Source organism: Pempheris klunzingeri, chromosome 11 (genome assembly GCF_042242105.1).
Source record: "Pempheris klunzingeri isolate RE-2024b chromosome 11, fPemKlu1.hap1, whole genome shotgun sequence".
NCBI lineage: Eukaryota > Metazoa > Chordata > Actinopteri > Acropomatiformes > Pempheridae > Pempheris > Pempheris klunzingeri.
This window is the reverse complement of record NC_092022.1, coordinates 7,300,038-7,444,216: the sequence shown is the minus strand read 5'-3', so window position 1 is coordinate 7,444,216 and position 144,179 is coordinate 7,300,038. Positions and strand designations below refer to the sequence as shown.

The 144,179-nt window shown below is 40.4% G+C and overlaps 2 protein-coding genes across 4 annotated transcripts in view; one reads left to right on the top strand and one right to left on the bottom strand.

Moving 5' to 3' along the window:
• The window catches only part of sema3bl (sema domain, immunoglobulin domain (Ig), short basic domain, secreted, (semaphorin) 3bl), a 63,005-nt gene extending 37,888 nt beyond the window's left edge, over nt 1–25,117 (top strand). Inside the window, exons 5-16 of the mRNA XM_070839046.1 lie at nt 2,230–2,320; nt 10,111–10,227; nt 10,947–11,089; nt 12,629–12,743; nt 12,844–12,913; nt 13,056–13,200; nt 17,521–17,752; nt 18,033–18,124; nt 18,423–18,464; nt 18,577–18,802; nt 20,905–21,035; nt 22,680–25,117. Coding sequence (XP_070695147.1) covers nt 2,230–2,320; nt 10,111–10,227; nt 10,947–11,089; nt 12,629–12,743; nt 12,844–12,913; nt 13,056–13,200; nt 17,521–17,752; nt 18,033–18,124; nt 18,423–18,464; nt 18,577–18,802; nt 20,905–21,035; nt 22,680–23,192 — 1,917 coding nt within the window. The 3' untranslated portion in view covers nt 23,193–25,117. The remainder of the gene's footprint in view (nt 1–2,229; nt 2,321–10,110; nt 10,228–10,946; nt 11,090–12,628; nt 12,744–12,843; nt 12,914–13,055; nt 13,201–17,520; nt 17,753–18,032; nt 18,125–18,422; nt 18,465–18,576; nt 18,803–20,904; nt 21,036–22,679) is intronic.
• A 19,270-nt stretch (nt 25,118–44,387) lies between these two features.
• sema3b (sema domain, immunoglobulin domain (Ig), short basic domain, secreted, (semaphorin) 3B) lies at nt 44,388–114,666 on the bottom strand. 3 transcript variants are annotated; one of them, XM_070838834.1, is made up of 18 exons: nt 114,238–114,666; nt 68,068–68,637; nt 65,578–65,735; nt 64,118–64,180; nt 56,059–56,178; nt 55,117–55,210; nt 54,854–54,973; nt 54,577–54,719; nt 54,194–54,308; nt 52,236–52,305; nt 51,931–52,078; nt 50,318–50,537; nt 50,140–50,231; nt 49,925–49,966; nt 49,220–49,377; nt 49,009–49,064; nt 47,658–47,797; nt 44,388–47,376 (listed from the first exon to the last, which is right to left on the bottom strand). In XM_070838834.1, the coding sequence occupies exons 2-18, from the start codon at nt 68,261–68,263 to the stop codon at nt 46,864–46,866; spliced, it is 2,448 nt and encodes an 815-aa protein (XP_070694935.1). In that variant the 5' UTR covers nt 68,264–68,637; nt 114,238–114,666; the 3' UTR covers nt 44,388–46,863. The 3 variants fall into 3 exon arrangements, with proteins under 3 accessions (XP_070694935.1, XP_070694934.1, XP_070694936.1); XM_070838833.1 differs by lacking the exon at nt 114,238–114,666 and adding an exon at nt 76,752–77,519; XM_070838835.1 differs by lacking the exon at nt 114,238–114,666 and adding an exon at nt 76,752–77,519 and having other exon boundaries at nt 51,931–52,075.
• Between the last annotated feature and the right edge of the window lie 29,513 nt (nt 114,667–144,179).

Genomic DNA, 144,179 nt, shown 5'->3' with positions numbered 1-144,179 from the left:
GAGACAGAGAGAGAATGAAAGCAATGAGTTTCAGAGAAGAAAAGAGAGAAAAGGTTTACCGAATGACGAAATGAAGAAACAACACATTCACAAAACATTATATATCAATACATGGACATATCCATTGTTTAAAGAAATGTGTCTGCACAAGAGCCATCATTTTCTGCTGGCAAGTGATTTGTCAGCAAGTGCAAATTGTCTTCAAATCTGCACTTCTTCCAATTTTGGAACAAAAAAAGAAAGTACATGTGGAACAACTTTAAAATGAATGAATAAATAATCATACCATGTATAGAGTGAAGTGAAAATGACCAAACATATCCTCACTGGAGGAATGAAGGTTCAGGAAAGCTTCAGAGTACTTTTAAAATATCTCTCATCATCTCAAATTTAATGAAGTCTGAGTGGGTGTATAAGCTTTGTTTGTGCTGGTGGATTGCACATGTTCACTTTGACAGCTGTAAAACTCACTCAAACCTTTTTATCAACATTCAAAAAGTGACATGTGAATCAAATAAGAGATGAACTGTCTCTCCGTATTTCCTGAGCCCTTTTAGTTATGCCATTGTATATATAATTTTTTGGTTGGTTTCTGACAGTTACAATTTGCTGTGTTCATGTTACTCAGCACGTATCATTGCACAAGTGAGTATGTGTTGGTGCACGTACAAAACTTAGTGTGTGCATGGGCGTGCGTACTGTCCACTGTGTCTCAGTATTTTTATCCCGCTAACTTCAATGTCATCATCTCCCCTGTGATCTCCCAGTAACAATACTCCATTGTCTATCAGAGGAACAGAGACTCATGCACACAGAGTTCACTGTAAGGACACTTAAATCATCTATATGGAATCAAACAGGAGGTCTTACTGGAGGTGCTGTCGCCTTCTATTCCCTTTATATCCTGGAAAGTCGTCTACGCTTGGACTCACATTGATCACACCCAGGCTGCTCTGGCAGAGACAGCCTGGTACCCTGATGTCGCTGAACTGGGAGTGGAGAGGCTAAAAACAAAAGGCCTTTTGTCCACAGTGACCCCGTTTTGACCCGAGAAATGACACAATCCAAGGATGTGGCCAGCGTTTGTCAGGTGAACTTGACTAACTGTTGAATGAGGAAGAAAGAACCGATCTGTTATTTTAATTGCTTCCTTACTGATTCACTGCTGGAATCGAAAAATAGAAATTGACGGCAGTCTGATGTAAGATGGTCGATCCATTAAATCGGAGACATTCATTGCTAATTTTCTTTTTTTTGTAATTTTCCCTTTTAGTGACTCAATTTTCTGCTTTGATTGTTTCATGCTGACAACTCAGTTCTTATATTTTTCCAAACAGTCTGAAAACATAAATCACATAATTTCCTGTGCAGCAGAATATTTTTTCCAGAAAGAAACACACCTGTGGCTTCTCATAGCAAATGAAAAAGGTTTCATGAATATTGTATTGGTTTGGTCAACCATATCATTTCACAAGATAGAGTGGGAACATTTTTTACATGTAAATGTCACGTTAAGACTTCATGTATTTACTTGGTCAGTTACTGCACACTGTGTGTTGAGTGAGTTTTATGACCCTGAGAGCAATGAAACCTGTTCTCATATGATTTGTGGAAAATTCTTTTTCCGTTGATAAAGTTTTGATTTTAAGTGTAGTTTTTATTTGATAACTGCATTATGCAATCTGTTTTCCTTTGTTACCCTGCTGGCTCCTGGATATACAGTGCAGCTCTCAGGGTTGGGAACCGAGTGGGAAACTTGTCTGAACTCTGGCAGCTACACTGATCCTGCATTTCCTTGTTTCTCAGACAGCATCTTAGCTCTCAGACAGATCCAGAGTTCAGTGGAAGGACAAATAAATCTGAAAAGCAAGTGAAAACAGCTCCTGACCCCTTTTTTGTGTGAGCAATGTGACAGAAAAGCAGAAGACTGGCCTTTCAATTACTGAAATAAACCCATTATAAAAGGTCTGGGTTGGTCCACTGTGCGGCCATAACCAACTTTTCTTGAGTGAGATAATTACTGTCAGGCGCTCCAGTGGGCTGACCCTTTTCCTGAAGTACAAGTGAAACGATTTTCCTCATGGAAGGATTTATGAAGACAACATAATCCAGTTACTCAGTTAAAGTCCATAGTCTGAAGCACATTAAACAAATTGGTGTTTGTGGTGTTACAGACCTCCAGCTAAAATGAATGACCTCTAACCCTCCGTGTGTCTTTTTCCTCCCCAGCATGTGTTCACAATGGACCCTACGAATGTGGAGAATGGACGAGGGAAGGTCCCACATGATCCCAGCTTCCCATTTGCTAGCACCTTCAGTGGTATGTCCCATGTCGTTTTCTTATATTTCCAAACAATCACTCAAGTGTTTCATGGAGCTAATATGGCCCAGGAACTACTTTTTATGGGGATTTATGGGGATTTAGCTTACATTGCTAACATTTTATTAAAACCGATCTTAAAACACTTGCTCAGTGCTCAGATAGCTGAATGGTTACGTTGCATTCCACAAAAGTGCAATGTTTGCGTTTCGATTCAGGCTGAGGACCTTTGTTGCATGCCATACCCCTCTTCTCTTATCTTCTGTCTGCCTCTTCGGTCTTTAATAACAATTAAAGCTGCAAGCAGCATTGGAGGGCCCTCGCACCTCCGTGCACCTCGTGGCGTGCGGCGGCTCTGTCCTGTTGCTGGACTCCGACCCTTCCACGCGATAAAACAGGGATTTTGCAGAACAGAACATCAGTGCTACTTCAGTGTTACTTCGATGCTTTTAATGGTTAGTTTGGATCCAAAGAAATATTTATATAGCACACAACAACACAAACATACTAACCGAATGAGGCAGCAGCAGAGCAGCAGCTTCCTGTGTTCTGTGTGGTAAAATCCCTGTTTTAGTGAATGTAGTCTGGTGTGTGTGCAGAGAGCGATATAACGGCTGTTTGTGGTTAAACCAAAAGGATCTTCCAGGTCTCTCTCTGTAGGGATCCTTTCCATGATGCTGTCACACACTTAGAATAACACTCTGAGCCTGTCAGTGGCTCAAACAAGCACTTTTAGTGGACCTACTGTGATCAGGTGCAGTTGGCAGTCGACTGAGGCAAACTGGACCAATTTTTTTTTTTTTTTAAAGTTCCACTTTAATGTCTGACTGAGCTGCAGTGAAACGAGGAAAGCTTCAGTGTGACTGCAGGATTAGTTGGTTCTGTCATGAGGAAACCAGCTGGAGGTTCCTGCAGGGAGACTCTGACCCATGTGACGACGTGACACCTCATCGCTTCACACCGTCGCATACTAAGAACAGAGGATGGACCGCATGTGTCGTACATCCTGATCACACACCTGAACACAACACAAGCTGATTTGTAACACTGTAGTAGGAAATATTACATTATAATTCTGGTTGAAATCGCCTCCACAAAGACGGCTGGCCGGTGACTTGGGCCTCTCCCAGTGGGGCGACCTCGTCAGTGACTTGGCCCCCCCCCCGTGGGGCAACCTCATCAGGGACCTGGGCCTCTTCAAGTGGGAAAACCTCCTTGTTGACTTGGGCCTCCTCCTTTGGGGCGACCTCTTCGGTGACTTGGGCCTCCTCCTTTGGGGCGACCTCCTTGTTGACTTGGGTCACCTCCAGTGGGGCGACCTCTTCAGTGACTTGGGCCTCCTCCTTTGGGGCGACCTCTTCGGTGACTTGGGCCTCCTCCTTTGGGGCGACCTCTTCGGTGACTTGGGTCTCCTCCAGTGGGGCGACCTCTTTGGTGACTTGGGCCTCCTCCAGTGGGGCGACCTCCTTGGTAACTTGGGCCTCCTCCTTTGGGGCGACCTCCTCGGTGACTTGGGCCTCCTCCAGTGGAGCGACCTGGGGCTCCTCCAGAAGGGCCTCCTCCTCTGCGACAGAAGTGTTCTGTGGTGCATGGAGGTCAGTTGTGATCAAGTTGTTTACCTCTGAAATGGGGGTTTTTCCAATCTGCTCACACACCTGGAGCATCATTGGGTTTTTGTAGGTATCAACTTGTTTCTGCAGTTCATGCGTCTTCAGTTTGAAGACCAACAGAGAGTCTCTTTCGCCTTTCAGCCTTTCTTCCAGGCTCAGGACTTTGGTGACTCTCTCATTAAACTCAAGCCTGAGTTCCTCCAGTTCTTTTTTCAGGAGGTCAGCTCTCTGCCTTTCAGCCTGGACTTGATCTGTGAGATCTTTGATCAGGTCGTCTTTGTTGTTGTTCGACCCGTCCAGGGGCTCGGCTGCGAGGGCTGTGGAGGAGAGACTCTTGATTTCCTGTTTGAGCCTCACCACCTCCTTGTCTAGATCGAACCTCAAGCTCTGCTGCTGCTTCAGTTTCCACTCTGCTTCTTCACGCATGTACTTCTCATTGTAAGAAGTTTGCTGCTCCCTACGTCTCAAACCTCTTTCATAGTGAAGGTCGGTTAGGGCTTTCTGCAGATGCTGGTGCAGAGGTGGATTCCTCCCCCAGTAGTATGGAGATGACTGGCCACCCTGGTGGTATTGAGATGGCTGGCCACCCTGGTGGTTCTGAGATGACTGGCCACCCTGGTGGTTTTGAGATGACTGGCCACCCTGGTGGTTTTGAGGTGGCTGGTCACCCTGGTGGTTTTGAGATGGCTGGCCACCCTGGTGGTTTTGAGATGACTGGCCACCCCGGTGGTTTTGAGATGACTGGCCACCCTGGTGGTTTTGAGATGACCGGGAATCCCAGTAGTACTGAGATGACTGGCCACCCCGGTGGTTTTGAGGTCGGCCGCCACCCCGGTGGCTTTGAGGTGGCTGGTCACCCTGGTGGTTTTGAGATGGCTGGCCACCCTGGTGGTTTTGAGATGACTGGCCACCCCGGTGGTTTCGAGATGACCGGGAATCCCAGTAGTACTGAGATGACTGGCCACCCCGGTGGTTTTGAGGTCGGCCGCCACCCCGGTGGTTTTGAGGTGGCTGGCCATCCCCGTTGATTTGAGGTTGCTGGCCATCCCCGTTGTTTTGAGGTGGCTGCTCCCTCTGGGTGTTTTCATGAGGCTCTCTTGCATCCATCGGAGCAGGAGAGACCTCATTAGACTCCCAATTCATATTTTCGACAGCGCTGCTGCCATCATCAGGTAGTGTAGCTAGTAACTCCTGTTTTTCGTCCTCCAACTCCATGATCTCTCCCCAGGTGAGACCCGCAGGCAGCATTGCCTCGACTGGACTGCTGTTGGCTTTCATTGATCTTCTTGATGGAACCAATTGCAGTTGTAACGGGGTTTCAATGGTTGTTGAAGTGTTCTTCGAACGGTGGTGTGTCTCGGATGTGTGGTGAACGTGTATCTCTCTCTGTCTATCTCCCTCGGCTCAGTTTGGGTTCCGTCTCTATTTATACCGTCTCAACATTCTGGAAGCCTCTGAGGTCATCAGTGACACCCTCAGCCAACATTCTGGTTACTTACAAACTTGTTTTTGTTTGAAAAATAGTTTTTCCAGTATTGTTCCTCACATAGAAATATCTCAAGACAAGATATCTCAAGATATCACATACATTATGAATGTGAAAAATTTTCAACATTCCCATTTCTTCAGCCGACTTCTAGCCCTCACAGCTCCTTCATGCTTTTAGCTAGAAACTCCATTGAAGCTTTAAAACGTTCATCATCTCTCCCTCTTTCAGCACATACCTCTACCTCCTTTGTGCCATTCACCACTTCATCACAGTCTTCTTTTAAAAAATTTTTAAACTTTTTCTCATTTTACATGAGTGTGTATGTGGCTAGAGTGGGTGACGTCATCGCTAGACTGTGGAGGAGCGGAAAAATCACATGAAACTTTTGTCTTTAACTCGCTGGTTTGGCTGAACCGTTTCACCCACAGTCACAGTTTATCACTCAAAATGTAGCTTAAGTCTTTGGACACGCAGTCATGTGACTCACAACACACAGAAACGCATGCAGCGCGTCCCACGAGCCTCGGAGCGACGGGAGCACCGACCAAACGCCTCATTGACTGCCATGTTAAAATGACAGAGGAGGGAGAGAGAAACATTTCTCTTGCGCTCATTTCACCAGATAGAGACCTTAGATTACATCTACGTGTTCAGGAGACTCTCTTATGTCCACTGGTCTGCACTTTATGGCTGTGACATGGACCGTTTTCAGTAAACCTGCATTTTCAGGGCAATGCAATAAAAATAAAAAAAATCAGAGCATTACGTAATTTTTCACCACGACTGAATTTTCTGCAAACTTTCATGAGTTTTCGTGCATGTTTAGGCCCCCAAAATGCAATTCATTGGGGAAAAGGAGGAGGAGAAGAAGAAGAAGAATAAGGAGAAGAATTCCTTGCATTTCAACTATGTTTTCGGCCCCCTGGTTGCTTGCATTTCATATGTTTTTTCAGCCCCTTCGTGCTTGGGGCCTATGGGGTCCGTACACCTCTTGGTTCTTGGGTACTGGCACGTTTCCTCCCTTGCACGTTTTTCCTACTCGCATTTCTATAGGGTCCTCGCACCGCTTGGTGCTTGGGCCCTAATTAAATCTGCAAGCAGCGTTGGAGGGCCCTCGCACCTCCATGCACGTCGGGGCATGCGGCGGCTCTGTCCTGTGCCGGACTCTGACCCTTCCACGTGGCTCAAAATGTTCATGTATGTCGGGCAGTGCGTGAAGGAGTTACACGTCACTTCCTGTTCCCATGTGGCGCCAGACAACAGCCACTAATCACGTCCTATATTCCAGTTTATGAAGTGTTGACTACACTGTGAAAATGTTGTGCAAATCAAATGATCATTGCCATAGATGTGTTACTTCCTGTTGCCACCAGGTGGCGCAATGACTGTGGTCACTAATTGGCATCTATATGTCTTCAGGTTGGGACTCTTATTAAGCGTGATAAGTTTGAAAGAGATTGGATAATGTACGCTGAAGTTATAGCAGAGCCGGACAGTCATCAAACTGTATAAATTTGGTGAAGATAGGACCTTGTACAGTGGAGTTACAGCACTTTTAATGCTCATGGTGAAGGAAAATGTATTATCGAAATCGCCTGGTCGTCACGGCAACAGCTTTTGACGGAGACTCACGGTGTTCGCTCCAGACCAACATCAACATCTTTAGGCTTCCCTGACAAAATTTGAAGTGGATCTGATCAACTGGCTGGTCTTGAGCCATCATAATGTAAAACATAGCATTTCCTGTCACCACCAGGTGGCGCTGTGACTGTGAATGAATATTGACATGTTGATGTCTTCAGGGCGGGACTCTCATCAGACATGTCAAGTTTGGTGCTGATTGGATCATGTACAGTCAAGTTATTAAAAACTTCCTGTTTCATGGCGAGTCATGGTGAGACACTGAACTTTGACAGCTCGTCACGCCCAAACCGTTAAAGTTTTGTAGAGACCTTTAATAACTTTTCATCGTTGATGCCTTCTCTACCAGCTGACCAAGTTTGAAGTCGATCGCTGGAACCCCCTCGGACTAGTTCGTTCATTTACGTCCCCTGTAAATCGCCCAAAATGCATGAAAAATCCAATATGGCCGACTTCCTGTTGGGTTTAGATCATTGCTCCAAGAGACTTTTTTGTTCGTCTTGAAGAGATATATGAACCCTCCGAATTTCGTACATGTACATAAAACGCAGTTCCGGGGCTGAGTTTAGGTGGCGCTACAGAGCCATTTTGTCACACCCATTTGCGAAACCTATGAAATACGTAATTTTTTACCACGACTGAATTTTCTGCAAACTTTCATGACTTTTCGTGCATGTTTAGGCCCCCAAAAATGCAATTCATTTGCCTAAAAAAGAAGAAGAAGAAGAATTCCTTGCATTTCAACTATGTTTTTGGCCCCCTGGTCTCCTGGTTTTTTTCATATCATGTATTTTTTCGAGGCCTACCTGCTCGAGGCCTATGAGGTCCGTACACCTCTTGGTTCTTGGGTACTGGCCCGTTTCCTTCCTTGCACATTTTTCCCCCACGCAGTTTCAATAGGGTCCTCGCACCGCTTGGTGCTCGGGCCCTAAATATCAGTTCCACAAGTTGACCCGCAGTCACAAAGCTGTCAAATTAACATCCTCCTTTTTGTAGCTTGGTATTCTTTATCTGTCACATTCAACTATTTAAAATGCCAAACACAGATAGTCTTTTTCTTTCAACTCTCTGCACACATGTCACAGATCGCGCACATGTTTTGAAATCATAATGACCTTAAGAGCAGCAACTAGGGAAGCCATTTTTGGCTCTGACATGTAACCACACACACACACACTCACACACTCTGGAGCTTAGCTAATGAGGTTCATGGTTCTGGGCGTTTCTTTCTGAATGTCATTAGATATTTAGTTTGTGAAATAATGTTGATTTATACCAGTGACAGACAATCCTGGGGGCCACTGAGTGTGGAAGTGTGTGTGTGTGTGTGTGTGTGTGTGTGTGTTTATAACCCTCCATCCCACCTTCCTCTGCAGCTGGATGCTTTCAGCTTTAGATTTTATCCCACGATGCTTCAAATATGGCAGGAAAACACTGAATTAGAGCCAAATACTTGACTAATACACTGTATGACGGCAGACATACAGTGGACACATTGGTACAGAACAATACACACAAAGCTGTCGAGGATTTCCTTTAGGCCTGCAGAAGGTCATTGTCGAAAAGACAGATTCACAGAGGATGGTGATTTGCTTACAGTTTGTTCACCTTCGTCAGTTTAAATGTCACTTTCAACATAGCAAAAGTGGAAAGCACTGATTCAGCAGAGCTGTTGGCCTCCTCAAGGTCAGCAGAGTTGTGTAAGATGACCAGGTAGATAGAGTTTCAGCTCCAGTTGCAGGACTGTCCCTGAGTCTCTCTAAATACCATATTCTGGATTTCTATTCTGTCTGTGACCGTGAGCACTGACCTCTCTTTGGATTTTCCCCATCAGCGATCAATGATGTGCAAAAAGCAAAAAGGTACTTATTGGCCCTTGCTGTGTACCAACATTTCCATTCTCATTCTTCGTCCAATGTAAAGTTTAACAGCCTTGACAGTAATCTTTAAAATAAGAAACAAATAATGTGAGAACTACAAAAATACAGACACTGGCACACACACTGTATAGCTCTTGATCAACTTATTATAGCACATGATGGAAAAATAAAGAGAAACAGAGATGCCAAACAGTAAAAGATGATGAAAGTTCTATTTCTCAGTTATCAACCTAATAATGTTTTCCCCTCTTCAATTTCAGTGTCTTTTCCCAAAAAACACAAAGTTTAACAACAAGCCCTGTCATCATTGATTTCTGCGTCTACATGTGTCTGTTTATTTTAGCTTGTGTGAACATGACTTTAAACTGAAAGCATGCGTGTTTGAATGGTAAAGACGGGCGTGTGTGTGTGTTTTAATACCATTATAGCAGCCAAATAAGATAAAAAGAGTTAATCTACACCCTTGAGATTGCTGAAACAGTCTGTGGTCAAATTCCATGTCTACATTCACTCTGCTGGGAAAAATTAAAAACAGTTGTGTTTTTAAAAGCAAATAGGCTTATTCTGAAAAGCTATCTCTCACAGTTAATTATCTGACAGTTATAGCAGTGATTTCTGTCCTAAACTGTTTTCAAGTTAGTTGAGCTTCTGCCTCGTCTATTGACAGATAGACACTTTGGCTGCTAAATGTTTTCCGTGGTTCATATACTAGAGGTGCAGGAAAGATCTTATTTCTATTTGCAGGAAAATCAATTTTCTGAGTTGTTGAAATTTAAAGTGAGTCCATGCCTATGGTCTCAGTCTCAGTGGAGGATGTACTGTGCAGAGTGTGCGTGAGTTTGGGTTTTAGATTACGCTCCCAGTGTGTTTTTTTTATTGGATTAGTTCGATTTCCCCTTTCCTTCCCTTCCCCTGCCTCTTTTTCCTGAGCCACAATTTCTTTTTTCTCTCTGTCACCCATGATTTCCTTATTGGTCTTCTGTACCAAACTCTTTTTTATTTCCCCTCATCTTTCTTCCCTTATTGGTGGTGTTTCTTTTCTCAAATCCTCCCCACTTTGTTTTTCACTCTTTGCCTCCTCACTATCCACTGTCTGTCCTCTTATATGTTCTTGTCTGCCTCTTAACTCATTCCCTCTCTTCCACCACCTCTGACCCTGCCTCTCTGTAGGTGGGGAGTTGTACACAGGACTGACGGCAGATTTCCTAGGTAGAGACTCTGTGATCTTCAGGAGTATGGGAGGTCGCTCCACCATGAGGACAGAGACTGACCAGAAACTTCTCCATGGTAATGCTTCACCGTTTTATTAACCTGTTACAGACAATGTAAAAATAAGATGATGATCAGGAAACTATACATATATATATATATATATGAGCATCAGTGCCCTCTAGGATGGGTGGGTTCCAGCAACAAGCAAGCAAATAGCTTAAATTATGTTACATGTGTGATGTAAGTTGTGGTAACACTCTGAAATGGTTCCAGTTTGTTCAGGCACCAAAACTACTTGGTTAGGTTTAAGAAAAGATCACGGTTTAGGTTGAAATAAGCAAACTAGTCATGGATATAAGCTTATGACATAAGTTACGTGCAAAGTTACATTAGTTTACATAAGTTTCTGTGTTAAAATAACTCAACACTAACTTTTGGTTTTGGAGGGGACATAAACACCTCCTGACTTTCACCAAAGAAACTACTGTTGTCCTTTTCAGAAGGAGTATGGCAGCAACCGTTGCATTTGGTGTTATGTGTTACCAGGTTCAGTGATTTACTGCGTAACAGAACAAAATCTCTTCAAAGTTTCTTGGGTGAAAGGAGTAATGATGATAATGGCAATAGTTTATCCTTTTCTGTGCACATCGAACAGTGCCATGTGGGGAAGTGAGGGATACCATAATGTTTTTGTCTCACATAGTAACAGTCTATAGGAAATAGTTACATTTTAGAGCCACTATCAGAAATCTGCCAATGTAAAAATCTCTCCATTTTTACATCTTCCTCTGCAGACCCCAAGTTCATCGCTGCCCACCTCATCCCAGACAATGACGACAGAGACAACGACAAAGTGTACTTCTTCTTCACTGAGAAGACCATGGAGGCCGGGGACAGGGAGGGCGCTATACACACACATATTGGACGAGTTTGTGCGGTGAGAAACGGATGCACACGGAAAAATTTTGAGATTATCTGTTGGCGGGTAGGGATGAGTGAAGCCAGGTAGGCAGGTGAGCTCCACAGTGCACCTCCTGCTGTGTCTCAGGAATGAGACAGCAGGTTTATTTCGTTTGAGGAGGAGGATGTGCAGTTATAAGTCTGGGAGTTCTTTTGGTCTGTTTTCTGGAAGACCTGTTATGGGTATCAATGATGTATAGACACACACTCCCACTGAAGTCCACTGGAAGAGGGTTATATGAGGTTATATGAGAACACAAATATGGAGAAAAGAAAAGAAAAAGTGAACTAGAAAGTGACAGTAATTTGATTTAGGGTCTTTTTCTACAAGGTCACATACAAATATTTACAGGATTTACTTCCCAGGACAAGAGGTAGTAGTTTTACGGGTTTATTCTTCTACTGTGACAGTTCTCAACCCCCTCGTGGAAAAGGAAAATGCATTTTGGGGCAATCAAATATTTACATTTCCCTACAGGGCTGTGAAAGCATCATGATATCTAGAACCATATGAATCATATCTCCTTCCAAAGCACACACAGCTGTCAAATTGGCCAACTGTGATCCCCATCTGCTCTGCATGCTCTATCACATTCTTTCACGCTTTGATTTGTCTTATAAAACCATATGCGGGCTGTGCGCACCATATACAAATACAGGTCTGTGTAGAGGAATACACACACTCAAAGACACAGCTGCAGGACTTCCATAGAGACTGTTCAGCTATGCCAGAAAGTTTGGACAAACCTCTCCCACCTAAACCCTCAAATTCTAACTTTCTTTGCCTTCCATATCTCCATCTCTGCAACTCCTCTGTCGCTCAATCTGTCGCTCTCCCTACACACATGTATTTCCTCTCCAGCCCTGTTTTTCACCCTCAGGCAAATTTAAATAGTTGTCATCACTTCCCCTGTGGTGCTTCTTGCCAAGAAGCCAATTATCGCCGCTGATCCTCATCACACACACACACACACACACACACACACACACAGCATGCTGTCATGCATATGCGGTATGCACACACTTACACATAGAATTTGGTTTCTTTGATTTGGATGAAAAAGGGACCGTGAAGGACGGACATACATACCTACACTACGTCAATAACTGCAAAAGAGGAGTGTGCTCACATTCTCAAGGGATTCAAATGAGGGAAGTTTTAGATTTTTGACTTCAGCCTGGTTTTCATCAGTGAAATACATAATCAGATGGATGAGGTCATGTGACTTCTACTGTTGCTTCTAGAAAAACCTCCCTGATTGCCTTGTCTGTAGGTTGAAATTCATTATCTTGCTGCATTGTCCCTAAATTAGGAGAGAAAATGGACATAAAGGGCTACAGGCCCTACACCATTTCACCCACTTCAAACACCCTTAAATCTGCTTTAGCATCAGTGATTGTTAGAATCTAAATCTGGTTTGCTCGAGTGCATAGCCAAAGCAATGAAAATGTGTATTTGAAAATTAATATGCAGCTGTGTTTTATGGATTGCTTGTACTGCTTTCTTTTCTGCCAGAATGATGTTGGAGGACAGAGAGTTCTGGTAAACAAGTGGAGTACGTTCATCAAAGCCAGACTGGTCTGCTCGGTACCAGGACCTCACGGCATTGACACGCACTTCAACCAGCTGGGTCAGATACACACAAAACACACACAAAATGCAAAGGAGCACAAATTCACAAACTGTATTCAAACACATACTAAATGGCATTGTCCGTTTACATGAAACAGAGGATGTTTTCCTACTGAGGACCAAGGATGAGAGGAACCCAGATGTCTATGCGATCTTCAGCACCATCAGGTGATTAGAGGCGTCTCTACGACTGTGATGTTGTTTCATTTTTCTTGCAAATGTAACTGAATCTGCCCACAAATATTTAATCTAGATAATAAAAAAATATGTGGACATGTTCAACTGTAGGTCTCCCCTCTGTCCTCCACAGTAATGTGTTCCAGGGTTTTGCCGTGTGTGTTTACCGTATGGCTGACATCAGAGAAGCCTTCAACGGACCTTTCGCTCACAAAGAAGGGCCCGACTACCAGTGGGGAGCCTATGAAGGCAGGGTCCCTTATCCAAGACCAGGCGTGGTGAGTGATTATTCACCAAGTATATCACCTTAACCCGAGATTTACTCATATTTTTTTAGTTTCCCAACCTTAACTGGTACCTGTACCATACTGCATTTACCATTTACCGCACCCTTCATATGTAGTCAAAATGCCAATTTTGTTGTTGAAAAACTTACATTTCTTACTTACATTTGTTGGATTAACTATAAGAGATCTCATGGTCATTTTAGAACACAAATGAATCAACACCTGTCTAAAACAGTTACAAGAGAAGCTGAATATTATAACCTTCATAATGGTTGGTTTTATTGCAATACATATTTTGCTAATCTAATACAGTTGTGTAAAGATGTAATTCTTAGGAAAAGCAGTTGCTCAGGCCTGCTGTGTGTGCTGGGACAGAGTATAAATGTGATTTAAAAAAGATAAAAAATGAAGTGTAGAAAGTTTCCATATCGGTAAAGTAAACTACTGTATGCGGTAGTGCAGCTGTGGTTACTTTATACACTACAGACCATTCTCCTGGTTTACATCCTGACCCTCAGTGGAGCCCTGTCATGTTCTCAAATCCAAATCACTGTAATGCAGACTTGTTATACACACAAACACACGCGTGTAGGCAACACACATATGCACAATCACGTTTCCGCGTGTCATTCCACCTCATTACCAGAGTGAAGGAGAGTGGATGGAGGCAGAAGGAATAAGAATAATGTGAGAACACAGCAGACACCTCTGTGGTTTCACTCCACTGACTCTCTGATTAACAGGAATGTTTTGGCCCGAAACTGAGAGGGTAAAAGAGAAAGAGAGAGACAGAGAGAGGGAAGGAGAAAATGGAAGAGGAGAGAAGACAGGAAAAAAAGGTGAAGATTCAGGGTAGCTGATGACGAGGCACAGATGGGAAGAGGAGAGGAGAGGAGAGAGAGCTTCTTTTCCTTGAAATATTCACCAAAACTCATTTGATAAAAAAATGTCTGTCTAACTCACATGGATGTTTAACTTGAGCTAAAACATTCACCCTAATCTCTTGCAAAACAATTAAAACCCAATGATGACAGTCAGTGATGACCTAGATTTTTCTATCTCACTTGCATCAGACAGAATATTCAAGTCTCCATTTATTTTCCTGGATTTTTTATTGCAAAAGATTTAAGCTTTATATTGTCTAATATCCATCATGTCTCCTTATTCACCTGTCAAAACTCACTCAGGAAAACAAAAGTTAAGTTTCACCCTCTGAAAGAGTTCATTTTAGGGGGATTTGGTGGATTTATCCTCCCTAGATATTTATCTTGGACTGCACATTGTTTAAATTTGTGTCAGAATTCATTCTGCAATATAGGAAATGATGGGATAGTCTTTATTGCAGATTTACCAGAGCTTTAGTGGTAATCCTACCAGGTCCTTGGCATTAAATTTCATTAGTATCTTAACTTTGTAATGTATTTGTCTGCCTGTCTCTATCATCCACACTGACATCCATTTTCATTATAAAAGCCTGATGTTTGATACTTGAATATGGAGCTTTTAGATTTCTACCACACATATTTTCTCCTTGATGAAGCGTACAGAATTTAATTTACCTGGGAGTTTCTCTTGGATTGATTTCTGACAGTAAAATCATGTACATGACCTGTTTTAAATCAACCACACTTTAATATGAAATACCATGATCATCACAGCATCGTCTGGATATTTTTCTGTCCTGAGTTCACTGACTTTAGCCCGCCTCAAAGGCTTCTGCGAACTTATGAATATACCCAATTAACTTCAAATCTAGATTTCTAGACATGTTTTTACGATGGATAGTATGTCATCATCTGCAAAATATGTCAAACATTCAACTTAAACTCCATAAAACCAACAAAAACAATATCTAAAATTTGTACAGTTTGCCATTTATTAGTTTTTCATGTATGTGACTATTGAAAATGCTCTTGCTGCTATATAGGGACTGTTTTCTTCCACTAAACCTACATTTAAGAACCAGTAGGAACCATTAAGTATGTTATTGGTAGCTGGCTGATACAACAAAATTACACTGTCAATTGTGGGCTGTTTTATGAAGTGCTGCTCATGAAATTGATTCTTTTGTGGTCATGCTTGACATAGAACCTATATTGAGGGATCTTAGGCATCTTTTTGTCAGCTTGCACATGAGTTGAACCACAACCAGAGTTTGATATAGAAATGAGCAAAATAATTTTCCAGAATTTGAATCTTGGATAATCTCGCTCTCCTCTGCTGGGTCTGTTTGTTATAATGGTTCAATTTCCTATATTCAATACATGGCTCCTACACACTGTACTAAATACTCACACATACAACCACACTCGCATACACAATAATAATGGATGTGAATAGTTGCCTGCCAAATATGCTCAGCCGTTCTCTCCCTCATTAATCCTCACTTGGCTCTCAGTTGGAGATTGAAAGCAGTTGACCTGCTGCGGCAAAGTTTGAATGAGCTGACAACATATTTTGGAGCGGTTCCAGTTTATGTGCTTTGCAACATGAGGAGTCATTTAGTGAGCAGTTTGAAACAGACTGACATATCAAGGATACGCACTGAGAGCTGCACAAGCATGCATGTGTTCACTCTGTGAAAGTTGAGGAAATCCTGTACATGTAGGAAAAAAATGTCCGCAAAATATTATATTGTTTTGTTTCTGCGTGTAAAAATAATAATTACCAACAGATTTGGAGGCACTGCTAGAAATTTAGGCTTGGAGCCCATTTTGTATTATACACAAAAATTGTAAAAAGTCATACAGTAAACAAATTAAAATTTTTATGGAAGCATTTGAAGTTTGGATTTGCTTACCCCTGATCTTCTGCAATGAATTATAATAGCAAACCATATTCAGATGATTGTACTATTATACATCAGTAGTTTGTGGATTTTGAGTCTTTGAGTCTTTTGTGGATTTTAATCAAACTCAACTCAGTTTCAGTCTGAAACTGAATCCAGACCATGACACTGCTATTCTGTGGATCAGTTACTGTTGTGATAAGCAGGAGTAACAATATTCCTACCATATGGAAGTACAGTCTGGAATAGTAATATCAGTCAATGAGATTTACACAAATACAAGAGCAAATGATTAACTGCTGTGTCTCAAGAATCTGTCTATTGAATTTTGCTCTTTTCCTCAGATGTAATTTACGATATTTGCCCTCATATTGACATATTTTTTTGTTTTAGTCAGTCACTGACGTAATGTAACTTTTATTTACTGTTAGAGCTTCTCCCATCTAAATCTCTCTCTCATCCCAACCTCCCACTTCATTAAATTAGCAGTTTCTCAGCTCGTTTACTTCTTAGGTTCTCAGGTTATTTCAAAGTCATATATTTAATCCTTACCTCTTTTTTCCTTGCAAAAGTGTCACTCTAGGAAATCCACTCCAAAAGTATCCGTTTTTTTGTTATTTTGTGCTCTTTGGCCAAAAAAGACTCTCGCAAATCATGGCAGGAGCTCTGTAAAGACAAAGCCTGTTCCCACTCTCTCCATAATCATTGATCATAAGTGCTGAAAACTACACGGTAGATCATCCTTTAGTTGTGACAGGAAGAGGATCCCAGAGTTTCAGAGAACCATGAATGAAGTGGCAACTTTCTGGTGAGGACAAATCTGCTTTCAATGGAGGAACAGACAAACAACTCACTCATGGTGGTTTTGGCCACCAGCAGAGATAACAGAGCCACATTATTCCTGAATAGAGCAGCTGACATTTTCTTACCCATAGTTGCACTTAACACATGTAAAACAGTTGCAGTGATGACTTACAAAAAAAGAGTTTGATTTGTGTTAGAGAAACTGAATGATTTGCGTAAATGTTTTTCAATTGCCTGATGCGATATCTCAGCCAAGCACCAGCACATTCCTTTTTTTCATTACAGTCATTACAGTCACAACAGTGACAAAAATTGGAAGGATTTTGAACTAACAATCAACAGCTTCTATAGAGCTGTTTCCAAACACATAACTTCGCAACAGTGGTTGTGAACTTTCATCCGAGGTTTTCAGGCACAATAAAACTGCTAATGAGGGTACTTTGAGAACTTTAAACCATAATTAAGCCACAAGTCTTCTTGGAAAGCACACCTCCAGTGGTGGAAAATGGTGGGAATGTAAAGTCAAGATGGAGAACGGCCAAAATTTAGCTTTAAACTCTTTCATCTGTCTTGCTTCTGTTTGTTAACCCCTGCCTCCATTTGTTTTCTCTTTCAGTGTATTATCAACAGTCAGTCACCAAAATAGTTCACTTTAATGACACACTAGCCCTTCCCATGGTTTCTATTTGTCTTTCTTATGCCTCTCTCTGTCTCTGCAGTGCCCAAGTAAAATCACCAACCAGCCAGGCAGAGAGTTTGGCAGCACAAAAGACTTTCCTGACTCAGTGCTGCAGTTTGCCCGCAACCACCCGTTGATGTGGAGGCCGGTGTATCCTGCCCTGCGTCAGCCTGTGCTTGTAAAGGCCAACATTCCTTACAAGCTGAAACAAATCGTGGTGGACCGGGTGGAGGCAGAGGACGGGCAGTATGATGTCATGTTCATCGGCACAGGTAAGTGTGTGTCATTCTACACCTTTCCAAATTCATAAACTTGTATTGTCTACATTTTCCAATTTGATTGTAATTCAGAAACCTGTCCTTTTGTCTAGCTGAAGCTCAAACAGTAAAGAATTATTGAGAAACTGGATTTGGATTTGGGACAAGATGCAGATCAGAATCAGAATCAGAATCAGAATTACTTTAATAATCCCCAGGGGGAAATTGCTTTTTTTTTGATGATGATGACGTTGCTGTCCTCGTCACTTACAGTATGTGTTTGCTCGTCTCTCAGACATTGGTACAGTATTGAAGGTCATTGCCCTGCACAGTGGAAACAGCCTGGAGACAGAGGAAGTCACGCTGGAGGAGCTACAAGTCTTTAAAGTAAGTTTTACTTCATCAGTTGTCTCAATAGTTCCATCTGTGTTTATCTCTGCTTCCTCCTCTGTTACTGTTTTTTTTGCCATTCTCCACTATAGAACATTTCTTTCAGTGTGTTTTTAAACCCTCTTGTAGTCTACAGATTAAGCACTCAAAGACATGTCTTAAACCTGATCACATTTTTAATCCCCTCATTTTTAAAAAAATAGTTCCCTTCTTCTTAGTTTGCTTTGGCTTTTTGTATTGTAAGCCTTTTCACACAGTGGGAAATATCTGAGGTCGATTCTTTTCATGATTGCAGGTGCCAACTCCAATTACATCAATGGACATATCTGTGAAAAGGGTATGTTGATATGACTGTAATTACTAACTTTAATGCTCACATGTATTAACACAAACAAGCTGTTATCTTTATTGTTATGCTTACTTTTTTCTCCTGTTATTATTTTAAACAGCAAGCCCTGTACGTGGGCTCTCCAGCAGGTGTGGCACAGGTGAAGCTGCATCGCTGTGAGACTTATGGGAAAGCATGTGCTGAGTGCTGCCTGGCCAGAGACCCTTACTGCGCCTGGGATGGATCATTGTGTGCGCGATACGTTCCCAACAGCAAGCGCCGCTACCGCAGACAGGACATCAGGCATGGAAACCCTGTGCTGCAGTGCATGGATCAGAATCTGAGTGGTAAGTGTGACCTGCCTTCTTTGTTCATTGTGCACAACTATTCCTTTCCAGGAGGAAGTCAATGTACCCGGCCAAGGAACAACTCCTTGTAAAACTGCAATCTTTTGTTTTTATACTTTGGCTTTTGTACGGATTAAACAAACAACAAATAATGTGTTTATTAGTGAGCTTTAGAGGTGCTGATAGGCAGATTTTTGGTACCACTGAACAAAGCCAGGCTTGCTGTGGTGCTTTGCTTCTAGTCTAGTCCAGGCCAAGCTAAGCTAATTGGTTTCTGGCTATAGCTTCACATTTACCCTAAATATGAGAGTGGTAGAGATCTTTGTATACTAATCTAGTGGCCAAACTGTTTCTTCAAAAGTTGCATTAGTGCTGGGAATGCTCAGGCTCAGGAAAGATGACCCATCCACTACAAAAAATGGAGAAATGAAAATGAAAGAATTATGACCAAGTGATATCCTGTCATTTGGATGACTGACACTCTTCATAGAAAAACTCATTCATACCAAAATTAATGCATATTCGTCTTTTTATAACTGAGCTGTCCCAGTTTTGCTTGTCATAGTCTAAACTGTCTTTTATCTGTTAGCAAAAGTTTTTCCACATTTTTCCCAGGACACTATAGATAAGCATCACTTCTTCTTTGTTCAAGACAAGAGCGGCGCTCGATTTACAAACTATAAACTATTTAACTGTAGATAGGAAGAAGACGAGTGAGACTCCGCTCTTGTGTATACTGTACATGAGTGTGTAAACACCTGAGGTCCAAGATACTATAGGACATGTGCCAGCCTGTGTCTGAATGACAATTGTATGTATGTGTTTGTGTCTGTAAGGGTCAGTCTGTATCTCTGTGCATCTTTCTCAGGATGAAAGTGTTTATGTGAGATGACACATTTGTACAAGTCTGTCAGTTTATCCAAGCTGTGTGAGACAGATGTTCTACAATTCATTAGACAGAACATACATGTTGACTCTTCAGTAACATATGTCTGTTTACACACTACACGTTCAGTGCATGGAGAACACAACTGTGCATTCAATTCAATTTAGAACTTACACCTTGTCGGTTTTTGTGAGATGTTTGTGTTAATGGGAAATAGGAAATATACACCCAGACATTTACATGTGACAAAAAGATCTCCATATTTTTACTACCATAGAATCTTAGTAAGGGACAAGGATAAGACATTTTGAAAGATGATTGTTTGTATATGTTTGGAAGAGAGAGAGAGGGAGAGAGAGATTGACAGATAACCTCAAACTATCAGCCATCAGTTATCATGTGAGAAGCAAGAACAAACAGCAAGTAGAAAGACAAATGAGTGAGAGAAAATGGACAAGGAGAACGTGGATGTGAAGGTAAGAAGAGGCGTGACGGTGTTTGCTCACCTGAGTGTAGGTTTGATGCTGAGGTGATGAAATCAGCCTGTGTCCCTTTGGATGAACCCACCTTTTACAAGGTCTCTTTATGCCAAAGGTGTTAAGTTGATGTTGAAGTCAGATTCCCAGAGGCATGTGTTTTTCACAAGGCGCAAGCAAAGGTACTGCCTGGTTTAATAATATCAGCCTGATATTTGTGTTCTCTGTAGTTTGCACTTCAGATTGCAGCTTTTCATTGTGTGCATTTGGAGAGTCGGATAAGAAGATTAATACCACTCTTGTATGAAAGCAAAGCCAGCAGCCAGTTAGCTTAGCTAAGCAAAAAGACTGGGGTAAAGGGGGGGTTAAGAGATAGTCTGGCTCTGTCTAATGGTAAAAAAATTACTAATGGGCTGATTTCTTGGCAAGGAGCAGGGACTGGAAATATAAATATTAAATAAAATATTATACTGCAATATACCATACTAAAAAAAAGAAAATGGACAAATTGGGCTTTACTCACAGTATTTACACCATCTTTGATTGACAGACATGCTGTGAAGGCACCTCACATGCACATTGTTCAAGGTATTGCTCAAGAGAACTTTAAGCCTATTGGTAGATGCTTACATACATTACATGTATGCATAGTCAGTGTTTATAAAGGGAATCTAACTGCACACTGGCAGCCTTCATTTGCATATACTCACAACCTTTTAAATGATGTGTCTTTTAAACAGAAGACTTTGACATGACAGAAGACAGGGTGGTGTATGGGACAGAGAACAACAGCACTTTCTTAGAGTGCATTCCTCGCTCTCCACAAGCTACTGTCACCTGGCTAATTCAACGTGATGACCGCAAGGAAGAGGTAAGATGCCAACTAAATAGCCTTCAGACCAAAAATCAAGATAAAGACAATAGAATATCATCTATATCATCAACATATCTATGACTGGAGGAAGGTGGGGAAGCTTTGGGAGACAGATAAGGGGAGGAATGAAACTTTTGGCCAACAGTGGCCTGAGTAACTGCCTTTAAAAGTGAGATTTGCATGAGAATTTTGCACATGGTTGACACATTTGACAGCTATTTGACATATGGTTGAAATTAAGCAGTTACATTTCAAAGCGAAATGCACAACTACTCTTTCTCTTGGATAAACAGTGAATTCTTTGCAGAACTTGACCACATGCCAGTCAGAGTGTCACTCAGGGTCTACTGGCCACTGCCACTTAAACACAGTGTTGCAAAATCTTTTTAAAGCGCTACTTAGAGAATTATGTTGCTGTGTTTGCCCACACCCACAGTAATCATTCATTTGTTTGAGGGTATGTTTCTCCAGGCTTAACTGAGTGCCTCGGTCAGCCATGCAAGTATTAAGGCATTACCACCCCTCTCCATTTCCTCGCAAATAAACATTTGGCTGCCACTCCAGCTGACAAGACTGCCATGTTTGTGTTGGCACAGTAAGAGAGTTAGACAAGCAGAGGCATGGAATCTGTAGAGGGGGGAGGTGGGAGGTAAAGAGAGAAAAGAGAGAGGTATAAATGAATAGAGGAGAGACTTGGGGTGGAGGAAGGTAAGGAAGGAAAAAGAGAATGAGAGGAAAAAGCTAGAGAATGAGTAAAAACTAGTAGTGACTGGATTTCATGGTACATTCTTGCAGTTGCAATTCAAGCTGAGAAAACAGCACAAAGATCCCCGTTCTCCTCCTTTTTTCTCTTCTGCTGTGAAGTGGTTTTTACATTCTCTTTGCCCAAATTTTCTTTTTGTATAGTTTGTTTGCATCAGCCAGATGAATGGGCTGAAAGCTACACATTGATTGCACAATGTTAACAGAGATCTTTTTACGGAGAGTTCTTCCATCAGAATACTTCTATAGATACAGATACTGATGCTGCAAACAATTGCTGCTTTCCACTGAAACACCTAAAATGTTTCTTTTTTGATACTACAGACGCTAATTTCTTAACTTTACTGAAGCCATTTGTAATAGTCACTGTGCAAATGTCCAACATTCATCAAATTCATCAAATTTCAATTAATTTTGTTGTTTTAAAAATAACCAGTGTTGATTAATTAATTGCTTTCAAAAGCAATTTGTCTGTGTAGAGTAATGAGTTACACGATCAATTGAACACACCCATACTCAATCCCCATCCTACAGGCAGATGTGGTGTGCATCCTTTGATAACAACTAAGAAGAGAGATTGATATAGCAGACTGAAATCACTGTGATGGGTCCAAAAACACAATCCCAAAATGAATGGTCACTGTCTCGTTTTGCATGTGACTTATGCCGTATGTACACTGCAGGTGTACCCGATAATAAAATCCATTGTGCTGCACAGCTGCTGAGACAACTAGTAGGAATACCCTAAGGAAAAGTTTAAAAGAACTTACAGGAGAGAGGTCAAGAGAGCATGAAACTGTTGAGAATGAAAATCTTAGCATGTTTCTATCATACGTTAAAACACGGAATAGACAAATATTCTCTGTCTGCCTCACTCAGGTGAAACTAGATGATCGTGTGATGTCAACGGAGCAGGGCCTCCTGTTTCGACGTCTCTTCCGCCAGGATGAAGGTGTTTATGTCTGCCGCTCACGAGAGCACGGCTATACTCAGACCCTGGCCCGCTTCACCCTCGAAATCCTCCAGGGGGACACTGTAGACGAGCTCATGGCACGTGACAACGCTGGCCTTTCTGACTCCTTCAAAGACCGCTCTACGGGAAGCTACAGGGCCTGGATGCCCTGTAGCGCATACAGCAGGGGCGGCTCATCAAGCCAAATGGGCCAGTCGCGTACATGGTTCAAGGACATCATGCAGCTGATTGGGCCCTCGAACCTGCCACACGTGGAGGAGTACTGCGAGAGGATGTGGTGCAACGACAAGCTGAGGAGGAAACACAAGGGTATGCTGGAGAAATACCGACAGGCCCAGGAGAGTGCCAGGAAGGCTCGCAGCAAGAGCTCCGGTGAACGTAACCGAACGCCAAGGGATCTCAGCGCATGGGAGGAGTAACGGAAAGAAGGCGAGGAAAAGGGGAGAAAGAGGGAGATGGTTCGAGAAGAAAAAGGGACAAAGATTATTGTACAGGACAAGGAGCATTGGGCAGCGAAAGGGTCGTGAACAGCATCAACTCCTGATAGATCAAACTTTGGCACTTGGATTTGTAAGAATGCTTTCGCCATTAAACCTAACACAATGGATTTCATGAAATCAGCATACGTGTCAGGTGCAAGGATTGGTTCTGGATACGGCCCAAAAAAGACAGAAGTGCATGGCTGTCTAGAAAGACAGCACAGAAAGAGACTGCTACTGAACTGAACTGGTTGTTGCTGATGAGGAGGAGACGAGATAGTCTTTCAAATACACTCTGAGGATGCTTTTGATAAATGTTGTTTACTAAGGATTCTTCCCCTTCACATACGTTTTGCCTTTGTACATTTTTTACTATTACTGAAATCACAGACACAGCTTTCATTTCATCAAGTCGTTCTGTATAAAACCTTCAAAACGTCACCATATTCACATATATAAAACATATGCATGCCTGTGAACTGACTTTACCGACTGCCTCGTTGACTCGTAGATGAACAGTTTGTGCTGGCTCTTGGCAAACTGGGGCTTCAAAAGAGAGAGAGGAACATCACACTTACATACATGCATGTTTGGACTACAAAATAGCCAAAGCAGCTCTGAAACGCATGGACACGTACACTTACCTTCCATCTATTTTTCTCACTACCAAGTTGGACAAATTTCACACGATACAATCACTGGATTCATCTCTTTCTCACTTGGTATTTAATGGTCCATGTTTCTTGCCCTGCTCTTTATTTGGCATTTGTTTATAAGATATTCACGTGTGACTTCAGCTTGAGACATAACTGAACTTGAAGTATATTTATAAGAAGCATATGGAGTGAATGCACACAGGCTTAATCATTTATTGTGCCAGTGTCCTTGGACACACACACACACACACACACTGACACTAACTGAAATCCCACTCACCCATCACACCACACTGAACGCATAAGCTCAACTAGCTCAAACTGGAAGCTACCATGAGACGACTGTTGATGGTTCAACAGATTAAAGGCACATTGCTTTGTTTTTACTGCTGTGGGTTGAACTTTCCATTAAATACCAGCTACAGATCAAAATTACCCCTTCATCGACCCTTAAAGGGCTATTTTACAGAGGCTTATTTTCATGTTTTTGGGTACATACCGTAACACCTCCTGGAATGTACCTAATGACCACAGTCAAGCTCCGATATTTGCTTCCCTGGGAATTTTAATTCCCCTTAACTCAATGACTAAGTCTGTGACATCAATCCTAATCCAGTAAGTAGGCCTGCAATTATTGATCATTTTCAAATAATTTGTCAATTGATTTTTATCAAATCAATTTAGACTAACTGTTTAGTCTACAATAGTGATGTCCATCACACTTTACCCCAGCCAAAAGTGACATCTTCAAAATACTGATTTCTTTCCAAAGAAATGTCAGAAACCAGCCATTAAAGGAGAAATTACATCACCTGACCTCACCTCACACTTGAACCATCCACTAAACTCATTTTCCCACAGTTCCTCTGGCTGCTGTAGTTCTCCAGTGACAATAGACAATAGAAGGGGTCAGTAGAAAGGGTCAGTAATGGCCAACTCCTTTTGTGCTTTCTGCTTTGTAAACACTGGTTTTAAGACGGTTCATGGTTTTAACACATGATAATCCACATTGCTATTGCTGAAAGTTCTTTTGTTAAAACATAACTTTTACAGTTAATGAAACCAAAAAAGGCTTTCCCTCTACAGGTAACAGGTTGAGAGGTTAACGGAGAATTGAATTAATTCATGAGGTGGAATAAAACAGATAAAGAGACAGAGCAGATAAAGAAAAGACTGGCCTTGAATGGGGTGAGAATTAATATGAAGAACTTTTTAGAATTAAATTAGTTCATTGTTCAGAGTTGCTTTCATCTGTGTCACTTGTGTTGCACCACTTGTCTAGTAACATCTTCTTGCCCAGTTATGGAGGTCCAGAGGAGAGCTGTGCAAAGGATGGCTATACATATAGTACATCTAATAAACCATGAGAAAGATCTGCTTATAATGTGTCTATAGTCAAAAAATGTCAGATTAAATACTTAATATTTATTTAATCTTTTTTTAATCTGTAATCTTTGCCCATGTACAAGTCTGTGTACTTAGAAAATCCAAACTGTTATTATTCACATTTTTACTGTGATACATTAATTGTTGGCATTCAAGTGATCAGTTTCATCAGTCATCAGTTTCCAATTATAAAATCTACAAAAAGTGCAAACCATGCATGTTGGATTCATTTGAAGTCAGCAACACATGTTTAGCTGTTCAAAAATAGCCTGTTGCTGCCAAAAAATTGAGGTTTGAAGTGTACATATGAAAGATGGTATCTATTCTGGGAGCCTTCTCATTGTTTAAAATTAGCCAGGAAGCATCCAGTGAACGTGGTGACTTTTTTGTGACCTTTGTGGCGTGTGAATGGCTCCTTAGAGGACAAATGAAAAAAGTCGAGGAATGAAGTTGGGGAAAAGATAGGGGAGAACTTTTTTCTGTAAATAAGGTACTATAAGCATCTTGTGAAGGCTTTTTTGCAATTTATAAAAATCCTAATCCCTAATAAAAAACCCATTTCCCCACAATTCATCAGAATGAAGTGAGCATTTCAAAAGGTGACATATTTTCCCCCAGTTTGTTCAGCACACCTAAGCAAACGTTTTACTCTAGCCAAGTTTATTTTTGTGAGGCTCCACTGATGGTGTTTTCTTAAAAAGTATTGCTATCTTTTGTGTATCTAAACTGAAAGAAAATGACAGAATGATGGATGGATGAAACAAAGAGACAGCTGGCAGGGTAACATGTAGACAAAAACTTGGTTTATCTCGACAACAGCCCTACCCAACAGTGCACTTTGTTTGCAACAATTTCATATTTTATCCTTCTAACATTTTTGTCCAAAAACAGCTGTAATAATAGTTTGTCTGATCTGCTCTGGCCTATGAAGATGATAAAAAAAGAAGTTTTTGTTATGGTTTCATTTGTATGTTTTAGATTCTGCTTCTTTAAGCCCACATCATGACCCTGAAAACTGTTTTTAGGTGTAACGTGTGTAACTATTATTGTAAACTTTCAGTGTGTAGAATTAAAAAAAATACAAGTTTCCATATTGTGGCAGCTGTCATCAGATGGAATCAGATGCCTACTTTTTTTTTTGAGACATAAAATGACACAGAAGTCATATGGATGATATTGTTGATTTGTGCATTTTTGCAAAGATGTGCATTACTGATCAAATCTTAGTAATTTGTGCATGTTCAAAAAACACAATGTAAAGTGCTAGAATGAATTTCGATTGTTGAACAAAGTGTGTTGTGTTGTTGCATCTCACATTTATATTTGTAACCTACTCTTAAACTGTCCACTCTCTATAGCTAATTCAGTGCAGTTTGTCAACACTTTTTAAAACACATGTTGATTTTACAGCACGTAATGTTCAACCGTAGTATTTTACTGTAGTTATATAAGAACACTTGATGAATTTATCATTTGACAAAGACTCAAACACTCATTAATGTAATCAAAGTATTCTGATAACTTTTTGGAAAACTGGGGCAGGGTTTCACTCCAACACAACCACACCAGGTGATATCACTGATGAGTTGCTCCTCCTGCTTGGAGGTGCACTAATGAATAAATGCCTGCACTTGCTGTGATCAGCACAGCTACTCTACATTAAGCAGACTAGAAGGTCACGCAGTAGTTCGCTCAGAAAGAAGGCAGTCAACATATACAGAAAATGAGCTGCTCAGGATTATGGCATCCATTAACTTGGAAAGCCAGCAGTACAACAAGCACACCGTAACCATTTTGAACTTGAAATGTGCAACAAGCGTGGATTCGCTGCAGAAAACGGTTCTTACTGAACATACAGGCAACAGAACTCTCAATGTAGAATTCAAGCTAAAAAGTGTAATGGTTAAAAGTGAGCGTTAACTTGGTGAACTTTCCCTTTTATTGTACTGTAAAATTGTGTTGGTGGTTGGGTCTCTGACAGCGCCTAATTGAAATGCATATTTATGTTTTATTTAAGTGTCTTTCTACAATGCATGCTATGTACTTGTATGCTATTTAACATTAAAAGTTGATTTTCTAACACAAAGGAGGTGATCCCTGACTTAGTGTATCAAAGAATTTTACTTTAGTACTTACTTAGTTTGGGAGGAGGGGTAAGGGGAGTTTTGGCAGGACAAGACTAATGGCGCCAGTGACATATACAGAGACAAACAGCAGCGCCCTGAAATGATTAACTCTTATAAACCACAGGTTTTACTGCACTGCAACTAGACATGCTCTATTTAATGCTGAATCAACAACATGCAGGCTGCACACCTGCAACAAGGCTGTTTGGCTTTTAACGTTGTCGTGGAATAGACTGGCTCTATTTCCCATGGCTGCTTTCATTTATTGTGTGTGTGTGTGTTTGTTTGTGGAGATGCCATATATTACTCACGTTATGGAGACATAAATCTGTCTACACAGTCACATTGTGGGGGCTTGCCTTCCGTTTGGAATAAAACTATGGCCCCAGGATCTTGTCCTGTTGGTCTACCCTTCAGGTTGTGATCACAGTCAGGGTCAAGTGTTTATTTTAATTGCCTGTGACTGCTGGTCCCATTGGATGGGAGATAGAGATTGGCAAAGGATGAGGTAAGTTTAGGGTCAGGCAGGTAGGAGAGTTAAGGTCAGGGCAGTGGATATGAGAAAAAGCCAGGACACAAGGGGAACAGGAAGCACAGACCAGGAGACTGTCAAACGGGCGACTACATGAATATTAGACTAAAGGAAATATTAAAAAAATGATGGAGATAAATGGAGATACAATTTGTTATAAAATTGTCATAAGGATCAAAGGTTATCATTAAAAACACACACATTAGGTTTAGGGTAATAATAAAACCCTGTGGTTAAAAAAAATAAATGCTGCCAATAAAAGTCTCCACACTGCAGATATAGTAACACAAATCAGTGCAAATGTTCTTTTTTTTTTGGCTGGTCAGTGTATGCCCACTCAAGTGTTCAGATGTAGTAAGGGGTGTGTGTGTGTGTGTGTGTGTGTATTGCAGATATACAGACCCAGTGTTGGCCCATTACATTACCCAGTTACTGGTCTGGTCATGCATGTGATTGGAGGGTAATTGGGCTGTAACATCTGTGGAAACGAGCAGCAACAATGGCTGCTTGTGGCTTCAGCACACAGAGCATCTCATAAAAACGAAGCCTGCAACTGAACCCACTAAACGACTTCACACCCTGACAATTACCGCAACCACATAAATGCACAGAACTGCAGGATTAATGTACACATGTGCATGCATAAAGACCCACAAACACACACTGCTCTGTACAGAACTTCAAAATGCTAACTAAATGCTAATTCTTAACTTATTTTCTAAAACAAGAATTAGCTCATACTAGTTGTGGGTCAAGGTCAGCTTTTGCCACTGCATTTTCACTGCTTCAGTTACACTGGAAGTGAGTTAGATTATAACACAATTAAGTGAAGCTCTCCATTTACAAATGAGGAGCTGAAGCTGCTCAACACAAATCAATAAAAGCACTCAAAACAAACCAATAGGATCCCCATATCTTAATGAGTCATCTTTTTCTTGTACTGCTACCACTCCCACTAGTACTACTACTACTATTAGGATTAGTTTTAAGGAGTGTGATTTCTCCTGGCTAACTCTTTCTTACATCTTTTTCACCAGAGAGTCACGGCTTATAACTGCCCATGCTCCATCAGAGGAGGGTAAAATAAAAGGGGGTGGTGAAACATGACTGCTAAGTTACAACAGCTTCTCACACGCTGTTGATTGATAGTGTACATTTTCATGACTAGTTTACCAAAGTTGGAGTTAACATTTATAGATTTACTTCACCCCAATAAGTGGATCCAGAGATTGTAGTAACTCCATTGGAACTGGAATTTTCACCATTGTGAATGCTGGTGTAGTGTGGCCGGGCGTTTAGGCATGTGGGTGGGGTGAAACCTCTCTGGTATGGTTTACTAGTTTCATGGTTTCTTCAATTCTTAATTTATCTTGGTATGTTTTTTTTTTTTTTGCTCTTCTGATCTTTCACTGTGCATAAAAGTAAAGTCTACCATACACAAAAATAGTGGATGTATTATTTTCTTGTCACCAACAGCAGCTAGTGGACTATAAAAACCCAGACTCAGTGTGACTTTCAAAGCCCCATGAAGTGACGTGAACTGGACTAAAAGTCACGACCTGGTTCAGGCACCTGCATCTGTTCATCTGTCTCAGCTTCCTCAGTGAACTGTGCAAATGCACAACCTGTGGCTTATATTCTGATTCTGATTAGTGTGTGTGTGTGTGTGTGTGTGTCACACTTCATTAGGCTGCAGCAGGCCTCAGTTTAAACAGGTGTCTGGGACATGGTGCTGATTTTTTTCTAGGAGGAATATTTGACATTTTAATGCATTTTTAGGGAAAAACTATTTTCCCTAAAAATAATAAATAATAAAATAATAATTAATCCAGCAGATTGATTCAGAACAAGAATCTCAGTGACATCTTTGGTGTGGCTATTCATGATTTTAACCATGTGTACAGTGCCCACATTACATAACAAAGCATCTCTAACTGGTCTCCACGGGATGACTCCTTATATTTTTGGTGACCTTTACAGCTATAGTAGCACTATAGCATGTCATTGTTTTTTTCCCCTTAATATATTTATTCCTTCCACAGTATGTTATTTGCCTCCCCATATTGTGACCATATCACTACACCCCATCAGAACATGAAATAGAATGTGTTCAGAAATGCATTGCATGCATTAATACTCTATTGACATATCTTCAATTTGAAGAATGACACACACAAATGAAATGGTGACAACTAACATTCACACGGTCTCCAGCCGACGGGCGCAAGATACAGAGCTATCCCACAACTCTGTAAAATGCTTAATATACATTCACAAACGAATGTGTACAACCACAGACACATTTAAAAAACAACAACAACAACAAAAAATCGTGCACACACTAACCCAGACAAACACACCCTACTGTTTGGTTGCCTTTAGTTATGGTTGTTTCTTTGGTACCCAGTTTGAGTTAAGAGGGGAATTTACTGTTCACAGTCCTGAGGTTCCTTGCAAGGATATTTTAAATAATTCAACTCCACTAAAATTGTCTGAGAGAAAACACATAAATCCCTGCAGTAGACAGTTTATCACTGCTGTGTTTGTCAGCTTTGATCAAATGAGGTTACTCTACTATTACTACTACTTCTAACTACTACTACTAATAATAATAATAATAATGATTATAATGATAACTTAACACTGGTCACCTTTTTTTTAAATCTAAAATTTCTTGTATAAGAACTCAACACACGGTTGAAGTTCTCACTGGTATGTGTATTCTCCAACAGTCCTCTTTGGCTTATCCCAGCTGGACAGCAAACCCATTATCTCTACATGTGAAATGTGACATGTCATATGTAACAAAACCACAACTCTGTTATAGTTGTAAATGTTCTATGTGTTTGAGATGTTGGTTTGGAAAGACTGGAAAGATTAGATCCCCTGCTTTTGACAGACTGTGGTCTTCCACATGATATATCATAATAGTGTGATGGATGGACATGGTGAAGGCCAAATGACTCATGGCTGCACTTTGGTGCTGTACTTTTTTCAGATTTCAGATAGTGGAACATTTAGTTCTTTGAAAAATTGCAATACAAGGAGTACATTCACTCACTTTACTAGCAATGTTTTGACCAAGTACAGGTCTACCTCAGACAAATAATAGTACTAGTAGTAGTAGTAGTAGTAGTAGTAAACTAAGCACCAGCTGTGGCTGGTTGAAATGATCTGTGACTCTAGTGTGCAGGATCTCCCTGTAGTGTAATTATTATTATTTTTTTGTCTCCAGCACCTTGTAGATGTGCATATGGTTACTCTCTAACTTCTATTAAAGCTCATAAGAAAACACAGCCTGTGTTTGGCTCCAGATTGAATCCAAAATACTAACAAACTTTGATGACTTCATCTGCTTGGTTTGCATCATGTATTACTTGTATGAAATGACGCCAAATGATTGTTAGTTCTTTCTATTAAGCAGTTGAGTTTATTTGTAATTACACAAATATACAACATAGACTTGTTTGGATTTTAAAGCAAAGATCAAACTCTATTGAGGCTTTACATCCAGGTTTAGGCATAGTATCTCATTTTAAACTTTTAGTGGTAATGCATAATCCTCTTGTGGTTGTCTAAACTGTCAGACACATAAGGAAACACACTGGAACTGTTTATAGTACAGTCACATGTAAACACAGCCAAAGATCTAACAGGAAAACTCTCATTTTAGTGTTTAATGGTATTAGAGTAGTATATTTGGATGCATTTAATAGACATAATGGACTGAAATTACTTTAATGATACTATATTCATTGTTTAGCAGCATGTGGGACCTTTGCCAACAAAAATCCTGATGAGAGAAGATTGAAATGTTTATAGAATAACACCTGACAGCAATGGTGGTAAATTATGTTTAATATCTACTGAAAAGGCTGTTTGCTGAAAGCTGGAAGTTCCCAGGATAGAAAACATCTTGAAAGTTGTAAAAGTGACAAAACATGCAGATGCAAATGTTGCATGTATACAGTATATTAACTCAGCAGTGGTTCACCTCTCTCCTCTCTCTCCTCTGCTGTTTCCTGCCGCTCCTGACTCTGGTGCATTCCCAAGACACACAAGGCCACAATCCCATGTCTTGTTGTCAGTTTAAATGCATTTTAACACATTTTACATTCAAAGTTGTGGTACAAAGCAGTTTTATAACCTCTGATTTAGGTTTATTACAGCAGCTCACAGCAGTGTTATTACCTCACAGGCAGTTTTCCCATTTGGCCTGTTGGCCTCTTTTGGTCGACTTTATTTCAGGTTGACTACAAACAAGGCTTCCTCTTGTTAAGCTTTTTTTGTTCTGGTTATGATCGTACCCACTGGAGCAGTCTGTTGAACTCATTGATCCTGAGTGGAGGCATGAGGTTCTCTTTTCATTTCTGTGTGCTGGAATGAATCAGTCTCACATTGACTGACTGCAGATCCTGCCCTGGCCGATAGTGTCAGAAGTTCCACTACATGTGTTTGATTATTTCACTTGGACCATTTTTGCTCAAAGTTTACTTGTTTCTTGGAAGTTTCCTTTCATTTAGAAGCTTTCTCTCCAAAATCTTTACACCTTTTGATACTTTTTAAGTCCATTGCTTTCCAGGTTGGGACAGAAAATGGGTAACACATAGGATCTGATTCAAACCTCCTCAGGACAGTTGTTTTCTTAGTTATTGTTAGTCATAGAGGGCAACATTTCTATAGTTAGGCTTTTTTTTCCCCCGCTGCTGTCAATGCAATTATTAATAAAAAATGATACTGACTGATCAAATGATAGTTCAACAATCACCTTACAATTTTCCAAATTAGTGTTATTTGAATAAAATGAGAATCCAATAGTCAAATTTGATTTTTTTTTATACACATATGCATGTTTTTATGACAGTATTAGAATTAAAATTGCACCTGATAAGGCAATTTTCTAACAACTTGATAGTGAAAATGACATCTGTTGCCAAACAGCGTCCCCAGTCTATTGCATTTACATTTCATGTCACAGCTTACTTTTGGTGTCAAAACTGCAACTTTCCCATATAATATGAAAATAAAAACAGCATTTGACATTTAATTTTCAAAGACTTAACCTGCTGTAAAGGGAAGGAAAATGCGAAACTAGATTTTTTAAAAAATCATTCTGTTCTCATTCTTAATCATATTTTTGCATATTGTCTTTACTGTTGGAAGAGCAGATTTCATCTGAGAAGTGAGAATTTTTTCTGGCAAAAGAATCACTCCAGGGTTTATTTATTTGACGCTGACTGATCTTCTGTTGGAACTTGAAGCAAATTACTTTGATACTAGCAGAATTAATGAAAGTATCTGAAGGTTGGGGAGGCTGCCCAAACAGACGTAAAGCAAAATAGACTTTTGTTTCTCTGTCTGGAGAAAAGTGACACTTGGGCCGCAGGAATCTGCCTCTGCCTCTTTTTTTCAGCACAAACACAACAAACTGTCAGAGTTTAAAACTGTTAACGTAAGGACAGAAAGACAGATGGAAAGATGACCACCAAGTTGTTTAACATCAGAATTATACCAAAGAAAAGCTTTTGACACAAACATTGTTTTCATGAAACTTTGAAGGAAATGTGGTCCAAATCTTCTGAACACTAGCAGTGAAAATATCACTTCTATGAAAGTACAGTAGTTAGGGTGACTGATAGCATCTGATAGTTTATGGTAATTATACAAAGGTATTATAATTAATTCCACAATAATAAATCGATGTTTCCAATTGCTATGTGTAGCTCTCTTAATCTCCAGTGAGAGTAACAAATGAGGAGCAGCACAGGGAGTAAGGAGCAAGAAAAGATAGAAACAGTGAAGTTGTGGATGAGATGATTGGGACAGAGGGTAGACTGAGACCCGAGGAGACAAAGAAGAGATTTAGATGAGAGAGGAGAAGAAAGAGAATGAAAGAAGAGGTAATGGATGGTAAAAACTGTGGAATACAGATGTGGAAGGAAAGATGGCTAACACAGAAATGCTGATTAATGTGTGTTGTCCCCATAAATAGAAAATATAAATGAAGGGAGAGGAAGAGGAAATTGGGGACTGACTAGTGATATGGGGAAACCTCATGGGGGAGGTGAGGAGAGTTTGGTCATTAATCTCTCCCACTCATCCTTTGGGAGAAAGAAATGAACAATTTCTTGGTGTGCCACAACCTGTTAGCAGTCTGAATGGGGGCTGTGAAGGCACGTATTCCTGTTTCAATAATGCAACTCATTACTCATTAGATAGATAGTGTCATTACACCGCAATCTCATAGGACACACAGTCTATGCACAAGCTCAAATATTATATGACCCACTTTCAGCAGGATTGTATATTTGCCTTATAGTATTCAGACCAGCGTCATTCATCACTCGCTGACCCCTTGATGTTCTACATAACCACAGAAACCTCAGTCTCCTTCATGCTGAAGGTCTGAATGTGCTTCCAGGCTTATTTCACAAAACCCACTGAAGAATTCCCCAACTGTGGCTTGAAACCAGGCTTAATTAAAATGGTGTGGAAAATAGTAAATCCAACATGAAGACATGATTTTTCTTTGAGGGGAAACAGAAGGGATTTATCCAAATTTGCTATGCTCATATCCTTGAGAGGAGAGAAATGATCTGTTTGTTTGTTGTTGTTTTTTGCTTGTTTGTTTACAAGTGAGTCCCATGAAGTTTTTTTTCCTACAAAATCCATAGCAGATGAATAGTATAATCTAACATTGTCTAAATATAGGAAGGATTGCAGCGTTGAAGGATTTTCTCCAGAATGATTAATGTAGTTCAGCCAAACTCTTGACTTAATCCCAAGTCACAGTTGAAGAGAAAATGTGAAAATACATTCTAACTTTTTCCACGACTGTCAACAGATATTCCAAAGTATTAGACTTCCTTTTGAAATCAGAAGTATGTATTGGCTCTAAATCTATCTTCACGGCAACATAACTTCCATCGAATTATACCTCTCAATACAAAAACGTGTCCATTCATGGAAACAGACTGATTGCTGTAACGTTTGCCAGGAGAAACACGTCTTAAAATGTTTCCTGTTCAACAGAAATGTGTATCCCCACAGTTACAGCAGCTTAACAGCGACAACGAAATCTCAAAATATGATTCATATTTTATGCATGAAATACAGCCACAAAGCCAAGTGCTCACTTCATTGCTTTTCATTGTTGGGGCCCTCTCGAGGATTCACAATCACAAAAGAAATTGTAGTCATAATAAGGAGAGACAGCGCGATCGCGCAATCAGACTTAATATGAACTCTTTTACAACTTTGATTGTATCGGATTAAATATTAAAGACTTCTGAACCTCAATATGTCAATTCATGAAAATGTGATCAAGATAAATGATATACTTTATGGTGTATGATCATCCGTATCTGCATGTATATTCTAAACAGCCCTCTTACTCTATTTTAATAGTGAGGCCCGAAGGCAAGAGGATTGCAAAAACATATAACTTTAATAGTGAGTGTGTATGACATGTGTGACCAGGTATGGTAATAAATACGTGTATGTGTGTGTATTTCTGTATAATGAAACAAGTCATTTTTATCTATTGTTTCACTTTTGTCCTGCAGCAAATGCAAAAGTAACATTTCCATTTAAAAAACATTTTCACTGTCCTGAGCAGCCATTTGTTGGCTTATTTCTATTGTGGACTTCCAGGGAAGAACTTTTATTTATTAATTTTTTTTGTTTTTGTTCCATTCATCTGGTGCAGCGAAACTCACAACAAAACTCTCTTGATTGTAAATCATCACACGAAAATAGTCAAGGTTCTTCATTATTTCCCGAACTATGTGGGCTCGCTCACTGTCAAAATAGCATCATTCTTTTAGGATCTCGTCACACTTTTCCTTTGGAAATTCTTTTCTTTCAGTTGTTCATGATTGCTGTTGAGCACAAGTAGAAAAGTAGAAAAAATAATTGCTAGTTTTGCTTTGTCCTGCTTCATTGTATGACACAAGAACATGTTGCACAAAGGGTATACATCGTCTGACCAAACTGCTCTAACTATGGTGCAATCGTATCTCCGGTATCTCCAAGCAACATTATTATTCCTTTTTAAGACATGTTTCAAGGCCCAATATTTACACTCTACTTTGCTCACTACCTGTGTCTGTTTACCATTTGGTACTGGGCTAGTATTGCACAAAGGGTTAATCAGGGCTTGTTTACTGAAAACAGCTGCGTGCTGCTGCTGCCCTTATATTTACATGTAGAAGGCAAAACCCGTGACAGTTCTTGAAATCAAGGCATGAATTATTTCCTTGTTCAAAGTACATTTCAGATGGTTACCAACTTTGAACTGTATCGACTTGTTTTTTTCTTAAGTTGCATACAGTACAGTATATGCTGAGGTTTGGAGGTTGATACTTTAAAGAAATACAGATGACTGTTGTTAGTCCAGGATCCACAGTGTTTACCCGTCATCCCTGCACCTGAATCTGACCGTCATTTTTGCAGCAATGATTCACCATTGGCGTCAGCTCATTTGCACTTGTGCATCTACCATGCAGACAATCATCACGCTGCTGCTGTGGTCGTCATTGTATTCAGGAAGCATGGCTGTCATCAGGAACTGCAGCTGATGATGTTTTGGCCTCTGATTTCCTGACATTAGCGAGATCATTTTCATCAAACACAAGAACATCATCTAAGACTTAAGCAGATGTTTGTTGCAACACACAGGAGAACATGTGTTTTCATGTATCGCTGCTGAAGGAGTCATCATTTAGGTATTAGAAAATGCTGCAGCGAGAGACAAAGACATGCTGTTTATACACAGAGTGGAGTAAACAACTAAGAGGAGGATGAACACCTGGTTATTTAAAGGTGGAAGTGAACCATGCGCCAGCTTACAATTACATGCCGAATGTTATCTGAAAATTGCTGGGAAGTAAGATCAGTAACTCGTATACCGCTGGTTGTTTACCGTCACACACTTAAGGTTCACGTCCTGTTATTTTCCTGTTTAGGAACTGTGATTAAGCTGGCCCTCTACCAGATTGCCTTCATTATGTCAGAGGTAATGACCTGTGTATGACTGGCTGTGTGTGTGTGTGTGTGTGTGTGTGTGTGTGTGATAGCTATAGCAGCTGTACTGGGTAAGAGAGCAGGCACCTATGGAACTGCCCACCTGAGACTAAAACATTTCATACTCACTTGCCAATATAGCTAATGTTGTAAAACTGTAGTTTTAAGTCTCCCTCTTTCTCAAACACTTCACTGAAGCTTTATTGACATGACTTTATGATCAAAAACATGTTGCCAGAGCACAGAAAGAGATTCATGTACAAAAAGTTAATTGGGTATGTCTGTGATACTGTTTATTTCCCATCTTCTCCTCCCTCCTACCTCCCACCTCATTCCATCACTTTGCCTGCAGTTCAGTTTCAGTTTATATCTCACACATATTGATTAAATCAATCTGTCTCTCTCTCTCTCTCTCTCTCTCACACACACACACACATACAGAGCACACATGCAGTGGAGACATATCTTTATATTCCAGTGCAGTGGATGATTAGCTGTGTGCTAATTAAAGATTAACATTCACTCCCACTTACATTTTGTACACAGGGTTTATTGATTCTCCAGGTGAGTGTGTGTGTGTGTGTGTGTGTGGGTGTATTGTTACTTGAGCTCCTAAATTCTTGAATTTTACTGAATATAACTATTTTTATCCAGAACACGAGCTACAATGCTACCAACATTCAATGCTGTTCTCTCAAACCACGACCATGATCTTTCTCCAACTGTAACCAGGCTTTAGTTTAGTTTGATTTACCTCCACCATAAAGCCGACAGAAAACTCTCTCATGAGTCATTTTTGGAACAAAAATCACCAAGGTCATACGGGCCGATTTAGGCGACACAGGCGAACGACCTGCAGTATTCTGTCATTCAGGTATGAGGTATGAACTCTACACTTCACTCCAGCTTTTCTGTGTAAAGAGGTGGTTGAATGAGGTGCGATTCGGGGACGCAGCAGCCCCTTCACTTGCACAGATGATTAAATAACCTGATTTTGCTCAGGGGACATTTCACTTTGGCAGAACTTGTACATTATTAGTCCATATACCTTTTAAACAGAGCCCAATAACAGTCTGATATTCAAACTGGCTGCTCTCTACTTGCACATGGTATGTGCCAACACCTGACATAACAGAGACAGGGAGGCGCTGCTATTAGATCCATTACGCCCTCTGTGTCTTTGTACTACAAAGCTTATTAAAACCTAATGAAATGACTTAGCTAGTGGCAATTGCAGATATATTTCACAGTATGTTTATGTCTGAGTGGTATAAACTATCCCATACAGTCATCTAACTGTCTCAACTCTCTGAGTCAAATAAGCCTTTGAAACTATTTTCTCTAAATATTGTTTTTATCCTGTCTATCTGTCAAAGTTCATTCTTTTATCTTTCCTCCGTCTTTCTCTGTTTTGCTTCTTTTCTCTTTTTGTTATTTTCTTACTCGTGTTGAAGCTAGTTGTTCTTTATAGACATAATTTGCTGGGGGAGTGTGTTTGGGTTGTCAAAGTGGTGGGCTTCCATCACTGCAAATCAAACAGTGGTCAAAAGTCTGTGTGCGTGTGTGTGTGTGTGTGTGTGTATGAATGAGTGACTATGGTTAGTTAGTGGGAGCTCTGTCTCCTTTGTGTCAACAGGCTCTTGCACACGCTAAGGCTAATCACCAAAGTAATTACTGTTAATTAGACTCATTAATCATTAAACCTGTCAGTCTGTTTCACTGCCTGGTAGCTGTTTTTGTGTGTGCGTGTGTCTGTGTGTGTCTGTGTGTGTGTGTGTGTGTGTGTGCGTTCATTGTATAGGTATAGGTTAAAGGGAGGCAAGATGAGGATAATGTTATTTCAAATACACAATAGTGAATTGTTTGAGAGTATAATTAAACACACAAGGTAAATTAAATTAGTTTTCCGTGGCTCATGCTTATATAATGTTCCACCATCTCACTCTTACTACTTCACAAAAAATTAGACTAGATACAAGCATGACAAACATCCAAGACAGACTTTCTTATAGTATCCAGTTGTGCAGATGCAACTTTACATGCAGCATTTTTGTGTCCCCATTCATATAGAATCAGAGTAAATTAATATCAAAATAATAATAACTATGTTTTTTTGTACATATAGTACAAGTATCCAACAATAAAAGAGGCATGTAACATTAGTAAAGCTCATATGGCTGGGGGACAAAACCATAAAGTCAACTGAATGTGGCAATTAAAGCAATTTACTTCATTTATATCTTGTATGTTTATTGATATATTTGTACATTCTTTAGCTTCAGGTTCCATCCATACATAAAAAAGTTCAAAGAGATTAATTCATACTGAAAGTCAGTTAAATAGTTGCATGTAATAGTGTCGATGTACTGAATCACTTGAATGAAACAGTGCACTGTTTGGTTTGATGACAGATTTGATGTGACTTTATTCACACAAGTTGAGTGGAGGAATTTAATCCCTCTGTTTATTCAGAAATTATCTACACACTACAGCTAAATGACTAATAATTTTCATAGCAATAGAATCGGTTCTATGGTAGCAGTTACATATTGTAATGGTTCATTGAAAGCGCTTTACATTTACAGTTACACAGTTTGTTTTTGACCAAGACAGAGATGCCATCACATTTGCCGTACATAACATGAACAGTCCTGCGTGTGGTGAAAGAATAGTGTTTATTCATGCAGCAGATGCAGTCAAAGCCTTTCTGCAGCTTAGACTCTAAACATGCACTCACATTATTCAGTCAGTCGGTGATGAATGGCCACCATGAGAGATTGAAAACAAAATCATCCAGTGTTGGATATCATCCCTTCCCTTTTCTCTGCGTGTCCTTTTTACTCTCCATCCAGTGATGCTGTCATGCCATAACAATAATTGGATTTTGAAGTAAACCTTTATTGAAGAGGGTTTGTTTTGATCCAAGAAGAACACAGTTCTCTTCAAAGGCTTTTAACGCTTGTTCATTTAGAAAACCTTTGGTGTGGAGATATAATATTCTATTCCTTGGTAGTTGAATAAAAAAATATGTAATTTTTCTAAAGAGCAAGAACAAAACAAAAAAAAAACCCAAATCTGCTTCTGTATCTGCTGTGTGTTGCCCTAGCTGGATCATACTACAGTGCATTAAGGGGTATTTAGGTGTCATTTATCAAACTTGACCACAGTCATGAATGTTGCCCTCAAGGGTTGAAGAGTTATAGTTTCACTTAAGCCTTGTAATAAAGAAGAATTTTTGAAGAGGAACGATATTTTACAGCAGCAGCTAAAAGGAAAGAAATGGCACCACAAGACTTAACTTTGAAAGGCCCCAGATGGTCGGCTGGCTTGAACTTGGGACCCTCTTGCTGTGAGGCAGCCATGCTGCCCGATAACAGGACATAACAACCCACAACTACAAGGAAAAAGAAAAAGAAAGAACTTCATCCTTCCCAGTCATCCATTCTTGCAATGTGGTGGGAGGGGTCATATGATTAGGTGATGTAAATGATGTGCCAAAATGTATCCACAGTATAGTTACACTACAGTGCCTACCACTTTAGAAAAAAATGGAAAATATTCCTCCCAGTAAAAGACAAACAGAAAACAAAGTTGTGTTGTATAATTCCATCCAGTTTTTTAGCATCTGTCTGCTGTGAGCTTACTGAGAACTGTAGCATTCAATCGGCTCCATATACAGTATGCCTATGTTTAACGTTGTATTAAATGGCATGGGAATAAGTTGGTGCAACAAATTGAATATAAACATGCTGGTTTATATAAAAGGCATTAATATGTGTGTGTGTTGGGCTCTCAGTGATATCACGTTTCATACAAAGGCCACTGTGTGCCAAAGTTACATTGACCCTGTTTTATTATAATATAGAACTATGGAAATATGTTTGCTTTACTCAACAGGCAAAAGAGGCACCTGCATCACACACACACACACACACACACACACACACACAAACACACAAATAATTCCTTGTATAGGGACACAAAAACTAAAATACAGTACATATACAGTGTGTACACAGACTTATTTGTACTGTACAACTTAACAGTCAGAATTGCTTAACTGCTCACACTACAACATAGTTTTTGTCTGTCACATTGATGTGGTGGTGAAAAAAACCTACAACTGATTTGGGAAAAAGTAATAGACGCCAAAACAAGCAAAATGTCAAAGTGCGTGTGTCCAAGTGTGATGGTTTCCACTGCTTCCCTCCTTTCCAGTTTCCTGTTGGGTCATCTCCCATTTGACTATGATAGAATATCACTTATTTGGAAACTTTTGCAGCATCTTGAACATCTCAAGATGAGGTCAAGATGCACTTTGAAACTTGATGACTTATCCTGACTGACACGAATTCCCATTCTTTGCCAACAAAAATGAATTTGTCTCAGATCTTAAAAATTTGCATGGGACAGGCAAATGTTTGACAAATTCCCTGTTGGCTCTGGGGTGTAAACACCAGGCTTAGATTAAACTAGCTTAAACTTTCCTCCAACTTTAACCGTAAAGCTACGTCTTAACAGAATGGCAGAACGTTTAAAAAAAAACTCACAAAGATAGAAGTACTTGAAAACACAAACACACACACATACAGAATGGCAACTGGTACCCCGTAAAGTCAGCATACGGAAATTGGGCCCTCCATTGGAACTCAATGGACCATTGCAGACCCATTTTAACATGCACATACTTAAATATATACAGAAAACTGAAAGCCATTTAAAACACTGAGGAACTAATGGGTTGCCAGTTTGAGTAATATGGACTCAATTTCATTTCGTGTTTATGACTGGTGACCATATACTGTAATGGTGTGTGTGTGTCACTGAATACTTAAACATATGTGAATGTTTTCCATGTGTAAAGGAATGTATGTGACCTGGCTAGTGTGTGTGTGTGTTGTATGTTCCTGTGTGTATCTGGGTTCCCAGTGCTGACTGGCAGGTCATGATGATATTAGCTTGAAGAATGCGGGTCTTAATGTCAAAGATGGAGACACTGATATACAGATGGAATGGGGGAGTACGGTGGCCGGGAGGTGCAAAACAATTTTACAATACGAGAAACACTTTTACAAAGCTGGAGACAAATTTACATTTGAGAAAACAAATTTACAAGACGTGAAACACTTTTACAAACGCAGAGACAAATTTACAAGCGGCCGAAACAAATTTACAAGTAACCTTTTCAACCGGAAAGGGAATGTACCGCGTTAATCGGCTTATATGTTCGCCACAAAATGGGCAAAAGACCACTTGACTGCCATCCATCGTGGGTCGCCATGAACTCCTTATCACTTCCGGTTCTACTCGACAGTTGGTACATTCCCTTTCCGGTTGAAAAAGTTACTTGTAAATTTGTTTCGGCCGCTTGTAAAAGTGTTTCATCGCTTGTAAATTTGTTTTCTCAAATGTAAATTTGTCTCAGGACTTGTAAATGTGTTATGGCAATGTAATTTTGTTTTCTGATTTGTAAAAATGTTTTCTAAAATGTAAATTTGTCTCCAGCTTTGTAAAAGTGTTTCTCGTATTGTAAAATTGTTTTGCACCTCCCGGCCACCGTAGGGGAGAGAATAAGTCTCCATAAACATAGTTGCACTGCACTGTACATTTGTTAAAACCCCTTTGTTTAGTATATGGCAATAATGCGATTGTGGTTATCATTCTTAAATAATCCAAGTAAGCGTGACTTTGTGCACTATAGGAGGTGACAGAAGAAAATGTTACCTTTGTTGTGCAGGTTAATGGCATCTGCAAAATGATCCAGTGGAAATTATTGGCCAAATTGGCTCCCACATGTGGGAGCGTTTACAATTGACATTATTCTGGGATTGTGTGAATATCTTCATTAGAAATAGTGAATGAATTCAGTATTAAAAGGGAACACTGCTGTGGGTCATGGAAAGGCTGCTTGATTCATTTAGGCCAGCATTACCAGCATTGGCACGTGTTTGTATCAAATGATTAATTTGATTTGATCTGGTTCGCAATAAACTCCACCTTTTTGTATAATTGTTTGACAGTGTAACAACATGCAACATCTCCTTTTATGGTTTCCAGTACCAAGTGCCAAGCAACATCGACAGGCCTTTATATGGACTTTCAGCCGATACAGTAACACCAGTGTGGAGTACCAGACTGAGATTTTGCCTGTATTCATTGTAACATGATGCCACCATGTGGTCAAACCAGAGATGACACACATAAGAATCCAATTCTGTGATAAAGTAATTTAAAAGTTTAATCAAACTAAACTAAATTCAATTAAATACAAATCTAAATAAATTAATCTCTGTTAGACCATTCTGGTAATGGTTTTCCAACTCATTCATTAATAAAATATCTGGCAGAAATTAAGAACAGAAATACAGCACAGCTTTCCATTAGCATGACCGTCTTTATACTTTAAAAATGTTTCATGAATGTGTGACTCATTATTTCTAAATGTAAGTAATAATGTACTGATGGGATTTTTTAATAATTCCCCTTCATGTTACAGAACAGATCAGGAGTTTCACTTTTAGGTAACTGCATTATTTTTATTGTGTTAATCAAAAACAATCTGACATGACATTTCACAAAGACCTCTGGGATTATTACAGTGCACCACGTTACCTTTGGCCTTCGGCCTTTGAACTTTCACCGACAGACCGCTCTACACACACACACACACCACTGTTCCTTTGCCATTATATACAGAGCTCTGCTTTCCCCCAAAACTCACACACACACACACACACACACACACACAAACCACAAGCACACATTTCACTCTCGCTCACACACACACATACACAGACACAAGCCTCTCCTTGTGAGTTATAGTACAGGGGTGCGTCACATGGCATGGGATACAACAGGGATGTTGACTGGAGGGCTGTGTGAACAACAAAGACTCTAATTGGACACTGTGTTCAGAGGGAGTTTTCCCATTGGCTGTAATGTCCAAAAAGAAAAATTGAGGATGAGTCCTTTTCAGCAGAACATGAACAATACAGATGTAAATCTACATTTATAAGAAAAATAAAAATCCACCACAACATATCAGCTTATCTTTGCACATAAATACATAGGAATAATAATAATATTCAACATTGTGCTTTCTTTCTCTCGCTCTTTCTCGCCACTGCACCATTGTCAAACGCTTTAGCCACTAACATTGGTCATGCAATTTCAAAAGAGCACAAAACAACAGCTGGCGTAAAAAGGAGACTCAGGCAAGTTTGACATCACTACCAATGTAAATAATCTCTTATTAAAGAAAAAGAAGAACACGACTATCACGTTTAAATCTCCATTTAGTGAATTAACTCAATTAGGTCTGTGGTTTGAATGCAGATAACACATGAGTAGAAAGGCAGTATCGTCCTACATATAAATTCAGTTTGGATTTGTTTTTTTTTTCCATGTCACCTTTTTGCAATAAATCCTAGATGTGGTGTCAAAATGCAGAGTTTTCCTTTTGGAGGAGTCAGTCAGCTCAGTTCAGTTCAGTTTAAAGAGTTAATTACATCTCTAGAAAGAAGGTATATAAATAACAACGACAATGATTCCATACATCTAAAATCCACTCACAGACCTAGTTTGTGCTGCCTCCTGTTATCAGGACCTGTGTCAATTAATGAACACACCAAAGCCAAATTTCGGTGTACTGAAAATCTTTGAAACCATCAGACTTCTGACGCTCCTGTGGCAGCAACACAAATTAGACCATATATTCATCATAAAAATCAGATTTCATGAATGCAAAACATAAATGCATGTTCTATCTTACAAGGCCAGTTGCTTTCTTTCATGTGAATAGACTATGATAAAATGAAGTATTGTATCACAGGTAGGCTCTTCATCTGAGCCTGTACACACAATAGACACTAGGCGGCAGGCTACGCACACCATGTTAGCACAGACAACCAACAAACAGACAAGATTTCTTTACAGAGAACACACAGAGAGAAACTGGACTAAAGACAGAGAAGGAAGACCTTATCTTACTAATTGTCCATTAGGAAGAGATGACATCATTAAGCAGCAAAAGTCATTGATATTAGTGACCGTAACATTACGCTGAGAAGTGATTCCACAGTGTATGAAGTCAGATGCAGAAGTTTTTTTCTGTTTGTGTTTTTGTGAAATGCATTGTGGGTGGCGCAGAAGAACAGCTTTCTGTGCATTTTATCGTGCTGAGTGAGGAGTTCGCTCGCTCACCTCGTTTTGTATTTGCATATATCCAGTCATCACAAACAACATATGCAAGAACAGTGTAAAAGATCAAGGAGTAGAAGTACCGCTTAGAATACAAAAAAAATCATAAATCTAATCATAAATATCATGCTAATGAACGTATGTATATATACTGTACCGTAGCCCAGAAACATGGGTTGTCATACTAGAGTCCACTAAGGTCTTTTCTCTTCCTCCTCATCGTGTTTATGCTTCCCACCCAAACCACCGTGTCCATAACTTCTCCTTAATGCTAATGCACAAAACACTGAACACAACCAAAAAGAAATCCAAAAAATAGCAAATTCTACAGTGAGGTTTTGGATCATGTCACAACTCTTTTCTATATTCACTTCCAAAGCTTATTATTAAGTTGTGTATGTTAAAGATGCCACATAAAACAGAAACTTGTTCAGATTCAATCCAGGTCTTATTTAGGCTTTTATTTGCTTTTTGAAATGGACTTCTTTGTGCTCCAGCTTTGTTTATGTTCTGTAAACGTCTCATCTTTCTTTCACATCATGGAATGCTAGTAGTTTTTCCATCCCTCATTCCCTAGTGGTTTGGACCAGTAAAGCAATATAATCAAATCTGGCCAGATACGACTGCTCGCTCACCATGACTGCATTGTATTGTGGGATTTATTTTGCTGCAATACACCTCAATGTGCCTTAGGAAACCGCTAAGAAACCTACTATATAACCAGTTCTACAACATGCTGATCTGTTCCACAGGCTGCCCCACGCTGCTGGCATCTATACCTCTTCTGTGACTGCATTATGCTGTATGCACACAAAACCATGTGACAAAAGTGAGGTTACTGGAAATATGTGCAACAAGAGCACCACAAGAAGTCGATTAATCCATCTGTTTATGTAGAAATAATGTTTTTTAAAAAAGTGTTTATTTGTCTGCATGCTTGTGCAATCGCACATAAATAGTTAAATGTGTTTCCAGTTACAGACCGTTACTTTCCGGTATATTCCAGCTGTCATGTTTCTGTATTCCTTTCTATTATGCTCAGCACTCAAGTCCACCGCTTTTCTACACTGGTATGAAATCGTCAGGTGTGAAAAGCCATGAGGAGAGTTCATCCAAAACTTTGGGGCTGCTTTGTTTTGATCTGAGTGGTGTTAGTCCAGAGAGTAGGTGTTCATACAGTGAGCCACTCTCCACATGTAACGTGTAACTCTCATGTAGTTGGCAAACTTTAATACCCAACAAAAGACGTGATAATCCTGTGGGATGAACCCACCTTCCATATTCAGTCAGTGGCAAAGGGAATGACAGGTGAGTGTAAGTTTATTGCCCACAGATAAAGGTGGGTTTGTACCTGCCTGTACGCTCGACTACGCTAGTGGAACAGTGTAAAGGGATCGTGCAGAATCAATTTGGGCAGTAAGGCAGCACATGCAGGGGCTGGCCAGTGGGACGAGGACTCAGGGGTTGGGGTACCATATAGTGGGGGCATCCATAGATAAATATACACAATAGAGGAGGTGCTGTGTGTGTGTTTGTGTGTGTGTGTCTGTGTGTGTGTTTTATGTGCGTGGATGTATTTGTATGTGTGAACACCTCCAGGAGTTCTTGGTCTCTCAGTCTCTTTCTATCATTTTCCTCCTTGTATCAGTCTGTCATTCTTTTCTCCCTCCATCTCTTTTTCTATGTTGTTACTCCCCTGCGCTACGAGGTGCCCGAGGGTTCGGTTTCCCGTCGTGGGTCCGGCGGTTTCTCCCCTTCCTTATCTCCTGAAGATGCTTCCACTTCTTGTTAGCTGGGCGAACAGCAGGGCCCACAGGTGGGCTTTCCTTCCCTGGAGCAGGAAAGGTCTTATCCCCTTGGTCGGTGCCGGCGGTCTTGCGTGCCCAAACTTGCTCACAAATCTGGTCAACGGTGCTGAGGTTAGGGTGGTCCACCAGCTGCATGAAGTCCCGGTACCAAAGCTTTTGGTTGGTCACTGGGGGCCCACCGGCGCTACGTGGGTCTAATCGCACAGGGGCATCGGAGGGTAGATTGGAGATTGAGGAGGATGTTGAAGGTACAACCTCCAATGTGATCCCTAATAAGGTTTGGGTGAAGCCGTGTTCCATAGCGTGACACTGGTAGATGCCAATATCTCTTTTCAGGACACGGCGGATCAGAAGGCCTCTGTCTGTCTGGAGGATGCGGTCGTCTAGACGCACCTGGAAAACACAAACAAGTTTCATGAAAATGTAAGAACTTAACAATGTGCACCGCTTTCATGCTTTTACACTTGAACAGTGTCACCGAGTATTTACTTGTCATTTACTTGTGTAATTCTGACCCTCATTGATGGAAGAGCTAAGAGAATGGTATCATAATTGGACAATATTAATTGGACAATCAAAAAACAATGGCCTATATACACGCTCCTGTAAAGCCCTCTTTTCCATGTCAGATCTTTCAGTTATGAGCTCTCTTCTCTCTCTTCCATTTCTCTCACCTCTTCCCTTGGGTTCTGTGGATGTTTCTGGAAGGTCCAGGTGACTCTGGCCTGAAGGGATTTGGGGATACACTCCAAGAAAGTGCTGCTTCCCTCAACTCCATACAGCTTCCTCTCTGCAACACGGTACTTATGGTGATCTGCAGGGGGCAGCAGAGGCAAGGACATCATGGGTCTACTGCAACTCAGGACACTTAATTGCCAATGACCATCCAGGACCAGACAAAAATTGAAATAGCAAAACAGAGAGAAAAGGGCTAAAAGAAAACTGAACAAGACAGGAAAGGAGAGACCTGGACAAAACGAGAACAGGCAGGACAGACATAGGGGAGACAGGTAATATGGGACAAATACACTGAAAATGGCTGACTAACAATACAAAGCTTACACTGAAACAGTTCCCCTGATTAACGATTAAGTTGTAAAAACAGTCACTGTTTGCTTTAATGTATTTATACATTTGGCATCACCATAAAAATATATAATCCACATTAGTTTTTAGCAGGATGGAGTTGTTACAATAGAGCCTTAGTCAACACTGCCATCAATGTGCAACACAGAGCCTGTCATTAATCAAAGTTCACCACTTGCCTAATGACAGCATGCTGTAGAACACTGGAGAATATTTGTCAGTACTTAAGGGGATTTATCTGAACATTTGGTCACATGTTCAATGTGTAACACGAAACAAGGAGTCTGTGGTTCTGGCAGTGCTTAGTCACGTATGTCAATATGAATGATGAGGTTTCGTATTGACAGAAGATCGGTGTGTGTGCCCCAGATCTTAACTTTAGCCAAAAAGTGGGACTACATGTAGTCAAAATGAGAGTTGTAGTGAAGATTTACAAAAGCGTGTATCCAACATTAAGACCATGATTCAATCAGAATGAAATATTTTATTTTCAACCAACATAAATGATTGGGGAAACAATGGTGTGTCATCAGTGTCATCAGAGACAATTTCTCTGACCTTCATTAGTTTTACACAATCAGGCTTGCATGCCGCATGATGTAATCGTATTACCCAGGCGCTCTCTCAGTTTGAACGATTAGCCTAATTCAGTTATGTGGCAGAAAGACAGATAGCGACAGAATGCTGGTATTGTGGTCTGGGAGTGACAGAGGTCACCAGGGGTGAAGGGTGGAGGGATTTTGGGCTTCTTTGGTCAGTGACAGTTAGGTGTCATATGCCAAGAGTGTCTGAGTCAGAGAGGGATTAGTGTGCAGCTTTGTTCTTATTCATTGTACACAGTCGGCAGCAGACAGCCTACAAGACTGGTCACATCTGTCAGAGCCCTCATGGTTTCATTTAACAACCAAGACAAATAATGAATACATAAATAATAAATACCTCCAGAGCACAGGGTGTTTGGGTCTCCATTCCTTACATCCTGGCGACGGAAACGTCTGTAAAATGTTGTTAATAAGAGTTTATTACAATTTACTACAAAAAAATTAATTATTTTAACCTATTTGTAGATGTTATAGCTTTCATTGTGTTTCTCTTGCTCAGTTTAAAGAATTATCATCTGGTGTGTGTCAAAAGTGTTTGTGTTTCAGACCTCTTGGTGTTTGGCAGGTAGCGCGTACAAGATGTTCCATCCCAGGCACAGTATGGGTCTCTGGCCAGGCAGCACTCGGCACAGGCCTTCCCATACACACTGCAGCGGTGAAGGGGAACCTGGGCAATGCCTGTGTCTGAGCCCAGATACAGCTGTTGCTGTAAGAAGAAATAGAGTGGAAGGACAAGTTTTAAGAGGGTTTCGGGAATGTCCTCGTATCAGAGTTAAAATCAGTTTGACATCGCTTTTTCTCCCCAATTCATCGACTGGTCCTGCTTTGCCTGAGAGACTGCCCTCGTGCAGCCCCTTCTTGCCTCTGAATCTCTACAACCAGTTTCCTCCTGCTAGCTGCTGTTGCTTTGCCCCATGTGCAGTGCTGTGCTGAGTCCAAATCCCCCACGCCCATGCTGAACCTGCTGAACCTGCCTTACGTCCCTTCCTGGGTTCCACTCTATCCCTTCTGAGACTGTTGGCAAATATACCATTCTGTTTTGGTACAGCCTACGTGCTTGGACTCAACATATTTCACAACAAATTAACTTGCATCTCAATTTCAGTGGTTATCCTCAGCTGGACTTACCATTGTCAGACAGTTATTGTTTTTATTAAACCAAAGAGGACACCTTAGTGATGCAAAGATCATTTCTAAAAAAGAGAGTCGCAATGTTACTTGTTTTCATCAGTGATTTTCAGTATACAACATACCCGTTTTGAGGAGATCTGCATGTTGACAATAGACGAGGCATCCTGAAGAGCAGAGAAGGTACAGAAAATAAATTACCATATATATCAAATAAATAATTATTATTAAAGACAGATAAGTTGACATTCATGCATGGATTGCCATGTATTCTCACTCATTAGAGTCAGTATATACATGATTATATCTGCAAAAAAAAGTTTTATCATAGTTGTCTCACTTTAAAGACCTCCAGCTCCTCCAGTAGAAGTTCCTCCATGTTGTTCCAGCTCTCCTTGGGGACATTGATCACCTTTAGTACTGTCCCTTTGTCTGAAATAGGAGATGCAGTCTATGAAGTCACGTTTTACACACAATTATTTTCCTATTTGAATATAGAGTTATGACAAGTCATTCACCTGTGCCAATAAACATAACATCATACTGTCCGTCAGCAGCGCTCACTCTGTCCACGGCAATCTGTGTGAAGCTGTAGTCCACATTGGTTCTGACAAAGACGGGCCGCCGGCTCATCGGGTAGACCGGGTTATACATCAGAGGGTGGTGACGTGCAAACTGGATTACATCATCTGGGAAACCCTTCGTGGACTCAAAACTGCCAAAGGTCTTGCTGGGACACTAAAACAGGGCAATAAAGAAAAGTACAATTCAAATGCCATTGTGTGTACAAACCTGCAGAACAAAAACAAATGAGATACAGCTCAGATACAAAAATTACCTTTGCAAATGGCTGTTGCTAACATTTAGAGGCACAGAAAGTCTCATTTAGAGTTATTTTACAGATTTAGATACAATTTACTGAACTTCAATGGGGATACAAAATGGTGCAAGTACATTTGGCATATTCTAAAGTAAACTCTGCACAAACTGATAAAATCATTCAAACTGCCCTGCGAATCTGCAAATATATGAACATGCACATTTAATATAATTCATATAATTCAGCCACTACCCTGCAATTCAAAATACTTTAATAAACCAGCTACCACTTATACTGTTATTGCTCTGTAGAGCTGGACGGACTGCATGCACTCAGAGACTCTTTGCCATATTTACACTCAAGCATTTCATAATAACACACACTATATTTGATGAGCAAATTGGTTTTGTGTTTGCTTTGCATGTAAAGTGGTAAAATGTTTGACTTGTCAAAGCCAGCAGGCCACAGTGGGGTGTGATGCGTCACAGGGACATGAGAGATTTTCTCTAAGTCAGAGTCCAGCCACCCCCTCTCATTAAAATTCCAGTCTTGGACTTACATTGCAGGATACTAAAAATGTATTATAATAAGCTGTAGCATCTTGCAGTATTTATGTATTTTGATCGTTTGTACTGTAGATACAGTTTGTTGTAAAGTGAAAAACTTTTAATCTAGTTTATGCATTTTAAACACTGAGTCTGCTTGCTACACTGTTTTGAATAATTCACTTGTAAGCATGATAGTTTCTTTTCTTTTGATTCGTTCCACTAGTTTTTCAACCCGGTGAGGTGATGATGGCGTGAGAGAGGGTTTACTGTAGGTCAAATACAATTACTATTCTGCAGTAATACAATGGGGATTGTTTGGCTGTGGCAGTAACAGCTGAAGCTGTGCATAATAAATCCTGCTGACGCTACGCTTGTGTGCTTAGCAGAATGTAAGAGCCCTGATAAGCACATATTGATTGGGAGGATTGTGGAGAGCTTTTGGATGAAATGAGGTCTAATACTGGGCACTGCAAGTGTATGAAGTGCCTGTAAGACTTATATGACAAGGATATTGTATGAGATTAATGTACTCATACTGATATGCTTTGGATTTTTACAGTTCAGTGCCACAAATGGAATTCAGAAACCGGGTCAAATCTGTTATATAATACAGATTTACATACTAATATACTATTAACACAATGTTAAAGTGCTTCATCACAAGTAATGGTCTTGTATTATTAATTTGATTTGAGTAGAGGTTTTGCATTCTCAGAGTTATACTCATGACACTATGGCTGGATGGGTCGTGTTATTGACATACCATTCCTGGGCGGGGATAGGGGACTTTTCCCTGGAAGGGGACCCACTGATAGTTGGGCCCCTCTTTGTGAGCAAAGGGCCCCAGGAAGGCCCTCCGGATGTCATTCATGGAGTAGAGACACACAGCTGAGCCTTTAAATACACTGCTGCTGGGGGACAGGGGGAGCTGGGTTAGAAACATCAAAACACTCACAGAACACACACACACACACGCACACACACACACACACACACACACACACACTCCTGTCGTCCTTTCTCTTGTTCACACACACAAAAACACAGACAATATGAATGGACTCTGACCTGGAAGTGGAGAAGACAGTGTAGACCAGAGGGTTCTTTCTGTCCCTCGTCTGCAGTAGGAACACATCGCCTGAGGATGGACACACACACACACACTCAGGTCAGGTGGTAGTCCAAAGGTCAGAGGTTGAGAGAAAGATAAGCAAAGCCCTATGGCCATGTCTAAATACTTCAAAAGAGACATTTCACAAATAGCTGAAGGCCATGACATGGAACAATATCCACTACAGCTCCAAGATTTAGTTGTATTAAAACTTTTTTTACACTTGTCAGATTGGGATCTGACATAAACAAGCTGAGTCTCGGCCCACAATGAATAAAATACGGTAGTCAAAAAAGATTTGGCCTCAGTTACAGTGAGATCAGAAAACTCTTGGTCAAGATAAGGGAATCATTGTTCATATGAGAGAATGAGACTGGCAGACTGAGGCAGGTTTAGCATCTGGAAAATATTTATACCTCTCACTGCGTCAGACATCATATCATTGCCCACAGATATGGTCAGTCAGAGAGATCAGTCAAAAGAAATCTTGAGAACTGAAATAAATGCAGCTGCTGTGTAAACCTCATGACTGGAGGTTTGGTTTTTCTCTTTCTGAGAGGTGACATCTTCATTTTTTGATTACTTTAATAAGAAAAGTATAAAAATGATTTTAAAAATGTAATTCTGGCATAACTAGCAGCTCAGCTTACACACTTGGAAATACAAGGTGGATTAGATGTATGCTTTATTGCTTGTATTTATAACCAGTATGTTTAACTTCTAATGCTTAAAAAGAAAAAGCTTTTAGAATGAGGTCAGTCTAACGTATTTAGCAAATGCACAAATCCAATAAAAAGCAGGACAGAGTCGCCAACATTAGATACACTCAGATATAGCAGCATTAACATAACATGAAGCCCCACAAAATGTTGTGAGCTAATGTCACCCTCCTTAGCTTCGGAAGTAATGGTAAGCTTAGCACTGTTGGAGGTTAGTTAGTTAATTGGACATGCAGCTTAATTTTCAAATAGGAAGTTTGCAGTTAATGTTAGAGAAGAAAAACACCCTGTTTAATCAGTTCTTCATGCTTTTTTCCTTGTTTTATTGAAAAGCTGAAAAAAGACTTTCCTCTACAAGTGTCACTCTTAGGATATTCAGCATCCAGGGATTGATAAGCCTTGCCAATTACTACTTTATGGCATCATATTTTACAAAATCATACATAAATGTTTGAACAGATTTATCCTTTGGTTGTGAATAATTATGAGTATGGTGCTCGGATGAACTGGCAGCAGACGTTTTGGAACAGTCCAAGTGAGTTTAGAGTGAAATTATGTCTTCTTTATTGTAAAATATTCCCTCTGTCTATAACCCGTGCTTCAGAAATGTAGACTTGCTTTTGGATCCTGTCTAATAAAAACACATTTTTGTCTTTTGTCATATGAAGACTCACCAGAGACAAGCCTGCAACTTACTCTGAACCCACAGCAAAAACACTGGCATCAGATCAGGCCAGAATCTATTACCAATTAATCTCTCACTCATGCTTTCTCCAAGTTTGCAGGAATGCGGGGCTGAATGGTAATCTACAATTGAGGTCAGAAATCCTGGTTAATTTATCATGCTTTACTCAACTTTCTCTCTCTGTGCATCCACAAAATGTGCTTCTGGGTGAAAATCCAATGGATAAGGTAAGGTTAGAAAATCAGGCCTTCTGCTTTTTTTATTGCTGAAAATTTGGATTACTTTATTATACTGCACAACGTTTTGGATGTTGGCAAAGGGGACTGAAAATGGAAACCTAGACCACTTTAGCCACTTTATTTGATTTAAGTTCATATTAGAGCATCAGCTGCAGCCAGAGTAAGATCAAAAGTGTGTGCTTCCTGCAAGCATCATACATTCACCCGACATCACTTCAGTCTTAAGCGAGTTGATACGATACAGCGTCTGTCTGTGTGCACAGTGAACTTACGCAGCTCATCAAAGTACGTGTCACTGCCATCAGCTCCTGGTACCGAGCAGATCAAACGGGTCTTGAGGAATGTTGTCCACTTGTTCACCAGACTTCGCTGACCACCCATGTCATTCTGATTCAAGACAAAATGGTATGAGTCGTTTAATAGGATATTATATTGAAATTTATTTCAGTGTGAAGGAAGACCATTAGAGCAGTGTTGTAAATTCAGCACCCGCCACTTTTAACTACTTTACCAAATGATTCTTTTTTTCTAAATAGAAACAGAACATGACCTCATTTTGTTTCTGAATTTGTCAAGGAGACAGATTGAGTGGATTTGGTGCTTCTTCCACACTTTATTTAAAGTACTGCACTCAAATGATGAAACAATCTCTCACCCTACAGAGTTGTCCGATGCGGGAGTATGTGGACTTTCCCAGCCCCTGGGCCTCAACAGCCGTCTCACGGAAGAAGAAGAACACCTTGTCGTCATCAGGGTTTTCACTTTCTGGGACCCAGAAGGAACCAACAAACTTTGGTTCTGATAAACACAACGAGGAACGATGTCAGTTATACTGGTATTTCTCAAACAAGTTGTGAGCGTTGTTCTAAACACAACCAGAGTGAGGTTAGTGATGATGTAAATTAAATTCTGACAGACAAACACACACAGACCATTGAGCCAGCGGGAGTCATGCTGTTCGGTGCGGATGGAGGGGCGTTTCCCCAGGCTTCTAAAGATGGTGAAGTCTCGCCCCATTAAGTCCGTGGCCACGCCTGCATACAGCTCATCACCTAGGAGACAAAATTTATATATATATATAAATACATATTCATAACATATTTTAAATATCTAACACTTTGAACCAGCAATGATTACTTTCTCACACAAGCCAAATGTTAGATAAAAACCCATAAATAATGGATTATCAGCTCACCAACAAGTACAGATGCAGCATTGTGGCGAGGATCATATGGACTCTTCCCTTTCCCGTCCTCCACCTTGGAGGGGTCAATCCTGAACACATGGTCCTAATAGAGAGATAGCACACATACACACACATACATTATGTTTACTTTTGTCAAATCAAACGGTAATATTTGTGCTTGCAATTTCAGGTTTGAGATTTTGGCAGTGCGAGCGACTCAAAACAAATTTTATACTAGTAACCTGAGCATGATGGATTTGTCTGCACTTGCTGCCAAGTTACCTTCTCTACAGCACCAGTCTAGACTCTAGTTTGCCCTGAGTCAGTTTTCTCATGTTAAGATTTCCAAGCACGAGCAGCTGCTGATATCAAATGTCAACATTCAAGTTTATACACATAAAACGTATGTTCCAGTCTCTTTCCTGCAGTTTGTTCAGATTCTGTTCTCAGCATCAATGAACAGATATTCGGTTGGCAAAGGACTGAGGTTTACATTTTCAGACATCTGAAACATGTTTTGCAACTTTTAGCGTATTTGTCTGCACATTTGTAAATGAGGACTAAATAATATCAGTACAATCTAAATCAATGCTGATGGGAATGTCATTATTTTTGCAGGTATTTGGCCAACAAAATATTGGAAGCACTGAAATTCTGACGTGATGATGAAGGATCACCAAAATCAACGAAATTAATCTCCTGAGTATTATAAATGTCTGTATCAAATTTTGGTACAGACAACCCATCCAGTAGATGTTGAAATAATTCATTAGAAAAATGAAACATTTGGAAAGCCTCACTGGCTGCAAAATTCCCTTGCTTTAAGCATATCTGGAAAGTTTGTCCTTTTTGTTTTTTTGCAGTCTACTTTTTATGATGCACTTACACATGAAACAATAAAAATGGACAATTTTGGTGTGTTTGTGTTGTTTTTGTTCACATGTTCCTCACCTCCATCCTGTGTCCCACCTCTACAAAGGCACAGGTAGGATGGAAGGCCCCGGTTCCACAGGCGTACAGGTGGGTACGGTTATAGTGGTGCACGATCTTCACATAGTTCACACAATCAGACTGAAAGACACACACAGAGATGCAGAGTTTCAGGTTACCTATGAATTCAATTTGAAAGGCATTGATCATTGATTAGGGCACACATGGTGTAAATGCTGGTTCAGAGCAGTATGCACCTGCAGGGATACAGTACTGGTGAGTAGATACAGACTGTTTAAATGTATCGATCTAAAATGGTCAGACTCAAATAAATCTGAAAGATATTCCCAGGATTTGCCTTTGAATTACTTTGCTATGTGTAGCATTTACTGGAACTACTTCAGGACACAAACCTACTCCAAAATTCCTCGCAAAAATACCATAGACTTGACTTCAGTTGGCTGCAGCCCAGTTTAACAATCAACATGATAACGTATGACAAAAACATGGACTCTCTCTCTCTCTCTCCCCCTGTCTCTCTCTCTGTCTCTCTCCCTCTGTCTCTCTATCTCTCTGTCTCTCTCTCTCTGTCTCTCTATCTCTCTGTCTCTCTCTCTCTCTCTCAGTTTAGTGATGTACATTCCTCACATAGCTCTTCTCACCCTGTCTGTCTGTGACAACACAGTCGAGTCCTCAGCTCTGCCTCCAACACACTGTTGTCACAGCCTTTGTATCCTGGCTGTACACACATGCCTGCAGTGCTCCTGTGTGTGTTAGTATGTCTGCTAAGGGTGAAATGGTGCGAATGCATAAAAGTGGCTGAAACATTCAGCTATTCAATATGTATGTTGTTGTCTAACATACTGTGCTCACTATGGTTTTCATATGGGCATTCTGCTTGTGAAATGCTCACCATGTAGCACGTACAAGTACATACACACACACACACACACACACACACACACACACACACACACAGTTAGACAAGAAGATCGATACCACTCTCACAGCCCTCTGTTTGAGTTAATGAGCTTGGGATGGCACAGATGGCATGGATCTTTACATCTAACTCTTGACAAGAAAGCAAACAAATGTGTTTGACAAATGTAAAACTATTTCTTTAATAACAACATACTTGCTTGACGTGTCTAAGATTTTCTGTCTCACAAAGTCTTGACTTAATCATCAAACTGACGTCAGACAAAAGTAAAGGAATTTAGAAAAGGAACAAAAACAAGAGGAAACTGGTTCAGACCACTTCCCTTACCATTTTTATTTCTCTTTCCCTTTTATCCTCCTTCACATCAACGACTTTCACTATCCTTGTCCCTTTCTGTCTGTTCCCCCCTCTTCTTATTTAGACGGCAGATTATTGACCCACACTCACATCTGTGCATCTCAGGGTCAGGTTACAGTCAGCTGGATCCCAGGAGACTGCAGAGGAAAAGACTTACTGTACACTAACAGAGTCCTGATCTTGACAACAGGTTTTGAGGAGATCTACCTGTTTTTTTTTCACTACCCTATTAAATGATGAGAAACCATGATTATCATGACAACCACCAAGATTATTAGTGGTCTTAAGCCCCTGGCCTCTATAATATATGATGACCTTCCATATGTCTGCGTCGTCGCTACAAAACTAATCATTTTCCCCGTCTACTCAGTAAGATCTTGCCGTCTTCACACAGTACTGCAAACACACACTCAGGCTCTCACACATCTAATTTAACTATCCCTCTCTCCTGTCTACTTTTTCCCAGGCAGGACACCGTAACATCTGTCTGTCGATCAAGTTACAAACACTGTTGGACCCCCAGGGGCCACCGGAGACATGAATCTGACCATCGGCCGCAGACTGGCTTCTTTAAAGAAATATAACACGTTCCTTTCTCTACCATTTTCTGTCTTCATTTTTATATTTTATATTGTTTTCATGTCTTAGAAGATGGATTGTGGTTGCTGTCATTGGCGCGTGTCTGTAATCTTTTCGGTCAGTGCCCAGTTACAAGCCACATTTTCTTTAAGGTGAAATACAATGACAATTTTAGGTCAATAATGACTTGAAGTCTATGTTGTTTCCCTTTTTTTATGTTTTCTCCATCTGTCTTTACTTTCTTCTTTAATCAAATAAATAATTTTAATAATTTTAAAATAAGATTTTATTTCTTCATTGCTCTGTTTTGTCTTTCGGTCCCACCCGAGGGTGACAGACTGACAGGCCAGCAGTAGCTGCGGAATTGTGGCTCATTAGGCCTGAAACACACACACACACACACACACACACACACAACCCTTAGAGGTTTAGAACAAAGGCCTGCCTTTCAGCCTTTGAAAACCACCAAGGGGTTAAGAGTTGGAGTTGTTGGTGTGTGAATACATGTTGCGCGCACATGTGAAGGTGTTCAACCAATCGACAGACCGATTAAGCTGTTGACAAACACAGGAGACCTCTGTTTCCCATGAAAGAAAGGGGAACACACACTCCACTTTTACCCCCACCCTCGGGCTGACACACACATTTACACAGTGAATGAACATACACACACTCAAAGACACACCTCACCGGCTTCCCGTGTTCCTCTGAAACTTGGCACAAGCTTGTTTCATCAGTCAACCATTCTCTCATGATTCCCAGTGTGTGCATCTGAAGCAAGACTTCCTCCCACTCTGTCCAACTCACATTGTATTTTAGGCCCTTGGTGTGTGTGTGTGTGTGTGTGTGTGTGTGCACATGTGTGCATGTTTGTGCGTGTCTCTGCGAGGGCAGAGGAAGGTGAGGAAGTCAGTGGCGTGGTGGTCTGACGAAGTCAATTCTTAGATGTGACAAAAGAGAGAGAACAGACGGAAAAGAAAAGGTAAGAGGAGGAAAGATGCTTGAAAGACCTTGAAAAGATCAGAAAGGAAGGAGGAGAACGAGGGAGGTAAATCATGCCAGCAGTCACATTTCTTCAGGGGGTGTGTGAGTGTGTGTGTGTGTGTGTGTGTGGGTGGGTGGGTGTGTATTATAGGGTTCACTGGGCAACCTTTGACCTACCACTGACTCATTAGTTGAAACAGTGAGCAAAGCGCAGGCTGTCTTTCCTTCATGTCTCATAAAGCTGTATTGTTCCTCTGTGGGTGTCTTTTTTCCCTTTTCTCTCTTCATCCATTCCATTCTAGAAATGATTAACCCAATGTCCCCATTTATTATTTCAGCCATTATCTGTCCTGCTGCTACATCCCTGTCTGTATAACATAAGCTAGGTTTTCATTATATACCGAGTTCTAAAAGGTAAATCAAAACAAAATTTTCTGTCTTTTTCACTATCATTTAAGGCAAAAGAGTCAGAGGCATTTATTTCAACCATACGTATGTCATAAGTGTTGTTTCTTTAATATGTTGACATTCTGTCATAGTTAAATGGACAAAAATGGACCCAAATCTACACATATTTAAGAATAGCCTCCCTCGCTTTTCTTATTTATCTAGTACTGACATTTCTTCTGCTTAATGCATATTTGCATCTGCTTTATTGTGTCATTATAAAAGTTTATATTGAAACAAAGCCACGATCTTTCCTTCTTCGTTTATGATTGTGCTTGAGAGTAAAGAGCCCCAGCGGTCCAGCAAACTTTAATGAAGTTAATGGCTGAGAACCTTTGACTGACCATACAGAACGATGGTGCAGTGTAATATCTCAGGAATGCCTTTGATTGCTTTTGCTAAATAGGACATCGTACAGTAGCAGTGCTGACATTTGTCTGACATATTTCTCCTGCAACATACTGATTTCTGGACTTTGATATTATTGTAGCTGCACAGTTTGTAGAAACTCAACGAGGAAGCCATTGAGGCAGCAGGATTTCCTTTTTTCAATTATAAGGATGGAAATTTGTATGAAGTTTGTATGCAAATTCATGATACACAGGAAATTAAATGATTATGCTTGGTTCTCCAGGGCTTTAGGACATTTCAAGTCCTCATACCTAAATGACAAAGTCTTTTCTTAGTGACTTCTAAAAGGACCCATATGAGTATTTTTGCGACGCTAGCAGCATGTCTCTATGGATTGGACTGTTGGTCAGTAGTTTGGTCAGTCCACCACTTTGGTCCAGACAGAAATATCTATTATCCATCCATTATTAAGATAATAATTACCCATACAAATGATAATTACAGACAAAGAAACCAACACTGACAGTTGGTAGAAGACAGGATATGAACTGCTTTGTGTGTTAAGTCATCTATTCATCCATCTCATTCTTATTGAGGTGGTGCAAGCAATTCTTGCATAAACAGAGGTCTTTTCATGACGGTGCTGCCATAGTCATTATATGCGGGGCCTTTTGTTGTCAAGAAAATACTATTTGCATGTCAAGAAAACATAAATATTGGTTAATTTAAGCCATTTAAACAAAGGACCAATGCTAGTGTTTTTGTGATGAGGACAATTTCAGGCTTGACCTAAGCATAACTTTTTTCCAAGTTGGTCATTGGATTTTAACTGGTGACCATCTCTAAACTGGTGCTAGCGTGACAGTGTCCACATGAAATCCATTCTTCTGTAGGTTTGAATATGGCTCCAGCTCTACATCGATGCCTCAGTCAAAGTGCTGAGTCAGACTGAGTGTCTGGATGAACTGTCAACTGTTTACTGCCACTGTCTGACAGTGTTTATGTGCATGTGTCTGTGCTTGTGTTAGCGTGCATGTTAGGTGGCTTTCCTGTGGTCAGTGGGTGTGTGTGAGTGATGAAGTGTTTATTACTTGTCTTCATGTGGGCAACTTGTTAAGCCCATCACCTTGTGCGTATGTGTTGAGCTACTGCGATAATGTGCACTGTACTGGAGAACTCATTATGCAATTTACTAAACTGCATATTATGTAGTAATGTATATACAACTCAGCAAATGTTTCCTTCTTTTAAAGGATTTATTTTTGGAAATACCGTTCTTTTCTTTTTGCTGAGACTTGTTTAATCCATTGCAAAACATGTAAAAAGGATAAGCTGTGGTTTTACGGGGGTCAGGGGCTGGATTATTTCTTGGCTAGGCGCAAAGACTTCTTGTTGTCACTATGAGCAGCTGAGTAAAGGTCTGCATTATGTGGGTTCACTGCTTTTAAAACCAGTCAATTCTTTGCATTTCAATCTAAGACTTTTACATTTGGCGAACTTATTCGAATAAGTTGCAAAAGTCATGATGCACACAAAGGTCCACTCATCATCTGTTTGCTCATGTCAACCAGATTGTCCAGTTCCAGACCTCTGAATCACTGTGTGCATCTCAGATTTGCTCAGTAATTCAAATCAATGAATGACATGACACAAAATGTCAATTCAGTCTGAATTTCAGGCCGAGTACGAATCACTACTGCAATGACAAGGATCTGATCCCTCACTGGCTTCCCACCAGAGAACACTTAAGACTATTCAATGGAGCACCTGGCCATACTAGAAGCAACCCTGTCAGAGATTAAAGCCCTGTGGCATTCTTGTAATGAAGGGTAACACTGTATATGCAGTCTCTACATATATTATAAATACATAAATGTAAGCCAACTATCAGAATACAGCTCAGAATTCCCCTTCTTGTATGTTTATGTGCCCTATTTTATAGCGTGTATACTTGTGCAGCGCATGTGACGACTTGCTGATTAACAGCATCTGTTGCATTGTACAAAAAAAAAAAAAGATTTCTTAAAAAGACAAAGTTGTTTCATGGAGAGGAAAGAATGAGTATGTAGAGATGCTGGAAGGACAAGGGGGTCATGAACAACATGAGAAACCTCTGGTTCCCAGACAATAAATAATATTAGATACTGAGAGAACATGGGAAAAAAGGAGGACTGAGAGGGAGTGTAAGGAAAGTAGGAAAGAAGGGATCCAGTCAGGGAGAGAGATGTTGGCCTCTTCCTACAGAGAAACTCACTTCTCTGTAATTAGGGTCAACGGTGTGAGGTCAGCAGTTCTCAGTTCGTGGGTGAGTGTTCACAAAGATACTAAAAGTCAAAAGAAGGGAACAAGAAGGGAGTGAGTGTTTAACAAAGGATAAAAATAACATTTAATAGGCCAGAAAGGCAGGAATAACAAGTGACCAGAGGAAAACTCCTTTTAATGTAACATATGTCTTCAAAATTCCCCCAAACTTTTCTTTTGTTTTCTTATCTCTGCCTCCCCATCTCTCGTTCTTCTCTTTCACTAAAGCAATTTTACTAATTCTCTTAACTACTCCCTATCTCCACTGTTGCGCTCTGTTTCAAATATGTATGCACGCACACACACACACACACACACACACACGGGATACAGAAATCTGAGCACACACACTCTCAGACAGACTCCTGGTCAGGTGAAACTGGAGCCTGGAGTTTTGTATGAATGGAGCTCGTTGTCTTTCTGCTACAGCTGTGTAATCACACTGATGAAGGGTTTGTTTTACACACACACACACACACACACACACACACACACACACACACACTGGATACTTTAGCATATATGACCAAAGGTACACACACACTGTCAAGCACATAGGCATAAATACAGTATATATAGACAGATTTGTGGTATGTCAGCACACATAGATGGGAAGTTACTGTTTAAGACACACATGAACACACTTAACACACACACACACACACACACACACACACACACACACACACACACACACACGTAGAGTTAGCTAATTGCATGTGATGTAAGCCTGGGTGGTCTAAAGGCTCTTGGTGGCCTCTACATGTCGGTCAGTGAAGCTGAGCCTGGTCTGCCCAGACTCCATCCAGATAGGCTACTGAACATCACATTTAGACATATAATCATCACACACAGTATTCACTCAACATACTCTTGAAAAAATAAATGTGCCTCTTCTATAGTTCAAAATAGAATATCTTTCTTTTTTTTACAGTTTTTTTGGCAACAATTAAAAAGACCAGGGAAGTAGCCGGGTGGCCTATGTTTGGGGGAGCTGTCCTGAGAGCATCACTGTAGGCCATGAGTTCAATCTTTGCAACATGTAGCAGCCACATATGCTGTCACTCAGGTCTCCACACCCAGTACATTTACAAGTGTAATGCCCGGCCCATGTAACTATAGAATATTAGATGACTCTCTCCTGTATAATAGTACTATGGACTGAATGAGGTTAAAAAGATTTTTAACCTCAATCAGCCTTTTTTATTGTAAGTTAAAAATACTTGACCTGCAACCTAATGTAACCTAAAACATGTGTATGCCCCCGTTGCCTCTGACCTTACTTTGGAACCATGGCTTAATTACTGCACTCTAAGTGTATTGGTGATACAAGATGCTGCAGTGTTGAACTGTCCAAATGTGAAACTGATTTAAATGAGCAGTAAATTATTCAAGGAGGCACCACTAAGAGTAATAACCGTTCCTAATATCCCCTCACATTGCTGTCATATCAATGCCTTCTCTGTCTGAGGTCCACGTGATGCACAAGCTGTCTTGTAAAAACCCTTCTTTTTACTTAAACTCTGTGACGTGTATATATATATATATATATATATATATATATATGGTCAAGAAATCAGGTTTCTCCAGCACAAATCTAACTAACTACTACTACTAACTGGATTTATCTAATTCCTTAATCACATTAAAGTTTCTTGAAATTTAAGAGATCAGTTTACTCCATAAAGACACAGAACATACACTGTATCAGTGTCTTATCATCAACCTGAGCAGCTCTCAGTCAGATAGGATTCATAACAAACAGATTTCGAGGAAATGATCTCACCATCGGGCAGGTCCAAAAGTAGGAGTGTTGCACCTATTATTACATGTTATCTGTTTAAACATAGTGTTTGTCTTGTGATGACTCCCATGACTCCAGTGGATTAAAAGATAGCATTGTGTTGTGCTGGGTAGGAGTTGATGGCCCTCTGATTTAACTCTGTGGACAGTGCATGATGTCTGGGGGCAAATGAGGAGTACCTTTGAAAAGGGATGTTATATAATGCACTCTGGTTCATATTCAGACGCTAATCAGCCATAGAGAACTCTTTTCACTTAGGTTAATAATAAGCATGGTTGCATTTTATGATACAGAATATATGGTGTGAAGAGACTTACAGTGATATCCTTGCCAGCCCAGTTACACTCCTCTCTCCAGTCAACAGGAGCAGGCCAGTAAATCTGAAACACAGCAGGCAAGGGTCAGATGATCCTCTCACTGAAATATGAATCTACTTTCTGGATTACTTTACTAATGTGAAGTCTGTTTGATGTAAAGTTTGAGAAATCATTACATTCGTAAACGATAAAAACAACATTTTTTGTTCCCTGAAAGATAATGATAGTAATAATAATGATGCTAATAATAATAATAACAACAATGATAATAATAATTGCCCTCGATATGCTCACTACCCCCCAGCCTCTCAATACCTCTGTCCATTTCCTTTCTTTCTCTTCCCTACTCGTCCATCTTATCCCATCTGCTTCTTTTTCTTTCTCCCCACCTCATCATCCTCCCTTCTCATTATAGAAGAGGATGACCCCACCACAGTGAAAAACAGCTTCATGGTCAATCTGCACACCCAAGTCATAAATCAAACTCTCCCATATAAGTAAAACCAACAGAGGCTTCACATCTAACGCACCAAGCGTATAATTTACTCCAAACAGCTGTGAACAGCTGTTTGGAGCACGCTGTATTTTGCTTGTATATCTATGGTTTTTATGTGTCTGTGTGTGTATTTAAGTGCACAGTGTTACAGTGCAGTGGACATTTGCATACAAATGTATTGTGTGCTCCCATGTGTATATTCAAGTTGGTGCCAGCGTACTTCTGCAGATTATGACTGTTACGTGCCCCAAAGACAAAGTTTTCAATTAAAGAATGTCATTGAGATATCAATCACAATAATTTGTTCACCACTGCTTTCTTTTCATCTCAGTCCACCTCATTGATTTCCCACCTTTCTCTATGAATCCCACGTTTCATTCTCTTCCTCTCTTCCTGAGGTTGCTCACTCGAGTGGTTAAGTTATTTTCGAAGGGACATATTGGGAAAATGCATCAACACTTTTACATTTTTCTCTTTCTGCCAAACCTTTAGGTCCACATGACCCAGGTCCACTAGGTCCACAGACCCATAAAGTGCATGTGGCCTCACCTTAACAACAGTCAAAATGATTCCTAGGGTTTGTAAATAAAAACCACTCCCTAACTTCCAGGCCGTGCTAGTATAATCTCCTTCATCTAGTTTTCAGTTAACTCAAGTAATAAAGTAATTTAATGAGAGCACAGTTTAGATAAATATATCTCCTGATTAGGTAATGCAGTTTATTGCCCTGACGAATACAGTAATTATTGCATGATAGTGGTTTGTTTTGTTCAACGTTGCTTTAATGGACTGCAATTTGTTTGAAATTCTCATCAGCTCATGATCTTTTGTGTATAAGAGGTGTAATATGCTTTGGGGCACTAAAACATCTATGTATGTATACGTTGAGATTTCATATGTTGTGTGGCCACCAAAAATAGATCCTGTTTAATTGTGTTTTTTACTGATTTAGGTTCTGACTAACCTTGTGTTCCTGCTTGCCAATGTTGTCTAATGATAGCGATAGCAGGAAGTTCTTGGCCCCAACGAAGAGACGGCCTCTTTCTTCATCCAACAGCAGAGCGCTAAAGCAGCAGGAACGCTCCAGCTCGAACCGCCGCACTCCATGGAACTGCTGCAACTCTGGAGTCACACAGATATATGGGATCATACATGTGATGTACTGTTGCATGCCACATGAAAAAGCTCTCGCACGCTTTCAAATCACATTGCGCTCTCAATAAACACTATGCCCTTTATCCATATAATTATTCTTTCATGAGTAAGTCTTGATCAAAACAAAGAACAGTAAACAAATGACCTAAGAAGGGTTTTCTGATCAAAATTTCAATGCAAAAGCAACCTTAAGTGATCAGACTCTTCAGATACAAATCAGTTATATGGCCACAGGGCTGCAGCAAGTCATGTGGTTGATAAAGAAGATCACCACTTCATTTTAGAATCTAAATAATATTTCAAAGACCTGTGGCCAGTGACTTCTGAACAGACCGGACAAAATCTGACAGTAATGACACTATATTGGTTTCAATGGAAAAATTTAGTGTCCATACTGTTTCCAAGTTGGCAAGAACAAATTCTGGGGGAACGGCGCCCAGGAAAATTCAGCTTGTATTTGTAAACTTAAGCTATAATAGTCACCCCAAGCCAGTGGAAAAAGCTGTGTTCTTGGCCTGCGAAGCTGAAGAAATAAAAGGACGGCATCCTCCCCTGATGGCCTGGCTTAAACCAGGAGTTTGTGAAAATGAGGCCAAGGCCCTCTCCACTTAGACATTAAAATGGCTTTATTAGTCTGCCATTGTTTCTAATGGGGATTTATAACTTTAATTAAGATTCTGACGCCACCCAATAGTCGCCTGCATGACATCAGGACTTTAGGTCTATTTCCCTTGTTTTATTTGAATGTGCAATTTTCAGCAGCATTATTATTCAGTTCCACCATACAATGGGGACAATAACTTACTGTAGTGAGGCACCTATTCTCTAATCCCTGTTTGACAAGAATTATGTACTTGACAACTTTTAAATAGATCAAAGTATCCCTGTGTTAGTTAAGTCTGGTGTTATGTCTCCTTACATGTATCAATTACTTAAGTCAGTACCTTAAGTAATTAGTACATAAAAGTCTACTGCCACTCCAGTTGCCCTTTGAGCCTGTAATGCTCACTACATACCCAAAAAGACTACTGGGTGGAAAAATAAGCATTATTTTATTATATTATTATGAGGCTGGGTGCACTAAAAATGCTGTACTACTGTTAATGAGTGCTGACTACTGTTAATTACCTCTTCTCTTTCTGACTATCATCATGGCATTTTGTTATAGCAAGTTATAGCAACTAGAGGGGGTAAAGGGGATATGACACCACCGGCAAGCAACCAAAATGAGTAAAACTAGGGTTTGATCATTGTTGGATACATTTGGGACAAAGTAAATACATACTGGAACAAGAAGTTTAGTCACTCGTTGGACATTTAGAAATATTATGCATTTTAATATGTTAGATGTTCTTTATCATGTTAGTTTAAACTGCTAAAGCATGTTGTGATGCTAACAAGACACAACAACTCATACTCATCCCTTAAGCTGCAATGTTTGGGTAGCTAAAAGCAGTTTGTCAAAGACTCCAGCATGAAAGAGTTACTTATATGACCCCCAAGTCGCACATTATCCTTGGTATTTAGCTTAATGCATGTAATAAAGTAAGCCTTTGTAGTAAACCTTTTTATCAGCCAGACATTACAGAATACTCACTCAGTACTGTATGAAGAAGCAGAATGCTGCTGTTTGTATTTTACTTACCTACAAACCAAATAAAATCACATGTCATTTCAGTGATGCACGAGGTCATTAGGATCTCTTTTAGTCCTTCATGTGTCAACTAAAACTAAAATAGTCTGCTGTCTTCCTATCCTACATCCCGAGCTACACGCTGCCTTCAGCCTAAATGAAAGAGAGCACATATCTCAGCTGGGCAGACGGCCTCACGTCCTTGGTGAGTTACTTCAGGCTGTAATTGCCAGCTTTCAATGATGGAACACATCCCTGGTTTGTGTGGTTGTGTTGGGCATTGAGTTACCTTCTTTTAACCTACAATGCTGTAGAAGATGAAACACAAAACCCTGTGTGTGTTAAAGCTGTATGTGTGTGCATCTGTGTGTGTATAAGTGTAGCTGTGAATCACAGCAACCACAAATTATGGCTGGCTACTGTTCAGGACTGTTTACTTTGAAAAGGATTTTAATCTTACATGAAAAAGGGAAAGCGTATGTGTATGTGTGTGTGTGTGTGAGTACACTTATTGTACACAGAATATAGTATACATTTTGTTCAGTTGGAGAGACAAGAACTCACACACTTATACGTACGTGAGCACAGTCCGCACTAAAAGCCAAGATTTAATTTCTATTTAAACAGAAACACTTTGACTTTCCTCCTCAAAACTTTGGTTCTTACCTTTGTATGAAAGCTTCATGCGTGGTGAGGAGGATGACGAAGAAGACGAGGAGGAGGAAGAGGAGGACGAGGATGTAGATGAAGTGGAGGTACGGGTCATGGTGCCGGAGGAAGCATGGGCGGCGGCCAGACCCAGCAGCAAAAGAGAGCTGCAGGTGACCATCATGGCCGCCATCATCATCATCATGGTCATCATGTTGCCACAGTCCTTTGAAACTCTGCCCTTTCAAAACTTGAACTTATTGCGGTTTTCTGGTGGATTGTGGGTTATTTTTAGAAACCACTCAGCAGTAATGCCAAATATTCACCTTATTTTCTACGAGTCCGCCTGCCTTCAGACTGGCTTGTGCTCAGCTCAGCTTTGCAAACCCAAAACAGATTCTACCTCTTGTTGTTTGCTTTATCAGAGCTTCAGTCGTATTCCTCTCAAGTTCTCAGTATTCAGTGTAATCTTTATAATATCCTCCTTGGCTCTGAAAAGTTCTCTTGGCAGATTCACTGCTCCTCTTGTGAAGGACGATGAAGTTCACCTCTCACATCCACAGAAAACGTCACACATGGGAAAGAGACCTAAAAATAGAGGCAGAAGGGAGAGGATTTAGAAATGGACACTACTAGAATATGCGTGCTTGTGCCAGGGATGCCCCTGCACACACAACCACACACACACAAACACACAATCACTGGCGTCTGAGGTATATTTAGTCAGAGTCGGAGTGATGCCCCTGCCAGGCTGTGTTAATGCCAGCTTCCATTATGGCAACAACACTATAATCTCTTCACATTACAGCAAGACTAAGGGACAGTATCCAAAACACACACACACACACACACACACTGACCATGGTGATGAAGACTGTGTGTGTGTGAGATAGAGATATGCCATGCCCACTGCCAAGCCAAGCACAATCTCTCCACGTCTGTGGCACTGCCAACTCAAAGTGGCTTCCCCCTCTCTCTCCCCGTCTTTCTTGCTCACTCTGTCTTGCTCCCTCAGCACTGGCAGACGGTGTCACCAGATGAGATCTCTTCATTGCTGAGGACTAATGAGCCGACAGTGATATGGATGGATGTATGGATGAATGAGTGCATTGGTGTTCAGCATTAACTCAATCGAGTCCAGCAATAGAAAGCAAAAAACGGTTTACTTGTGTAAGAAGATTCAGTGTCAATATTGGATTATACAGCAGTACATAAATGACACTACAAGCTATCCAAAGCTTCAAAATGTTGGCTTTTATAATTTTGTTTGAACGTGAGTTTATAATCTCTGACTGAATGGGGACTCATTGTGAAGTAAGCATGGTCAGGGAGCGTAGAAAAAAAATCTCTATAAAGTTATTTGAAAACTGGAGTCGGATTTTAAGTGACAGATTTGTTATTGTTTCGGAAAAATCCCCAATAACTTGGTGCCTCGGTTTAGAGCGTGTTGTTGTAAACCACAACTCTGCCACAGCTGGGGCAGGAATGAGGTCACTGGTTTGTAAGCCTACATGTATATAAATGTTGTGCTGTAAAAAGTCTGCACGGCACACACAGACACACACCTCTCTTTCAGTACTTTGGACTTTGCGGTTACCCATAACAATAAAGCCTTTCAGTAGAAACAGTCTCCTTTATTATATTACACCTCACAGTTGGCACTCAGTCAGTAGCAGGCAGACAGTCTGCTTTCCCCACTTTTCACTTTCAATCTTTGTTTCTTACCCCCCTTCCAACAACTCACTGCTCTTCATCTGTTCCTCTCTGTAAAATCCCCTCTAGTGTCCCTTGAGTGAAATCAGCTGCTTGACCAATATGACGCTCAACTCAGCCGTGCACTGCTGACCTGATGTGTCTGTCAGTGATTGGAGAAATATCAGACGTAAAACACCAGTTATTATCTTTCTTTATGTAGCACTTAAAACAAGCTTCAAAAACCCCATGTGGATACAACTGGCCAAACAGCAGCTTGAAAAGTTGGCACACTTAGATTTGCTCAAAGTTAGCCATAGCATTGCTACCGGAGCTGATTCTGAACACAAACTGGCCCAACTACGCACCCCTGATCCAAATCTTGCCGCCTCAAATGGGCCAAATGAAACCCTGTTAAGATAAGATATTCCTTTATTAGTCCCATGATGCATGCCCATGCAATTCCACTGCTGATGTTAGAACAATAGATTGTATAGAAAACACTGATATAGCTATTGTGACACCCATTGTTTTGTAGAGCTAGAAGTGATAAAGAGCTTTTTCCTGCAGCCTCTGACTGGTTAGGTTTAGGCATGACCTGCCACTCATTGGTGAGTCACAAGATAGTCCCACCCTAGGGCATACCTGCTTTATCATCTATTGTAGTCTAAATATGACCATTATTCACCAAATGAACACCATAAAATCATTAGGAAATGCTTGCTGAGGTAGTAAATTAAATGAGGAGCAGGATCAGCTGGGAGTTGGTTTGACCTTTCAGACCTGAAAGCTACATCCACTTTTTATTATACAGTCTATGATTTGAACACAGCAAACACTCTGCTTCTAGTTTTGCAACCTGTTGGCAATATGGTGGTCTTCTAGGATATTTTATTGTCTAATAATACAAGTGGGTCTCCAACTAAGAGGATGCTATAAATTTGCTTTATTTATTACAAATATAATGTATTTTGTGCATGTACAGTGGTAGTAAACCTTGCTTATATTAATGGAGGATTTTTGAGGATTTCTTGCTTAAATTGGTGATTGGTGACCAGAGTTTGATGGGCTCCTCCAGTCCACTCTGCAGCCTATGGTCAATGAGTGTGGTTTTGAGACACCATCATCCTCTCAACTTTCTTTGAAATATGCTGAATCTACAAATATACCCCAAAAATTCACCTCCTTTGTTTTAAGCTGGGAAATCTTTATTACATTCAAAATTTCTGGCACAAGTACCACTGAAAGCTGCAGTGATCACTTTCAAGCACACATATGCATGCCGAAATGCACAAAGATGAGAATATACACACAAACTCTGCACAGACACACAGACCCGTCCAGGCTGTTGGCACAGAGTTTTATGAATAATGGAGCTATTGAGGCGTGGAGACAGGAGAGCTCTCATAAGCTCACGTCTCCCCGGCCACAACACAACAGGACAGAGCTGAACAGGAACATAAACTCCCACATACCCTGCAGTATGTAAACACACACACACACACACACACACACACATGCACACAGTCATGAATGGACAAAAGCGCACATGCAAGCTTTGAACAGAACACAACCTGTCATACTCTGCCACAGCTCACTGTTTCAGAAGTGCACAAAGGGGCGTTGTAAGGTATGAATTGCCTGGGATACTTTGTACCTCTGGTCAGTTCAGGTGTGAAGCAGAAAACAACAAATTTCTCCATGCCAACGTCAAGGAGGAGGATTAAGTGTGTAAAATTCACAAAATTATTAAATTGTGTGTGTGTGGCAGAGTGAAAGACTGAGTTTTTTGTGTGTTGGAGGTTCTGCTTGGAGCTGCAAAGACGCTGCAGTATTTCAAGGAGAAGGACATCAGCGCTCTTGTCAGCTGCATCACTGTGACACACAAATGGAAATACAGACACACACACACACACACACACACACACACACAATTCGCGACACAGTCCCTGGGAGTGACGGGGCAGCTCTGAAGCCCTTACACTCTTGTCGGATGCTATAAAAGGAGTGGCCGATCCCATTGTTCCTCTGAGTCTCCCTGAGCTGTGTGTGTGTCTCAGTATGTGTGTGTCTTCCAAATCTGCCATCATGAGTTGAAGAGAGCATATTGTTCCTTGCACATCCTCGTCTTATCCCAAAGCCCTGAGCACACACACACACGCACACACAATTGTGTATTAACTTTATATGCAAGCATGGAGGAGCATATATACTCATTTACTAACTCCTGCTTCGCAGCACTTAGATCTGCAAACACACAAACATACACACACTCTCACAAATACACAAACTCCTTGCATGCTCCATAATGCATCCTAATAAAAAAGCCATTGGGCCCGCTGACACTTGCATTCAGTTCAGCTTCAATAGACACAGAGCAGCAGTATGCCAAGAGGGAGTGGATTAAAAATAAAGACAGAGGGAGAGATTCTTTAGATGGAGGGGGGGGGGGGGGGGCAAGCCGTCCTGTCAAAAACCAGCCTAAATAGACATGGGCAGACAAAGCCACCCGCCTCCAGGGTGAGACAGGCTTTTCAGAGCGAGGTTAGAGTGCAGCCCTACAGTACAGCACACAATGATGAATGAATGGATATCAGCAGTTTAGCTCTCCGCTGTCACAGGTTAGAGAAGAGAAGAAAGAGAGATAGCAAGAGACACTGAGGGTCTAACAGTGAGCAAGAGACTTTTCTTTTTTCTATTAAAGCCATAATAGAATGGAATAAACTCTCTGTCAATTTGAAAACCTGCACAGATTTCCATATTTTCTCCTGTGAAGTTAAAAATGGTAACAAGTCTGTCAGAATTAATTTGATATCATGACATCCTGTTTGTATAACTTTGGATGTATGTAAGATTTTGATATTTGTATTCTGCTTTTAATTGATTCCTATGAAATGAGTCCGTGTGTGTATGTGTGTGTGTGTGTGTGTGTGTGTGTGTGTGGTGTGCATGTATGGGCCTGTGGGGATATCAGTGGGTTGCTGGTCCATTTGTAGTGGAGATGATAGTTGCTTTGTATCTTATTGTCTCTGTTCACCTGCCCAGAGACTACAGAATTAGCTAGCAGCTAAATCTGGTACCAAGCATCTCTTGTCATTGTTTGAGATGTATGCATTTTGTACATGGACCCTGATATAAATATTTAATTTTAAAAAAGGAGTCAAGAAGAGAAAGGGAGGATATGGAAAATAAAGCTTTTCGGTAGAGAGAATGACAGAAAGGATGCACAATTAGAGGGCAAGGAGAAATAGGAAGGGCATCTGAAAGAACAAGGAGGAAGCACAAAAGGTAAAATGAGATAGTGGCAGAGAGAGAAGAGGGGAGAGAAGTAGGTATTAAGAGGATGGCAATGTGAGATAGCAGGAAAAAGAGCAAAAGAAGGTGAAGAATAATGAGGTAAAGGGAAGAAATAGTTGGGACGGATTTGACAAAGCTGGAGTAAGAAAATTGTGAGATAGGAAAAAAGTTGGAGGAGGAATTGTGGATGTGATAGAAAGGTCAGTGAAGGAGGTGGAAAAGGAGGATTATTAGAAATCTGAAAAGGATGTAGAGGAGGGGAAGGGAGAAGAGAGAGAAGGGGAAGGGAGGGAAAGAGAATGATGGAGGGAGAGTAAAAGAGAGCTACAGGTAGAGACAGTGAGGAGAAATGGAGGATAAAAGATGCAGAAGGATGAGGGGACAGAGCAATATACAGACGTTATACCCCTTCGGGCCTGTCCCACGGAAAAAGAGAGAATGCGATGGAGGGAGGGAGGGAGGGAGGGATGGAGAAGAAAATGAGTGAGGCGTGAGGTGCGGGAGAGAAAGGAGCCAATTGTTTCATCTGCAGGGTGAAAAGAGTTTCCCTGGCCTGAGACCAACAAGTCTAAGCCTCTCTAGTCTAAGAAATTAAAGGAGGGAGGGATAGATGGAGGGAAGACGAGGAAGAATAGGTGCAGAGGGTGAGGAGGGGGGAGGGGCTTTATAGAGCAAAATGACTGAAACAGCAGGTTAGAGATGGCTTTTGCACCAGTTTATCTGATGAGGGGGAGGGGGAAGGTGGAGGATTAGGTAAATTATGGAGAATTAAAAATGCAAGAACACAAAAATACAGTTTGTTATCCTGCTATTATCTATCATACATATACCATCTTCTTCATAGGAGTATTTACTCATAGTTATAAATACAAACGAGTGAAAGAGCTTTAAAATGAGTGATAAATCGAGAAGGAGATACAATGGGGGTCAAGGGCAGAGGAAGGGAAAGTGATGAAGGGGAACAGGGATAAACAGGAGAGAGGAGAGGAAAGAAGCCGGACGGAAGCAAGAGGTGAGTCAAACTGGAACCAGCAGAGTGACAGAGAGGGGGGGAGCTGGTCGAGGTGGATTAATTCAACTGCAACACTTAAGGTTATAACATTTACCACTGTATAAATGGCCTAATGTGCCTTTGAACCATATAACCACGTAACAAAGAGTTAAATTATCACATTCTTGTAGAACTGTGTAATTTCGACAGTTATGAAACACATCTGAAATGGATTGGAGTTGCAAACACAAGTTTCATACCACAATTTACTGAGGTTCAGGTTCATTGCTTTGCCATAAATCTCATATGCCTGTGCTCATAATATGCAGAATATCAGAATGCAAAGGATTACTGGTCTGTGCAAACTTTTGATTTGATCCCAACAAGGTTAACCATTTACGTTAGTGTTTAGACTTGGTTTCAGGGTTGTGGTTGGAAATAGCAAAGAGATTACTGCTAAGGAAAGGGTTGGCGTTCAACATGTAATTGTGATGGTTAAGCTCGGGGGAAACCACTCAAGGACTCAGTGTGAGTCAGTGTCTTCACAAGTGCCGTTTAGAAGTGCAAACGCAGCAAGTAGGGCTTCTACTAACGATTATTTTCAAAGTTGATTGATCTTTTGATTATTTTCTCAATTTATTGATTTTTCATTCAGTAATATGTCAGAAAATGATGAAAAATTGTCACCTCAAATCTTTTGCTTTTTCTACAACCCAAAAATATTCAGTTTGCCGTCACAGACGAGCAAATGAACCAGAAAATATTCACATTACAGAACCTGAAATCAGAGAATTCTCAAACCAATTAATCGATTATCAAAATAGCTGGTGATAAATTCAACAGCCTTAAATATGCAAAAAGGAAGAGCAGGTGATGCAGGGCAGCGTGGCTCCACATCATCATGCTACAGACAATTTCTAGGAGCAGAAGCACATTGCATTCATGCAGGCATGTAATAAGTATGACTTTTACAAAGACCACTGCTGTGACACAGCAGCACTATTGGTTTGAAGCATGAGATCTTTTTGCTTTTGCAGAACAGAGCCCTGAGCAGTGCCTCATTTCCCTTGAAAGCGAGGAAAAGAAACAAACGTTGATAAAGAGAGTCCACCAATGGAGGGAAAAAATTCTGTTCAAACTAAAACAGGATAAAACAGAGCTATGTGTCATTAATTGTGATGTAAATGGCCCATGAACGTTGTGCATTTATAAAGTCAGCGCTAAGAGTGAAACTTGCCTCGACAGTTATTTACAGGCACACAAGAGGCGCAAAGCTCAGTCATATGAAGATTCAGAAAATACTTCAAAAGAAGGCTCTGTATCCTCTGTGTAATGTGGCTTAGAGGTACAGTGCTGTTTTCATTGGAAGGTCTTGAGGTCTCTCTCACACATACACACACACTGAAGTCCCTTTAGTGGTATTTACATAGACTTACATTCATTTCCTGAAGACTAACCCTAACTATAACCACTACTTGTCTACACCTAGACCTGACTCTAACCTTACTGATTAGGGACATGGCTTTTGTCCCCAGTTGCACAAGCTGTCCCCAATTAGTTCACCATAAATTTAATGTGTCCCCCTGAAAGTGACTTATCACACACACATGCACACACACACACACACACACACGCACGCACGCACGCACACACGCGCACACGCGCACGCACACACACACACACAAAACAAGCAAAGAGTAAAGCAGCTGTAAGCCAAAAGTGACTAACAGTTTTTGTGGGATTTAATGTGTAAAAAGTGAGAACGAGAAAGCGTGACAATCTGGGGCTGGAAAGCCTCGTTGTTCTGAAAGACATGGAGTGAATGAAGGAGCCAGGGGGGCTACAGCACTCTGCTGGTCGCTGGTACTGAGCCATCTGGCCCAGCATCATGAATGGAAAGTTTCCCAGCCTGCGACCCCGTGGCTAGTATTTGTTCAGTTTGGCTAAATTATTCAACTACATGAATGGGAAAAATGGGAAAAAACAACAGAAATGGAGTCAACTGAGCCTGCACTGCCAGTGTCCAAAATGCAAATGAGTGAGGAGCAGCAATTTGACTAATATCATTGTGGACAACCTAATAAATTACAAGGACTAAATATATGAAATGCAGTTGGAGAACTGCTTTGCTATGGTCATAAGAGGGCTTAAACCTCTTGTCTGGTATAACAAGCGCTAGAAAAAGGGACAATAAAGGAACTACTAAGGCTAGGGCAGCCTGCTGATAGCTGGTAGCCGGCCATTTGGCCGTGTTAAACCCAGGAGCTGCAGTAAGTCAAGACCTCACAGAGCTGCCTCTGGTCTCCTGACTGGAGCCGCTCCAAAAGGCTCTCTGAGGGAAGACAACTCACTCTGCTCTCCTAAACGAAACAACAGAGCAGATTTCCATGCAGTTCTCTGAGGGAGAAGCCCACATGTCAGCAGCATGACTTGAAAAATGGCACAAGATTAGCACTGTTGCACAAAGTCAGATCACAAACACAGCAGGGTGAGTTAAATATGAACTTTATGGCTGAACACCACTTATCATTTCATAATTTGCTCTCTGTACAGTATGCCAACTGAAGTAAGTTTGTGATTGAATGTTGGAACACACAGTGACTGTAATGTAATTTAAGCACAAAATTGATTACGGTAATGTCAGAAAACTCAGAAAACAGTTCAGGGATGGAAGCAGTGACCCTAAATGCTCCCGGCTGGACCGCAGTCAAAATGAACTCACCTGTCCATCCGTTTCCAGGGGAACTGAATTCCAAAAGAGTTCAGAGCATTCCGGGTCGGGATCAACGTCCACCTGAGCCCAAAATGCCTCTGACAGCACTGACTGTTTCCATTGTTACTTTTTCCTATTTGACCAGTCTTTCCATTGCCATAAAGACGAAAACAAACATGTCCATATGAGACAAACCCTCTTGATTAAATACTCACAGTGTAGAGAGTGCTGCATACACACCTACACACACTTACTGAGCTCTTATGTGCTTGCAAAACACCCATTCTTAGGTTTGTGCATGTCTGAGTTCAATGAGAATGTACAAAAAAGTTCTTCTGGAATCAGTTGGAAACAGCTGATGATGAAAATTAATATTATTTCTCCTCTTAATTTATGCAGTCTGAGGTGGGTAAAAATTTATGAAAAAATTCTTTACAGAAAGCAAAAAATACTTTTGTAATTCCAATTATGGGAATGGTGCCTGGAGGGCAGGAAGAGAGCAGCGGCAAAGTTCCACTTGTGAAAAAGTCCAGTGAGTTTAAAAAAAAAGTCCGAAAAGCAGCCGGTGTGTGAGTCAAAAAGCGGCACAGTGAGATCTGAGTATTCCCCTGTCTGCAGTCAGCTCCACTGATGAACGTCTGCACTCCAGCTCCACTTAGAAAAACACACAACCCTATGCACACACATAAAACTCCTCTTAACACACACACGCGAGGAGTTCACACACACACACACACACACACAGTTTTCACAGGAGCTGATCGGAGTAGAAGTGCTCAGAGGGAGAGCAGGCAGGAATAATGGACTTAATTCAAGAGGAGAGAGAGGGAGGGAGAGGGAGGGGTTGAAGAGGAGGAGAGAAAGGTGGGAGGTGAGTAGGGGAGTGGAAAGGGGCAGGGACATGGACATGCACTGTGTTGTTCTCAGTTGTGTGTGCGACTGTATATTTGCATTGGTACCTGGATAAAACTTTTATTTTCTCCAGTCCATCATTATGATAAGTGTGACTGAGGCTAATAAACCTCAATTCTCCAGCAGAGTCTCCCTCCACAGTACAGACTTGTGACTTGGACTCGTGTCAATCATAAAGGCCTGCATATCAATAAGACTAACAAGTAAGTTATCGACTTGTTTTTATGCAGGCGTTCAATTTGCACATAAAAACCAGAGTGCAAAAAAGTTTAAATTGAATTTTTTTTCCCTTGACTGAAGTGGAAAAGTTGGTGCATCGCTAAAACCAACATGCGATAAAAGACAAGTAGAAACTGATGGGCAAATGAGTCACAACATGCATAAAGCATGTCACTTAAATGTCCACTGAAGAGCTGGAAAGTGGTGAAAACAAATCGAATGTCTGTGGAGTGATGAGGAGAGTAATATTTCTCAAATTATATTTACATGAAACACAAATGCCATATCTCCATCACACTCTCTACTTTGTTTCCAGCCATCTGAGGTGTAACTGGTACTCTTTTACTTTAATTACATCATCTTTTTGTGCTTTCCTCTGCAATGGTTCAATGGCACGACACTGGAAAATGTGAGCCACCGACTGTTTATCTGTTAATCTCGATGCATCCAACACCTAAGGTTTCTGTCTATTAGCACGACTTTGGGAGGACAGTTGACAAATGTAGAGTCTCTGCTTGGATTTTTAAAATCTAGCATCATGATGTTATGATTCACCACAAACAACTTGCACAATCTGACACGCCTGATGTTGTACCATCTAAAACAGACTGCAACAAAGATTTTATTGGACCCATCTTGCAAAGTATGACGTGATGAAACAAAATCAATGTTGTTGCACACTGCCTAGAGGCCTCAAATCACAAAAATGAGGCTTGAAATTTGGGTGTAACAACTTTGAGATGTGACTTGGCTTGGGACAAGACTCGAACTTTTCTGTGGCAGACTCACGACTTGCCTTAGAAGACTTAAAAACAGCCCTGACATACACTATGTAGATGTATTTCCATAATGGAGCAGATTGGATAAAATCACTACAAACACAAACAGAGAGAAGAAGATTTACAGATAGTGACCGTATGCTGGTGTGGACAGCATGTAGGCTGATAAGCTACTGTAAATACAGTCATACAGTAAGAGGGTAATTGGCAGACATTTATAACATATGAGGGTTTACACCATCCTCTGCACCTAGCAAAGTTTAAGTTTGGTTCATGAAGGGAGGAAGAAAAAAAGTTCAGTTGAAGTTAAAGTTAATGGTTTAAAATGAAGATTGAAAAGCAGTTAAAGCACAAACATACAACATACAAACACGTTTTAAAGTTAAGCAATTTTTAACTCTAAGAATTCACATGTGGTTTTGACTTTTGATTGAATTGCTGCTGTGAGAGCATCCAGGCCACTTGTCAACAACTACCAAACTCTTAGTGACAGTATAACACTCATGATTGCGCTGTTTTCTGCATGTGTCAGTGTCCACTTTTTCCCACTTGCCCCACTCCTTTAGTCTTCATTCCAATGGCAAGTGCGGTGCTGTGCCTGGCAACCCTGACACACACACACACACACACACACACACACACCTACAAACCCACAAGGGTTAGGGTCATGGGTCACACATTAGGGGGTTCACTGCAGTATCTGCGTGTGTTGTCTCTTAGTTAGCTTGCATTTTCACACAAGATGCCTACTTGCTTTCAGCATTTTAAACACTGTCATGCATATGGGCTTGAGTGCAATCAAAGCTATTGGTGTACATGAAATGTGTGTGTGTGTGTGTGTGTGTGTTTGTGCACGTCTAGTATGTTTTCAGCCCACTGACCACCCCATGCTGACCTGTCTGTCATAAACCAGTCTGATGTCTCTACAGAATGCAGAGTGAGCTCTGTGATCCTGACAAAGGCTTTTGTCTCAGCTAAGCTTCTGGGCTTTTGAAACAGATGAGGGCTCGGTTTCCTAATAGCGTCTTAGTGAATCTTTGTTTTATTGCCAGTCGATGAACCGAAATGATCTTTAGATTGCAATGGGACCACAATCAGCCTGGTGTCTCCCACATTGGAATCTCCTCCTGTGGTCTTTTGGTCTTTTTATTGTTTAATTCAGCTATTCCAAAATAGATACAAAATCGAAAAACATATATATTTTATATATTTTCCGGTACAAGTCATCTTCATAGAGTAACCTACTGCAGGCCTACAATAAAAGTAGTAAAAAGTAACAAAATTGAAGTGTGTTGAAAGTGTGAATAGCTCTGCATCAAGAATTATTTGTTGTAGCTCTTGATGTCTGGATACAGCCTGAATCACTCCTTTATGGTGGTGGTTTCCTACATTAGTAATGCTTGTCAGCATAAGGTTTGGACTTTGGATTGATCCTGCAGACACATATGTACCAGTTTTATATTTACCTCCAATTGTAAAATAACAGTGATAATAATACCTAATAATACCTAACCCTGAATGCTAAATAACTTATGACGACATTGTGTTGGGTATTGTTTCTTTCTGTCATGTGTTTTGTGTTGTGTAATAAGTAGAGCAAGAATGCTCACATGACAGCACTAATTACTGTACTTATTTGAGACTAACTTAAGAAATACTACGTATGTGATGTTATGTACTTCCAGAGTGTTCCTTTCTACCATTTTTGTACCGTTTTGTAATATTCATAACAGAAGTCTTCAATCTTATTTCTGGACCCAAAATTTCCCAAAATGCTTATAACTCCAGACCTCTCACTCTAGACCTGATTAAATACTTGAGTTAATGAATATGGAATGTCAACAAATCTAAAAACATGCCAAATTTAGACATTTTGCAGTCTTGTTATTTTCCACCCTGTATGACGGAAATAGAAGCTAAGGCTTTTGGTCTCATAAGATGATTAACTTAACCATGTATGTTTTTACATAATGCTCAGTATGTATGATGCACAACATCACACACCACCAAAGACATGCATTCTCCCACTGGATTACATCAGTCCTGCAAAAACACAAACTGTTTACTTCATTACATAAACATTCTTCTACGGCACTTACATTTTGCAGATGGTGTAAAACATTTTTCAAGGGAAACTGAATCTACTCAGCAGCCACAGTAGCAGTAGTAGAGTGTAGCTGCCAAGAAGCTTAGCTGCCTTCTTCTTTTGTGCTAAATAAAAATATATAGTCAGGCTCGAAGTTGGGTCCTTACACTATCTTAGGTCTATCAGGTATTTAGAGGCCAACTTTAACCAAAACACCAAGAATGGGAAGGGAAATAGTGCCTCGGTGTTGGGAGGTCATGATTCATTGAAGTTAATTATAGCATATTAACTGCTGTTGGAGTGTTATACTTGGAAAAGAATCTCTAAGCAAAATATTAGATTCAAATTGTAATTTCAACATCTCAAGTTGCATTATGGTATGTGAATTTTACCAGCCTCCAGCTTGATTCTCTACTGTCAGAAGCACTCTTTGTAGTTATACAACTTTAGGGGCTGCCATCCTCAAAAGACGTGGTCAGTGAACGTGCGGTTGTAATTGGATGGGAGAGGAGTTGGCTCCCTGCTGAAGAAGATTGGAGGATTCAACTTTGTGTTGTCTCATGTTCTGCCCCTATTCTCATAGTAGCCAGCGTTCAATGGATTTTGGGCTATCTGATGATGGCTTTACAAGACTTTGAATATGCTTGATGTCCTGTCACTAAATTGTGAAACAACATTGGAATAGATCCACAGGACTGGTTAACAGATGGTTGAAGGTCCTCATCTGAATTAATCTGGAGAAAAATAAAATCGCCATTCATTTCTGCAGAGATGCCACACCTTCTCTTGGATGAGGACATTGCTAAAGAATCCATTCAGGAGACAACATACAGCCCCCTCTTTCTAGGCCAAACTGCATGCAATGCTTCCACCATATTTAGGTATGATTACTATTACTATTTTTATGATTACTAGTTTGATCGACTGTACTGTTCTGTATGTATGCTTTCCTCAACATCGCTTTCAAATTAGACAGATAACTGAGATGATCTACACAAGCAAATTACATTGTTACTCCACCTTAATGAGGAATGGTGCTAAAAACTCTGCAGGACAGATGCAGAGTCACACAGATTCTTCAGAATCAAGGGAGGAACAATGGATTCGAATGGCATGCATTTACAGCAGGCCAGCCATACCAGTAAAATTAGAGTGACATTGAGGTAATGTGACAACTGTAACCCCAAGTGCTGCATTATAAACATTTGCTTAACAGATGCAGAAATATCCAGGCCTGGATGCCATGCCTGTAAAATTAGCAGCATAAAATACCACTGACACGGCCTTGAGCTTTACTTTTTCTCTGTGTTTTTTGGGCTTAGTGGGTGTTACACACTGACCACACATAAAACAAATACCAGTACGGAGTAGATCAATAGGATCATCGAAACAATGTGGCCCATTCTGACATGTGATAGCACATGCTAATCTCATCTAGGTGTGTGCATGTGTGTGTTTGTGCATGCATGTGAATGTGCAAGGGAATTGGTCTATTAATAGCATCCACAATAGTGGAGGACAGTAGTGGAACACGTATGAATAATAAAGAAAAGATGGAGCAGAACCAAAAGCTATTTTGGTGTTTTTCAACAATAATGAAACCAAAAAGAGAATGGAAAAAGAAAGGTGAATGAAGCAAAATTTAAATAAGGGAAGGAAGGTAAAACAGCATTAGAACGAAGGGGAAAAGACAGACAAGATATTGTAACATTAACTAGTCATCTAGTCTTGTCTATTTTCTGTATTTAGGTCTAGCTAGCTGGCTATCCATATCCAGCTGTACGATATGTGTCCTGGTGGGTCATCCATGACACGGTCCCCTGACCTCTTGACACCACGGGGATTATAGGGGCCCCAGGGCAGAGTGGCAGGAACCAAAACGAGAGAGCGAGTGTTACAGTTAGAGACAGAGGTCTTGCTTGGGAACCCTGGGGGCACAGAGACCTGTAATCCTCCCTTTTTCACTTTGATGTGATCACACTAACTGAAAGGTTGGAGAATGAAGGGGAGGAGGGGGAGCTGGTGGTTTGGCATGTCAGGAGGGCAGTATGTGTGTGTGGGTGGGTGGGGGGACTGTCTATGGTGCCAGGAGGCTCAGAGGTGGGACACACACTCTCACACACTCTCACAGACACGCAGTCACACACCATCTGGCTCTGAGGGTCAGCGGGTGGATAAAGCCACCTTCAAGCACAAGCATGGCTTTAGTGACACATTTTTACACACACGTACATACACACTCCTCAGAACAGGTCCTGAAGGTCACTGAGTGGATTACAACACCTTGCATGACCACGGCTTTGTCTCTTTCACACACACACACACACACACACTTGCAATAAGCAGTATTTCTCGGTGGAATGAACATTGCTGCACTGGTTCCCACCGCTATTATATCTAGCTGGCTGATCACTAGATAATGAAGGCCTGTTTCCACTCGATGTGGACAAAAAACAAATGAATTTCCCATCACATATTGACATTTTTTCTAAATTATTTTGATCAAATATAGACAAGAGTGAGAATGAGAGAAAGTGTGCAGGCAGAGGCTGATTTCAAGCCAGGTTTATTATAAGTATAATAATAAACTTTATTTATACAGCACTTTTCGAAAACATGGTTACAAAATGCTTTACATGGTTGAAAACAGTTCAGGACATGAAGTGAATCAAATCAGAAGTACTGTAATGGACCCTGTAATTCTGAGCTTCACTTTAATCAAACCGGGGCTGTTGGTCTACTGGTGCTTCAGTGATCAGCACAGATCACAGTGAGGACGGATGAAAGTCAAAAACCAGGGAAATCACCTAGCTTTAAACTTCAGCCCGCACACAGACAACACACTCAAATTTACAGTCTTAAAAGGGCCACACATGTATCAGTTCCTGAAGGCCACTACCATCAGCCAAGTTCTTGTTTTTATTCATGCAGACAGTTTGAACTTATTCACTTAAGTTCTTTATGCTACACATGTAATGCAATATAGCACCACCTAAAAAACATAACAAATTATTGAGGATAACAAGAATTTTTGGAATAACTATGACTGCTTATTTTTTGCATGTACGTTACAATGAACATTCTACAATGTGCATCTTTGCACTAAACAGAGGGATACTGACTTTTCTGGTAAAGTAATGGAACATTCTGATTGGCTACTAAGTCAGTGAATGCTCATTTCAGCATCCATTTTTTTTATCATTAAACAGGTTGACACTATGGGAGTTATGTTCTTTCTACAGTGTCTATATTCTGACTCCACACTTTCTCAAATGAGAGTAATGCTCAGCGGAAATAGTGGCTGCAGTGGATTAATTTGAAATTTGTTATATTAACTGACAGACATTTTCTTATTCTAATGATTTTAAAGACAGAATCTCAAAATCCAAACTGTCGTTAAAACATTTGGATTTAGAAAGACATTTTTTTGCTGAAATGCAAGCAGATAAGGCACAGAGTGTAAGTGATGACACACACACATACACACACACACACTCATACGCACTGCAGAGCCACTGTGCTGTCTCATTAAGGCCTGAGACGTGATAGCAGTGAGCAGACCCAACGAAATGATTCCTGATCCTGATGGGCACTGATCCAACCAGACAGGCTGCTCTCAGCACCATCGCGGATTAATAGCACACACACACACACACACGCGCGTGCGCGTACAATGTGGAAGCGCACACACACTTCCCAAGGGGTTGTTGAGACACTAGATTGTGCAGTTATTAGTGTGTGAGTGGCATATACACCCCCAGGGGAAATCTGAGACAAGCTCAGCAACCAGCAGATTTCATGAGTACATTAGTGGTTCAGACACACACACAGGTGATTCTACTTGTCGCAATATGTAACATGCAAACACACACACACACACACACACACAACCTGCTGCATTGTAAGCACAGTGGGTTGAGCCTTATATATATATATATATATATATATATCATACTATCTTCTAACTATCTTCTCCACAGAGCCAGAATCTGCAACTCTTCTCAGTCAGTGTTTCACTTAATTGGAACAGGCTTGAAAAACTGACTTTTTGAAGGTACAGACTTAATATTTCTTCATTCATTTTTCAATACTATGTTCTTACAGTTTCAAATTATGTCAGTGTCAAAACAACATATTGGAGATTTATCACACTGGTGATGGGAAATTACTGTCTATTTTGGACAACTTATACACAACGCACTATCAGCAAAACCTATAAGTACAGACCATGTCAGTGTTCACTTACAATCACTTTCCCAAAGTGAGGCATGCAAAAAATGCAGCTGCTCACTTCTCTCTGCCAGACATGCAGAGCAACCACACACACCACACACACACACAACCCCATAGATATTCATCCAACACAGCCTGTGATCTTAACTGCTACAGCAGATTACACAAGTGGTTTAAGTACTTTCAGCTTTGCCATAATTGTGATTTCACTTTTAAATTTAGGCTGTCAAAACAGCTGCTCGCACACACACACATATTTCTTAAGTGTACTGAGTGCTGTCTGTGTCTGGCGGGCCAGAAATCCCCACCATCAACTTGTAATTTAAGACAGGTAGAGGGGAAGAATAAAAAGGGGGGTGAATGAATGAACACCCATGAAAGGAGAGGAGCAGGGATGGATCGGTGGCAGGTGAGAAGCTTCTATGGATATTTAATCGTTCTTAGATCATTACATCTGGGGGCTCTCCTCATACACAGTATATCTGAACAGAACAAGATACAGACACTGACTGTTAATATTTTTTTCATTGAGACCCCCCATAAGGCACCTGATAAGTTATTTCATTCAGCCAAAAAAAGAGGGAGGATGACAAACAAGTGGAACAGGAAATCTCATAAACATAAAAACCTAAAATCATTCGATGATGGGAAGAAGGCTCGAGAAGTGAGCATAGTAAGAACACCACAGAACCCACAAACTCCTTTGGTCATTTCCTTTTTTAACTTTTTCTTTTTATTAGTTTAGTTTTTATTGTTCTTCTGTTGTTTTAATTTTGAGCTTTTGTCACTGCTAACTCTGCAGACAGACATGCTCTTTCACCTCAGTACTATCATCTCAGATCCACCTACAACTGTGCAGGTACTCCAACAGACCCGTTGGAGTCACCAATGACTAGACTAGACTATTTCTATAAGACCAATATCCTTAGTTAGTTAGTCACTGCTGCCTTATTTCTTCACTTCACAAAAGACTTTGAATACTGTTTAGCATTCTTTATGTAAAACTACAAAAGCCTAGCATTGTTGTTAAAAGGTTTGAATCCAGAAAGAAATCACTAAATGATTACAATCAAAATGTTGTGTCCCATCTTGCACCATGCAGTTATGGCATGCCACAGGGAAGTGTATATGGACCTTGACTGTACTGCACATATATTTATGAGTGACTTTCCAACACAGCTGAATAAGTACAGAATCCACATGTATGAAGATGATAAAGTTATTTACTGCTCAGAAAAAATGTAAGCAAGCCCTACTGAAGGATGTGGAGAATTACTTTGTGGTTTAGAATTAATAGACTGTCCTACTCTCAAAACTCTGAAAAATCTGAATCCCTTTTCTTCAGACTATTTCAAAAGTTTAGATACACTGGAGACTCACTCATTAGCAATGGAGCTACTATGTATGAGCTGGTCCGTTCATTCACATACTTGGGAGGATGTATAAGACCGACATCATACATAGTAAAGCCCTCATCACAATGTATGATGTCGTTCTCCTCACTCACTTAGATTACAATGGAATGGCTCCCAACTCTATTGCAGTGCATTCAGACCAGATTCAACAACACACATCTAATCACAAGCCATACTATAAAAGAGCAGAAAAAGACTGATGCACTTCTGGAAATGTCTGGTAATGACAGCATCATGGACAGAATTAAAGTAACTTTACCAACAGGAGTATTGTAATGTGCGTCATATTGCCCCCTCATACAACTGAAGTGTTGACACCAGGACACTTGATCAGCAGACTGTTTTATATTTTTTCAATTGTCTTGTTTGTTTTAATGTATTTACCCACGGCTTCTTAGGAGCATTGACACTGAGTGGACGATGCTGAAATAAAGTTGAGTCAGTATCTTTGACGTTTTCCTGTTAAATTATTCCACAATATGTTCACTTCACAGGTAAAAACAGGTCAAACATCACATCTACTAATGTTATGTTGACCTGCAGACGGATTAATGCCTACTTCTCAAAGGAACAATGGAAAATTTATTGCAAGTTATTAGGCGAATTTGGCCTTCAAGCAGGAAAGTTAAACATGTTAAGCATTTTAATGCCTCCACAATTTAATGACCTTTTTCAAATCCTGATTGGAGAACAAAGGAGTTTTTACAACAGCACTCAGCTGAATGGCAAAGCATAGCAACTTAGGCCACATTCATTCCAGACACAAAGAGGGGCAAGAAGGAGTCTGCCAGCCAGTCACACACACACACACACACACACACACACACCTGCCAACAGTAGGGTGACACAGGGTGTGATTTTGGGTTGCCAGGGAAACATGGGAAATCACCTCGTTATCACAGAGGCAACAGCTGTTATTACCATTAACCCAAAATCACAGGGAACAAACACATGCAGATACACTAAAAAATGTCTACACGCACTAAAAGCAAAATCTGGAATCTATATATTCCTGAAGAAATATGCAAGGACTGTTATTTTCATCTGATGCCAATCTTAGCTAAAGATAGAAAAACCTGCTCTGTTTTAGACAGAACAAGCACATCAACTCAAGATGTCCAGTCCCAGCTGGCTGACAGGAGGCATTATTAAGTTCAATATTAGAATGTGTATTGGTGCTTCTGGATTGGCTTCCCCTGATTATTGAAACGTCAAACATTTTCTGTGTTTTAATCTATAAACTCTGCTCCATTGGTAGCTCTGTGTCACCTATTTTAAGAGTAACTTTATGGAAATATTGTGATGTGCCTATTTCAAGGAGAAGCTGGTAGTTTACTCTATTTATGGTGCAAAATTGGGTCAAATATACAAGTTAGTCCACAAATGTAATGAAGGCATGTATACACCACAGCCTCTTTCTCCAGGCTTCCTCCATCCATCTTGTTTGAGGTTACAGGTAGTCGGCCAAGTGGAGGAAGATTAGAGTGTTCTAAGTAATAGGCTGTCCTGTCCAAACAAACTGTCATTCTCCTCTGTTTTGGCTCAGCTCTTCTTCTCCTTCCACCCTTACTTTCCTTCCCTCCCTCCACTCCTCCCCTCCTTTTGGAGCCAACGTGTCAAGGGGAAAAAAACAAAGCTGTTTAAACTCTGTGCACCATGAAAAACTGGAGAAAGGTACAGAGGGAAGGAAGAAAGAGCGAAGAGTTAAGAGGTAAATGTGAAAGAGACAGATGTTTTAATTGCAGCGGAAAGTCACTTTCTTTACCTGGACGAATAACAAAGTTCTAGATCACAATAATGTGAGCTGCAAAACCCCGTACTGGGACATTCAACCTACATGCAACTTGTCTGTATTTGCTCAAATCTTAATTTGATTCATCATCATCTATTCTGTTATCTGCTCCAACGATTTACGATTTTCAGAAACTTTAATACTTCAAAACTTTCCACAAATATGACTTGACAGTGACAATAAAGCGTGCCTAATCCACTTAATGATCTTGTTTTGCATTGTTACAACTGAGTTTCGCAGCAAATGGGTTAGTTTATTATTTCACATTATAATTGCCACTCAAACATGCATCTCCCACTGCATCTTACAACGTGAGCAGTAATCCAAATAATGAGGCAACGTTTTGGATCTGAACATAGATGTGTATGGAAAAAGAAAAAGAAATGGGAAGGGTGTTTTGCTCTCTGCAGTATAAACATGTGGAACTTGCAGGCCACTGTTCTGTTTTATCTGCACAGTCTCTCAGAACTTGTACAGAGATTTTTTTTGATCCAGCAGCTATAGCAAAACTGTTACTGGAAAGTATTAGATCTTTGATTTAGTTCCACCCTTTGCGTATGTAGGGGTCAGAAGATAGAATCAAGGAGTGGAATTATATAATCTGTTAAAGTAGAGTTTGTGGTGCTCACAGCATTGGAAAATGAAATCAAAATTCTGCAGCAGCCTTCTACAAGCAGTGTCACTGGATAATCCAGAGAACCTCTTGTCAACACCTTTATTTAAAAGGAACTATTCAGTAGGCATAAGTTCCAACCAAAACTTTTACCCTTTAAATGGTTGTTTCCTTATAAACCCAATTCCCCTTTACCTCAAATTTCTCCCTTAGTTGTGAAGTAATACAAGGATGCATCAGCCATCCCTTCATCCGATGGACACCTGGTTTCAACCACAGACTGCAATTAATCAAGAAGCCTTCCAGCAGCGCTGATGTACCTCATGCTGCAGATAAATGCGCACCGGGTCTCTCTCTCTGTCTAAATGAAACCACACAGTCATTTACGCCAAGACACTGCAGCCAGCTTGGCAGACGTGACTACTCCTGAACACATTAAATACGTAGCCTGCAGTCTCCCTCCTGACACTGCAGCACAAGACACACACAACAGTACAGTGCTTCTCCTCATGTGTTATTGCTTAAATATGACTTGCCATGTTGGCTGAATCACGCTATATATCTTCGCCAAAACGAGGCAAACAATTTGACTGAAATAACTTGAGAGAGAAGATGACGTGGAAAAGAAGACAAATTTTCTGTGTATGGGTACTTTTATCTTTATGAGGACCATTTTCAGACACTTTGTACAGTGTTTTTAGAGTTGAGCTTAGATTAGATTTAGGATAAGGTTATGTAAAAGAGTTTGTCAAAGAGGGACCAAATATAAAAGTACATAGGTGTGTGTGTGTGTGTGTGTGCGCGCATTAACTACTTTGAGCGGACTCATCTTCATTAGAGGACAAAAAGCTGGTCTCCACAAGGTTATCTATTATTTTAGGTCAAGACTCGGGTTTAGTTTAAATATATCATGTGTGTGTGAAGAGGAATGTGTATGTTTGCTTTTGGGATATTAATGACAGTATAAACAGTAATGTTGTGAAACATGCACTGCTTTGAAACCCAGCAGGGTATTCAGGTCACCTCTCCAGAGCCATTTAACAGGCCATTAACTGATGTTTACAACATTGGAATTACAACACTTACATCTTGTAAACATGATATGCTTGATATGCTGAACTTGGGGAAATATCTGACTCAGCTTTTACTTTATTTCTCATAAAGATTACTTTCTACAGCTTTGACAACAAAAGAAGGAATTGTACATTTTGCAGTAACTGATGCAAACATCATTCTTTCATTTTGAAAACAACATATGAATATGTTGTGTTATGTTCCTATTTTTGAATCATTAAAATAATCTTGCTCTGCGTGCTTCAGGAGTATATGTTAATAAAGAAGTTAAAGCTTAACTATTTTGAAATATTAGGTATAATCACATCATAACATTAAGAGGTAATAGTACATTCGAGGGCATCGCAGTAGCAAACTCAAATGATACTTGTTAGGTGTGTGTTTGTGTGCGTGCAGCTGACTGTTCTCAATATAGAAGCATAGCCTGTGTTACTTGTCTCATACATCTGTTGATCATTAGTGGGATTCTCCCTGTGATCCGTTCTCTCTCAGTCCTGCTTTCTGTCTCGCTGCTCGTTTCTGTTTGTTTCTTCACTCTTTATCCTCACGATCCCCTTTGGCTTCTGTGTGTTACCATTCATCACATTTAACTCACTTTAATAGGTGATGTCATTTCTAAATATTTTCTTTTCTCTTGAATCTTTTTCTCTCTGCGCTCGTACTTCTTAATTTTTCCTCTTTGCTTCTGCCCTGATGAAATCCTCAGTCTGTTGCGAAGAATTACAGGAAGGATTTGTTCAGAAGTGCTTGGGAAGAAACTGCACTAAAAAATACTGAATGTAGGTTTCTTAGAAATTTTGGTAGGATACCATCAAAAACCCACTGGTTGTAGGTAACTGCAGTGTCAGTGTAATGTGATGCAAAAGTAGATATTTTTTAAAATTTCCCATTTCAGTTTTTTCACTTGATAAACAACCAGCGGAAGCACAGAGGTGGTAATTTTACATTTTCCATATAGGCTTACAAAGGATATTATAAAATACACAGCCACAGCTTTGCTCTCACAAATCATATTCTATCATAAAATGAGTGTTGTGGGTGTCTGTGCCAGCAGATGCTATTATCACAAACAGAATCGATCTGGAGTTTCCAGTGACCAGTGGTGTGTGTGTGTATACTGTATGTGTCCTTGAGACCGTGTGTGTGTTGCATGCAACCTCATATAACCCGAGCATGGGTTGGACTAACAGTGTGTTAGGATATTGAAAGAACATTGCCTGTGGTTTACCAGAGCTTGGCCAGAACACTTAAAAGAAAAATTGTGAATTTTGAATACGGAAGTAATGAGCCAACATCCTGTAGATGTTCTTCCTTTTATGGCAAACTATTCGTGTAACATACTTATTTTGCTCAGGTCTTTGATCTTCTTTCTTTTGTCATTAAATTGTTCAGTGATTTGAATCTTTGCTTCCACTTTTAGCCTCTAGTCTTCCAGCAGAAACAAGTGGCTGTTAATGTACCCAATAAATGTTAGTAATGTTAGTATGTTAATGTTTTTTTTCCATTCTTTCTTGCAACTCGTGAATGTAACTGCAGCGAAAACAACACACAATGGGTTGATTCCTAATGCAAGACAGATGCATGGGGACGTTTGTCAAGGCCGCCACAGTGAACCCTACAGCATGGCGGTCAGCGGAGAACTGCTGCTCTTGCCATGTGTTTGAGGAAGGATTGTAAAATAGGTGGTGCCTTTCAACATTGTAAATATGTGGTCAGGACTTATCCACGCACTGGTTAGAGGAAAAACTGAGGGAGCAAAGTTGTGAATAAGTTGTGCTCTGGTCAGCGAAGCCATACACACACACACACACACACACACACACACACACACACACACAGAGTTTGGCAGCAGTCTTTAACCACAAGAGCATGATGCCATTTGGAGGACCTCTGAAAGGGATTGCCTCCCCTCCTCCTTTTCCTCTTGCTCCTTTCTTTTGTTTTCTTCCATCACCTCCTAATTAATTTCATCTTTCATTACCACCTCTTCTTCATAAATGATCCCATTCCTTACCTCCGTTTCTTTATTTTTTTCCTTCCACTCGCTGTCATCTTCACTTCCTCCCTTCATGTTTTTCCTCTGCACTGACTAATCAACTTTCCATCCTTCCTGACCTTTATCTTCTCCTTCTTAATTCTTTTCCTCTAAAAAAGGTAATAAAATCAAATCAAATGGAAGTAGCTTAAATGAAACTAACTGTGAAGGCAGCCCGTACCCATTTAATACCCAGTTTATTCTTTTTGTCCTTCTCATTGCCATGAAGTTCCCCTACTGCAGCCTCCTGCCAGCACATCCAGTCGATCCCTCAGATGGGAAACACATCAGACACCATAAGATCTGCTCACGCTGACAACCACTTATATCTGCACGCCGTCTGAAGCTGGATAAACACACCTCACCTGCAACAGAGATCTGTCTGGGAAATCAACACGAGATGGAAAGATCTCACAGTAATTCAGCTCGAATAAGTCTGATTGTGTGACACAATACACACAGGTTTTACTCTGTGATTTATTTTACAGGCAGAAGGTAAATCAGATCACATTAAGACAGTAAGTCGTATGCAGAATGGAACACAGTATGCTGAGCTTTAGGTGCTTTATATGTGAAGGCTGAAGTGAATCCAAGAGGTTGAATATTCAGAGCAGAGAGCGAGCAAGAACTTCCTGTTAAATCTTTCCCTTATTGACTAAACTGGATGAGTAACCACAGCCAGGTTAAAACACACATTATACTATAATTAAGATTTGGACCAATGGTTTATACACAGTAGGTCTTTTCATGACTCTTCTTTTCATCAGTACAGATGTGCCAATTGAAGGAATGATTCAAGCTGTTGTAATGTAGTATGTGCATGCTGGGATTGGCGCCAGCAGCCCATCCACCTGTAAGGATAAGCTTATGGATAGAAGTCTCATGTGTGAAAATATTGTCATCGCATCGGCACTGTTCCAGAATTATGGCTGCCAAACAGGCCAAGCGGATCTGAATCTATACAGCTAGAAAGTGCACTGTAATCATTTTAAATTGGTCCATTCCATAAAGCAGTGAGTCACACTTCTGTCAGTTCAAGGCCACGCATCAGAGGATCATCACAGTTCTCTGTATGCTATAATTATTTTCTCTCTGTGGTCATTCGTTCTGACCATTGCTTTTCTCTGTAATTTGGTTACTCATGTCTGCATTGTAGTGGCTGATATAAGGGTGATATAGTGGAACTACTATGAGAGTGTGTTTCAACAAGAATCTAAGCTATAGGCCAGACACAGCTAATTAGGTTAGTCAAACAACATGTGCACTACAGACAAGAGAGGGGAGACGACAAAGATGTAGAGCTGGAAGACGAGACAGTGAGAATAAGGGTGAATAATAAAACCAGGAGGGAAAGAAGTGGAGAAGGAGAAGACCCAGAGGAGCAACTGAGGAAAGAATAATACTGACTGCTAATAAATCATTTAATTTCTTCTTTTCTCTCCCGGATGATACTTCTCACTCCTCTGCCATCCTGCTGCTCTCAGGCTGCCAAATACCAGAGTCCCACATGGAACGTCACATAATTACATCAGTTACAGTAACGATCTGTGACATTTTACTGTATATAGTAAATGTCTGGATTCCTACTTTCTTTCACCAACTGTTATAAACCTGTTAGACGCACGGTTTGGTTTGCGCACTGTTATATTATCAAAGTAAAACAAAGTGTATAACTGTGGTACCATGATAAGCAGTAAGCACAGTGGTTTCCTGGTGTCTAGGTCTTTTGGGGAAAGTCCTCTTTGGAAGAAATACAGCTTGTTTGCTTTTGGTTAAGAAGAACAAGTGAGCAGTCAGGCTGAGCAGAGATGGACATCTTTCTACCACAAAAAATTAAAGCACCAACTGCAAAAACATATGTTTGATCAAGAAAACGCATGAAGAACAAAGAGCGACTGTATTGTCTACTGTGGTTAGTCACAAATGATTCCTGGAAAGGGTTAAAACATCACAACACTCAGAGACATTACCAGCATACCAGAGTTTACTGATCTAAGAAGAATTTTATGGGTTTCATGCACATACATTCACACACATGTATTTCTTGTGCAAGTCTGCCTTTAATCTGACCAGTTTTATGTACATTTCTTTTTTTTTCTTTTTCTTTTGAATGACAGAAACACCAGTGGAGTGTTTATCCCAAACTTTCAGTACCAAGCACAGAGAGGAGAAACCCCCGACATGACCTGGTATGGCTGAACTCGTCTGGTGACCAACTCATCTTTAAACTAATTAACTAAAGACAACACACACACACACACACACACACACACACACACACACACACACACATATACAGATCAGCGCAGAGCAGAATCACACACATTCTCTCAAGTCTCCACATGAATAGTTCACAAAGAGACTTGCTAACCAGAAACCTTCATCTGTCTGTATGTCTCAGGGTTATTAAGTGCGTATTAGGACACTCTTACAGTACAAGCAGTAAATTCTGTTTTATGTCAAAGTTGATCATTTCTGTCTTTTTAACAACATATATAGTTGTAGAAAAGAACTTTAATCTCTTCGAGCCTCACCAAAACCTTAATTAGAATCAGTACATGCCTAACCCTGAGTCTTACCTTAATCCAATCAGAAGTTTGATAATAACCTAAAAACCAAGCCTCAAAACTAAATGGGTAAACATATGGAAAGTAATATTGTGAATTTATGAACAGATTAACAGATATTTGGCCTCAAAGTCCAATAAAAAGTCTATGATATAAAGCTAAATGTATAATTCTATGTAAGAATATACTGAATTTAAAGTAAAAACATATATTATAATATACTCAGTATACTGTGTCCTTGTGTCTACACAAATCTTAAACCTAAATTTTGCAATCTTAAGTACAGAAACACGAGATCACAGAGGCCTCTGTATCTGGTTCTCAGGCAGACAATCCCACAGAGCAGTGGGAGTGGTACACCATCCACACTGCTCCCCTCATTCACCCTGCCTAATTAATTAACACACTTAACAAGTTCATAGTTAACGAGTTCAGCACGAACACTGCCACTAATTGGCCATGTCAATCTGCATGTGTCCCATGCTAATTGGCTCTTTGATTGAGGCTTCATAGAGTTAATTAGACAATTAACCACTTCGGCCTGCCAGTCCGGTCTCACTGTGGCTTATGGCCCTGATTCAGGTGGATCAGACACGGGTGAGGAAAGATTAGAGAATATACCACTGTCTCACTAAAACCTCACTAAAGATATATGTCGACATTGTATCACTAAATTAGAGATTGAGCAAAACCTTAAATGCTAAGAACAGAGAAACAATTACATTCTCACTGGCTGGTTTCCTGAAGAGCATGGTGTGTTAAATAAGTGAGCTGTCTTAAGTATGCAAGAGAGAGGAAGAGTAATAGGAAGGGAAAGAAATAGGCAAGAAGTTCTTGTGCTTTAAGCAGTTAAAAATTCTCACACCAGCAGCAAACCTCTGACACGGAAACATAAAACTGTTTCCATTTGTTCTCACTTTTTCTGTAAACATTATCAGGATTCCTTATTAAAAGCAAATGGGACAGCTAGAAGCTAAAGTAGCCCAACTGTCTCTTTGGTCCCTGTGAGGAATGCCAACAATGAGAACGACCCTTTATAGGCACGCTGAAGGTCAACTGTAGGTGCTCGTGGCCGCAAGTGCCACAATGTAGAAACACATTGTGAAATGTGTGTGATCTCTTTCACACTGAACACTCCCCTGTTAGGAATTCTTTTGATACTTTATATTTCTGTGGTTGATTTTTCAGCACAATATCTGTGCCAACTTAAAGTACAAAACCATTATATGCATTATATTAACATATGTCAGACATATATAGTGTCACTTATCCGTTGGTATGTTTCGGTGCATACAATACCTTAGATTCCATTGACCTTGCCAGTTGATAATAACAAAAAATTTTGAAATACAACCTTTACTATAATAACTTCACATCCAAGAGAGGCAAGCAGGTGTAGCAATACTCAGCAAGCATTAAAAAGTGATTCACCCAAAGTCCACAACTTTAAACATGACATAATCACAACATAATCATGGTCCCATGTTCACTGCGGCATAAAAATGGAATTGCTTTAGCTAGGATCAACAGATTTGGATTTGAAAATACTTAAGAAAATGACAGATGGGACTAGTTACTAATCCAAGGCAGCTTTGGCTCACTGCATTCCCTAAAGTGACAACATATCTTAAGTATTGTTGCCCTCTGAGAAGCTACACAGTGTGAGATCTGCCCCAGGAGGGTGATGAATTAGGACAAACTACTAACTTTCCGAGCTTGAACTGAATTCACTTTCCAGATAGCAAAATGACTGCTGCAACTGTTTGGAAAATGTGCAACATTAAGTTTGTGACAAAGTTACATTCTCTGAGTATCTATTTGATTCCACTTAAGTATATTCTATTTATTGACTAGATGGTGCAGCTAACAGGGTTTACCATGGGAAATGGTCTGTATGCATTTATTCTGCTTATGCGCTGTTCAGTTCCCCCAGCTGTTGTACGTTAAAACTAATCTAGAATAATACGTTGCATCAAAACTCTAAAACCACTGTTTAGGTTTCTGTAAACATTTCCTTTTGGTGATTGAACCAGATTTAAGTGGTGGTAGGCTGAGTGTAAACAGTAGAAAGTGAAACGTGTACCTGTGAATGGCATCAGCCCTACTGCAGCTCATCATCCACTCAGAAGAACTATCATATAATCCAGGATTTGTGACCACTTAGGAAGATGACAGATGGGATTGGTAACAAATCCCCTTATCCTCAGCTCAGTTCATTTCCATAAGTGTCGACAAGCTCGAAGTCATTTGGTGAGACAAGAAGTTACAACAAAGACAGATTTGACAAAGGGGTTTTCTGAATTAGACAAAACCGTAGAACCCTCATGGAACCCATGCCTCAAAGATGATCGGTTTTATATACTGTAATATATTTATACTGCAATGCAACAGTATAAAAATTCAGCAGCAATGCAGGATGTTTGCTGACAGCAGTTTGGGAATATGGGGGGTGCAGAGCATGTGTTTAAAGATAAAGTCACCTTAGTCATTTACTGTGAAGAGATCAGAAATCCCCAGCTAGTTTTTGCATACATGAAGTGCATGCACACACACACACACACACACACACACAGACACACACACACACACACACACTGAAGAAAGAAAGATACCAACAAATGGTTGCTGTGGAATGCAAGACACACACCAAGAGAGGTAAGCAGCAAGAAGGTAATAAGCTACACTGTGTGTGGCGCTGTCATAGTGAGAGGATTCACACACACACACACACACACACACACACACTGGGGAACGGATTAGAAGATATTGGGTGTCACATTTACCCTCTCTCTCCTCTTTCCCTCCCTCTCTCCCTGTCAAAGAAAGCAATGGTTATACAAATGCTTACTCTACAGTAAAACAAGCTAAACAGAGAGAGTGTAAGACAGAAAGCCAGATCATGAGACAGACTGACAGTTTAATGGACCAAGAGAAGAGAAGAGTGTGAATGCATGAGTGTGAATGAGAGAGTGGTGAGAGAGAGAGAGAAAGAGAGAGAGGGAAGGGGGGGGGGGGGGGGGGGTACACCAATAGTGGTGTGTATGGGAGTTTTTCATTGGAGAAAGAATGCAGTCAGGAATTCTTTTAATTGTCCAAACTCCGCCTCAGTGCTCAGCCTACTCACCCGTCTTAGGACACACACACACACACACACACACACACACACACACACACTGTAAATACCATTCCTTCTGTCTGCACAATGCTCCACTGCCAACCAACAAGACTTCATCTCTTACTGCTAATCCTGGCCAACCTGCACTCACTGTGCTGGACACTATTAACAAAGATGACTTCATGAAATATTTTTCCGTGGCCACGTCCAAGTCTAGTCCAGCTGATTTATGTAACTCTCCATACATGGAACACTCATCAATAGGCAAAGGAAAGACAACGGAAATTTGTCTACATTTTTTGGTTTCTTGTTTAACGCAATTTTTCCTTTAAGTACATCAGAATAGTTTTGATAAAAAAGCCCACCCAATGTTCATGACATTTTAAACCTGTATCTCATGATCTAATTTGTTTTGACAGTTTTGAATGTGGAGGTCAAGGTGGTGGAGGTATGCAAGCATTTATTCTTATAATTCACCTTTGTTATAACAAATCCTCCATATATTTTACATTCATCAATATGCATGTGTCCTAGTACATGTGCTACTAGAGCATAAGATACAAACAAAATAGGAACCTGCAAATCAAACATTCCTCCACCATGCCCAAAGTGGTCCACAGGGTACCTTTAGGGAATTTTAGTGGTGTGCTGTAAAATATTCTGGTACTCTAAATCAGAACAACAAATTCCTCACGTGAACCCGTACAGAAAATTGTAAGGGCCCTAAATCTTCAATCTTTCATCAACTTTAATCAACAGGCTCAATGCATTCGTGCAGCAACCAGCTGGCTCTGATCAGCAGTCGCACAGTAGCACTAGTAGTAGTTTCTCTGTAACATTTAGCTCTTCCTGTAGTTTACCTTCTCTGTTCACAGCTGTCCTCCTCAAAGCTGCCCTTGGGGTAGGATCCACTGTGCCCAGGTGTGTGCCTCTGTGTGTGTGTGTGTGTGTGCTATGTATAGAGTTACTGTGGGGCCCCTGCGTACAGCTGTCTCAGATCTGGGTGAATCAATGAAATGCAACACTGGCAGATAGCTGACAATTTCTGTTGACACACTGTCATTATACACTCTGCTTAATGCTAAGCTGAGCACCTCCATTTCATAATAGCAGTTACTGTATTTAAGATACGGCTGGAACATAAATTCAAAACGTGAAGTGAAAGCACACACAGAATTCTGCGGCGGTACATCTTACACACTAGGTCCGTTATACAAATTCATGCACACACACACACACACACACACACACACACACAATACAGACACAGAGGCGACAGTCACAGAAACCTGACATCAGATGTCACCTTGTGATGTCTCTCTCTCCTTTGTGTCTGTCTCTTTTCCATTTTCTACCCCCCCCCCTCCATGTCTCCTGCTTTGTCGCAGGAGTTCATGTTTCAAAGGGGGGAAATTACCTTATTCATACACAAGACACACAATACCAACAAATCATCAGTCATGCCCTTCAGTGCTGCCTTTCCCTCCCCGTCTCCAAGCCTCTGCTCACTTCCATAATGAGAAGAGCTCTGCTGCTGCTTGGCACTGCCCGCCGACAGCAGCTGAGAGCAGGAATGAAGATTTTTTTTTTTACATGAGTGAAGGAGAGATACTGTAAACAAATGAAGGACGTTCAGAGGAGAAAGTTGTGTTTAGTGTTTCAGCGCTGAACAAACTGTACTTCATCAAATCAGTCTTGTTCTGTCCTGTTTTCCTCTCCCACTTTCTCCTCCTCCTCCTCCTCTCCTCATCTCTTCTTCTATTCTGGCCTCTTCTTCATGTACTTCTGTCTTGTCTTTTCCTCTCCTCTTGCTTGTTCTCTGTGCTTTTATTATTTAGCACCTGTCGACCATAGAGCAGAAAACCTTGTCATGCGAACTATGTGACGTAGAAACACACACGCGCACACACACACACACACACACACACACACACACACACACACACACACACACATGCGCGCAGTGGTTTTGGCAGAACCACACTTCCGAAAGCTGACGCAGGCAGACCCGCATACACAGGTTTCCAGATACTGTATACATGAACACAGCACACACACTCCTGACGTTTCTGATGCACATTAGCTAATGTGGAAAGACGGCTGGGCTGAATTACCACTACACCTAATGACTATTTCATGTCAGGATGAGAGGAAGAGCAGAGAAGACGAGAGGCCAGAAACTGAATACAGGGTTGGATTAAGCAGATTTCATTCTCCCTTCTTTCCCCTCCTTTTCGTCCTTATTCCTTTGTCTCTTGTCGTAATAAACTTATCTCACAGTCAAAGGATGGAGTTTGGCTGACAGGTTTGATGGTATTGCTGCTCATTGATTTTGCTGAATGAGATACTAAGTAACAATGATTAAGTCTTGAAGGTTTTACAGTTTAAGTCAAATCAGTTTCCAAAATTGATTAAAATCTCCAAACTCCAAAAGTGGTTTCAATCCAAGTTTATATTGTAGTCTGAGCTTCTGTTTGGATTCAGTCTGATTACTGAAAAGATCAATAAAGTTTTGATGGAGCATCAACAACAGATTCTTCACTGAAAAATGAGAGATAAATTTGGTACATCCAAATTCTTCTTCTGTCTTTTTGGCCATCAACTTAAAGTTGTTCTCACACGTTTTAACATTAGCTCTTTTCACATCCTGCCCCACTTCAATAGTTGTTGCCCTGTTTTGCCTTTTGAATATATTCATTATTCTGTCCTCTATCACCTTTTTGCTTGTCTAATCAGATAAATGTCCCAGTAGACAAAATACCTCCTCTCTAATAATTCAAAAACAATATTTTCTCAGTACAGTGGCTACTATAAATGTTTTGGTGTTCTGAAATGTTCATTCGTGCCCACCCCTGTGCACCTAGATTTACTGAGTGGAAGAGGAGGGTAAAACTAAAAATTATGGACTTTTTGGCTTATCGGTAGGAGTTGGCAAGCTAACGCCTATCACTCTTGGGAGTGTGAGTATGTCTCTTGACTCCCATCCTCCCTGTGATATGTGACACAAATAAACAATTGATAGAGCATAATAAGAAACAACAGGCATTTTTCTATTGGAACACAATATAGTTTGCTTTATCGCACAGGCCTAGGAAGATGTAACAGACATTTTATCTGAGTTCACCACTGTTCTCACTGAATGTTAACGAAGAACAACTCAATCAAACATTTTTTCTTGGAAAATGACTACAAAATATATTTTCAAACATACATTTTCTTATAAATATCAGCACATGACATACTGAAATGTATTATACATTCATTCAGATATTCAGCTTTTGGTTGGTTACTATATGATGTCAGTAATACCATCAAACCACAGATACACCCTGACTCCAACCAAATGATCAAAGGGGACCTCAGCCGTTAAGCACATGCACTTAATTACACAAAGTACGGCTCCTCAAAAATTTTGCAGCAAAGATTTTTACAACAAGAAATCTTTCTAAAGCACTGCAGTGTTTTCTAGCCCAATGTATGCTGGTGACTGTGTTGCAAAGATGAACTGACAACTTTACAGAGTCTTTACAGTTTCAGAGTTCATGTGGAGGATGGATGACAGGACCTCACATAAAGCACACTGAAAGATCATAACACACAGCATGGGATGGAAGTGGCTTTACTTTTACACCCTACGGTTCATTGGCTTTCAGAGAGGTCTCGCTTACTTACTAATAATCGTGCTTGACGTGCTTTTTTTTTTTTCTGTTCAGGAAGTGAGCATCAGCGTGTCAGTATGTAGTTATACCCTGCTGTTAAACCTCCAGTGCCACACAGCAGCCCTGCAGAACTGATGGACTGATGACAGGGTGTGAGGACAGGTTGTGTGTGTGTGTGTGTGTGTGTGTGTGTGTGTGTGTGTGTGCGTGTGCGTGTTTTAATTACATTGTGGGGACAAAAGCTGTTAAACTGTCTCATGGAGACTCACCTCCCATCTGGAGACACGAATAAGCCCACACATGGTAAAGTACTTATTTTAGGGTAGGTTCTAAGTTTGAGGTTGGAAGGTTAGGTTAAGGGTTGGGGGCCATGTTCTGTAGTGGTTAAGCTCAGGCTAAGTCTCCAGTGAGTGAATGTGTCATTACTAAAATTTGGTCTATAATATCACTCTATATATGAAATGAACAATTAAAAACTTCTGTTTTTATCTGGTTTTATTGGGGAATCCCTTACCAACAGACAAAAAATATAAAGCACACACGTACTGTTTTACAGCTTTACATGCATACAGATTCATAAAGTGAGAGTTTACTGAAAGTATAGGCCCTGTCAGACTTTGGTGTAAGTATACATCATTTTTGTTTAAAGCGTGAAGGTGTGTCCAGGTATGTAGGTGAAACCAACTGTTGTTCAACGTGTCACAACATGCTCTTTTCTTTCCTCCACTTATATTTCCAGCACACAGACTAAACTCCCTGCAGAATGCTGGTCACTAATAATGTCTCTGGCTTTCATCTATCACCATTACTGTCAAAAGACAGACGGAGTCACACATACACACTCAAACACACACAATGACACTAAATACAGATGCTTTCCAGGAACTAAGATTTTTTTTTCCCATCTTTATGTCAAATGTACAGTACTTACACAAATAATAGATTCTAGACTATGCAAACTAGACTAAATATGTGTGCATAAACTGAAGAGAAAAAGCTAAATAAAGCAGCAAATAAGGAGTGGGGCTATAGATGAGAGGCATGAGTGTGTTTATGTTGCCCTCATGTAGATACTATCATCAGCCACTGACTCTGGCCTTAACAACTAATAGGTACAAATGGAAATTGTCTGTCATACCGCTAATTTATGGGAAAAACTGATTACAAATGGAATGTTACAATAATTTGAAAGGTGAGACATGAAGCAGCAAGTGATCAGATGTAGAGGATGGAAAGTGAAGAGGGATGATGTTTCATGGAAATAATGGGGAAAAAAGAAATAGAAACAAAGAAGAAAGGTTTCAACAAGGAGTAAAGTGACCTTGTGTCTCCCTTTTTCTCAGATCAGCAGCTATATCACTGAAATAGCTAGAAATCTATGATCAGGGACAACCTGCTGCAGCACATTCCACATTTATCCCTCACTGTATTCAAAAACTATTACTGTCTCTTTCACTCCCTTCTGCCTCTATTCTCTTTTCTCTTCCACCACCTCTCCTTTTCTCTCTTTCTCCATTTCTTCCTTTCTGGCTTCTGCCAGCAGTCACATTCGACATGTGCGTAATCACTCAAATGTTGATGGATGTTGTCCCACATCACAAGCATATGCATGCACTATATAATGTGCACAGTCAAATGTATATATGCAGTATGCAGGGACAGACTCTCCCTCCCTTCATCAACATGAGAATTTTCATTCTAGGTGGTCATCAAAAGACACACGCGCACACACACACACACACACACACACACACACACACACACACACACACACAAAACCACGACTAATGAGGGATGCAATGAGCAGTATATAAGCATATGGGGTCTGAAGCATGAAAGACTTTACTGTTTGAAGCTCCCTCACCCACATATAAGACACCAGCCAATTCTCTTCATAGCTCCAGTTCAGAATTAGAGGTCACATTAATGACTGTCGGCTCTATATTTGTGGACGGCAACTTTTCATTCCTGCCAATAAACACAAATTTGAATTTCTGTCTGACTTCAATGTGGTTTTAGTTCATCACCATTAACAACATAAGGTGAGAGAGCGAGAAAAGGCTCGTGGTAGTTGTCTCAGATGGGACAGTAAGCCGCTGCTTCCTTATTATACCTGCATATGCTTTTGTTCTGGTAAAACTAGATATAATACACATAAAATATGTGAGTTCACCATGTTGTTGCAAACTTCATTTAGACTCATTGTAGACAAAAAAATAAAAGGAAGATGGGCTCGATGAGAGGGTTACTTCCTGAAAACAACATCTCACATCTCACATCTATCTGTCCTTAATCAATTATCAACCACATCTGAGTCATTGCAGTGGATAGCAAAGTTGTCCCGATACCTTAGACTCTACCTAAGCTCCTCTTGGATGAGTGTTATAATATCAGATGGGACAAAAGCATAAAATCTCTTCAATTTTTCGTGTCGCGGGATCTCCCTCCATTTGGATATGCCCTCAGTGCGTCCACAGAGAGGTGTTCAGGAGGTTCCTAATTGGGAGCTAAAGCACTTCAATGGTTTCCTTCCAAAGAGAAGATTGAGCCCAGATACACAGAAACCATTTTCATCTTTTAAGATACAAACAGAATTGAAATGAAAAAAGAAACAGTGTGCAGATTCCTTTTTCAACTTGGTGCGGCCACTTAAACACAACGCATGCTGCTGCTAACTCTAGCCTGAGGACAATGTGGACAGAAGGACACTGTATGGACACAACATCCTGGTGGGAATAAAATATGGAAATGATCCCTTAATGGCTTCCCACGCATGAACAGTACCAGTCAGTTATGTTAAAAGTACTCCTTCTGGATTTGACCCTGGGTCTCTGTGTTAGTGGTTGATTACAAATTCCCCTTCACTGCCTGAAGGTAAATTTAGAAACTGAACATTTCAGCTGGATCAAACAGCATCCGAAGCCCATTACGTGTCTGTTATGTTACATCTTTCAAAAAATTATGCAGAATTATCCCTCTACTATACATCTATTTGAAAAGAAGGAAAGTGTAGAAAAGAAGGAAATCTGCATAAAAAAAAAAAAACTGCTCTCACTTGTTATTTAAAAATAGGGATGCCTTTTCCACTCCTCTAGAAATACAAAAAACAGACCTGAAATCTTTCCACATACTGTACTGTAGGTAACAACTCTCTACGTGTCAAATGACTTTTCCACAAATCCAGCCGACCCCGAGCCTCCAGCTAAAATACCTTATCTGTCCATCTGAAAATGCTATTTTACTAATGGCTACAGCTACTGCTACATACCAAACATGCTTCTTGCTTGTGTTGTTGTGCTGCTGGGTTACTGTGTGTGTCACTTGGCGTGCATGCGCATGTGTGTGTGTGTGTGTGAGTGTATTTATTGTTTAATTTCAGCAGCTGTATTGTGAAACTCCACCTTGGGTCAATGTTCTCGAGGTTTCCTCCACCTCTCTTTGATAAAAATATTAACACAACAACCCAAATGCTGTCTAGATGTCCATAAATGCTTTTAAAGAGGCAAACTGTATAGTATAAAAAGCAGTGCAGTATAAACACTGTACACATGTTTATGGGTTCAAAAAAATATTCTTTCTTTTTTCTTCTTGTTTGGTGCAAAATCTCAAACTCCCAGTCTGGGCACGTTGGAGACTTTTTTGATTATTTCTTCTGATTCTGAAGTTTGATACAATCAATAATAAAATGTCTTTGTTCTCCATCTGTCTGCTTGTTAGTGGATTCACACACACACACACACACACACACACACGCTGAGACACGCCCATCATAGTCCCCAGGTGCGGTTTGTGGAGAAGGAGGCTCTCTGAAGGTGAACCCCATGGTGAGCAAAGGCGAGGTGTGTGTGTTTGTGTGTGCGCGTGTGTGTGTCTGTCCTTTCATGTATTCAGTTGTCTATTATGTCTGTATTTGGGGCTGGCAGTCATGTAGACAACCAGCCAAAAAAAAAAAACCCAGAAAGACAGATATATGAAAGATACATAGAAACAAATCCAAAAAACATGTTTTCTACACACTTGAAAGTGTAAGTTGTTCAGCCTCAACTGTAAAAATTATAACCAAAAAATATAAATATAGAAAAATAAAAGAAAAATTAGATAGATTGATAGAGGCTGAGAGCTCGAAGAGAGGGGGGGTTGGCCGATGGAGGGATGTAGCTTTTATCTGGAGGAGGGGAAGCCAAATTAGAAATGTGGCATGATCCCCCCCTCCTGGGACTGAGTCAATTAGCCTGCCTGGAGGAGCTGCCAAGAGGTTGGGGCTGGGGGATGGTGGCAGTAAAGAGGGTGGTGGTGGTGGTGGTGATGGGGGGTGACTGGTTGAGACAGCAGAGGCCAAGGGCATAGGCAAGAAGGCTTTCATGGAGGGTGGGTGTATGTGTAGGGAAACTGACTAATACAGACACGACTGAATACTCTGTGACATGACGGCATGCTGGGTGCTGTGCAAGAAATCACATATAGGAAGATAACAGTAGAAAAAGTGAAGGCTGAAGCAGTTCCATAGGTGCTTAATACCAGCAGATGGAAGATGGAGACATTTGTGTCTGTGGCTCACTGCCATTGTGTGAGTATGTATGTAAACAGGTGAATGAGAGGCAAATTGTAAAGCATTCAAGTGATATTTACTAAATTCAGTCCGTTTGCCATTTGCTGCAAGCTTTACAAATGTTGAGAAGTTGAAAAGTTTCATTGTAAAGTGAATCTTTGAAAATGTGATTGCCATTGTGCAGTGTTTTCTTGTTTGTATACTAAACAATGAATGAATCAATCAAAAGAGACTGGATGATATGATATATGGATATCATATGGATATATGGATGATATGAATGGATGATAAGAAATGATTGTTAGCTCTACCACTAAGAGATCCTGGTTTGGCTAAAAGTCATTATGGGCATTCACAGTCATTATATTTTTTACAACCTGCCACCGATCCTCAATCTGTTCTATTCCACCTCACTCCAAAGTGTACAGCAAAGCACAAATAAAATATTTATAACAAAAAATATTCACTTTTTTATCACTTATACCATCACTTTTCACTGAAAACACCATAACCCTGCTTTTATTGCTAGATTGGAATGTGAAAACTGGGAAAAAGTTTGAGACCAACTGGAAGACAACAAGAAGAGAAAAGCAAGGATGGAAATAATGGAATAAAGGGCTGTTGGTGTCAGCTGACAGCCGCTGTACTGCAGAATTCAACAGGGGTGGATTACAAAATGATGGTGGGAAGCTATAGGTGCTGGCAAAATGCCATCTTCTTATCAAGCATCTCCTCCATGGACCAGATCAATCATCACCGCACCAAATCACTCCTGGCAAAGCAACCTACCCGCAGCCATAAACTCTCATTAAACTCAAACTTTTAATAATGAAAATAATTTAGAAGGAACACTGGCAAATGCTGAACAACAAATCTTAGCGATAAAGTGAGTAGAGTGCACATTTATTGCAAATGAAAAATGCACTCTCCAAAACTTCTTTCTTTTTCCAGCTGAGATCCTGAGCAGCTGCAGAACAGCGGTAAGCAGAATTACAGGTGGTGAGAAGAGAGAAAGACCGGGAGGAGGGCAAAGAGGGAGGGAAAGAAAGGGGAAAGACGGGGGTACAAGATAAGAGGGACAGAAAGGAGGGAGGGTGAAGAGAGAGGGAAATGGGGATTATAAGGGAGGTGAAGGGATGAGGTGAAAGAAATAAAAAGGGGAAAGGGAAGGAGAAAAGGAGGAAACAGTTATAATGTAATGAAGAGAGAGCAAATAGTTCTGCCCCTAACTACCAATCATTAACCCACTTTTTAATCAAACACTGGCATTAGGGCTGTTTATAAAGTTAAAAAATAACTCTTACGGATACTCAAAAACAAGCTTTCTTATTGGTATGTGGATTTGCGGCCTCCCCAGCGGTCCGAGCCAAATAAGCCTAACAGATACAGAGGATGTGTGAGGAAACTCAGCACAAAGATTCCTGCTAGTGTGTGTTACGTATATGAGTTTACCAAATGAGATACCAGACAGCCCCTATGTGTGTGGTATCATCACCAGTGGCAGCAGAGGATGAAGGGTGACTTGAGTGACAGGTTAAAGAGGGAAGGGGAAGCAGAGGAGGCTGTACTGCACGTGCTCAGTGGCGTGTCACCAGGCAGCCCTGCATCTGCTTCCTTATCTGACAGGCACACTGCAGAACAGCAAAATCCCCTGCATAAGCCCCTCGAGCACTCCTCTAGGACATGGTGTGTGTGTGTGTGTGTTTGTGTGTGTGTGTGTGTGGAGAGAGAGAGAGACAGAGACAATTTTCTGAAACTGTAAGGATGGTTGTATGTGTGTGATATGTGTGTTTGCGTGTCTGTGTGTGTGTGCGTGTGTGTGTGTGTGTGTGTGAGTGAGTGACAGGGTTGGTGAGGATCTCGTTATTTTCCTATCTTCCTGCTTAAAGCCTCCTAATTCCACCTCACCTTCAACACTGCATGGCCGCTCAAGGTGATGGGACAGGACAGGCTCGGAGTCCAAACTCACACAGCGGTACACACACACACACACACACACACACACACACACACACACACACACACATCTCCACAAATCAAGAGTGCAATTACAGGTCAGCCTGGCAAAGGAGACGCTGTTCTGCACCAGCGCTGGACAGTCCTGAGCATTCGAGGAAGAAAAAAGAAATAAGGAAAGACAGGAAGGGTGTGTGCATGTTAGTGTGTGTGTGTGTGTGTGTTTGTAAGAAGCACAAAAACAGTGTTCGAGAAATCTTTAGAGGGGAGCAGATCAGCTTTTAGCCGCATTGTGTGCAAATAGATCTCATTACCATGTAGTCCATGTACTGCGCTGTTTGTGCCAGACTGATGGTGTGATTGTGTGTCTCTGGATGCTAATACTACATAAGATGTTCAACATCTATAAATTGGATTATTAACACATTTTTGGTGAAAGGGTTAAAACCAACATTCACGAACACAGGACACTATAAATACACAGGACAATAATAATATTGCGAAGCTAAGCATTACAAAAAAACCAGTGGTGGTTTTCAAACTGAAGTTTGATATGTTCCAGTTCCTTTCTTCATCTGGACTGAAATTCATAAAATACTCTCGAATTCTTTTATTTTCCCTGTTTTGTTTTAATTACATATTTCATGACATATTTTTGGCTAAATAGCGACTATATGATCTAAACTTGAGTTTTAATTCTTAAATATTGAGTTGTTTATAACTTCTGTTGCTAGAAATTGTTAAACAACACCAAAATAAATTCATTAAAGGACTGACCCCCAGCCCTATTAACAGTAATGGTGTGCTTTTATATTTCTCTCTTTGTCATAGTCAGCATAAACATAGGGATGAAGAGCAGCGTGAATCTTTTCAAAGTCAAGCAGGGAGTATTTTCTTGTTGTGTCAGCATAATCAATCAGCATAACCCTGTCCACTAAATCGTGTTTTTTTTCTCTTAACTCCTGCAAGGCTCTTCCTGTTTTGTGCTACAAATAAAGAGGAGAAAACTTTTGCGGCTATTTTGTGAAGTTTCACCAACTCTGTATGTTTTCATATTGATGTTAATTTGTTAACAGCTCTATAAAATGTGCATGATTCATCATTTCCTCTAATTTATTTTGACACGTTTCACCAGTCAAAACAAATTGCTTTTGAGTAATTGGCCCCTGGGAGTTGTGAATGTCTTTAAGAACAGTTAATTTTCCACAAAGAAAGTGGCTTGACATTGATCATGACCAGTCTGTGAGATATTTTGTGCACCTTTTGCCGAATTCTAGTTTGAGCTCAGCTTGAGTTTTTGAACCAGGCTACATAGATGAAAACTAAAGAGAAAGGACATCGCTTATATATTTCTTCACCCTGAACAACCTTCAAACCAGCAAAGGGAACGACAGTCGGCTCATAAACCAGCGAACCCAGTGGTCTAACACCCAGGTTACAGATCCATCCACTCACTGCAAGCAGCCCACTGACAGTGAACTGAGATCGACCACTGTGTCCTCAGGCTAACCTTTACTTCAGGACATCAGCATTATAAAGTAACCTGCTCTTATCTGATGATATGGAGCTACATTACCATTATAGAGATGTGTAATCCTAATTAACCCCTGGGTCTCTGGTTTAATCTGATGACATTTAGCTTCTGATCCATCAATCATGCCAAATTAGGTATTGTTTAAGCAGCACTGTCTCCTGGGAATTATGTTTATATTCAACTAATTTGCAACAGCACATATATTTTTGAAGAAACGAATGCAGACCAAATTAAGTTCTCTATTAACATAATGAGGAACAAGTCAGAAGAATGTTGATACTGAATATATCAGTGTGTATTTCATTTAATACATACTGCAATTGTTGTCATTTGTTTTCGGCAAAATAATTGAAATGATCTTTCTCAAACTAAAGTGCTTTTGTTGCTTACAGTTAACCAGAGACCAGAGTTCAGGACCTGAACATAATAGATAATACAGTAAAATCAGTTGTATATAAACATAATTTCGGGGAGAACGGCTGCTTTTAAGGCCTAACAGACCTCAACTGAGCTCTGGAGGAGAGTCAGTCAAGTTAGCAACCACAACATCAAGACATCGAAGAAGTGGTTGAGTAAGACAAAGTTTGGCTTATTTTGGCAAATACTGAAAAAAGAGACTTTTGCAGAAAAAATGCAAAAAACAGTTTTTTTTTTAATTGGGTTAAAATTCTGGCTCAAGGGGTTTCCCACTGAATGCCCTTCATCAATATGTAGTTTATATTGATGACTAAGCATTGACTACTGCTGCACCTGAACATTTAATATAGAAACAGAAAACAGCAACTTTTTTTTTTACTTATTGCTTTTTGCAATAAAAATTGCTCTTTTGTCTGAGTTGGTGAGAAAGTCTGCACTGATACTAAAACCTTGTAGTCAGAGTTCCACCTTTTACATTCTTTCACTAGTCTTTACACATGTCCAATTTTGGCTCATTCTAAAAAAGCTGTCAACCTGTTTTACTTTTCTCATTTTTCAGTGTTTTAAGACTCTTCACCTAAAAGGTCGAGCTTGAACATCACTTAAGGTGTTATCTACCTTTTGATCTATAGAGTATCTAACATCCTCTGTCTACCTTTTTAACACCATGATGAATCAGAGAAACTATCTCCTCTGACCTTAGGTTCAACAATCCATCCATCCAACCATGTGTTATCTACACATATCAAATGACACCTTTAAAACATGAGATCTATTATCTTGCACAGTATCCGATGTCTTCGACAGAGAAAAATTCTTGCCTGATTTATCAACTAATTAGATGAAGTGTGACAATATAATACAGTCCCTAAATGTAGCATAAATCTTTCATTACAGAATTTATCATATATATATATATATATATATATATATATATATATATATATATATATATTATGTTAATATAATATGTAGCATTCTGTTATCTTCTATAGTTTAACTATTTATTTGTTTATTATTTGGAAGACTCGATTATTGTCAGCATACTGTCTGTGTTTTTTCTCCATGTACAGTATTCTTCAGTTTCAGGAAAAAAATTCTAGTTTTTCATTTAACGTGAAAATGTCACATTTGAAACAGATTTAGTACAGAATTTATACATAAACGCAAAGCTGCACACACACACACACACACACACACGCACATTTATGGAGAGACAGGGTTGCACATACTGGTTGTATACTGTAACACACAGAAAATCTACAGTTGTGCATGAACTCTCTCTCACACACACACACACACACACACACACACACACGAAACATTTTACCCCTCATTAGCCGTGACTTCCAAATCAAGGGCAAGTATCATGTTTGTTTTTAATCAGAGGGATCGAAAAAGAAATAAATAAATAAAAGAAACTGATAAAAGTTTGATGTTAACAGCCTTTTGCTTTTTATTTGAATGAGGGAACAACCTCCGCCTCCATCTGTCCCCTCTGGCTATATGGGAAAAAGTCAATATTTCAAGAGAGCAGAGACACTCATTAAATATTTCAAACAAAGAAAACCTGACATTGCTGCCCAGTTTTTTTTTTTCTCTCTCTCTCTCTCTCTCTCTCTCTCTTTCTCTCTCTCACTATATCAAGCCTCATCACTTCTCTGCAGTATGTCTCTCTACTTCCTTCACCTCATACTTCATACTTATAAAGAGAAGAAAAGGCAAACAGGCAAACAAGACAGAGCTAACACTGGCAGTTGAAGAAAAGACATTTATCCAGTGGTCCACAGACACATATTTTATTGCAGCTTACTTTCCTGAACCTCTGTGTTTCTGTGTAACGCATTTCTCAACTTTCTGCTGACCTGGTAGATATATCAGGCACAGGAAAAGGTTAAGAGGAAGGTTAATGGGTTTTTCCGCAGAGGAAGGGTTGAAAAGGGGGTTAATGGGTTTTGAGGTGAGGCACTGGATCAGTGTATAGCCACCTTAACCATAAAGTTAGCTTGGTGGTCAATTCATCATCAGACAATCAACAGACCCACCTTGAACCCACAGGAGCTGTTAAGTTACATAAATGTCCACTTTGCTGCTCTCTGATGTAAAATGATTGAACACGAGAGCGAATGCAACCTGTGTATAAGCTTTATGTATGCTTATCTACGCACTGTGCCTCTCCTGACACACAGGAAGTGACGTGTTTGAGATTTGCATCAGCAGCAGTGTGTCTGGAATACACAGAAGAAGAGTTGGGTAATTAGCATGCGCAGCAACAGCCACTGTGGCTGAACAGACAACGCAAAGAGTGACACCTACAGAAACTAAAGAATATTGACCATCTAAGTAGCTTTTAAATATGTATGTATTGGACATGACCTGAGGTTCTACCTTCGGCCACAACACCAAAATCTCTGCAGCACTGTGTTACTCTGACCTAATTCAATTATTAAAACATTTCTCTGACACGGAGTGTCTCTGAAGGTAAAATGAATGTCCCTTGATTGCGATAGAGAAGGCAAACGCTCTAACTTACTTATAAACTATTAATATATAATTTGTTGCCAGACAGCTTTGCTGCTGCTTCACTGTACTTCAGCGATTTAGCAACGCACTCTGACAAAATTGCCAGACTTATAGAAACTGAATCAAGAATCAAAACTGATAAAACAGAACCACAGATTTTTTGATTCCACACATTGATCTTACATGTCAAAAACAGGTGCCTCCATTACCCACAATGCAACCCAATCACTAACATCTTCGCCGCGGGTTTGGGGTGTGCGATGATTCTGGCAGCTGATGGAGCCTCAAACCACTAGTCTCAAGCAGAGATGAGGAGTGGGCTATTCAGAGGTCTAAATAAGCTCACTTTGTAACGCCACACAAGTTTTTTTCATTTTAACACTTTTAACTGATGCTGACTCAAATGACATCATTTGAGGCAATTCATCAGACTTTACACAGCTCTGGCTGGAACCATAAAATGTGTCAACAGACTTTGATGTGTAAAATCAGTGGAATTTTGTCATGAAGCAACTTTCTAAATCTTATCTGTAATAAGCTACAAGATGTAAAAGGCTGTTTTCTTTACGTTTATGTCTTTATTGTTTATTTACGCTAACAATCACTGTCAGATTGTTTCCGTTAAAACCATCAAGACATGTAAGTAAGCTATAACTAAACTTCATCTCAGTAGCAACCACTTGTCATCTAAGAGATGAAGGAACAAGACCTTTGTGTGTGACCACTTTACAATTAACACAACACACGATTTCTGGCATGTAGCATCCTTTGGGACTATCCACTGCACCCAGAACACACCTCACTGCAAAGGTTAATGTGTTGCTCAATGGTATGGTAATGGAAGGGTTACTGTGCAGGTTGAGGTGCGTTTGGGGTGGAGGGGTTATAAAGACCAGTGAGACCTGGGATTACAAGGCTGAATAGGTGAGATGACAGACAAAACACACACCTGCGAGCCTGAAAACACGTATACACCCACTCACATACAACACACACCGGTGATAACTGGGTGTAAAGGAAGAAGGTGCTGATGCTGTAATGAAAGAGAACAGATATTTAAAGCTTTATAAAAGCAGATGAATTGTTGTAAAGAGAGAAAAGAGAGGGGTGGGATAATGGATGAGAGCAAGGCAGAGTGGCATGGGATAAGCCTCAGCCATTAGTTGTGGGATCTCAGCGAAAACCTGCAGAAAAGGCAGAAGTAAATGAGATTAAAGAACAAAAGTGGCAGAGTGTGGCAGGATGGAGAGTAGAGGGAGGAGTGGATGGAGGAGGCACACAATAACCGCAGGTGTAAAAGGACCAAAGACTTCTAATCTTCTCAGTGTCCACCGGTTTCTTTATTCACCACTGACGCTGAAACCATCAACTTCAGTGTTACTTACCAATGCCAACTGAAAAAGACAGATTCTCCCCAAAAGCGATCACAATTCCCTCTAAATCCCTCACTTCCACTGGTGGACCATCAGGAAATGAAACACCCAAGACACACACTCTCCCACATGCACGCAAACTCTTTCTCCTCTCCTCATTTATGCTCACACAAATATCCCACTGATCAAATCCAATTAACAAACCCACAAAATGTTCTCACTCGCATCCCTCTAAAAAAGTCCATGCTCCTTCTGTCCGGCCACACTATTATGTTACTTAAGGAAATCACCCTGATGATCAATGCAGATGTGAAACCACAAATACAGCGCAGTAGACGCACATTAAAAGCTGCGTAATTCCAACACAAACACCTACACGGGGTATTCCCCAGCTTCAGTAATACCTCAAGGAACTGTAATCACTCCACTTCTTTATCAAGAGCCAGTAAATACATATAACTGAAAACACAGATATTTCACTCACATTTACTCTCATAGGCAGACACACAAACTACTTCCTATATCAGTTACTGATTAAATCTAAACCCCTAATAAATATCTTAAACATGGACATGACTCCTTGCCAAAAAGACAAAGACAGATACTGGAGCCACAGGGATTCTGTCAGAAAATGAAAATCTCACCTTCATCAGCAGCTTCCTCAGCTTGCGTCCCGTTTCAGCCCCTCCTAGTCACTTTCCCCTTGGCAGGTGCCATCATGGTCAAATAGTCCACAGGAAAGGGCTGGAAAGGGCTATTCTCTAATTTTCTCTCTCTCTCTCTTTCTTATACTCCCTCCCTGAGTCCTGTTGAGATTTGTATCACCACGAGAAAAGCAGCATGTGTGTGTGTAAGTGTATGTGTGTGTGTGTGCGCACAACTCCAAAGGTCCTGGAATTCCTGAGTCCTGCGCTAAAGAGCAAGCGTGGTTATGCTCTCCCTCTGTCTCTTTCTCTCTCTGCACTCCTTTTCTTTTTCCTCTCGCTCCCGGCCGGGCAGAGAGGAGGGGAAGACAGTCAGGGGGTGGGACGGCAGACAGAAGCTGCTTTCAGCCAACTCTTTCTCTATCTCTTCTTTTTCACACTCTTTCCTTTCCTCTGTCCTTTTTCCCTGTGTGTCTCTCTTTTTGCCTAACTTTTACGCTCTGTCTTTTGGCTTGTTCTCTGTGACAGATACTCTTTGATTGCTCAGCAAGGCGTGAAAGCAAAGCTCTCTCTGTCACACACACACACACACACTCACACTCACACACTCACACCCTCCTCTTTCTTTCAACGCCACTCCCTCTGCCACAGTCCAGAGGTAAAGTCACTCCCTCGCTGTGTCACCCAGCCACAGTGTCTTTCTACTATTATGATTCGACATGCTCTGTCCTCAAGGACTCAGCACTATGTGGGACCATGAGCCTGTGGGTTTCTCAGTGATCCTGCAATTTTTTTGGCTGATAAGGATCAGGTTGAGACTGGGATAAGGGTGCACTTAACACTTGGATTTGTTTTCAGTTTGAAGTTCCTTCACAAAGTGCACACAAAATGTCAACTCATCCATAAGGTCATTGTTGAACATATAAGGTGTTGTTTAGCCTCCTGTTCTATTTCCCTTTAAGACATTTGGGAGTTGAACGATGTATGTGGATTCAAGTGGCTGAGTTCAAGGATCAGACCATAATAACCAAGCCTCACCTCACCATGTCTTACACCTTTTTGCTATTGCTTTGCAACTTCACAAAAAAAAAAAAAAACCAAGCTCCACTGGCCGCATGCAACTGATGCAGAACAGATGCATAATTAGCCTGTATAAGATTTCAGAAGTTTGCTCTAAAAGTGGCAGAAATATAATCACGCTTGGCATTAGGGCATGACATGCTACCTGGATGTCAACTGTGAGGTGGAGAATCGCACCAGATAGGTGATATTCATAGTGATGTTATGCTGCAATTACATAATACTTATTTCATAGTTGAATTATTTTCAGGTAGACAGTGAAATTGCTGCAGAGGCAGCATCCTCAGAAAAGAAAAGATAAATAAAAACCTAACCTAACTTAAATCCCAGTTATACAGCTCTAGTTTTATAAATGCCTATCAACAACGCTGCTTTCAGTGAGACAAAAAAAACTCAAAGACAAAGAAAATTCATCTTTCTTCTGACTTCAAAGTACTTACTACTATATACTTCAAAGTAACGGGAACCTTCATAGAGATGCAGCAGAGTCAAAAGTACATATGTCTTTCAAATGCAGCAGAGTGAAGTTTTCAGATAAATGAATACTCAAGTAAAATACAGTTACCTGAAAAACAGTATACAAGTAAGATTGTGAAATTACCAGGTGTGAACAGGCCTTCAGGGGCAGAATCCCAAACAATCCAAAATCTCCCCTCCCTCTCCATCTGTGATAATACTCCCATGAGCACTGCACTTAATCCTTATCTATACTAGGAAACCTCCAGAATGTGAATATATAAAACTGCGTAGGAACAAACAAACAGATTGGGGATAATAATGGATAAAGAATAGAGGAAAAAGCTAAAAAGCCAACAAGTTTGTCCTTAAGCCTGGGGTTCTTTGAAGTGATGTCACGAAGGCTGAGTGTACAGTATATCACCTCCACACCTGCTAATGATTTACTTATACAACATCTACACTGCAGAGCAATGTAATGATACCTGTGTGAATCCATGAGACAGACAGACAGACAGAATGGGAAAGACTGAAACCAAAAAAATCAGCGAGAAATAGAGAGTACATACAGCCAGGATGAAAACCTACACCTTATGACACACACACACACACACACACACACACGAAACATGGACTAATTTATTGTATTTCTAATCAGGCCCCAGACAGCGGGGCGCGGCACAGTATTAGTGACATACACACGGTCATGTTCACACTACCCATGGGGACATTCGCACGTACACATGGAGATCTACAATCATGCAGGTACACTCATACAGCACACACACACACACACACACACACACCTGCTGAAAGTACGTTCACGCACGCACACTCACACGCGTAAATACACTGTATGCCGTCTGTCTGGCGTCTAACTGGCACCATTCAGACGGCCATCTCTAGAGGCCGCAGAAGTAGCCAATCACAACTGCCAGTCAGCAGCTTTCATTATCACACATACATGTACACACGCACGGTAGGTCCTTGGAGACTCCAGACTGGGAGAAAAAGTGTGTGTGTGTGTGTGTGTGTGTGTGTGTGTGTGTGTGTGTGTGTGTGTGTGTGTGTGTGGAGAACTGGAGATTTGCTTGTCTCCCTTGTAACAGTGACTGGAATAAAACAGAAGAAATTAGAGCGAAATGGTGCAGAATAAGATGAATAATGAGAAAATAAAATTACAGGAAATGGATGAAATGTAAACATTTCACTTATATAGCGATTTTGACAGATGTGTCCTCTGGAAGCTGATGGTGATTGTCTCTTTCTGCTGTTTTTATCCAGCTGTGCTGGAGCCTGTTCTACCAGCCTTTCTATTTTTCTATTTACCAGACCACAGATGATAGTGTTAATTATCTTTACTACATTATCAGTAGTATGTATCCAACAGCACACTGGAGTAAACTTTATTTCTACATTCAGGTTCCTGCAAATCAAACTATTCTGTTTCTCCATCTCCCCGTTCACCACATACATCCATTTTCTTTGAGAGACCATACCATATTTATGCATGTTTTATTCAAAATCTGATATTAAAAATGTATGATAAAGAGATCCTGGTGTAAATTGGATTTTAAAAATACCATTTGCTTTGATGAGCCTTATATAAAAGCATGCATTATTTCTCCTGGCTATATGTTTTAAATATTTTTGTAAATCTTCCACTCAATCTAAAACACAGTGAATGAAAACCTGTGGAAACTTACTTAAGTTAAATCATACTGTATACAAAAATATATATAATAATTCAGAACACAAGTAGCATCTTTAAAAGATCTGCTCAACTCTCCTCCACCATCATTTCTATCTTGATGGTGGATTTGTTGTTGGTTTGATACCTTCCTTCCTTCCGTCCTTCTGTCCCTCTCTTTCTTTCTTTAGCACATGTGCGCTCCCAAACATGTGACTGCATGTGTGTGAATGAGGTTTTTCACATAAACTGATATCTGACACCAGACACAAAGGCTGATAAGCCTGTGAAACACTCTCTGATGTCACAAACCGGACATAAGCGTGTAAAAATGTCACGCCATGCTGACAACATCAACACTTCCACAACTGATGCGGCACATATTTTCCGTTGCAACAACAGTGCGCACACACACACACACACACACACACACTGCAGTGCCCACCCGCCCATGTTTTCCCTCTTGTAGGTTGTGAGTACTAATCATTTGTTTTTTGCTGCTGCCTTTTGAAATTTTGTGGCTTATGATTTATTTATCAGTTATTGATTTGCTACTCCTACTACACACACACACACACACACACACACACACACACACACACACACACACACACACACACACACACACACACACACACACACACACACACACACACACACACACACACACACACCAAATCCTTTCCCCCACCTTTCACTCACACAGAAACAGGGAAGCATCTGCAAGGAAAAGCAAAGTCTCTTGTCTCTTTGTGTTTCTGTGTCACACACACACACACACACACACACACACACACACACACACACACACTCTCACGCTACATCCTGTTGCCTCTTTCTCCCATCGCAGCTAACCTTTGCTCAGAGAAGCATGTGGTTTTTCTTTCAATTCCTTCCACCTTTATCTAAAATGGCCTCCTACTCTTTTAAATTCTTCAACCTCTTCATCATCCATCCATCCATCCTGGCTGATCCTGGCTGATACTCATCCTACTTTTCTTCTTCTTCTTCTTCTCCCCATCCATCTTTTGTTCCCTCCCTTCCTCTCTCTCTCTCTCTGTCCTCACCATCAATCCCTCCATTCTTAATCATTTTGTTTCATATCCTGACTTCATTTGCCCACTCTATCCCTCTCTTCCCTGGAGCGTCACCACCTCCCTAATCCCTCTTTCTCTCCCTCCTTGCCTCCAATTAGTCTTTGTTTCGTTTATCCTCTCTTCCGTCTATCCCTGTTTCCATCCATTTTTATGCTCATACACCCCACCGTGCCAGTCTTGTTTTCTCAATACGTCCACATTTCCCTTATTTGTACCTTTTCCCTCTTTTTCCCTCCATTTTTTTCTCCCTCGTTCCCCTAATCCCCACCAAACATTGCCACTATACCCATCCCTCCCTCCCTCCCTCTATCCTTCCGTCTCTATTCTCTGTTTGTTCAAGGCCCCTTTTAACGAAGCCAGTCCCCTCCCAGGTCTCAACAGGCTATTGTCAATACTGACGTCTGGCCTCACGCACACTCACAAACACACACACTGAGACTCATGTGTGAGCATGAACACACAAACCCACAAACTCATAAACATGCACCCAAAATTACACATGGCTCTCTATAAAGGTCTCAGCCTCTTCTGTCCTTTGTCCTGTCTTCTAATCGCCCGGTTTAGCCTTTAACACTCCCTGAACGCGCGCACACACACATACACACACACACACACACACAGAAGGAGTGCCAAGTTCACTAGGTCTCCTCCACTGAGCTCTTTTCAGACCGTGTATTCACTGATTTAGATTGACAGGACATTGTAATGCAGAGAAAAGAGCAACATTAACAACATGCGGTTTGCACTTTGCAGTGCATGAAGATTCCAACTGTGCTGAAATTGAAAATTTGTCCTTAAAGAACAAAATCTGCAGAGGAAATTTCTATTTAAATGAGCATCATAAAATCAACTGCAATTCAGCAAAGACACGCATTTATTAAAACAATAATACACATTTGAGTTCGGCACCAGAGGCTGACATTTGTCCCTTTGGATGGGAGTCAATTTCATTATTCATCATGTAACTAGCATGGTACAGGAAAAAAAGTCAACTGAAATGAGCAGCACTGGGATCATAACAACAGTAGCACCAAAATTATTGCCACCACTGCTTCAGAATTTTATGAAATGTCATGAAGTCTTAATTACACGACTCTACAGATCAGTCCACTCCACTGAACTTAAACAAGAAGAGTGTAACTTCCAGTATTTCCTTCTTAGGCAGAGGATAGGGGATAGGATTACTTATTCTTTATTGGCATTCATGGCCAACTAATTATCATTGATATTAATAACATGATACAATGTTCCATCTAAAGTTAGCAAACAAAGTGAATCAGAATACAGGTAACCGATAAGGTCAAGTGCCATTTTATTTACGGAGTCTCTGTCGGTCCCGGCAGTACACGCACACCACCTAGGTACAATAAAACTGTCGAAAAACAATTATCTCCTGTTGTTGTTCTTATGTTCTTTATTTTAAAATGACAAGTCGTTCTGTAGTCTTTTCCTTTTATTATTTATTCACTCATGTTTGCTCTGCAAAAACACACCATGGGAACACTGTCATGGGACAGGAGTATTTTTGTGGAAATGTGAAGGGACATGAGTCAAAATCCAGTCTGTTCATGCGATGCTCTGTAGCGAATCTGACAGTTTGACACGGACTTTGTAACTGACTCACAACCCAACACAGGGTTGGCAGGAATTTCTATCAATAAGTCCTGGCAATCTGCCTGACCCATCTGATTTAGGTTACTTTTCACAAAACGCTGAATTTCTTGACAATATACATTTTCAGTTATATATTTTCATAATTAGGTGACACTATTTAAAAAAATAAAAAATAAAACCATTTTCGTTCATCTCTTCCAAATTGGCAAAATACCAATGTATTGGTATCTTCCTTTAAAGACAATAATAATGCTACAATAGCATGTGACATAGCATGGCCAAATCTTTTCAGGTCAATTTAATAATGGGCTGGCTCCAAAAGGCACTGAGGATCTTTGCTTATTTGTTGTTTAAACACAAGTTCATCTGTCCTCCTCTCTCTTTCTCTCAACTCATCCTCCCAAAGCAGCACTCCTGCTCATATAAATATTTCACATCCAAAACTTAAAAAGACCTCTTACTTTACACTTCAAAGGCCCCAGTGTATGCATCACTCCCTCAAACACTCATGCGAGCACACACACCAAATACAAACACACATAGCCATGCACACATCCGCGGCACACTTACAGTTGCATGCCAGACTCAACACTCACACAGACCATCACACGTTAACAGGTGCATAAACATAAAGAAATACAACACATTGCCATATTGGGATTTGCACGCACGCACACACACACACACACACACACTGATGTGCACAGCAGGCCCAGGACTGACCAGAGAGAGGTGCAGGCAGATATACACACCTCATTAATGATTTATGTCAAGAGGAAGAGAAGAGCTGATAGATTCTGCTCTCCAAAACACTCCTTTAGCTTCCTGCTTGACCAAAAGACAGATACTGCAAAATATCTCATGTACAATATATTCATGTAAATATCAAATTAGTCCAACATACTGCCTAAAAATTAACTGTCATGGTAATGTCTTAAGTCATTTTGTGCATCGAAATGCAAGTTTTTTGTTTAGACTCTACTGATTTGTATTGTGCAGAGACGGCGTGTCATTTTATGTGTGAACAACATAGAGAAAACAATACAAACATAGTGCCAACATGAATTGTCAAAGTCAATTAGTGTTATCAAGCATTTAATTTAATTCAAAATAAATAGGCACGACACAAGAAATGTCCTTAAAACTATTAGTGTATACACCATCCCATGAGAACTGTAGTTTTACTGTAGATGTAATTGGACAAAATAAAGTTTTGGTGAAACTGAAGCATAAAAGAGAAATGGACAAGCTTTTTATTTGTCATACTAGTTTCATATTTGAGTACTGCATTAGTAATAAAACCCAATGAACAGATTATATTTAGGACTCTGGGAAATGACTATCATGTTGCAGAGGAGGCCAAACAGCCTGGAAAGAATTCATTTTCTTCCATTCCTCTCCTATAATTACACAAAATGATTCAACACTAAAAAGAACACATCACATCGGTTGACACTGGACAAGAAAAAACTCTTTACCACGACTATTAGAACTGAATCTTGTGACTTCAAGGGTCTTGTCTCAAAGTCAAAACTGATTTGTTTTGGGTTAAGATATATGGGTGAAGGTGGGTGATTTCCTCACTTCTGAAAAGCTAAGGAACATATTGAGAATATCACCGAAATAATTATAATTCATTTTGAGGGGAGCATGAATTTCTCAATCAGATGTCATGGAATTCCATCAAGTAGATGTTGGGGTAATTCACAGGATAAAAGGTTTGACCTGCTAGTGGTGCTAGAGGTGAAGTCCAGGGGTTGCCAAAGTCAGTAGGATCCATCCTCTGGGGGCCATGAATGCCTGTACAAAATGCTTTGGCAATCCATCCAATAGTTGAGATAATGCTCCAGACAAGTGGTGGACCAAGCAACGGAGCGCCTGATGATAGACCAGCATTGCCATTCCTACAGCTATGATACTGCACGCTAAATGCCATGTCATCTTGATTTTCCAGAAGAGTTACTGACCTATAATTTCCTTGTGAAGAACTATGACTTTCTTACCATCAAAGAACTGGCTCATAAATGTAAAAACTGCTCTGCTATCTTCTTCTTATTATTTTTAAAGCCATCTATTAATTTTTAGAGACTTTCAAGGCCTTACTTAATTTATTCTCTGCCCAGGAAAGGACATTTTCAAGGCCAATAGGAATTCAGTGCATTTCTCTGTGTACTCTTTTCTCCCATGCCCTGTAAATGTATGCAGAAAAATGTACTTGATTGTGTGTGTTTGTGTGCTCACACACACCAAGCAGGTGCAGTTGCAGAGACTAATAACAGTCAGGCAGCCGTCTGTCAGAGCCTTTGTAGGCAGATAGAATGAACCAGAACTCAGTGGTGTGTTAGACTCATCAAAGCCTGCCAAACACTGGGCCTAAAACCATTTTACTGCTCTGGAGAGCACACAGCTGAATTTGATTGGAAAACCACCTGACCTCACTGTGAGTGTGTGTGAGTTTGTGCATGTGTGTGTGTGCATATACAACCCCCAGTGTGAGTGACAGGTGGCAACCGGAAAGTATGCGTGTGCATAGACATGGAAACTTTTTTGATAATGTGGATAGACAACATGCCTGTGTGTGTGATGTTTTATGTTGTATGTGAGCCTGTGCGTGTTCATGTGTGTGTGTCAATGTTGTCCTGCAGTCTGTGTAATTGCTTGACTGGGAAACCCTTGACTTCCTGACATTTGAGCCCATGACAATCTCTCTTTTTCTGTCTTTGAGATGGGAAATGGGATCCATGAAAAAGAAAGGACAAAGAAAGGGAGTGAGAGAGAGAGAAAGAGACTGGGAGAAATTAAAATGAAAGAAAGAGAACGAGAGAGGGCAGGACAAAGTGTTCCCTATGCTCCGTTATGAATCCCAGAGTTCTGGGCGATTCTCCCAGGACTGGGGGTCAACCAAGTACCAGAGCCAGTGATCCACAGCACAGGACTGAACAACGGTGAAACTGAAGGGAAAATACACACTGCCAGAGCACATTACACTCAAAGAGCTGCTTTAGAGGTGAATGGCTTTAGTAACGTTTGGCTCTTTTTGACCACACAGTCCCAGGATCTGCCTGAGCACTGAGCACCCAGGGAACTATGGACAGGTACCAAATGGAAATAAACCTAAATAAATGAAATGCATCTGTAAAACACTCAGTAAAAACATATTTGTGCAAATATATATTCTCACAATTTCACAACACACGTGCCAGCAGCAGCATCTTATTTGTCATCTCTCACTATCTCTGTATCCGAACCTCCCATGTAAGGGAGGACAGGAATCCGGGAGTGTCCGAAGGTAAACACGCCCGACTGATCATCCTTCACTCCCTTCATCACTCACTGCACAGGGCCCCTCTAATTGGATAAACTGCCCGTCCAGACAGTGAAATCAGTAGCTACTGCATCTGAACTTCACTGTTCCCCTGTCCTCAGCTACCTCGTCTGTCTTCATTTGCACTCTCTTACATTTTCGGCGCAGCTCATCTCCTAACCCCTTATTTCCCCTGCCAAACTGCCTCTCTCATCAAGACTACCTTTCCAAGAACAACAGCATCATCAGACGTTTCATCAAGTGCCCTAAAATGACATGTGTTTAGATTGAAATGACAAAGCCCAGAAGCAAAAAAAGGAAATGGCAATCAACATTTTAAAACCCCTGTCATTATTTTCCATTGGCAGAGTTTATGACTTTTCACCGAGCTGTGCTGAGCCCATCATCATCCTCACAGCGATAAATACAATTTAAATCCATTACAGTTTCAAAGAAGCTTGGATGTCACCACACATAAAACTACTAGAAACCTTTTCATAGTCAAATTAAACTTAATAGCAAGAAAAATATTTTCTGTGATGAGAGCAAGACCTGCATGTTCCCTCCGCCCTTAATGACTTCCAAAATGTTGTTTATCTGTTCTTCCATATCTGGTAGACTGGACAGCTCGGCTCTGGCCATTGCTGTACACCTCTTTATCTCCTCCACTCCCTCACTCATCCATCCATCACTATCACTGCATGACTTCTTCTAATACTCTTTCCCTTCCTCAGTTCGTCTCTCACTGTGTTTGTCTCTCTTTGCCTGGAGGATGCATTGAGATAAACAGCTAGTGATGCTAATTCAGTGCCAATAGGCCGCTGCAGAAGAGGAAAAAAGAAAGATGAAGCAATTAAAAGAGCACCAATCAAACCTCAAACGGTGGAAAACAATAATAGATGAATGTGGCATTTATGCTGTTCAGTCTTCTCATCGCTCTACACAGATCTGATGTTTCTCTCTGCCACTATTGTTCATTTCTCCAGTAGAGCAGAAGCTTCAGTGGACATTTAAGTCACATGCTTGACTCATTTGCTACTTTGATTTTTTTTTTTTTTTTTTGCATCTGTTGCTTTCTCTTCTACTTAATTCTTAAAAACCTCCTTCCTTCCTGTCCCTGCCTCTGAAATGTTTTTTCACTTATGTATTGGATTTGATTAGACGCTAAATTCTTCTCAAAACTGAATATTTCCAATTGAACCCTGCTTTTGTTTTGAAATTATAAATGAAAGAAAGAGGCAGGAAATGAGCAGTTACAGCACATAATGTCTGTGTTTGTCAAAGCAGATGCACTGACGACAAAATATGTTGTTATTTTGACACTATTTTAAGCTATAAACACATCACATAATACAGCCTTTTCTAAAGTGAAAGCAAAACTTTATGTGCAACCGTTAATTAAACTACCAATTTCTAGTATTTACCTATTTCATTTGTCCAGTGTACAACCTTCCCATAGGTAGATATTAATTAAACAATCTTAAGGCCTTTTCATTTTATCTCATCCTCCCTCCTCTTTGTTATTTAACTTCCTTCTTTCTGCTGGACGGGCTTCAGTGTCAAGTAGGACACTGACCTGATGGTGCAACATGATCCCGAGGACTCTCACTGCCGCTGCTCTTTCCTAGCAGCTTTATTTTCCATCCATCTCATTTCCTCACCTGCACCGGTTTCTCATGTCACTTAAATACTCATGTGACACAACTCACTTCCCCTCTCTTCCTGTAATCTTACTCTTCTTCCTCTGATCTTCGGCTGAACTTTTCCTCCATTTATTTCCAGACAGTGAGATGGAAAACAGGAAAGTCAATTTAAGTGAAAAGTAGAGAGGAAAAAAAAAGAGAAACAAAGTCTTGCTTCAACCTGGGTCAGTTCCTGACTGCTTTCAGTTCTGCAATCAGTCAGCTAACAGTTGCAGCTGTGTTTTCCTCAAATATGAAACAAAAACATATTCGGTAACAGCTAATAGTTACTTGGTATTGTAAAGCAAGGGATTACCGTGCCACATTTATGGTGCAAAGGGACAAAGTAAAAAATTGCATCAGAAATTGCATATTTCTGAAGATAAAGAAAGCTGTCACAGCTATCATTTAAATGCTGTTATGGTCTACTAACTTTCAGTCAACATGTTTTTTTATGTAGCATGATGATTGGCAGTTACAAGTATCCTGTTGCTATGCAGCAGTACCCAGAGACATGAAGTCTACCACAGTGAACCGCTAGATAACACAACCAGCAACACTGCCACCATGACCTGTTTAAGGAGTGACCTTGTTCGCTCAGTCAACGACGAACAGAGATAGGATTATGTTTCATTGTTAACCCAGGATACCCTCTCTAATACATACACACAATGAAAAACTTTCCATGTCTACACAATAATAAGTAATTCAGTGTAAATCGTGAATGATAGTATGATAGATAATATAGTCCTGCACTGAACACAAAAGATTGGTTGCTGGCATGAGCCACTTCTCATAGTGGCACATGGTAGTGAGCTACTATATTGATTTTGAAATATCATATCAATAAATCAGGTCTCTATTGGCTTACTGTTTGGCAAAACACATGCAATTAATGGAAAAAAATAATGCTGCGAAGCAGAGAAAAATGTTGTTGTCAATGAGTGTACTATTGGTGACTCAATCTGACGTGACATCGTGGTGTTTTCCCATGCTGTTATGGGTTAGAAATTCAGTTAAATGACTAGAAAATAAAAAGTAGAAAACAAAAATATGTCTTATGTAACTATGTGTGTGAGTGTGTATGTGTGAAGTGTGTGTGTACTGTGCAAGTATCCGTTTCTATAATATTACTTCCTGTGTGAGGCCAAGTGCCCAAACCGTTCTGCATGTTAATGCATCTACCCCACATACCACACACACACACACACACACACACACACACACACACACACACACACACACACACACACACACACACACACACACACACACACACACACATACACACACACACACACACACACACACACATATATAGAGATACACACAGAGCTGTTATGACACGACAGACAGATAAGCCTGGCGCTTGCAGACTAAATACACTCACACTGCACCGTGGGAAACAAGAGTGTGTGTGTGTGTGTATAATGCAAGTGTGTGTGAAAAAAAAAAAGAGCCTATGCTTCTTTGTTACTGTCCGATCAAATTGTCTTTGTGTGCATTTTTACTATACATCATCATATACTTCCCATCTTTTTTTCCTTCATGCTTCACCTCTTTTCATGACTGAAATATAGGACAATTTACTTCAATATTTGGACACAAACATGCACATGGATGTGTGTGTGTGTGTGCGTGTGTGTGTGTGTGTGTGTGTGTGTGTGAATGTGTGTGTTGTTCAGAGTTACTCAAGGACACTTATATGCTGATAAGTGGCACGACACAGCAGCCCACACCTAGAAACCTTGAGAGTAGTCAGCCAAACTGTCTCACACAGTAACGGATAAACACACACACACACACACACACACACACAGAAGCACAAGGAAATAGACACTTTTTGTGGTTAAAAATAGGCTACTTTTGTAAATGCTGGACAAATAAACAGAATTTGAAACCCACAGGATGGAACAGCAGTTCCACACATATACATAGCAGTTAATGGCTAAAATTGACTCAATACACACAATCTCTCTCCCTCTCCTTTACTCTCTGTTTCCACCCAATTCACTCTCTCATTTTTATTCCATTCCTCCTCCTCCACTTCTCTCCTGTCCTTGGCTTTTATCTGTCCCTCTCTGCTCTGTCTTTTCTCATATCCCTTTCGTTCTCTCTCTCTCTCTCTCTCTCTCTCTCTCTCTCTCCCTGTGTCCTGCCCTTGGCTCTCGTCTCTCGCTCACTGTTCTGTCTCTTCCCATTATCATCCGTGGCTTTTTTATATCCTTCTGCCTTCCCTACTTTATCTCCATATACAGCCACCATGCACACTGAGAGTGCACTGTGCGCTGATTTATTACAGGTACAAAGGGTATGTATTTGTATGTAAGTTTGTGCACATGTGGAGGTCTGTATAATTTTAAAAGAGAGTGAGCGAGTGAAGCCAAAAATGTGTTTGAGAGAGGAGAGAATAGATGTACAAAGCGGGAAGAAAGAAGGAAACTGTATATATCATACTGTTAAGATAAAAGTAAAAACCCTACATTTTATATTCATCATATTTATTTGGACTCTGGAATTGGGTAGTTTTAGATTTAGCAAGTCCAGCTGGTGCTTTCTTGTGAACAGTTATCTCCAAACACACGTTTGTTGATTTGTTTTGATATTGTTCCACTTAGTAAAAAAAAAGACAAGAACAAAATTGGTATTGATTTTGTTTTTTTGTTTGTTTTTCTGTGCTCTTGTCAATGTGGTTTTGCATTCCTCATATTGTATATTGTATTTTCTTTGATGTTCCACCTTGAACAGCTGTAAACCTTCTTCCCCACTTCAGTTTGTTTAGTTTGCCAGTTTCTAATAATTTCATTCATATCGATATGGTTGTAGGTGGGTGTTAATTTAGTGTTTTAAAATTTCATGACAATAATAAGAACACTCTGGACAATGGGGTAGACATAAGTCAAATTGTTGTATCTGATCCTCTGAACGTGCATGAGGTCAGGGATGACTTGAGAGCGGCCCTTAAAGGTTACTTTTACATTGTGCTGCAAGAATAATGACTTGCATGATGAAAGTATCTTAAGGTGCTTTCAAACAGCAAGAGGTTGCTACTGCGGGGTTTCACTGATGTGGGGTTTAGCTACGGGAATGAAGCCAGAAGCGGCTACTTCTGTTCAGTGACCAGTCTGCTGCTATCGACGCAGTATAATCCCTGTTACACAGCTCCAGTAAACAGAGCAGATTGTTTCTTAAAAGGAGGGAATGGTAATAATAATGACACAATAAATATTGGAGCTTTTGCTAACAAGTATCACAGACATTGTTTAATATCCCAGGCTGTTCTGTGCTAGTGAAGACATGAATAATTCAGGGAACTCAGAGACCATTAAAATTAAACTACTAAATATATACATTTCGTTTTGGAAGATGCAGGAGGGGTTAAACAAAAGAAGGGTGAGAACACATAGTAGGATAGGGAACAAAATATGCAAAGTTAAGAAAGAATGAATGGAGTGATCCTTGAATGGAATACATACATCCCAGGCTAAACAAGAATGATGAATAGACATGAGTCAAATGATCCTAGAAAACAACACAAAAAAAGAAAAACTGAAGGGGAGAAACGAGGGAGCAGCTGGATGGAGAGATTGAATGGGAGTGCTGCAGGGAGGGGAGAGGACGGCGGGATTGAGTCTCATTGCTGGGGGAGAGGACGAAGGTGAATGCTTGGTAGGAGGGTAAGGGGATTGTAGTGTGATTGTAGCAAAGGTAGAATGAATGGGGCTTTATGGAGGATGGGATAACTTGAATGTATGCTAAGGGGATAAGACAGTGACCTAAAGGGGAGAGAAAGGGTGCCAGATGGATCGGATGAGAGATTGAGACAGGAGACGAGATGGAGAGCAGAGAGACAGTTAGATAGAGGTACTGGGGATAGATATATCCATTGTTCAAGACTGTGATCTTGTGCCAGACATGATTAAAGACTCGGCCAAAAAACCCTTAAGCATCGGTAAAACCCTTTGCTGAAGCCGGTGCGCTAAAAGGATGAGTGGGTGGGTTAGCAGGATCAAGAGAGAAAGATGGGAGAGAAGAGGGTGAGGAGGAGTGAGGGAGAGAGGAGGAAGGAGGGCTGAGGAAGACAAGGAGGAAGGTGAGGAATCCCCTTATGAGACTAAAATAGGCTTATGTAAGGGCCCTGCAGAGACAGACGAGAGTCATGGACATTTACTTCTGTTTAAATGCACACACACACACACACACACACAAAACCAGTGACATGCTGGCCAGTGTCCCAGACTTCTTCTATGAGTGTATGTACACACTGACACAATCAGACAAAGACCTGGAACTGCAGACACACTCTCTGTTAGCACAAACAGAAATGCTGATACAGAGAGACGGTAGAGAAATACAATATAAATCAATGGCAAGATAATAGCATAACAAGCAGATAAACTGGAGGAGGTTCCCATGCATGGATTAACCCCAAACCTCAAGATTTACGTTAAATAAAATCTTAGTTTGGACAAGGATGTATCTGCTGTGTAGGAGAGCTGACTAAAGATAAAGATATAAATATATGTTCAAAAGGTCAGAGAAGAGGCAAAGAAGACCATGACGAACCAAAGTTGTGCTAAACTTACATGCAAATAAGTTTATTTACACAGTTGAATCAACTTTTGGAAGGTTAACAACTCAGTCAAATGCTTTCTGAATACAATGGCTATCAAGATTGGACATATAGGGCCATTTTGCTTTGAAAAAAATCAATGCTACACAGGTAGCTGATGTCTTGAATGCTTTCTAAAATAGATTACAGTCAAAGCTAAAAGCTGACTCTCCATAAAATCAAGATATAATTTCCTCTTTTGCCATATGTTTTAAAGAGCTCCAAATCTTTACTAACCATCCTCCCTCATTTCCTCAGCAGGACACCGGAGGTGAGAGGTGAGACAGAGCCACTGTTAAACAGTTAATCTCGTCATAAACTGACACACCTGCAGAAATGTTAGAGAGACGAAAGTGAAAAAAGAGAAAAAAGCAAAAGGAGACAGGTGCAGGTGCAGCCAGTAAGAGAGGGTTTTAATGATGGGTCTTGAAACCTGGAAAGTCCCACAGATTACCACCAAACTGTGATAATGTCTCATGTGCATTTCTCAGCACCATAAATGAGTGCTGAACTTAGTGGTGAAGTGCTGAGAGTCTCTTTTAAGGACTGTCACATCTTAACTCCAAAATAAACTGAAGTCACAAAGAAACAAAATAAATAGAATACATCAAAACCTTTCTCCCTCAAGACGTTAGCTTTCATTTCATTTTGAACTTTTGCTGCATTAGTTGTAGGCATTTATTGCATTTTGTTGTTCTTTTTCCATGAAGAAGATGGTAAGTCTGACAGAAAGGCTATGGAGCATGCTGAAATGCTAATGTGCTGACATCGTTAATGTGCACACTAAAATATCAGCATGCTGCTGTCACTTCTACGATCATGACATCATGTTAGCGTGTCACTCCAGGCATAGCATGCTAATTATATTAGCATCCTAACATTAATCAGCAGGCCACAACAAAGCCTTAAGGTGGGGGTATGCTGAGCCACATCAGAGGGAAAGTTTATAGCAGCTCTGCATGGCCGAACTCAGTGGTGGGCTGCAAAGCCTGCTCTTGAAATGTGGTATTTACGTGAAATGTGGTATTTACATATTAAGGTTGATGCTGCATATTTCAGGCAGTCTCTCCTGGATGGCTTGCAGTGTTACACTTATTTTCACATCCCAAAAGTGTGACAGAAGTAGGTGTGTAAAGAATGAGCTCAAATCCTGACTCGGAATTCGGCATGAATATGGGAAAGTTATCTAATCTTTAATCCATCAAACAAACATGTGCACTGGAGTGTAGCATTACTGCCTCACAGAGGCCACAGACTTCGTCTTGAGCCAAACATTTTGTCTGACAGCTAAATGGAAACATTGATGATTCAATGTGATTTGATTAAAAACTGTTTATTTAGTTAAGAGGCAGCTGGAGAACAAAATATGCAAACCAATGACTGCTTTAAGATACCAAGAGAAAGTTTCCATCACAGACACAAGCAAACACCAACATGTTTTCCACATGAAATGGTCTTTTTCAAACACACACAGCAACTTGAATAGCAGAGCTGCAACAGAGTCCAAAAAAAGCCAGAACACAAGTGAGTGATGTAACTTTTCATGTATATCAGAGAATGCTATTCATTAGCTACTGAGATCTTAAGGTGGTCCATGCGGGTTATATGAGAGGCAAAGTTAGATCATTATTTTCTTTTCTCTCTCTCTCTCTCAACGTCTCTCACGCACACACAAACATAAACCCTGTAGTTACCATCTCAAAAGATGTGTAGATAAAAAAAGACAAGACAAGATCAAGAAGAGGCAGCAATGAGCAGAATAAACGAAGTTTAGGAATGACAGCAATGAGCTCATCCTTTAACAGAACAAGACGTGCCACTGACATTGATGTCGTCTGGTGATAAACAACAGGGCTCACAATGACAAACCAACACCACTGACATGGTAACACTGAAATTACATGAGCGAAGGAAGAAGTCATCACTTTGAACCTATAATTTTGGACGGCACAGCCTATGTTTATGAATATGAAGACTGTTTCCCAAAGCCAAAAAACGAGAGAGGCTGTTATCTGTGTCAGAAAGAAACACACCTTGGATTGGGCGTCTCCTCAACACAGCAGCAGTGTTGATCATTTATAAACTAACTATTTTAAAAAAACAATACAGACAGCTTGTGTCACAAAGGTCTGAACCAGCATTTAGTCAGAGCCACCCACTTCATTCTTGACCTATGAGAATCTGCCATTTCTATCTTGTGTCCTCAGCAAACGGAGGAAACAATGACTCATTGAAAGAAATCAAGCGTCTTTCTGTTTTTGCTCTCAATGCAACTCATTTCACGCTTCCTTTATATTCCAGTTTACATCCCTTCATCTTTACAATTCGTTCAAGGTCACTCTTTTCCTGCCTACAGCCTGTTGGGCGGAAAGCTGTGAGTATGGCCTCATGCACATGTGTCATATTATGCTCACCACATAAAAGGTAAAAGCTTTTAATTCTTAAACGCAATTCCAGATGACAGATTTGTAACTATTTAACAAGAGCTCATAACGCTCATTTCCTTTTGGAGTTTGACAGGCCTGAAAATTTGATCCAGGCCCAACCAGAACACCAACAACTCTTGTATGAGCCTATGTAGCAGCCTACTGCTTTTAATGAGCCCTAACCAAAGCAAGGGTTCCAGATAATGTCAGTCTGATTTCGACACTCTCAATATGGTAAGTTCATCAAGTTGGCGTGAAAGGCCACCTGCAGGGTTTATCGGCACAGAAACTACATGGAGAGCGGCAGGAAGTTGAGCAGCAAGTGGGGTGAGTGGGTGGGTGGGTGGTTTGGAAGGGGTATGGACCATCAATCACACAAAAATGATGTTTAAAAACAATGATGCTCCTTTCCAAGGAGCTAAAATATGTTGTTTGACAATGTTAGGGTATGACAGCTTTGTTAAGGTTTGGTGAAATTCATGGTTAGAATAATGTCACTTGGTTGAGGTTTGGTCATACTTCAAGAAAACAATATCGCTGCCTGTTTACACTCATGCCAGCATTGTTCAGTCAACCTTTTATTTAGGATAAGATGAAAGATCACCAACACGGGGAAATGCTGGCTGTAATGCAGATATAAAAAAAGATAAAATTCATCACTCAATCTCAGTTGCACTTTGCATTCTGGCACATTCTGATTTACAAAGTAAGCACTGACTTTTGGGCCCATAAAAATATAGTTCATGTCATTTTGTTTCACAGTAGTTTCCTGCAGTAGTCAGATGAAACTAGATTATTGTTTTATATCAATTGCAAGGTTATGGTAATCTGGTAATACTAGCTAACTCATAGTAAATGTCATCAGTACAACCTCTTTCACTGTTCCTCATCAATCCCCACGTCGCCCTCTTCCTGCCTCATCATCGTCATCATCACCACCGGGAAGGAAGCAGAACTGGTACACAAGACCAGACAGGTCCAATGTCCCTCCCTCGGTCTCCTCTGCATATGGTGCAGGCCTCCACATGATTGGCTCAGCTGCCCGCCCACTGGATGAGGGTGGGGGCTTTTCATGAGTAATTTTACATTTTGCTATGCGTGTCTTTGTAAAGTTATTGTTCATTGAGGATGCTGGAGTTACAAGAGACACGTTCTCATCTCTTGTAAAATAAGTGTGTGGCCTTCAGCTGTGGTGGCTCCCAGTTAACTGACACACCTCAACTCCACTGGCCCCAAAACTTGATTTCCTGCACCAATAAATGACATGTGTTTGTTCATTCTCTCACATCTTTTTTTGATTGCTACCTTCCAAAATCTACTACGTATGCCTCTATTTTATCTCAACCGCTCCTTCAACTCCCTTTTTAAATCCCTTCAATCCCTCCATCTGTTCCACTTCACCTCTTCTAGCAGGTGAAAAGGTCTGTCACCCCATCATCATAATAAACCCTGTGACCCTCACTGTCTTCAGATCCCACCTCACTACCACAGTCTTCACCTCCACATCATCTATTCCAACATTACTCCCTCCATCCTCACCTTCTCTTATTTCAATTTTTTTGCTTGGTTTCGCTTTTTCTGCTGAACTTCTATCCTTACTTCTCTCTTACTGCACCCTTTTTTTTTTTTTACACCACTTGCGTTTCCCTCCCTCCTGCTTTCATTCTTTCCTTCGATTACCCAGCATGGTTTTTTCTTTTTTCTTTTTCCTTTGATCTGTTCTTCCTAATCTCTTCCAGAGAAGATCTGTTAGCTGGTTTATACTGCTGGAGTTCTGGATATGTCACCCAAAGCCTCGCATTTCACTCTGACTTACCCATTTTCAGCCCTATTGCAGCATGGTTCAAAACACCGAATTTATTAAATTTAGAAACTGTAAAATATTCACCAACATTGAATTCAGTTTTCAAGGACTAGTTTCAGGTTTAGTGCAGTACAGCAGCCAAAATACAGCAGAAAAGTCTGTGTCCTTAATGATTACTGCAGTTTGTGTGTTTCTTGGTTTTAACAGAAAGATACAAGAAATGATCTGGCTGATTTAGACCGATTGAATTTAATGGTATTTTTTTATCCAGGGAGGTAATAAATAAATTGATGTAATAATTAATAATCAAGAACCCAGAATCAAAGAATCAAAAATATTGGGTGATAAATTGTCTCTGATCAAAAAGAGCAGAAATTAACCAACCACATAAGTGCTGATGAGCCCAGTGCTGGTCAACGGTGTCTCAGGTGTCTCAGGTTCTGCGCCTGATTCCTTTTTTCACCGTCATTATTCAGGGATGGGTCTCACATGTGAGGGAGTTTTTAAAAACCAACCAGCTTCCACGCGGTTTGTCTTTCTGCCCTTTTCCATGTGGGCTCTTGTGTTCAGTTTGATTCTCTTAAGGATTTTGTTTTATGGTTTGTTTGTTTTTTTCCTCTTCAGCAACATTAATGCCAGTGATATTTTGTGATTAAACAAAAGTTGATGATGAAGCTCTTGCACCACTGGCTCTGCACACTAAGCCTCATATTATCACATACCTACAACTCCATGCTCATTAAACACCATGTAGAGATCTTTTTTGTTTTCCCAAGCTGTCTATAGACGTCCAGCCTTTAGCCACATTTGTTGTATAGTTGATGACCTTCAGAATGGCCGCCCAACGCTGTACTAAAGCCTTGTATTAGGGAATTACTCTGTCCCAGTTAAAATGATCTGCAGGAACTGATCCCTCTGTTTCGCTGGTCCCATTCTGGATAACTTTTACACTGTCAGCAACCTTTCACTAACCTTTCTCCTCCCTGTTTCACCCGACTGGATCTTTTGCAGGTCTCTTCCCAACAGCCACTTTGTCTCTGCCAGTATTTTCCGTAATGTGCTTGTCTTCCCTGGAAACTACTCACTCAGCAGCATCTGCCTTATCCCTTTCCACCCCATCTCACCCAGCAGAGGAAAGAAATTAATTACAGCATGTCTAGTAGCTGCTCATTTTATCTTTTGATTTGTTTGTTTGTTGCCGTTTTGTTTTTTTTCTTCATTTTTTGGGGTGAGGGGGTTAACAGAACTACACTGACAATTTTTAATTCTACTTTTATCAAATCCTCTCTTTGACAGTAGCTGCTTTTCTTAAAGGAGGGTTCTACATTTAGTGTGCATCGCAGTTATGCTAACTCCTTTTTATACCTGATCATAACTCATTGCTCTCCTCTACATTTAGCCTCTGTCTTTATTATCACAACATTCTGATGGAGTTCAAGTTACTCATAACAAAGTCTGGGCTGATAAAGTGGAAATACTCTACTACAGCCCTGCATCTAACCTTGCAGATGAAAGTGTGCTAATGAAAAGTACAACTGAGAATAATTTGCTATGCAGCAAAAGCTAAAAAGGGAAAACTCAAGAATGCTCAACTTTAAGAACTCTAATCCTGATAAAGCCGAAATAGATTTGAACAGTGCTGTAAAGCTTAAACAGAGTATAACATGCTGTAAATCTGCACATACTGGAATCATCCTCCTGTAACTACCTGCCTCCGCTGACATTGACAAATGTACAGTAAATAGTGTGTTCGGATGGCCTTGTAGAATACCTGACACTGTGAGATGACCGCAACTCTCACCCTAATCTGTTGCAGTAGGGTGCTGTTACACGCTCCAGCAGTTTTTTGTCCACAGTCAGCAGCTTCAACTAAACCAATTTTTCATTCAACTCGTACTTTTCACCAAGCTTTCCAACACAGCATCAATTTGATTTGAATACACCATTATCTTTGTCACTGTTAACCATGTTGGTCAGAATGACATGATTCCATCATTTAAAGTAATGCTGAAATCCTGATCTCACAATAAAATGCCTTAAACCCTAAACTAATGATTTTAGAGGTGAAGCCCAGTAAAATGTCCTTACTTAGGATGCTTTTAATTTTAGTCAATATCAGTCAATCTTGATCCTCATGGCTTCAGTCTGCTTAAACATGCACACATCTATAAAATTTCCCAACAAAAACCTAATTAAAGATACACCACCTGCCCCACCAGTGGCTCTTCTACACATTCCTCTCATCACAGCCTCTCCTCTAGCCAATCTCAAGTGACGAGAGCAACCCACCCCACCCCCACCGTCCCTGCGAACAAATGACATCACACATCAAGTGCCATATATTCATCGAAATTATAAATCATCTCATTACATCAAATAGTCAAAATATCATATCTGCATATTCAGTAATACACATCATGTTTTCTGGATCTGCTAAGCTCATTCCTTTTCTTTTCTCCGTTTCTGTCCTTTTTAGTTGTGTCACTCTTTCCGCTTGTTTCTCCCACTTTCATTCTTAAGAGCAAAACCAGACGAACACAGCGAGGCCGCCAGGTGCTGGTTACCACAACTGGCTGCTTGTGGGCAGGTTAATCACGCTGTGAATCCAAAGGCAGTTTACTGCTGGATTCCATGGTTGCTGCTGTTAATTCTCAAACCAAACAGAGCAAGTACATTAAATAACCCACAAGTCATAGCCCAGACACAGCAAAGTGTGTAGTGGACTTAGTTTTCTTTTTTTAGATGTCATTTTGGAGAGCAGTATACATTGAATGAAATAAAGAATAGTGGAAGTGGAAGTGAAAGTAGACTTAACATTTCTGAGACACGGAGCAATCTGGCCACTCTGACCCAGCCTTCAGCCTTTTACTCTTTATTTCTATTGACCCCTGCATGTTTTTCGGTCTTCACTGTCTCTCCACCCTCTTCTCCTTATAGCTGTACTCCGTTCCTCTTAGCCAACTTTCCATAAGTCCAATTTCTTGTTTGTGTTTCTGCGTTTGACCCGATGCATCACATTATTTTCTTGGTTAACCTGTTAAAACAGTGAAGAAAAATACAGACATGATCCGACTCCATTTCTCCACTTGTTTTTCTTCCCTACCCCTTGTTTATTACAGACCAGGAGCCCAGTTGTGGGAGTTACTGTGGAATTAGGTGTCAGGTGTGATGCCCTGATTCCCACGGCACTCCGCATCCAGTGTGTCACAGTTCTGTCTAAATTAAGATAAGACCTATTTCACTGACTGTTTTATACCTTCATTAACTACTGACTCTTCACTCCTCGTAATCTTGACCGCAAGCCATTAACGACTGCTTCGGTTTGATATCACAGAGCAAAAGGCATTTGGCTAGGCTGAAAACAAGCCTTTTCTAGCCTTGCAGGCCAGTTTTGGCCTTTATTGTGGCTCAGAAACTGGCATCCACAGAAAAATTCAGTCTCGTTTTGAAATGAATTTCACACAGTACAGCATTGAGAAATCCTGGTGTATGTTTGCCATCTTCACTAAGTTTTGTAACAACCATATGGAGACAGTACACAGTGTACCACCTCAGTCTACAATTACAAATCATAGACTGTATAATCTTGTTACAAACACACCAGGAGGACCAACGGTCCATTTACAGTGATTAAAGGTTTATGTTATGTTAGTGAACTGTAGTGAGTTCACTTTTCCAGTTCTTCCTGCTTATTATTCTCGCCTCTCGCCATATGGCAGCATTGGTGCGTTTTTTAACAGTCATTGTGCTCTCTAATTTTCACACACCCTCTATTGCCCTCCATATGGCAGCATCTCTGTGTTTTAACAGTTAACCTGCTCTGTGACCCTCCCTTCCCCCTCCCTTGGTTAAAGCAGATGTCTGCCTGCTCCATCCATTAACTATAACGGCAAAAATTCACCAGCCCTAATAGTTTTCCGCAATTTTTTTCCTCCATTTCCCTCTCACACTTTCCTTCTGTCTTCCCAAACTCCTTTCTGTTTGACCAGTGACCATGTGGCAATTAATAGCAATGAGTCATATGTATCTGGAGCCATATTCTCAAAACATGCTAAAACCTCAAAGTAGCTCCTAACTGGCTGAATAAAAACTAAGCACCCTGTCAGTCCAAAGTTGGAATATCTCTGCTCTGTGTGATTTATTCCTCAAAACAATAGTGTGTTCTTCAGATCAACATTTGACAGTTCATTAAGCAAATATTAGATTGTCACCACAACAAATAAATAAAATCACGGCTATCAGATTAAATGTTAATGGCCAATTACCCCATTTATTCAGTCAAAAGTCATTACTTACTTCACTTACTTTCACTTTCATGTGAAAGTCAGCCATTTTCAATTTGAGATGTTTGTAGAGTAGTCTGGCCAAAAAGGTCAAGGAAGGTGGTAGGCAGCCAGACTCAGCAGACTTCTTGTGCACAAAAGTGGTGATTTTATTTTAAAGTGCTTAAGTGCAACTTAAATTACAAAACAATACAAAAAAAAAAAAAAAACTCTTAAAATTGTAATTAATTGTAGCTACTCAAAAGCCCTCACCTCTCTGTCGAGGCAGCCAAATCTCCACTCATTATATAGGGCATTCAATTCCCACCTTGCTCACTTCAGATCTACCATTCTGCAGCACGGTGACCTATTCTGTACCCTGAATGCAAACAAATCTGCAAATATCATCCTTGTACACACTACAAACTTCTGGGCATTTTTTAATATCTCCCTGCTAGCTAAACAAGTGAAATCAATACTACTCGATGCGTTTTAATACCAACAGAAACATTTATCAAAAGGAAAAAACCCTCCACTTGGTCTGACCCAATGATGTGGCTCCCAATGACATCACCAACACCATAAATTCAGGAAGTGTTGGGCCGGCCTCCTCTCTAACACTACTCCCGCATGGTGAGCCAGAACAAACAAAGAAAGGTAAGTATGAACAAAGGAACAAACAATTGGACCACATTTTACCTGCAGCTTCATAAAGGATAACTGAACTAATTAATGTCTTACTTTAATCCTTCATGTGATAGAAAACTGTAAATAGTAAACCGTAAACTGTAACATAATACTAACACAAACAAACCCGGGATAGTATGTGCTTCAATGTTTCGTTATGGCCTGGTTAAATTAAAGCAGCAGTGGTGAGGAGAAATGAGCGTTCTCACCCACTTTGTCAACATTTTTGTTAAAATTTGATTAATGCTTTTGATTTGTCGGGATTTATTTAATTTGATATAATTATTTGCATCGTGTCTTACGAGTTACTAAACTTGGCATTTGTTAGTGAACGCTTATGAGATGTAACTCCATAGGATATATACAGTAGCTGCAGCACGTAAGCATGGAAGAGGTCAGTGAATTGAGGCATGGCACGTTGAAGAGACTGAAGGGCTGCGTTTGTGTTCGCAGAACCATGGTTGGAACATGTAACCTTGTGCTATTACACACAGACTTTGCCTTGACTAGCTTAATATGACGTGACACAACCAGCACCACCTGAAGCCAAAAAAAAAATGCTATCTGCCACTCCAGTGGGCTTCTGCAGTCAACAGGGATGGGAAAGCAAATGCTGCACTAACTAAGACTGACTGGCCTCATATTTAGCAGGAGGGCTGCTCTTCTGAAGTGTTAAAACAATTTAACTATAAATTATAAATTCAGAGTTAATTAATAATAAATACATATAAATTAATTAGATATAAAATAATTTCAGGTGTAATAGGCTGCATGAATAAAACTTTATTGTCCTCATAACAAATAATTTTTTCAAAACACACAAGCAAATGACTCGATCAGAAAATCTTTTAAACCCATTGTTGCATGCTGTGTTTATATGAGAGCTCGCACACACGTGTGCCCTTCAGACTCATGTACTGTATATGATGACTGAATATTTTATGCCAGATGTATTCATTCATGCATACACCCATGCATGCATTCAGACAACTGAACAACGACCTTTTGGCAACCGTGACATTTAGAGCTATCTTACCACCAAATCACAAACGTCTAGACTACAGTGTGTTTTTTTGTATCCCTTTTTTCACCCTTAAATCCCTTTTGCCTTTCTCTCCCACCATGAGGATGACATCTGCTCTGTATCGCCCTCGGCCCATTTCACAATTTACTTTTTCTGTTTTTCCTCTCTACTCCTAGTTCACTTGTTCATTACACCTCTAACCTCACTTTTACTCCTTCAAACCTCACATCCCTCTATCCTCCAGCTGTACAGATTAGCGTCCTTGAAAAACTCATTTTCATTTCAAGTCCATGTTCAATTCTATCCATCATTCAGACTGTAACCTGCTGAACTTTCAGTGATTCTCTCCCCCTCTGCCTTCTCCACATCCAAGGCCACTGCTACATTTGCACTGCATGTAGAGCAAACATAAATAAATGATTACGTTACATTAATACGCAGGAGGGACTGATACATGTTTGACTACCCATGTTTTGAATCTCTTAATAAATTCAACTTTTTAAGGCTCTGTTTTTACTGTGATTTTAGAACTGGTTTGTGTATCACTCACCGTGCAACCGCTTGTCTAACTGCAGAAGAGTTTAGACAAAATGAGAAGTGGGCAGTAAATGGCACATGCATGTGGAACACTTGGACATTTCATTCATTGTTAACTGCCCATTACAGTGTGAAAGAAATGACCTGTGCAGGTGTAGAAATTGAGAGCCCCTGACCACACACACTGTTGTGTCTGAACAGAGACGGTATTAGATGGTGTGTTGTCTTCGAGTCGAAAGGCAAGAATGTACTAATGCACAGTTAACATCCATGATGACGTGATTGATGTTCCCTCTTCTTCAAGTGGTCTTGTCTTCCTCCACCCATCCATACAGTCAGGCTTTTATTTGACACGTCCATTGATGTATATGTTCACTTTGTCTTGTCAGTGTGACATTTTAGTATAAATGCCTAAATTGTGAGAAATGCAAAAAACGTAATTTCCCAAAACCAGTGGATCAGCAGTGGCACATTACTTAGTCACACATTGCAATAACGACGTCAGACTTGTATAACGAAAATCAATCAAATGTAATTGCATTATATTTACTAATCCCGGTAATGCTCCATTACGTTGACATCTTGGGTGTAGACTTGTTTGCTATCTAACCAGGAGCTTGATAGAAATGTTTATCAGTGTTGTCTCTGTGTGCTGGTCTAAGGCGTGGTCTGACAATTGTGTTTTCTTAGCTGTCTTGCTAATGTTAGCTGCTTGTGTGTGCATTCAGAGCTCCATCCATTATCTGGGATTAGAATATTTAAGAAGCTTTAATCATAATGTATGTAATGTATCAAATGACAGAGTAAAAACCGCTGAACATTGTGAAAGAGTTTGTTGAAGACATGAACCTATAGGGAATTATTACCTGAAACTGCAGCTCCGCTCAGCTTTATGGGAATTTATGGTGAGTTTCAACTTATTTCATAGCTCCTGACTAAGTTAGCAATTAGCTGCTGTACGCAGTGGAGCAGCAGTCAAGCCAGGTATTTTGCTCAGGAGTTAGTGGAGTCTAAGTTTGCCAACTCAACTTTAATGGTGATAATAAGCCAGAGTTGTGTTCAGAGCTTATTTCTGTTGCCAACAAGTGACCAAAGTTTGTTAAAACTGGTGAAAACAGTCAGTCCTGAAAATAACTGAATATTAATTTACCAGATGTGACTTTTTTATTATTTGTGAGATTGACAAAGTCAGAGTGACTTTGTTAAGCTGGTTAACATTGTGACATTCTTGCAAGACTGCTTGACGCCCCTTGTTTCCTTTTACTTGTATTTTTTGAATAAAGTGAATGGATAGACAAAACAGAATAAACTACAGTTGTTATATTAACCTCCTCAAGCTTGAGTGACCATCTGACCTTATTTCAGTTCAAGACATGAACAAAAGTTGCAACCGATCATGGCGCAGACACATTCCTGCAGACTTCAACAAAGCCGCACAGACAACACACCGAATGTTTTCTTCAAGTCTTCATTGAAAACCTTCTGTCCAGAGAATTTAGGTTCTTTCACTACCTTGTGCACGACAGTTTCTCTCCCGGTGAGAGGAAAGAAAAGGAGCTGATTTATCACTGGGGGTTCTTGTTTAGACTGAAGTGATGAAAGACATTGTGACCTTACGCCCCCTCTACTGTAGGCTAAATGGTTCTGGAAAAGTGAATTATCTTCCCACTCAGACTGCCTCAGAAGTGAAAGCATCACATGCCAGCACAGCCAAAGAGCCAACCAACTCATCCATTCTTGAAACTGGAAGCAATTTCAAATATGTGATTTGTTAGGATCTGTTGTAGTCTGTGTGATCTGCAGCATCCCTGCTGTCGTTCCTCCTGCTCCCACTGTGGAGCTATCTGGGGGAGGTCTGACCCTGACTTCCTCCTATCACCCTTAAAACACACAGCTCCTGCTCTTTTCTCACTCACTGTTTTTCTCTGTTGCCTCTGCTTTCACCCCTCAGCTCTCTCCTTTCGGGTTTGCTATTCAGCCGGCCGTTGTGCTCTGCTTCGTTTCCTTTCCAAACAAACAGTAGTCGATTTCTATCTCGTGTCATTTGTGAAAAGAAACTTTTCCTGTGTGTGTGTGTGTGTGAGGGAGAGAGCAATGACCCACAAACAACTCACAATGTCAAATTAGTAAAAGCTACACCTGCTTGCATTTACGTGTTAGTCAAAAATAAAAATGTCACATTAGACTTTAAGGGCCTTCTAATTACTTAAAAATGCTAATATTAGATGTCTCTCTCCTCATCTCTGCCTGAACTCAATGACTCCTAACAAAAAATTGAGACTCTCCTAAATTTTGCTGTGATTTCTTAATCAATAAACCAAAGTTGACTGAAAAAAGAAGCAGATAAAGGCCGTATTCAGGCCAACATTGCCACTGCATTGCAGCCTCTTCATTCACATCAGTGAGCATTTGGAAGAGTGGGGATGAAACTGGCCATTTGAACGTTTTAATTCTGAATGATATCCTGATATCCCGAAGAAAAAACACATAGCACACACAGTGTGGCAAGTTGAGTTGGTAAACTCATCACTTCCTATGAGTTTAAATATAGGTCAGGCTCTTCCAGCAGAGTCAGCGCTCTCTCACCCTTTCTTGCACATGCGTGAGCACACACACACACACACACACACACACATACACATACACATGCCACGGTACTTAATGGGGACAGAGTGGACAGGACCTCCAGTGTAAACAAGTGTCAGGAAGCACTTTACATCAAGATTCATGTCAAGTTGTTTTTCCTCCTATATTTCTCTCTGACAACTTTCTGTATGCAGCAGCCTGCTGGCCTGGCAAGATGCAGTACAGAGGGCTCTGATTTAACCCGAATCATATCCACGGTACAGAATCTCCAAATAAACCAGTGTGATTAAAGTGAGTCAAGTAGATTACTCTAAAAGTGATCCATCTCTAAAACAGCCTGATATTTCCTGACTTTTCTGATCAACTTATAATCAAAATTCATCAAAATCTATGATTTATTTTTCTGTCAATCAATTAATGATTAATTTAATTTATATCATTTCAGCTTTACCCCATATTAAGGCACAGATGAGGCTGCCATTAGTGTTTATCATTACCCACCTTAAAATGCATTGCTTTTTATTCTATTCATCCAAACTGCAGATTAAACAGCAATTTGTACACAATTAAATTTTGACTGTGAATCAAATCTGAATTTCTGGTGAACTGCTTTTCCTCCTCATGATATGCTTTCTGCATATGTTCTGTGTGTGTGTGTGTGTGTGTGTGCGTGTGTGTGTACAGTATGATTAAAGATAGAGTGGTTGGAGGCAGAGCAGCAGAGATGAATACAGGGAAAGGTAAGATTTGAGGAAGAAACTGAAGATGAAGATGAGGTATGCAATAATATTTGAATTGGAAAAATACAAGCAAGCCAGAACTATAGATTCCACAGTGTGTCAAGTATCTTAAATTGTCATTTATTTCAGTTTTCATAAAACAGCATATTATTGCAGTTCATCACATCATACATTCCAGTCCTAGACAGAAACATGCAGGCTTCTACATGTGTAACTGTCCCTGTGACCATCCTCTTAATCATCCAGCTGATTTCATCATGGAATGAGCAGGGCTGAGCCACAAGGCTCCATAAACCTTTCACCACTGACAGAACTATAAATCTCCCTATGATGGAGAAGGC

Bases quoted from the DNA above. Each gene is read 5' to 3' on its own strand.
- sema3b (XM_070838834.1), bottom strand. From the start codon at position 68,263: ATGATGACCATGATGATGATGATGGCGGCCATGATGGTCACCTGCAGC. The intron at 54,720-54,853 runs GTCTGTGTGTGT...TGTGTTTATCAG, and splicing joins TGACTCCCGCTGGCTCAATG to AACCAAAGTTTGTTGGTTCC. The intron at 49,967-50,139 runs GTGAGACAACTA...TCTGCTCTTCAG, and splicing joins AGGAGCTGGAGGTCTTTAAA to GATGCCTCGTCTATTGTCAA.